The following is a 111,755-nucleotide window of genomic DNA, read 5'->3' as shown; positions in this document are numbered from 1 at the left end:
TGAATTATAACAGTAAAAAAAAAGGAAAAACTAGTACATGCAACAAAATTAAAACGTTCTAATTTGTATACAACAAATTTTTATTAGTTTCAGTAGTTGTAAACCTTTTTTGTCGTTTTTTTTATAATTATCAATAACTTTTTTTTGGAAGTTTTCTTAATCAATATGACATAATATAATGAATTTAATCATCAATTTAACCTTTTTTGTTCTTATTAACTGTTTATAACTTTTTATCTTCTTATTAATCGTAATTTTCTTCTAAACCAATACGTATATAAAATATAATTAACTTTAATTATTCCTACCCTATAATGTACACACACATTGTACATACAGTACACCAATCATATTTAACCGGACCTGAACCAACTGTACGTCGCCATTCCTATAATGTCTAAAGCCTAAAGGATCTCATATATGCTATAGTGTCTCATAGATTATTTTATAAAGAGAAAGACTTTTTAACTCATCGTCAGAAACTCAACGAATTTGGCCGGATATGTTTTTTAACCTACAATCATGAACCATGTGGGCCACTTATTTCATGTATGTATAGGAATCGAACATGAATTTTTCGAGATTTACTCTTCTTCTTTTTTATTGTTTTTGCCATTTTGGCTTGTCTTACGTTTGGTTGCTAAAATCCAAGCCCCAGCTGCAGGAATCTGATTGAGAAATGCCAAATGCTGCGACCAAGGCCAACAACCAATCAGCATCTGAACGTTCAGTTTTTTGTTTTTTTTTTAAGCAAGCAGAATTAACAGCACATGTACACAAGTATTAGTCAAAAAAGTTCTTCTTAAACCCTATTTGTTAGCCAATTCAGCACTCTTAAACATGTTTGATAACAAAAAAATCAAATGTCATAATTAATTAAGTAATTCTAAATTGTTTAGGTAAAACTTACTTAAAATAATAAGTGATAAGCTGTTCACTTATCTCTTAACCCAAAATACACTCAGACGTTAAGATTTCAGTATTTAACAATTCAAATTAATTTTAGATTTCAAATTTAGTTTTAGTCTGCTCTAACACTTTAACGCACAAACACAAGTAGCAATTATAGTTCTTGTTAGTCAGCTCCAACACTTCTGGGCACATAAATTTTTTTTTTTTTTTAAAAACCTTGTAGTTTTATTTATTGGACAAGCAATGAAGTGTTCATAAAGGGCCTATGCTGTACACAATTACAATTCCTTGTACAACTTTACTAGGAAACACAACAAACAAAACTAATTAATGTAAGAGGGGGGAGGTGATGTTGAGCATTTCAATCTTAACCCTTGTCTTCTTTTGCCTTCATGGCATGGCATATTATGCGAAAGAATCTTTTTTCCTTTTTTTTTTTTCTAAAAATTATCTCTTGCAGCATTGGCATCATTGAGGGTTTTTTTTTCTTTTTTTTTTATATGACTTTAACCTGAGAAATCCCTCAATTATCTGCGGTTCAAAATAGCAATTTTATAAGTTTTTAAGAAGAATGTGAACCAAAAGAAGATTTGGTATACAACTAGTTGTACTAAAAAAAGAAGCACTAGTATATATGCACTATCAATATATATAAAATTTACTCTAAAACTATTATTCGTTTATTTACAAATCGAACTCTACCGTTCCCATATGGTTCTGTAATACCAATTATTCTTTCATTTGTTAATTTGTTTCTTCTTGTCCTGAGTAAGGCTTGAATCTGTATATCGAAAATTCTTGAAATCTGCTACCAGCTACTGATGCTTGCAAACAAGTAGCAAGACAAGGTTAGAAAACTTTCAAAAAATAGGATGATGCTAAGCCTTTTTTTTTTTTTTTTCTGGGAATACTAGCCCTAATTTTATTAAATCGTTAAAAAGAAGGGAGACATGAGGCTAACCTCCATTACAAGAGTGAATAGAGACTGTATGGATTAGAAATTATTTAGGATTTTAATTAGGTTATCTTCTATGATTTTATTGTTATTTGTAATTAATTTTAGTAGGAATATTATTGTTGTTACCGGCGTCAAAGGAGCCTGCAAAGGAAAGAGAAAGAAATCGCCCGAATGATGGCCGTTTCCACTGGCAAGCTTTCGACAATTTCTAGCCTAACGACTGGTAGAAAGACAGGCACCAGATTATTGGCAGATTTTTTTTTTGTTTCCTTATTTTCATTGTATGTTCTTAGGGTTTAGTATTAGCTCATTTCCTATTCTAATTAATTGTTTTAGGAATTTCTTAATTATCACATAAGTTACTAGACCACTATTTTTAGCCTATATCTCTATGTCTTTTGTATTCAGTCTTTTATCAAATAATATATCAAATTTTGGTTGGTTACTAGCAATTGTGAGAGATTCCTCTCGTTCTTGCAAATCTGTGATTTGTATTCAGGAATTAGTTCGATGAAACTTGTTATTATTAAGTATTGTACTTATTATTTTAAATTTTACTTATTATTCAACTTTAAGTATTGTACTTATTTAAGTATTTTACTTATTATTCAACTTTTAGTATAGTACTTAATTAATTTTAAATGTTAAGTATTGTACTTATTAGTTAATATTTATTTTGAAATGCTTGAAGTGCTCGAAGTGATGGGTCATTAAAAAATTTTGATTAGATTTTTCTTTAAAAAAATCAATGAGAAAGGCTCAATTGAACTCGAAATTCAGCTCGAGTAATACTCAAGCTCAAGCTTGAGTTCTAAAACAAGGTAATCAACGATCTTGAACTCAGATTAATTCCAATTTTACGAATTTCTCATGAGCCTCCCAAGCGTGGAACATGTTTAGCATTTGGTGGGGGATCAAGAATATGTGGAGTAAACATGCTTGTTAAACTACAAATTTCGATTTTTGTACATCAATCGGTTGTAGGCTAGGGGTAAGTACTATCGTTGTTGGTTAAGCAATGGCAATTAATTGATAGGTGGAGGGTATTAATTTTCTTCAAGTTCATTCAAAGAGAAGGAAAAGAAAAATCTTTAATACTTAGTTTCTCGTCCTTGCAAGTCTGTTTTCCATGCTATGAAATTCCTTACATTATGCTTGCAAGTCTGTTTTATTACAACAGAACTCATGTTTTAGCTTCTCAGGCTAGCAATGTATATAATTTGGTAGAGTGAAACGAATCCTTTTTCTCTTCTGTGGCTTCTTAATGACACTTAATTAGGTTGACGAAGATCAAAAAATGCAAAGGACTTCTTCAGCAACAAAATCCTTAAATAATGCGAAGAAGACAAATGGTTAGAAAAATGAAAAGGAGTGTCTGCTACTTTGAGAATTGGAATTCTGAGTTGCAATCAGAATTTGCGGTTGTTCAACACCAGAAAAAGTTGTTTTGAGTCTCAAAAAAAAAAAAAAAAAAATATATATATATATATATATATTTATATATATATATATTGGTTTGTTTCGAAGCAGCTAAGAATCTTTTACTTTGCAGTTTGGAAAGATCATGAGATTAGAAATGGAAAAAAATCACCCAAAAAGCAAAAAAAGGAAGAATTTCAAGGTTTGCAACTGATCTAGTCATTTTGGTGGCTTTTAATTAGTTACGTGAGTAAAATCACTAGTGTTGATCACTGTTGTTCTTTCTTCTGGGATTATAATTCATAAGGTCCATTCACCTTTTTTTTCAGGCTTCTAGGCTGCCTGCATCTTCCTGAAGTACAAAGTTTACGCAGTTAGAAGTCTTCAGGTCCTGATGTTCCATTATTCTCAGATCGACCATAAGATCCCAGCGCCTGTCTTGATTGTATTCTTTGGAAAAGTTTCAAGGCAGAAAAAGACGGTTATTTATGCATGATGCTCTCAAGAAGTTCGCTGATATTTGAGGGGAAAAAATATGAATATTTATGATAACAATTAAAACGGACAAAGCCAACAACAAATTGGCATCTGTACATTCAATTCTTTATTTTTCTTTTTCAACAAAATTATATTGATCAAGCAGAATGATCAAGAGGTATCTCACAAATATCAGTCATAATTCTTGTCAGTCATGGGCAAAGTTATACTTGCGTGAAAACGATTAGAAGATAAGGAAGTCACTCTTTAAGCAGGCAGTTTTCTGGGTTAGAAACTGAAGCCAGAATCAGGTGGAACATCATGACACATTCATTCTTGTCAGATGACATATTCGACCGGCCGCTTGACATAACCTGCCGGAAGAAGTGCTCCAGATTTTGGACTACTAATCTGGATATGTTAATTGTTAAGTACGTTTCTCAGAGCACCATTGCATAATAGACTTGGGGGTATCCGATGCTAATCGAAAACCTTGACATCATATCCCAATCTGAGATTGGACTCTCCTGAATGCTGATGTGAGGAAATGCTTTATCAATTGATTTTAACCTCCAACTGCACCTTCTGGGATATGTAATGCAGCATCTGTGACTGTATTAGTGGCACTAAAGATTTAGTTGATTGGACTGACATTGCTTGCAGCACCGTTGAAATAAAAGCTCAGCAACTTACAACAGCGGTCATTCCTGAGGTTTGGAGTTGTGGTAGGAAGGAAAGATCTTGGTAATGCATGGCAATCATCCACCCTGCCAAATCTTTGAAGATATATCATATACTATCCTATATCTGGACTCCTTGTTCATGTGGATTCTTTTGGGTTATGTAAACTGTTCCCTGACTAATCCAAATGATATACTTGTAAGACTTGCCTTCTTTTGAGGCAATTATGACCCACATGATTGATTTTAAAGTGATTGATATCATAATTAATTGATTGACATTTTGTCAATAATTAATTAGTATCTCCCATTATATAATGATTGGTGATTGACATCCTGATTAATTGATTGACATTTTATCAATAATTAATTAGTATCTTCCATTTGTCAATGATTGATTGATATCTACTGTTAATTGATGTCTTATTCAATCAGTTAATCAATCAAATCAATCAATTAGTCAGAAAATATATTATTCCAGTTATGAATTTTGGCAAGATTTTCTTGATGGAAGGAAACCCTAGGAATTTTTGTATTTGTCAGTAAGGGTCCCTAGCCTAGTCTATAAATAGCCTGTGGTATTCCATCAATTACACACTTTTGGGTTAGGCATAGACTAGAAGATCCTTACTCTAAATTCTCTTTCTACTTTTTCATTCTTCTACATATTTTGTTTTTGTTAGAATAAACAAGAAGAAGTGAAAGACAGAAGAAGAGATCAACTTGTACTTGACAACAATGGTTAGAGGTAAGTATATTTAAATTTCCACTGTGTAGTACATTCACATGTACATAGTTAGTTTATCATGTGGTATCAGAGCCAACCTCTAACCATGTTGTTCAGCTAATAATTTCATGGTTTATTGGCAATATGAAAATGTTTTAGAAATTCGTATCAAGTTTGAACGAATCGAATTTAATTTGCCATGGGATCTATGGTCCATTTTCTCAATAATTGAGATTTATTGACTAATCCTATGTATATGTATCATTCATATGATATTTTATTTAGTTATGCAATTCATCCAGATTTTCTCCAATAATCTGGTATGATTGCAAGTAATTTGAATGTTTCTTGGACTTACATATTTGTGATTGTAAGGGTTATATGTATTGATGTTATTATCAATACAATATAACAATTCGAGAAACATATAAAGAGTTGTTATATTCAACAATCAAAAGATTAATATCATATTAATCTATGCAACATAATTGGTTGACTTTATATGAATGGATATGCAGGTTTATTGAATCTCTGCTACCTTATTATGAGATAAATATCTAAAGGCATGATTTCAGTATGAATTTGCCTCCACGTTCTTGTTGTTACTTGGAATTATGTAGTATTTTATGCACTACGCTTCTGTTTATTTATCTCATATTATAATGTCAACATTAGTATGGTTGATTACATTTAAATTTCGGAGAATTTCCTTTATAAAGTGTGTTTTGCATCTCAATTATTTGATGCATGAAGTATTTTAATCACATAAAGGCTAGTGGTTAAAAAAAAATGAATACAAGAAAAAAAAAGAAATTATGAAATTTTTTTGTCAAAATACAGATTTTTGACTATTTTGATATTCTTATAAAGTCTAGTACACTTTATGTTTGAGAATAGCCATAGCATCTCAAACATTGATGTACTACAATTTTGATCGCATATAATTTAGTGATTAAAATCAAGGATTTCTAGTCAACGAGTTAACTACTTATTTTCTATGAATTTTCATTAGAATTTTTTTTACATCGTATATTTGGGAGTAGCCACAGCATCTCAAATATACGGTATAAATAACTTTAATGACATAAGATTAAGTGATTATAAAAGGAAAGGAAAATTCAATGAATTTCAGTCAATATAAAGTTTTTTGACTATTGACAAATAACAAGATGCCATGCTAAGAATTTCACTTTTACATTACTATTTGGGAGTAGCCACAGCATCCCAAATATTTGATGAGAAAAGTTTTCATCACATATAGTTTGGTGATTGAAATTATAAATTTTTAGTCAACATATTGACTAGTTGACAATTTTTCTTATAATGCCGTATACTTAGAAGTAGCCACATCATCTTAAGTATATTGGTGTTTGGAGAAATTTTATATTTCTTTTTCACATATTGTTGAGTGATTAAAGAAATTTAAAAAAATGGCATCTATATCAAGTTGCAATTAATTCATTGAGATAGTTATCCGGCCCCACAGGGAGGTAATTATTTTGGTGAGATTAATTGACATAAGATGGTAAATTGGACAGTCAATTAAGAGATATTTCTATGCCCATAGGTACGAATTATTTCTTTAATTCATTGTTCTAGATTACTAGTCTCATGATTAAGTAAAGTAAATTCTATGCACGTTTGCAACCTTTGTCCACAGAAAGGTTTGAATTTACTATTTGAATTGATATAAGGTTGATTCAAAATCAAGGTACAAATCTCATAGCTTTTTATGATATAGTTCTTGATTGTTAATTCAGTGTTTCATTCCAATGATTTTTATGGTTCTTATTAGCTTGATTTTTAAATTCATTCTCTTTTGTTTTTGGTGCAAGTTTTAAATTAGCACTTTTGTGAGAATGAACAAACCATTCTCATAATGTGGATATATTTGCTAATATAGAGGTTGAGTATGAGAATTGGGAGCAATTTAATAGTTTGCTCATTCTGTCTCATATTCATATAAAATAGGGTTCAAATCCTAATTATTTATAGTTAAATCTTGCATGAAAGCCATAAAGAAATTGTTGCAAGTTTTAACTAGCACCATTAGAAGGCTTTCTTTTGTGACACTTAAATATTGAAGTGTATTTAGCTCATTTCTTAGAGTTGAGAATTTTGCTATATCATCAATTAAAGTCCTATCAAATTGAGATTGAGTTATTTCTATAGCATTTCATTCTTGATTCTTTCATGCAGAATTTCTTAACCATTCAATCCTTTATAATACACATAAAGATATATGGTTAATTACTTGTTTTAACCATGTGTATTAAGAAAGGATAAAGCGGTTAAGAAATATGAGAAACTTAACCTTTATGAAAGAAGAAATGGAAAGAAAGGTAATTTTGTTCTCATATAATCAAACAGCGATAAAGACCAACGTTGTTTGTAAGAGAATGATATTTGATATTCTACTTTGAGAGAAAGTAACTCAAAAGAAAATCTCAATTGTGATATATTTGGTGAATTGGCTAAAACTGTCAATTTACGCTGCCAGTATAATAAATTTATGATTATATGAAAAGTGAACAAAAGTTTCTTTATAGAAACTAATAAAAAAAAAATTGTTCACATAAAGATAAGTGATGTATTATTACTCATTTTAAGAAAATTTGTTATTTTTTTCTAAAACATTATTTTCTTGTTACTTTAGAATTTCTATTTTCAAATTAATTACTATTGGGTATGATTATGAATCTCATTATCCAGTAGTAGATTTTGAAAATAGTAAAGGTATGAATTCTAAGGTTTCTAGTACTATCATTTGAATTGAGCAATATACTACACTTGATCATAATAATTATATTGGCAGCAAGTATGTTTATCACTGGGGAAACTCCTTAAATTTTGGCATAAGAGATTGAGATATATCTCTATAAGAAAATAAAGAGTTGATAAATCATAAATCTTTAAAGATTTTAAATTTATTGACTATAATATTTCAGGTAGACTGCATAAGTAAAGCAGACTATTCAACCATTATGGATGCCATAAGAGTTTCCTTATAATACTAAAATTTTGTGAATTATTTTCTATCATTTTTTATTGGTAAGAGATATTTATCTCATTATTAGGTAACCATTCATCAAATATAAAGTTCTTTTCTTATTTGATAAAGGCTCAATATTTGATACCTTTGTAAGTGTTCAAACGAGAAAGGAAATTTGAAATTTGAGGGATAGAAAATAAAATGAAGGAACACAAAATTAGGGGATTATCCTATATGTGCTCATTTTATAAATTCCTTAATTATGAAGCATTGCTAATGAGTAAAAGCAATGCTTAATTAGTTACATCCAAATGATGTACCTTAAGAAAATAATGAGATAGTTGTAGATATAGCATTTTGACAATCTTTATATCTTGTGAGTAATGTCTTGAAATTGAAGTATATACTTAAACAATTTCCTCCAATATTGTTTAAACACCACTTTGATTATGGTATGGATAGAAATCAAGTTTAAAATATTATGTTCAGTTTTGTGAGGGTAATCAACCTGCACATAAAGAAGCTGTACAAAGGAAACAAGGCTATTTTACTTCAAGAAATTTGGATTCCTTTACACTTCAATTAGAACTGGAGATTTAAATTTCTTAAGAACATGAAGTAAGTGGGAGTGTTTTTTACTCTAGAATGGAGTTTTGAAATGGTAAGGATTCATATTTGACTCCTTTGCATATGGAAAATTGATAGTTTTTCTCAAAATAATTATTTAATTATTTTAGATAAGCAATCAATTGAAAAAACTCCTTGTCAAATAAACACATAAAGATAAATCCACTTTGAACCTACTGATTGACTTATCTTTGAGACAGTGGGAGGCAAAATGTTCTCTATAGAGAATTAAAATTCTCTGGTTACTATGTTGTATATCTACAAGAGTTTAAGGATGAAATGGATGATGTTTTCATAAGGTGCAAATGGAGGAATCTCCATATTCAGGAATAATGTCACAAATTACCGCAAAATCTCTACCAAATTTGAGAGATTTCATTTAGGGTACGTTTGGTTCTATAGAATTAGAATTGAATTAGAATTGAAATTCTATAGAATTGGAATTCTATGAATTGGAATTCCAAGTTATTTCAATTCTTTTGTTTGGGAAATGCATAGAATTGATATGGAATTTATTTGGAATTCCAAATCCTTTGTTTGCATGAGAGAAGAATTCATTAGGAATTAGAATTGTTTTCATGAAACATTTGCTTACATAATTTTTTTTCTTTTTTCTATATAATAATTTTTTTCCTTACATTTAGCTAATTTTTACTAAAGATTTAAAAGTAAAAATCAATTTGTGCCTTTAATAATTTATTTTTTCCTACTCGTATGTCAATTTCTTGGTGAACATTTCCAGAGTTAGGTTGTGCTAAGCATAGCATTAGCGAGACGTGTCAATCTGACTGCCTTCTTTTTTCAACGTATGCTATAGATATTGGCATCCAACAAAAACTGGACCTCACCCCCTTAAAAGTAAATCCCCAATGACACTAGCATATTTCTTAAACCATGGTAGAATACCAGATAGTGAATTAGTCACAAATTACCTGACCCAAGAAAATAGTGAAAAAGAAGACAAAATATACAAATCGACTTTTTTGGTGATAATCAAGTAGGGTAAAATTTATGACTCTACCAAAAAGTGTAGAATAGATCTCAATCATGAAGACAAAGTTCTGAGGCTTGTTTTTGTAACACAATATAACAAATACATGGGCGAACCTTTGTACTAATATTTACCAGCTTCTTTGGAGGAGATATTGGAAAATACAAAACTTAAGACTGTCAGATGACCAATTCACACACAGTCAAGTACTTGCTAAATAGAATAATATCTGTCATCCATTCTTTAGTGAGTGTGCAGACTTGTGGAAGATAAAAACCAACAGAATACAGGAAGAGCACTTATACAAAATCTCCTTAACTTTGAAAAAGAATGCAAAGGTTCATGTAACTCAAGGACAAGTCAGGGCATCAACACAGGCAGCTATGTTAATCTCAATATCTAAAATGCTAGTTCATCAGACAAAAGATCCAATGTTCCATTCTTATCATCTCAAAAACAGAGAAAATAGCTGAAATACTCTCTAGAATCTTTCTATAATCTTGTTTTGATCCATTACATAAAAAACAAAGAACACATCAGAATTTAAAAAGTCATGGATACACGATGGAGTAGTAACAACTTCTACTTGCTCTACTTGGGCTTCCAGCAATCAGCTCAACTTCTTCTACAAAACAACTTCAACTGGAGATTACCAAAAAAATCAATTACCAATGCACATTTACCATCCAATTTGTTTCCTTGGTTCATTTGGTCAATAAACAAGTGCCCATTACATGATCCATTTCAGGAGTCCAAGTGAAATACCCTTTGCCTTTTCCTTTTGACTGAGATGTTGCTTCAGATGCCATATCTGAGGCAGATATGCACCAGAAAAACATCACAATGTCATGTTCTTAAGAACATATTTAATAGCTACTGCATTATAGAACTAAAAATGAAAGGCAAATATGCACCTGAAAAATTCATACATATGTTAAATGAAGAAAAACTCATTCAGTGCCAAGTAGGAGAAGAGGTCTCAGGAGTCAAGTAAGAGAATTTTAGAATGCAACCTACATCAGAGTAGGATATCAAACAGCCAATCGCAACCTAAATGAAAACTCCAACATCGTCATGTGACATGTTCTTCAGAAATAGACATTAGTACAACATATGAAAATGATTGACTGCTGAAAATAAGCTTAAGAAGCATTGAGAATGAGGATACAACACAAATCTCACAGGTTCTTAATATCTTCACAACTCATAGCACTTCTCCTGTTCAGTTATGAAAATGCATAGCTAGAGTTAAGAGCTAATACATCATAGAATCACATGCAGGAATTCGGTGGTGGAGGCCATCGGAATGCGAGTTCATTTATGTTAGCCTCTACTGAGTTTAAGAAGTGGAAGGTTCATGGTGATGCCTTGACCAATGCGGCAATTTAGAATATTTTGTGCATGTCATGTAGATGGTGTAAGATGCTCTAATCATTGTTGATTCTATTATCAATCCATGTGAATCAAATCCAACAGTAATCTATATAGATAGTACGTTAAAGTTTCTTCTGTTAGATTTTTTCCTGTTTAAAGAGAAGTAAGAACTTTTTCTTCTGTTACCTCCTAGAAGCATAGAAGCCATAACATTCTGTGTTAAATCATTTGCAGAGTTGATCTGCTTAGTGTCTTGCAGGTAAAATCTGTCAAGAACAGAAGCAGCCTGAAAGTTGGGGCGCAGTCATGCTAAGTCGCTCAAAGTGTCACTTCAAGTGTTAATTCAAGCTCTAATTCGTATGCTCAAAGATTATTCCGCTGCTCAAATTTAGATATCTTTGGTCTACTTTTTTTTCTTTTTTACAAAATAACCCACTTAATTTTTTAAAGTGATTATTATATTAATTTTTACAGTTAAGATAAACTGAACTTTGTTGTATAACCATCTACTACAAACTTTTCCATACCTCAGAGAACTCTGTCCCAGGGATTTTCAATTGATTCATTCTTTACAGTCATAACTAAGCTTTCCAATCTGAAAAAGTTGTCATTAGTATCCCTGGGAATATGGGGACCATTGCCTGCCAAGGTTGATAGGCTTGATTCTCTAGAGGTGCTAAACATTAGTTCCAACTTCATTCAGGGTGGCATCCCCCCAGAGATTGCCACATTCAAGAATCTGAAAAGTCTTGTTTTGGCTTATAATCTGTTAAATGGAAGTATTCCCGATCTGAAAGGCCTATCACAGCTTGAAGAGCTAGATATCAGTAACAATCCTCTTGGTCCTAAGTTTCCTTCTTTAGGCAACAACCTAGTACGTATCAATCTTAGGAGCATGGCTTTGAGATCCCAAATTCCTCCAAATTTCATTCTAATTCTATCATTTCACACCCAAAATTTTTATGTCCAAATCGATTAAAATATTTTATAACTTTAAAAAAATCCCCTGAAAATCATTTTTCATATGGGGTTCATATCCGAAAAATAATTTCACAACTACTCTCGACTAAATATAATTCAGTGTGTGCAATCATCTAAAAATCGAAGCAAAGGAGAGCTTTTAGTTGTTACCTTCCGGACTGAAGAACCCAGTTCGTGAAAATTAAGCACGGGTAAGTAGAGAGCACTCGGAGCAGTCTTGCGATTGGTGAGGGATAGCCGGAGAAGCAAAAAGCGATGCCGGAGACGGTGGTGGAAGAGGCAAAATGTTAGGGTGGAGGTGAAGGCGATGACACAGAGCAGAAGCAGTTGCGGTTGAGGAAAAGTGATCGAGAGAGAGGGCTGCTTACCTAGTTGACCCGATTTTAATTTTTTACCCACAAGATCCGCGTGTAGACCCGTTTCGCAGGGTTTAGTTGTGGAATTGGAATTAGAATTCTTTTGGTCCAATAAAGAATTCAAATCATGGAATTAGACCCCTATAGAATTCAGATTCAATTCTAATTCTTTGACCGAAGCAGTATCCAAACAATAGATTTGGAATTGGGGCCCCAATTCCAATTCTAAACCTCAATTCTATGGGAAACCAAACATACCCTTAGGGTAATTATGACACTAGTAACTCACTATTAGAGTTACATTAAATATGAAAACAAATGTCCTTAATGTGACTCTTGATAATTAGGTATACACATGTGTCACCATAATACATTTGTAGAGAATACAATTTAAATTGTTTCTTCCCGATGGTATATTAATTTATTCTTCATTTGATCTTAGAAGAATTTTTTCTAGTAAATTAATATACATTAAGATTAGTGGTAGTAATACTATGAGAGTTTTTCTTAATCATAATATTTGTGAAATCCTTCTATCATCGATATTCACAAAATAGCATGTAAAAGATAGTTAATCTATCTTAAGACCTTCATGCAAGGGTTCTTTGATTACTTTTAAGTAATAATAGTGAACAATTATATAGTGTTCACATCATGCATTGGAATAAATTCACCAAGGATGCTATGAAGTTATACCACAGGCATCTACTGTTTGGCATAAATTTTATCGATATTGTATTGTAACCATTATAGATATTTGATTTGACTATACCCTTCATTATGTATACATGAAAGGGAGGGAGTCAGAATAGGCAAGTCGACATAAGGTATTCAATAGTTATTTGAAAAGCAAAAGGTAGCTATTGAGTATATAGGAAGGAGTTATTATTGTTGATCAAACAACTAAAGGTTGCCGGCTGAATTATTAATGATCAAATAACTCACATGGAACTCAGTAGTTCATTTAGTATTTTGCTATTATTCTCAAACTATTGTTATAGTCTAGACACTTGAGATATTTATATTTACATGATTTTGTGCACATTGTTATTCATGTATAAAGTAAAAATCATGTGATCCATAAAGTTGGACCCTGAATAACTTATATGAAGTTATTCATAAAGTTCTTTTAAAGTACTTGATTAAGAAGTATAATACATTGTAATACATGGAATGAAGTGTTTGCCATGAGAGCATAACCGCCATGATTCATGTATTATTATTTTCTAATTAAGCAACTGTTACATAACTATTGAATTTAGTGAGTGACAAACACGGTTTATGGCCATTTTTTAAGTAGCTAGTCACTCATAAGTTATCTGATTATTTCATGTGGGCCAAGTGGGAGAATGTAAGACTTGTCTCCTTTTGAGGCAATTATGACCCACATGATTGATTTTAAAGTGATTGATATCATAATTAATTGATTGACATTTTGTCAATAATTAATTAGTATCTCCCATTATATAATGATTGATGATTGACATCCTGATTAATTGATTGACATTTTGTCAATAATTAATTAGTATCTTCCATTTGTCAATGATTGATTGATATCTACTGTTAATTGATGTCTTATTCAATCAGTTAATCAATTAAATCAATCAATTAGTTAGAAAATATTATTTCAATTATGAATTTTGGCAAGATTTCCTTGATGGAAGGAAACCCTAGGGATTTTTGTATTTGCCAGTAAGGGTCCCTAGTCTAGCTTATAAATAGCCTGTGGTATTCCATTAATTATACACTTTTGGGTTAGACATAGACTAGAAGATCCTTACTCTAAATTCTCCTTCTACTTTTTCCTTTTTCTACATATTTTGTTTTTGTTAGAATAAACAAGAAGAAGTGAAAGACATAAGAAGAGATCAACTTGTGCTTGACAATAATGGTTAGAGGTAAGTATATTTAAATTTCTGCTGCGTAGTACATTCACATGTACATAGTTTATCAATACTGGCATTAGACTGCTAGGAATTTAAGAAAATGCCCTGACTTTCAATAAAAGACTAATTCTGATGTCATTTTCTCAACAATGAACTGGCTGAAGGTTTCACTGGAATAGTGAATAATTATAAGGAGGAAGAAGTAAAAAATCAGATGGCGAGGTTGCGAAAAGTAATTGATGATATAACTGTACGTGGAGTCTAGTGACAAAATTGCAGGATTAAGTTAAGGTTGTCCATTAATTGGGCATGCATACTTCAAATTATCCCATGCAGAGTTAAAATTATCCTGTGCAAACTTTGTATTGAGGTAACAGACAGAATTTATACCAGAAGTTTTGGCTGCTTTACAAAAGTGTCCAGTCCTAGTTTCATCTAAAACTAAGGCCGTTTGAGATGAGCAACTTTATATCTTTAGACTATGCTAACTTGACTAACATCAGCATCAATTTTTCAATGAAATTTCTGTCTCACAACTTTCTGAAGAAAAAGATTAGCAAAACGACTGACAGGTTGTCGAAACCTGTGCAATAATAAAACCTGCTCAAACTAAAAGTAATTTCTGTAGATAGCGGTGAGTAGGGTCGAATCCACAGGGATTGGGAGTAATTGTTTCTTTTCAAATTCATAGTGACAAGGGGGTATTTTTGTGCAGAAGATGACAATTAAAGAAATTCAAATAAAATCTAAGAAACTACTAAAAATTAAATAACAAATTACTAAAAATCGAATGAGTGATAATTAAGGATCTAGCCAAGGAATAACTTCAGCAATGGTTCACCTAATTGATCATCGAAACAAAGGCAATTCCAATTATTTACTAATAAATAGGTTATAACTGCCAAACAAGCGATGACAGTCAACCCTTCCTTACTGTGTCGGTGATTAAGATACGGCCATTAATCACTGCTCTAATTGAAAAATAATCTTAGGTACGCCCGTAAGATTTAATTCCCCAATTGCCTTACGTATTAAAGAAGCCCTATTCTAACCAAATAACACACTATCAGGGTTATTTTAGGTTAGCTCGCGTATTCCCCTGACACAAACCCAATCATGCCAGTTATCACTATTTTGAGACAATTAAACAATTACAGATTTAACGTCCCAATTGACAATAGATTATCAAATCAATTAATTATCCGGATCCAAGACAATCAATTAATTAAATAACCATAAACATAGCAATCAAGAAATATGCGAATACCAATAAATAAAAGGAAAAGATTAAATTAAATCGATCTCACAATTTTAGGCGACCCAAAGCATCCGTTGTTTCTCGACTAGAAAAGAGGATTTAGTTCATCCAGGATGCGAAAAAATCATACAGATTTGCAGAGAAAGCAACGGCCATCAATTGGGTAAATTCACGTCGTTGCAATACTGTCGAAAAAGTAAAGCTAGAGGAAGTAGTTCATTGCTTTGTTTGGTCTTGACGTCCGAGAGAAGAAAAACCAATACGAATCCAAAAGAAAAGTCAAAGTAAAGCTAATAACTACTAAGTATTGTCTGACATGCTTAAGAATCAAAAGCAAAGGAAAATTCCTCAGGAAAAGTCAAAGGAAAAACTAAACTAAAGGAGATAGAAAAATCCTCTACTCCTAATTCTCCTTTCTATCTAGTAGTCTCCTGTGCGGCGGCTCTCCTTCCGGAGAGGAAGAAGAAGACCAGCCCTGCGTTCATTTTTCTTCTTTTTATACTGTCTTCCGCCCTCATCAGCAATTACCAAGATGGGAACAAATTTTCCTTTGCCAACTATGCCCCTCGGATAAGCTCTATGATTTGGACTCTTTTTCTGTCAAATTGGCATTTGTTATCATATTTTCGTTCTACTCCCTGAAATAAATACAAAATACTAAAAGTGAGTAGAATTTAATAATTAATTCACCTTGGGTCAAGTAATAGAGGAAATTAACAATAAAATAAATGATAAAATTGTAACCTATCAATTCCCCCCACACCTAAACCATGCTTGTCCTCAAGCATAAGAACAGTTAACAAACACCAATATTTGATAATAACTATTGCTCTATCTGCCATATTGCCAAGATACCAAAAAAAACATATATCAAGTATCAGTGATCAAGATCCAAGAAACATCACTCCGGTTAGTTTCTAAATCATAAACTCCTCCAATTTCAGGATAACTAATCTAAGAAAATGGAATGGCGCACAACATTTAACAGCAAATGGTCCAACTATTAATCAAAATCTCAACATTAAATTCATAAATCGGCAAGCTGACTTTTATCACACACTAACACAACCTTCACTTTATTTTTCATGTTTTCTATTTTTTTCCTTTTTTTTCTTTTTTTTCAATAGTAACAAAAGACTTAGTCTCTAGCCATTGGAGTCTTTTGACGCGAACTCTGACATTTATCAGATGAAAGAGCCCGGTTACTCAGCTTCTATCGCCACGTGACCACGTACTAATAGCAATTACTACTTTTTGACGTGAGAATCGACACTTTTGGTGAAGATCCCCGGTTACTCGGTAGTAAAGACTAACGGAGTACAGTCAACTCTTATTCTCAGCTAAATAATATAAAAACTCAATATAACACAAAAACTAAAAGAAAATTTGCTTCAACTAGCCTCATTTTCAAACATGGAGAACTAAGGTTAATAACCAGACCAATTCACATGAAAATGCCAACAATCATTCCCTATGCCTAAAAAAATTAACCAAAAATTATAAGAGTAAAGCAATTATCGATATTCACCAAAGAGATGTTCTTGGACTCAACCACATTAACTTAATACATTCTTATTATTAAAACTTGACAAAAGTAGAAATAGAGGCAACAATCCAATATCAAATCTTGGCATGCACATACGAGCTAATCACTAAAAAGAAAGAAAGAAAATGAATGAAAGGTAGACAAATAACAAACTAAAAATAAAGAAGAAAAAATCTAAAAACTCAAAACTAAAGGCACTAGCACCATGACTGCTCCCCCCACACCTAAATCTTACATTGGTCTCAATGGAGGTCATAAAGCAGAGAAAGCAAACAGGATAACGAAACTTTCCTTAATACGTGGTGGAAGGTCTCGAGCAGCTATGGAATAGATGGGAACGGTGGAGTGAAAATAGTGCTACGGTAGTTGTAGCAGTGAAGGATTGCAGAGAGAAAGAGAGCTCTGGCGTATGTCTCAGTCCAAGCGACAGCAGTAGCAATGAGCGGGGTGGAGGAGGTGGAGGTTGAGAGGTCCTAGACCTAGAAGAGGATCTAGGTCTCACCATGGTCACCACTGAACAACCAACTCAATAAAGAAAATAGAAATTCCAAAATCCAACAGAGTGCAACAGAGAACTAGAATTTCACTGCATAAATAAGTCAACAAAGCCAATAAAACCAGTAATCACTCGACAATGATAATGTCGCCCAAGTTAACAATGAAACGTGCACTTTATCTAACCATCAAACTAATAAATCCCCAGACAATGCAGCAGTTTCAATCAATGGCAGAGGACGTCAAACAATGTGTTTGAACGCAATCAATTCCAATGAATATGCCAATCAAACAAACTAGGAACGGTAATAGTGCCTAAACAAATCAACGAATCTTAACAAATGAACTCAATTCAACCCAAAATTACAACAAATATCCCCAAGAATTCAGCAAGTCCGGTAATAGCGGGTCAGAATTTAGGCAATAACAACTCAGTCACAAGCTCTGAGCTTTCAATCAGGCAGCCAATTAAAGAAAATGAATAAATGTTAGGCAAACTATCACAACCAGTACCACTGGTGTACGCACAGGTAAGAAACAATTCAAACATGCAGTCCAAACGACTGAGACATCCCAACCAACACCACCAGAAATTAGAAGAAGCCAAATTGGGAATCAATTTGCAAAGAACTCCCAAATCAACCCCAACTAGCTCCCAAATAAATTAACTATCAGAGATGCTCCCAAATACCCGCCCCAAAGATGCAATAGAAACCCCCAAACAATTCAATACAGGAAAGAGAAAATCAAGCAAGGCACCTCCTGCTATTAACCATCAAGAAACCAAGGAAAAAGACACAAATTCCAGCAATTTAGGATCCAGAAAAGTACTAATCGAGTAAAAGACTTCAATACCTCCACCTGTCAAAATTGACAGGTGGTGACGGCGCAGCAACGGGAAAGCGGAGAGATGGCAGGTGAGGCGTGCGGACTTGGGGTTGCTTGGCTGTGAGGGACGGCGGCGCCCCTCTGCTTGGGCGCGAGGCACTGCAGCCGTGCGCCTGGCGACGGCGAGATCGCAGGCATCGGCGGTGGCTTCGCTGGCGGCGTGCAATTAGGGATAATCGACGGCGGCCTGTTGCGGCGTTGCTCGTCGTGCGTGGAAGGAGAGTGGTGGTGGAAGTGGTCGGGCTTTTGGCATGCGGTTGATCGAAGGAGGAAGATGGATGGCGGGCGAAAGGGCTTCGGTCGAGCAGGAGGTAGAAACAAAAGAGAAGAAGGCGTCGATAATTAGCTCTTGGTCTTTCGGTCGCAAAACAACGTTGATGAAGGCGTGTAGGTGCACTATTCCGCGATGGAGATTGTAACTTTCTATAAATTTTCCATTTGTCATTTAATGACTGAACTTTGCTTCTTTTTTTTTTTGAGGATCGACGAATCAAATGATATTTCTGTTCCAACTTTTGCCTCTTCTTCTCCTGCTGAATCAAACCGGTCTTGAGTTCTTCTTTTGAATGCTTGCCTTTCCCGTGAACGTGACGTGGGCACGTCATGAGGACAAAACCCTTCTGACGATTCTGATCGTGAGCTTTCTATATATCATGACGCGGGCACGTCATGAGGACAAGAACCCCTTCTGACGATTCTGACTGTGAGCTCTTCATACGTCATGACGCGGGCACGTCATGTCAGAGAGATACCTATGAATCATCAAAAATGAAAATTGAAACGAGAAATCAGTCAAACTCAAGAAAAACGTGATTGTGAATACAACGAAATTTCTAGAACAAATTTACGTAATACAACGGGGACGAAAAAGAAATCAAACAATCCAAAATATTGTAAAGTTTGGAAATTGAAAACATGTCTTACAATCCAAATATTGTAATGTTATTGTACAAGAGCAGAGGAAATTGCCTACTTCCACATTATTAAAATTTTCATGCATGGACAAGTTAAAATGTCAGAGTAAGACTAAATTTCGTTAACTCCTTTTTCTTACAGCAGGACATGGATGAGAAAACTTTCTTTGTCATTAAAACTGATATCTAGCTTAAATATTTCTAAAAGTGGTTCAAAAGGAGAACAACAAGCTTTTCCCGTGGGTTGCATAAATAACTTAAAATGATAATAGAATCATCCCATCACCATCAGTAATACAATGTTAGGACCAACTAAATAGCATGCACAATGGATCATGAAACAACAACTTGTATTGTATTCTTAAAACTACATAAGAAAGCATACCGTCAACAAAACTATAACTATTTGAAAAACTACATGATCTTGTTAACCATAGATTATTAGATAATAACTGAGGAAGAAACAAATATTAGATGACCAACATCAGATGATACCTACTGCATGTTTCCAAATCATTTCAAAGTTCTGAGGCATCAACTTCAGTATTCGAGGGCAGAAGTCAAAACATTAGCAGATTAACTAAAATCTCCAAACTCAACTGACAGACAAAGAATGGATCCAACAGAAGGAATAAGGCAGCAGCATAATAGGGAGCTATCTTTCAAATCATTATCAGCAATAACGTATTGAAGAAACAGTCATTTGTTTCTCTAGGATTAGTTAAACTGTTCAACTTGCGTGGAAACTATGTAGTTACTTATGTAACTCCAAATCCAAAAATCACACTGTAGTAATCAGAGAATGTCAAATCTCTCAAAATTAACAGAGCACTGTTACCTTGGATGATTCAGCAAAGTCAGAATCTGGTAATGTGAGGCACATTTCCATCTCAGTAAAAAGATCATCAATTTCTTTCTGCCAGTCTTCTTTCTTGGGTGGGGTTAAATCCTCGTCATCAAATCTGAATTTTAATGTATGAGGACTCGCAAAATTTACTTATTTAAATTTCCTATTTCTAGTTTTTTTTCTAATAATTTAATTGCCCATTTGTTCAGAATATTTTATTTCAATCTTTTTAGACCCAATTACATGGATTTATGACTTGCATATATTTTTAAAATGATTTGTTTCCAAATTTATTTTTTGGAATCTCGTTAAGTGAGAATAGTGAATGCGCGTTTGGAAGCAATAACCGATTTGAGCATACAATGAGCCTGAAAAATTGGAGACTTGTACATTAGTCTTAAAATAGGTATTTTTATGTTTAAGTGTTCAAGTGTTAGATAGTTATACTATCGTTATGAGAATTTCTTGAAAATTTCACTTTATCACGCACAAATCAGAAATACGCGTTTTTACGCGCGCGATTAATTAAGGGACTTAAGACCATTATTTTTAGATCATTAAGAGTGAATAATAATAGTACGAATACAAGTGCATTAGAGGTTTAGAGCACAAGGGAAACAAACTCGAGAAGAATCGAGCACGAAACGCGCGCGTACGCGCATTATCCTTAGTTGACTTTTGGAGCAATTTTGGCCACACATTCTTAAGCTTCTCATGGAAGCATCACACCAGATCAAAACCTTTCTTTTCTCACCTCAAGTGCACGGTTGAAACTCTCATTTTCTCACCTCAAGAGCCGGTCAAAACAAGAAAGAAAAGAAAGGAAAGAAAAGAAAGGAAAGAAAGCTCTTCATTTTCTTGCTCATTCCTTGTCCAAATCACCTCAAATTTTACGTACAACTTGCTAAACACTTGGTGAACAACATTAGCTAGGAAAGGAGCTGCCTCTCACGGTTTTTTTTCAGCTCAAAGTGACCGAAATTTCTACCTTGACCATTTAAGAAAGTAAGTGATGATCAACCCCTTAATTCTTGATTTATGGAAGTTAGATTACACTCATGAGCTCTTGGATTCTCATGGGTAGCTTTAAATTGTTAGAAATTTGGTGTGTGGGCTCTATGAACTCCCACTTTGGCTTGATGGACTGATTTTGTGTGTTTTGATATTAATAATGTTGGATTAGTGCTTAAATTAGTGGAAATGAGTGATATTAGAGATGAAAGTTCAAAGGGGAGTGAAGGTGAAAATTTTCTATTTCTGCCCCTGTGTTGTCCGTGACCTTTAGAGTGATTTTTTGTGGTTCTAATGACTTGGTTATGATGTATATATGTTGTGTGGGTTGTGTAGAAAGTTTCATCAAAAAATAAAGTGATTTGGTTGGCCAAATGATATGTTTTCGGAAACCAGCAAAACTGGAAATTTTTCCCGCAACTGCTCTGGCAGTGTTATTGTTTTGGCTATAACTTTTTGCTCCGATGTCGAAATCAAGTACCGTTTATGGAACTGGAAACTAGACATTTCCATATTTCCATCGGTATAAAATGTATATCCTGATTCCGCCTGAGTAATCCATACCAATCATTTGAACATGACTGTCCTGTTTCGCTAGTTCACTGGAAGCTCAGTTTTGAGCAGCAAATTGATGCTCAAATATGAGTTAGTTGTGGGTAGATTTTGAAAATAATTTCTTCTGAAAAATTGTAGTTCTATGAATCTAGTTTTCAACGCCACCAACCACGCTTAATTCCAAGTTGAATTGAGTGAATTATGGCCATATTTCGAAACTGACTTGGTGTTTGAAAACCCTCTTTTTGGCTAGTAAACGCCTAAATCTTAGTTGGGACTTGTTAATTTGAAATTCTTGGTGTTAATCACCTACCAAATGTATTTTGAATGTTTTCTAGACATTACCTACACAGATGAACCATGTTTGAGACACTTTGTTGGCCAAACATTTAGAAAACAGAAAAACGGAAGTCCAAGGCAGATTTGCCTTGGAACTTCTTGGGACTTTAGTGGTTTTGTTAACCGGCTTCCCATGCATATTTTTCTATGAAATTTTACAAAGAAATAGCCCTTATATGGTAATATAATACTGCTAATTTTGGTGCCATTCCGAGTCTATTTTGATACTCTAACAAAATCCCAAAGTTGGTACTTTAAACCTGAAAATTGCCTAATTGTCTCAAATTTTCAACAACTTTGAGCTACTATATCTTGGTGCTCAAAACTCCGATTCTTGTTCTGCTTGTTTTTTTTTAAACTTTGATTGCAACTCTAATTGAGTTTCGAATTTGAGAGGCTATTTCACATTGAGTGAATTTTGCCGAATTTCCAAACTTTGCCGAAAAACAACCCAAATCTGCCTTGATATTCTAGAACATCTACTTTTAGCTAAATTTTAAATGTCTTCCATTTGGAATCATGGAAAAATATCTTCTAGGAACTTTTAGTAATTTGGAAGTAGTTTCCAACGGCACCAAGTTTTCTAATTTTGGACTTGTGGAGAATGAGATACGATTTTTCAAAGTATGAGTGACAAATCTGAAATTTCCGAACTTAAAGGAAATTGAGGATTTGCGAACTCTCTATTTTCCTTCGATATTGCTAAACCGTTTTACACTTGATTTCAAAGATGAAAATCAGATTTTGCTTGTGTTTTAAAATCCCATTTTTGAGCCTCAATTTACGAGTAATTAAGGCTCATTTTCGTGAAATTTTCTTAGATTGTACAAGTGTGCAATTTTCCTCGATAATTAGGGGTTTTAAGCGATAGTGTGTAATAGACAATTACTATTTGTTCAGGTGCTCAAGGAGACCTTCAAGAGGATCTCGAAGGGAACACCTAAAGGCTTGTTTATGCATTTACTCCCTTGTTTCGATTGGTGAGTGTCAAGTGCATGAATTTGTTGCGAAATGGTTAATTGTTTCTTATTCGTTATGTGAATTTGAAATTTTGTGACGAGTGTGTACTTTACCGCACCCGTTCTCTTTCAAATGAAATTATATTCGTATTTTGCTATGTGAATGCATATCCAACTTGTACATAGTAATGTGGATGTGATTCGTATTTGTGATTTGTATATGTGATTTGTATTTGTGATTCCTTTTTGGAATCATCGATTTGAGCGTTTCTCATCGACTTATATTCATATTCGTATTTGTATTCGTATTCGGGGGACACCCAAACTCGTTGGTTAACTTTGCGAATCGAGCCAGCATGGGCTTGGTCGATAAGCTTAGCCAACCATGAGATATTCGTAGAGCATGATCTATTGAAAAGATCTTGCTCGGCATTACTCGTGCAGTATTGCCATGATATACTCGAATATTATCAAAATTTTGATGAGCGGGCCCGGTAAGGGGGGTGTAACGGTGACGAGATTCGAAGAAAAGTGGTGTATCTATGGATTTGAAACTTATGTGGTTGACGGAGTGTCAACATGAGCTGTGATCAAGACTTTGACTCGACTACGTGGAATTTAGCTCCTGAGAGCTACACTATCCTTGAATTGTTTCTGTTTATTTTTTTTATTCGAAGTGTGAATTATTCGAACTTGATAACCTACAATGTAATTGTTGTTGCTACTTGGATTATGTGTTTGCATGTGTGTTTCTTGGCCTCACGAGCATTTTGGTCACCCTGTAGTTTTGTTTTCCTTAACAGGAAAGGATCGGAAGTGAACCTCAGAGAAACCCCTTTTGAATGTATTTTTGTATTAAAGTTTTCAATGTACTTGGTTAGACTCTGGATTATTGCATATTTTGGGGATTTGATGTAACTTTTGGAAATCCGATGTAAGGATTGGATAATTGTTGTATATTGTTAAGTTAGAAAGTTTTCCGCACTTTCTTACTTATATCATCGTGATGGTTGGTATTTCATTAAGCTTGAACGGGATTTGTCTTGAGTCCTGACAAGAGTTGGGCAGGTGTTCCGCGGACACCCTTTGGTTCGTTTTAGGGAGAAATGGGGGCGTCACATAATGGCAGTGTATGAGTAGGACCATTGTCTTCAAAAGAAAATGGTTTTTTCTTTGTCTGCTCATCATCCTTCAGCATGGACCCTAGAAGAATATTCATGTAATCCACATCTCTTTCTCTTCTCTTAGAGGGTTTAGATATCCTACTGCTTTCCTTTTTCTTCTTTGACATCTGATCTGATGAATCGGAATCCTCACCTGAAGAATCAGAACTTTCACTCTTAGAATCATGAAGACAGCATTTCCTTGATGTTTCGAGTCCTGGTTCCTGTTCTCTGGACTTTGGACTTGGTAGTTGAATGAAGCCATTATCTTTTCCTATCCCTCCTTCAAGGTTATCCTCACTACAATAACCCCAATGGTTTGATTGTGTACCAGAGCTCTTTGATTCTTCCTCACTACAGTCATTATCAGAATCATCAGCATCCTCTTCAGAGCTAGAGGATTTTGAGTTGAGATCATCAAGATTCTCAATTAGAAGACCCTTTTCCTTGTCTTGAGCTCCATTCCCTGAAGGTTCACTCTCCATGGTCATTCTTTCATTTGTTGCATTTCCATCACTTCTAACCCTCTTTCTTCTTCTAGATGGAAACTGCTTCCTACCCTTGACATAACTACATCTCAAGTTTGGCGGGACATCTTCTTCAGTCACAAGCACGACGTTGCTTCCACTTCCCTAATCACTATTCTTACCCTTATAAATTGTGTCTCTCTTCCTCATCCTATCTAATTCCTTCAATTTCACTTCTTCCACTACTTCCTCTTCTCCCAAAATCCTAACATCACTTCCACTACTCTTAGCATCATTGATAATCTTTTTAGCAGTTCCCTTCCTCTTTCTATTGAACATCTTCCGGTTTACATTTTTCCCTTCTTGCTCTTCATCACTGCTACTGCTGCTAATTCTAACCATTTCTTCTACATTTCTTGTGACTTTTCCTGACTCCAATTCTTCCATCATCACTTCCTCTTCCAGGAAAATTCTAACATCACTTCCACTACTCTCATCATCATTGAAACTCTTTTTAGCAGTTCCCTTCCTCTTTCTATTGAACATCTTCCAGTTTACATTTTCCCCATCTTGCTCTTCATCACTGCTACTGCGGCTAATTCTAACCACTTCTTCGACATTTATTGTGACTTTTCCTTACTCCAATTCTTCCCTCTTTTTTCCCTCAGTAGCGTTCATTTCATGAGAGCCATGGGCTCTCTCACTTTTCCCTTTCTTCTCCTGCTTCTTCTCATAGTATTCATTAGTCATGTGCTTTATTCGAGCCCTTGTCCACTTCGCTACAGTGCTTCTCTTTTCTTCCATATTACCTAAATATAAAGAAAGCAAAGACTATAAACCCAAATAGCAACAAATAGAAAATTAGAAACTTCCATTGCTTGGTAAAAGCGACAATGATCATTTAAACCAATGATAGACCTACAGACCTCCAAGAAAAAGAAACAAATTATGCAGAAGCTTAGCTATAGCTGCACTATAAACTTCAATTCTAGCTAAATAGCCCTTACCGTCAGGGTCTAGGAACACTATTCTAAAAGGTGCCAGGGACAAGTCATCTGTACAAACAACAAAAATAAGAGAAATTCTTTGCCTTCTAGCTCAGCAAAACCTCATCCTAACTCCATCGTATACCAAAAACTTTGATTGTCAACCATGAAACCAAATTTTTCACTCCACAAAGCATTTAATTCCATACAAACACACAGTCATACACAGTAACAATACTTTAAAGATCAAAGATACTATTTTGGAGAAAAGAAAAACAAAGCTTTAATGCCTTCCTAAATTAAAGTAGGTTGTCCATTTTTAATGATCCTCTTCATAAACTTATTGTACACCTATAAATAACTGGTTAGTTCAATCATCTACTAGCCAAAAAATCTTAGACCAGATTTTCCAACAAATAAAGATAAAAGATAAAAATGTCTTAGACGCAAAGGAGAAAAATGCTCTCGACATTTAGTACAGCTTCATAGTGACTTGCGCATCATGGAACTAAATATTGTGAAAATCGATCTTTTCTGGGGAGCTAAATGCCTTTTTCAGAACTAGAGTACTTCACAAGCAAGCATTTGATCTGAAAGCGAAACCCCATGACTAAAATGTTAACCAAGATCTACATTGCTCTTTTCTATGATAGCCCATTAGATCTTGATAAGATCAATCTACTTGCACTAATAACTTTCCATTGCAAATGAAGCCAATAACAAACTAGCATTCGGAAACGATACATGGCCCTTTTGCATCTACTAGCTCAACAATCTTAGACCAAATTTCTCAAGAAATAAAGATGAAAAATGACAAACATATCCTACATATTCTACATTACTGAGTATTGACGTACCTTATTTCTGATAAGACGAGAAAAAAGCCTGAACACAAGCTTTTTGAGAAATTAAGCACCATCGTCCATGTTAACCAAGTAGTTAAAGTACCTGCCCCAGGAGCCAAGAAAACATTCAGCAACTTTTAATGCGTGTCTTTTAAACCACAAAGTATTCAAAATAAAATGTGTAACAAATTCTTTATTGTTATAATAACAAAATAAAGGGTTCACTGCCACTAACGCAGAAGCTTTCTGAGATCACATGGAAGCAGACTAGCTATGCATTTAGTCCTCTACAGATTTCAGGAATCAAAACCACCAAAACCAAGAAAATCTTTCTCAAAGAAGATAGAAAAAAAGTACTCTAGAAACAAAGACGACAGTAAACAAAAATCCCATAAAATCATCTATTAAATAATGGAAATATAAATGCAAAATAGGAGAGAACATAGAAAAATCTCTTGATTCCAAAAAACGACATGCTTTTAAAAGTACACACTATAAAGGGTATGTGACATGGAGATGGTATCCCTTATTTTTGACGAGCAACACACATATTTATGGAAACAAGTACCAAAAGTATGATTTTCTCAGCCTAGTAGTACTGTACATACACAATTGTGAGCAGCACAAGTTGAAAGCAACTTTTGCAGATATGATCCAGCATTATGATGAAAAACTTGTGTTCCACCATAATAATAGTTTTTAAAAAAAAATCTACAACTGTCCATGTCAAAACATCATTTAATGTCTCCATAGAATAGCCTTCAAACAAAGGAACTAATTGAAATATATTCTTAAAACCCAAACATTCCAGGAGATTCGAAAAGTCCCTTTGTGAAACAAATAAATGGCATGGAACAAGTTTTCTTTGGTCATCATCTTTGGCCTTGTTTACATAATGCTGCTTGGTACTAGAAACCATCTATCTACCAAGTTGTTATTGTCTCCTTTCCTCATTTTCTGAATTATTTTTCCATTCATAAACATTGATCTTCATCACAATGTCCAAATTTATCATAAGATTTGAGATTCTTCAATCTTCCACATTTGACTACCTCATTCTAAAAATTTATTGACCTTGTCCTAGTAGTATTATTCATGGTGAATTCTTGTTTTCTTTATATATAGTTTTCTCTTAAGGGGTTCTCTTCTTTTATTTGTTTTCCTCTTTCTTGTTTCTTTCTTGCTTAACTTTGTTCACTTCATTGCTGAAGTAGAATATTGGAGGGAAAGGATTTTGATTTTCATCCGTATTGTTCAGATTTGGAGTTATCCCATATTGCATTTGCAGATGATTTGTTTCTAATATTAGCAGTATTGAGCATTCTACACGCTTGCTGAATTTGGAAGTTTCTCTGGTTTGAAGCCCAATCTTCATAAGAGTAGTGTGTATGTAGCTGGTGATAGCGATGAAGTGGGACAGCAACTGTGCAACATATTGGAGATGCCAAAGGGTGAACTACCAGTTAAATACTTAGGTCTGCCTCTTAGTTCAACAAAACTCAGCTACAAGGACTGCCAACCTGTTTTTATGAAGATTCAGCAGAGGGTACAATGTTGGTGTTGATCTTGATCCCTATCTTTTGATGTTTACAAAACAAATGGATGATACTAATGTTTCTTCAAGATATATTTTCAGTTATGAAGTTATTTGATTCCATGATCAAGTACAATTGAAAGATGACAAAGTATGCTGAATCTGTCGGACGCTCAAGATATCAGGATCGGACGTCCGATAATCATTGCACAACTTCGGACGCATGCTTCGGACGTCCGATAGGATCCTTCGAAGTCGACGAAGCTATCGGACCTATCGGACGCTGAATATGTCTCTACCGGACGTCCGATAGAAACAAGATAATTTCTCAAATCTGTTTGTTTGCTGTCGGACGCATAAAGAGCTTGCACCGGACGTCCGAAAGAATTGAAGAAAATCTCTGAAACTCACTGCCTGCTGTCGGACGCATAAAACAGGGCTATCGGACGTCCGACACTACCAACGGCTAGTTGACTGTTTAGCTACTTTCTATCCGTTGGAAGCATTAATGAGGCACTTTCTTGGTCCTATATAAATAGTGGTTGGTCAGACACTTCAAACAACTTTGGCACACTAAAGATACAAAAGATCTAGAGAGATTTTAGTGAGAAAATACTCCAAAAAGAATATTTGTAGTTTTAGTGGTGTGAGGTTCATTGTAAGCTTTTCATTTGTGAGTGAATCTTTCATGAGTGTAGATCTGTGAGGGTTGTCCTGAGAGATAGTAAAACGTCCTGGCTTGACCGAGTGCTGCTTGGGGCAAGGAGGAGGTGAACCTTCCTTTGTACACAAGAGTGATTGTAATTCATCAACTTGAAGTAGCTTGTTTCAATTAATCTACAAGCTCAAGAGGAGTTGGGTAGTTAATTGGTTTGCAATCTTTTCCTTTTTATTTACTTATTATTTCATTTATGATCTTTGCATTGGTTGTTTTGGGCCTTACAATTGGTATCAGAGCTTGGTCTCCTAAAGATTAAGCTCAATCGGCTTTGGAGAAAAGATGACAACCAATAATGCTATGTTTTTTGAAGGACATTCTGTTATTAGACCACCTGTGTTTAATGGGTCAAATTATATGAGTTGGAAAGAAAGAATGATTATCTTTTTGCAATCTATTGATATCGAATTGTGGTTTATTATTAGTGAATGTCCATATGATGCCTCTCTTATAAATGAAAATACTCATGCATCTAGACCGAAAACAAGAAGTGAACTGACTGCTGTGGATAGAGTTCATCTCACCTTAAATGCAAAAGCCATGAATGTGTTATATTGTGCATTAGACTCAAATGAATCTATTAGAGTCAAGGGTTGCAAGTCAGCTAAAGAAATTTGGGACAAACTGAAAGAAATTCATGAAGGTAGTGAGAATGTTAGAGAACAAAAGAAGTCCATTCTAGTTACAAAGTATGAATCTTTCAAGATGGAACCTCATGAAAATGTTGATCAAATGTATTGTAGATTCAATGATCTCATTAAAGATTTAGAGGTGCTGGAAAAAAAATATTCTCTTGGTGAGAAAAATAGAAAAATCCTGAATGCCTTGTCCAATGATTGGGAAAATAAAGTGACTGCTATTGAGGAGGCTAGAGATTTGAATACTATGCCTATTGAATCTCTTATTAATTCTCTTACCTCTTATGAGCTGAAACTTAAGACTAAGGTGCAAGAGGAAGAGGATGCAAAAGTGCGAAAGAATATTGCTCTAAAAGCCTCACAAGATGAAGATGATTCTGCCTCCCTAGATGAACAAGATGTGGAAGGTGACGACAATGATATCGCTCTCATCACAAAAAGTTTCAAACGAATACTCAACAAGAGAAGATTCAGAAATGGTGGACCTAGCAATTCATTCCCAAATCAGTTCAACAACTCGAGAAACAACGGGAAGTTAGATTTCAACAAAAAGCAAACTGATCAGTGCTTTGAATGCGGCCAACCTGGACACTATGCAAGTGACTGTCCAGTGATGAAGAAGAAAGAAGGAAGAAAACCAAGAATAAACAAATTTCAATTCACATGGAATGAATGCAATTCCGATGGTGAAATTGAAGAGGAAGATCAATCTGCTCAATTGGCTTTCATGGCCATTGGAGATGATGAGGTAACATCTTCTAACTCTCAATTTGAAAGTGATGATGAAAATGATGATGATTTTGAATCTTTCATTATAAAATTGCATGATAGTTTGAAAGAATCTTATGTTAGAAACAAGGAATTAAAACAGAAAATTAGTTTTTTGTTTCGAGATAATGCAAATCTTTTTCAACAAAACAAAAAGTTGAAAGCTGAAAATGATTACTTCAAAAAAAGTGAGACTGCTTTACACTTGGATCTTGATAGAAAAACAAATTTTTGTGAAATGTTCAAAAGGGAACAAGATGATTTGAAAAGAAGAATGGATGATTTAAATGAGTTGTTTCAACATAAAAAACAGGACTGTTTTCAAAGTAATAAATCAAAACCTCATTTTAAGATAAATTCTGCTGTAAATGAGTTTGCTATCCATAGGAGAAGACAAGTAAGATTTATTAAACCTGTTCATATAAATAATTCCCTGATTATGTGTAATTTCTGTTGTCAAAAAGGTCACATGAAAAGTGATTGCTATGTGAGAAAGAATATAAAAAAAGCATGAAATGCATGTGGATAGTTAGACATGATGCTAATTTTAACAAGTAGGAGGTTTTGTCTAATCATTGCAGTGATTCTTGTTCAGAATATTTTTTTCTTTTGATACTTTGATCTGAGTTTTCGCTGATATCTTTGAATACTACTGAATCTATATGATGTCAAAAAGAGAGATAAAAGAATAATGCTGATCTCATGATGATTTGCTGTGATTGTTGTCATTTCTCTATTTTTTCTTGGAATATTGAATTCTCTGTTATTGTTGCTGGATTATAGTAGTTGATTTTTACTCTTATGATGACAAAAAGGGGGAGAAATGGATGCAATGTATAAGGGGGAGTTATTCTGAGATTATGAGTTTGGCTCTTAAAGTTTTGGTTGCAATGATTGAGGGGGAGCTTATACTTATTTTTGTTTCTTTCCATCCATTGTTTTGTCATCATCAAAAAGGGGAGATTGTTGATCTTGATCCCTATCTTTTGATGTTTACAAAACAAATGGATGATACTAATGTTTCTTCAAGACATATTTTCAGTTATGAAGTTATTTGATTCCATGATCAAGTACAATTGAAAGATGACAAAGTATGCTGAATCTGTCGGACGCTCAAGATGTCAGGATCGGACATCCGATAATCATTGCACAACTTCGGACGCATGCTTCGGACGTCCGATAGGATCCTTCGAAGTCGACGAAACTATCGGACCTATCGGACGCTGAATATGTCTCTACCGGACGTCCGATAGAAACAAGATAATTTCTCAAATCTGTTTGTTTGCTGTCGGACGCATAAAGAGCTTGCACCGGACGTCCGAAAGAATTGAAGAAAATCTCTGAAACTCACTGCCTGCTGTCGGACGCATAAAACAGGGCTATCGGACGTCCGACACTACCAACGGCTAGTTGACTGTTCAGCTACTTTCTATCCGTTGGAAGCATTAATGAGGCACTTTCTTGGTCCTATATAAATAGTGGTTGGTCAGACACTTCAAACAACTTTGGCACAATAAAGATACAAAAGATCTAGAGAGATTTTAGTGAGAAAATACTCCAAAAAGAATATTTGTAGTCTTAGTGGTGTGAGGTTCATTGTAAGCTTTTCATTTGTGAGTGAATCTTTCATGAGTGTAGCTCTGTGAGGGTTATCCTGAGGGATAGTAAAACGTCCTGGCTTGACCGAGTGCTGCTTGGGGCAAGGAGGAGGTGAACCTTCCTTTGTACACAAGAGTGATTGTAATTCATCAACTTGAAGTAGCTTGTTTCAATTAATCTACAAACTCAAGAGGAGTTGGGTAGTTAATTGGTTTGCAATCCTTTCCTTTTTATTTACTTATTATTTCGTTTATGATCTTTGCATTGGTTGTTTTGGGCCTTACAGTTGGGCAGTAAAAAAGCTTACCTATGGAGGTCGGTTTCAGGTTATCTTATCTATCCTTAGTGGTATGTTCCTCCATTGGTCTAATGTTTTTACAGTACCCAAAGCAGTACTTAAAAAGATTGACAACATGTTATCCTCATTTCCATGGTATGGTGAAATTATATCACATTATGGAGCAAAAGTAAAGTGGGAAGATGTCTGTAAACCAAAGAAGAATGGTGGACTAGGAGTGTAGAACATAGCCAATTGGAATAAGTGTCTGATCCTTAAGTTCATTTGGAATATATGGACGTCCCCGGTCGTCCTCAGTCCTACATTATCCTTTTGAACTACTCTAATTTTCTCAAATAATCGCCTCTGATCATCGTTTACCGCTAGCACCACTTCGTAAGGGTACGAGTAAGTTCTCTAACAATCACATGAAGACCAAGTTCGACGAATTGGGGTCCACTGCCAAAGAGGACCCCAAGGTCTCTCTTGATAACGAATCACTAGAAGGTGCCTCAGAGATGACCCATCGCCATCATTTCCTTCCATGACCAACAATTAACCCACAAAAGTAAAGGTTAGGGCCTTACGATCACTGGTGTCATTCAAAAACTTAGATTAAGATTTATCATGAATTTCTATGACCAAAAGTTCATGACTAAAAACTCCTAACTCTATTCCAGGTATTTCAAGCCTAGCACTCTGATACCAACTGTGACGCCCCCACCTCTCCTTAGGGCCAACCCTAGGATATTAGCGGAACGCCTGCCCAACTCTCATCAGGACTCACGCACTCATTCAAGGTTAATAAAGGATTACAAATTAACCATTGACTTAATTAAGAAATACTTCAAATATACAAGTTCGAAACTCCCAAGTACACTATTTATGATTACAAACCACAAAATCCAAGTATACAAAATTTACACTTTAATGGTCTCCAATAGCATACAAAGGTATACTAGTTTCAACCAAAGTCGCTAGTCTAAGATCTCCAATTTTCACCTCCAAAACCGGTTAAGCAAGAACAAACTTAAAGGGATGAGCTAACGCTCAGTAAGGCCAAGAAAACAAGCAAGCAAACAAGCACGTATAATCAATTAATCGAATAGCATGCTTAAAAGCAACTTAAAACATGATATTTCATTTAAGTGCACAAGTAGGAATTAACACACAAGGAGGATACAGGAACTCTCAGGAGCTATTCCCACGCCTCGATCAATTTGAGCCATCGTGGTTGACCCTCCGTCAACCCAAGTAGTAACACGACCGTAGTGCTCCACTTACTTTCTCCATCCAACATAACACCCATTTGGATCCGGAACCAAACATGTAGAAAGTGGCGATACTATTCAAATATGTCAAGCGAAATCTCAAAAGATCAATGTATAATATTTTTCAAGGTTCACCAAACTTCTCGACCAAGCCCTTGCCAGCTCGAATTACAAGGTTAGCCAATAGGTTGGGGCGTCCCCACAAGTATAAAGGTCGATGAGACAACGCTCCAATCGACTTAGAGTCTATCATAGCACTGAGTCGGGATGAGCGGTACCTCCCACCCAAATAGGGCGTGATACTTCTAGCCGCTCAATGCTCACGACTTAAAACATGTTTATGTACAAGTACAAGTATATATATATTCATCTAACAAGTATCATATAATCAAGAGAGAGAGAGAAGACGAGGGCAGTAAAGTACACCCTTTGCCTTTACGTATCATATAGAACTTATACAAATCTCAATTTAATCATATTAACATCGAACATGCACTTGACACTCACCAAAAGTAAAGGCAAAACAGGAGCAAAGCGAGAGTCAGATGAGCTCTTCGACGTCCTCTTGATCACCTGAGATATGTACAATCATGATTACCTAGGTTCTCGACCAAAGTTATAAGGAAAAATATTTTCTTACTACCCACTCTCAAAGTCACAAGTCGAGTCGAGTTAAAAGAGCTTTTTTCGCTGAATCATTGAAATAATGCTCCAAGAGAACTCAAAAGTCGTTTTTGATTCAAGTCGTGATAAGTAATATCAATTCCAAAAGAAAGTATCATATATATTTTCGGTACGAAAATCGAGAAAAGGAAAAATGGTTTTCATTTTTCAAAACTTCTAGTCCTACGCCAAGTTTTAAGAATATAAAGAACGTTCACATTTTCTAAACTAATGGAGTTAGAATTCATCAAAACTCCACTCATTTTCATAGTAAATATCAAAGCTAAAGTTCCAAATTTTGAGTATAAAACTAATGAAATTCACCAAGAATTACTCTAGTTAAAACGTTCTCCTTTTGAAATACAAACTCATGGGAATCGAGGGCATAAGAATAGGGGTGCCATTAACCATGGAAGTTAACAACCAAGAAACACATTAAGGGAAGTTTAATCATTTGGAAACCAAGATTCAAAATGAAGGTCTAATGTTCAAAGAGACCTTATATCCAACCATGAAACTAAACTTAAAACGGACTACAATCTCAAAGGGAGGTTGAAAGTATTTAAAAGAGTACTTTGGTTGAAACTAGAAAATTTTCAGTTTGGTGCGATACTATTTGGAAAAATCGTATCTCGAGTTTCGTAATTCCAAAATTTGAAAACTTTATACCGTTGGAAACTAGACTCAATACACTAAAACTCTCTAGAAGACACTTTTCTCAGACTCCAATTCGAAATCATTCAAATTTTAGTTCAAAATCACTGTTTCAGACAGTACAGAGCAAAACAGGCTTGCAATTTCAACAAAATTTAGAAATTAGGCAAAATTCATAGAAATGGAATCAACCCTTGAAATTTATACCACTAATAGAATTCCAAATCTAGTTTCAAATGCAATAAACAGAACTCAATTTGGACCTTTCTACATCAAGATACAATGGTTTTAAGAAAATTGAAATTTGGAACCTGTTTACGAGTTCTGACGTACTTGGCAGAGTTTAAATATCTAATCATAACTAGAGCTACACAACTCAAAATTTAGTGTGGTTTGAGGCATTGAAAACTAGATTCAAAATTCTACAAATTACTAGAAGGAACTATCTTAAAATTCATTTTTCAAGATAGGCAAAATTGACCTACAAACTGTAGTTAGGACTGTTTCTCGGATGAAAACAGTGAGGAAATTCAGTCATCTTTGCCCGTTCACTATGGCTCATAGGAAACAAGTTTGTAGGTACATTTTACACTGACGGAAAGCTCTCAGAGTCTAGTTTTAGATGCCTTAAACGGTTCTCGATTTCAACTCCCAGACAAAAAGTTATGACCCAAAACGTGAGCACTAGTCGGATCTCTTGGTCAGAAAAGTTTCCAGATTTCTTTCTCACTTAAACTCTACTTTAACTCAACCATCTTGGGAGATATTTAACACACATAAACACCATCATATAACAAATATTATAGCACCAAAACAGCAGCAAAATTCGAAATTAACATAAGGGTTTCATCCAGCCAAAATTCGGACAGCAAGCATCCTTCATCTTCTAGTTTTCTTTTCCAACTTTCCAACTAAAATTAAGCCATATCTTCTCAAAATAAGCATCAAACAAACAAGTAAACATACAAAAATCTTCAACGCCTCTACCTATAAAGTCACCTCAAGTCCACTACTTAATGTCAAGATTCTTGTGAACCCATCAACAACCCAACAACTAACTAACTACTAATAGTTGAGAGGGAAAAGATGAGAACTTGGAGGATTACCTTTGCTTCCAAGAATGAAGACTAACCACTAGTGTATGAGCTCTTGAATCACCAAAGTTTCTTCCTTGTTCAAGTCACCTTCCAAGCTTATATGAAGAACCAAGAAAAGAAGCAAATTTGGAGAGTCTTCTTGGAGCAACAATGGAAGAAAGGGAGCTAAAATTTTGTGGGGAAATGAGGGAGGGGGAATCAGCCAAGGAGAGGAGAAGAAGAGAGGTTTTTTTTTTGTAGTAGTTGGTGATTAGATTGAGTGACAAGAAGAATGACATAAAGGTGTTCTTGGTGCCCAAAAGTCAACAATCGATTAGTGAGCAATTAGTGCTCCTAATTGAACTTAATTTAACTCACTCACTTCTAATCCCTCCATGAACTTTTCTTAGTCTACCAATGATCATTCTTAATTCTTCAAGATTACGTACTCTCGGATCGAGTTTGTCTCGAAAAACATGCATTCGCTATTTCTCACTAAACGAACCGCAGAAAAATTAAATTCGCTAACGAAACGTTTTAAAAATATAAATGAGACATTGTTCCATGTAAATGGATTTAAAATGGATGAAATAAATTATTCGGAGTAAACGGATAAATAAATATTAAATAAGCCGGTAAAATAAAATAAAAGTAAGTAAAATAAAAATTCGGGTCCTCACAATTTCACACAGGAACAGAACTTTAACAAACAAGGACATTATTTTGCAAAAAAAAAAGGACCAAGCTTTAATGCGGCTCTCAATTAGATGAGGCTATTTCAATCATCTCCTAGTTCAACAATTTTAGGCCAAATTTTTTGACGAATAAAGATAAAAGAATAAAAAGCCAAATCCTACGGTAGTTTCAAGTCTACAGACTATCTAAAAATGATCACTTATACTAACGTTAGACCAGCAGACCGCTCCATAGAAAGAACAAATTATGCAGAACCTCCACACAAACAACCAAAATAAAAGAATTCCTTGCTTTAGTTCCAACTCAAAAAGCCTTGTACTAACTCCTGCTTATGGCAAAAAATTTAATCATTAACCATGATACCAAAATTTTCGAGGGATAATTTCAAAAATCTCCCCTGAGGTTTCTGACAATTTCATTGAACTCCCCTGAAGTTTAAAAAATTACACATACCTCCCTTATCATTTAAAATGAGAATTTTACCCTTAAATATTTTAATGAAATTCTCTTATTGCATATGCTTATACTTAGAATGAGTTTTAAAATTATTTTTTCCTTCTTATTCCTTTTTTAAAATTTTTTGCCAATAAAACTATAGAACTACCACTATTGCCTCTAGGTTTTTATTATAACCAAATGTCGAACTAGTGATTTTTTTTGACGAATTAATTTTATATGTAATCCAATATTTTTGCTGATCTTTGTTTTCTATTTTTTGATATTAAAATTAACAATAAATAAAAAAGAAATGGCCCAAAAGCATTACTAAATTATGGTAATCCCACTACTCCAAAAATTTATAAACTCTAAATGAATTATTTCAATATTATCTTTTCTATCTTATAAATCTAAATTCATAATAAAATGCCATTAAAAATATCATATCATAGTAATAAAATTAGTATTATAGTTGTTTACCAAATAGTAGATATAGACATGAAAAATTTGGCACATTTTCCTTATAATTATACTAAATAATCTTATAATTGTACAGAAAAATAAATTAAAACTCATTCCACAACGGCATTTTTGGGTATTCATTCAAAAAATTGTCCTAGTCAATATTATTTTAAGATTTTGTTACTAAAACTATCAAATCAAGGGAGGTAAGTGTAATTTTTCAAACCTTAAGGAAGCTTAGTGAAATTGTCAGAAACCTCAGGGGAGGTTTCAGAAATTATCCCAATTTTCAATTTAGAAAGCATTGAATTCTACACATACACACAGAGAAACAGTACATTAAAGAACAAAGATACAATGCTGAAAGAAAAAAAATGCTTAATGCAGCCCTAAAGTAAAGGAGATTGTCTACTTTCAATGATCCTCTTCAAACAGTAACAGTTACCCTTACACCCATGAATAATTGGTTAGTTCAATCATCTACTAGTTTGACAATCTTAGACTAGATTCTAACAAATAAAGTTTTGTTAAAAAAATTCAAATCCTATACTATTTTCATCTCCAAATAGCAAGCATAAACAACCCCTAACAACCTTTCTTTGGTAAAAAAAAAAAAAGACAACGATCATCGAAACCAAAGATAGACCTACAGACTACACTCCACGAAAAAAAAAATCACGTAGAATCTTTGTTATAACTGCATTATAAACTTCAACTCTATCTACATAGCCTTTACTATCATGTTCTAGTAACACTATTGTAAAAGGTGCAAGGATGAATAATCCGCACAAACAACAAAATAGAACCAATTCTGAGCATTAGTTCCAGCTTAGTAAACCGCATACAACTCCAGCATATAGCATAAAATGGTAATATCAACCATGAACCCAAATTTTTTAGTTCACAAGCGTTATGTACCATGCAAACAGCTAGAGACAGCAACAATACTTCAAAGAACAAATATATTTTTGACCAAACATTGCTTCCTTGTAGTCATAAGTAAAGGAGATTGTCCAACTTTAATGAACCATTTTCATACAATTATAACTATAAAAACTGGTCATGTCAATCATCTACAAGCTCAGCAGTCCCAGACCAAATTTCTACAAATAAAGATACGAAGCGAAAATTTAGTCGTAGACTAGTGATCTTTACTGACCAACAATAACAACAGTATTACGCACCTTAATTGTTACGAGGCGAGAAAGAAGCAAGTTTTGAGAATTGCTAACACCAATTTTCTCTGCACAGGAAAATTAAAGGTACTTGCCCAAAGGACCAAAAGAACATTTAGCAACTTTTAATGCATGTCGTTTAAAACACAAAATTATTCAAAACACATTGCACAGTATATTCTCCATTAAATGAGAGAGAAAAAAGGGTTTAACGCATCTTACAAGAGATCTTTCCAAGACCACATGAAATCAAAGTAGTTATGCATTTAGTCCTCTGTAGATTTTGCGAATCAAAGTCTACCAAAACCAAACAAAAGCTTTCAAAAGAAGCAAAAAATACTCAGGAGAACATGCGACTAAACAAAAAACATAGAAAACCATCTCAGAGATGATGGAGATATAAATGCAAAATAGAAAGGAACTTTGAAAAATCTCTTGCTTCAAAAATATATCATGTCCACAAAGGTACACACAAAAAAAGTATGTGATGTAGAGATGTTATTGCACTTCTGAAGAGGCAAGTACATGTTTATGGAAACAAGTACCAGTGGCATATATATTTAGCCTAATACTACCTTAAACCATAAACGCAAGGTGATCAAGATGAAAGCAAGATTCTGCAAATACAGATACAATCAGTTTTATGATAAAAAAAAAATTATCTTCTACTTTTTTAATGAAAACAAACCACAACTGTCCATGTCAAAATGTGGTCCAATGTCTTCACAAAGTAATTTTCAAACTAAGGAAGTAATTGTACTAAAACTCCTAAAATCTGAACTTTCCAAGAAGCTTAAAAAATCTCTTTGAACCAAGCAAAAAGGGCAAACTGAGAAATTTTATGGAGCAAATTTTCTCTCATCATTATCTTTGGCTTCGATTACAAAATGTTACATGGTACTGCTAACCATCTATCTACCAGGTTGCCTTTGTATCAACTTCTCATTCGTTCAAAGGATTTTGCATCCATAAACACTACCTTTATCACATTTTTTTAGATGTTTCATAAAATGCAATGTTCTTCAATCTTTCATATTTGACTACCTCATTTTCACAAATTTTTTACCTTGTCTTAATAGTATTATTCATGGTAAATTATTGTATTTTTTATGTGCTTGTTTTCTCTGAATGGGTTTTCTTTTTTCTATCTTCCTCTTTCTTGTTGCTTTTCTTTCTTAACTTTATTCACTTCCATCTCTGTCAAAGTTCACTTGATTCTTTCTCTTCCTCTACCTCTACATCCAAATCGAGAGCGCACAAAGTGCACACTTGTCTGACCAAATTTTTTAGCTTATAAGATATTGAATTTCACACACGCATTTTCACACTATAACAACACTTTAGAGAACAAAGATATTATTGAGACAAAAACTTTAGTGCTATCATAAATTAAAGGAGATTGTCTAGTTTTAGCAATCCACTTCATCTAGTTACAATTAATGCCTATAAATAATTGGTTAATTCAAATTCTACACTAGTTTCAAATCCAAATAGCAAGCATAAAAAGTCATAGACTACCTTTCCCTCACTACCATGTAGAACTCAAGTGGTAGTTGCATCGTACGAAGCAACTCTAGCATTTAACATAAGGCTCTATTAACACTATACTAAAATGTGCAATGATGAGTTATCTTCGCAAAAACAGAAGTAATAGCAATTCCTGGTCTTAATTCTTATTTAGTAGACCTCATACTAACTCCAACTTATATTAGAAAATTTAATTGTTAAACAAGAAACCAAAATTTTCAGTTCACAAAGCATTAAATTCCACACATACACACACACTAAGAGTGACAATACTTCAAAGAACAAAGATACTATTTTTGTGGGAAGGGGAGAACTTTAATGTAGCCCTAAATGAAACTAATGAAAGGAGATTCTCCACTTTTAATCATCCCTCTTCATACAGTTATTATACCCATATAAATTGGTTAATTTAGTCATCTACTAGCTCAACAATGTTAGACCAGATTTCTCACCAAATAAAGATGAAAATGAAAATCTTATCCTACACTACTGAGTATTGATATGCCTTATTTCTAATGAGACGTAAAACAAGCCTGGGCACAAACTTTCTAAACATTCAAAAATTAAGCACTATCCTGCAAGGTAACCAAGTAAAAGTAGTTAACATACCTGCACCAAGAGCCAAGAAAACATTTAGCAACTTTTGATGCTTGTCTTTTAAAACAAAATTTTAAAACAGAATGTGTAACAAATTTTTAATCTTTTTAATAACAAAATAAAAGGTCCATTGCCTCTAATGCAGAAGCGTTCTGAGATTACATGGAAGTAGACTAAATATGCATTTACTCCTCTGCAGATGTTAGGAATCAAAACCGCCAAAATCAGGACAAACTTTCTCAAAGAAGATAGAAAAAAGGTACTATAGAAACCAAGGCGTCATTAAACATGAAAACCCAACGAGTCACATACATATTTATTGAAACAACTACCAAATGCATGATTTTTTTTAGCCTAATATTACTACACATACACAATTGTGGGTAGAACACGTTGAAATCAACTTTCTTCAAGTATGACCCAGCATTATGATGAAGAACTTGTGTTCCGTTTTAATAAAAGTAGTTAAAAAAGGAAAAAATTCACAACTGTCCAAGTCAAAACATGGTTCAATGCCTCTACAGAGTAGCCTTCAAACAAAGGAACTAATTGTGCTAAACCCTAGAATTTTTAAGTGATTCGAAAAGTCCCCTTGTGAATCCAGCAAAATGGCAAACAAATAAATGGCATGGAACAAATTTTCTTTAGTCACCATCTCTGGCTTTGCTTACATAATGCAGCTTGGTACTAGAAACCAACTATCTGCTAGGTTGCCTTTGTCTCCTTTCCTTATTTTTTGAATTGCTTTTCCATTCATAAACATTGACCTTCATCACAAAGTCCAAATTTTATCATAAGATTCGAGATTCTTCAATCTTCCACATTTGTCTGCCTCGTTCTAAAAATTTTTGACCTTGTCCTAGTAGTACTATTATTGGTGAATTCTTGTTTTCTTTATATGTAGCTTTCTCTCAAGGGGTTCTCTTCGTTTCTTTGTTTTCTCTTTCTTGCTTTCTTCCTGCTTAACTTTATTCACTTCATTACTAAAGTGGAATATTCGTGAGAGAGAATTTGATTTCATCTGTATTATTTAGATTTGGAATTATCCTATATTGCATTTGCAGATGATTTTTTTTTAATATCAACAGCTACTTAGCATTCTTTTTGTTTCGTAAAGGACACTATTGCTGAATTTGGAAGTTTATCTGGTTTGAAGCCTAATCTTCATGAGAGTAGCATGTATGTAATGGGTATGACTGATAAAGTGGGACAGTAGCTGTACAACATATGGGAGACGCCAAGAGGTGAACTGCCAATTAAATACTTCGGTCTGCCTCTTATTTCAACAAAACTCAGCCACAAGGACTGCCAACCTGTTTTTATAAAGATTCAGCAGAGGATACAAAGTTGGGCAGCAAAAAAGCTTAAGTATGGAGGTCGGTGGCAGCTTATCTTATCTATCCTTGATGGTATCTGCCTCTATTGAACTAGTGTTTTTACACTACCCAAAGCAGTACTTAAGAAGGATTGATAACCTGTTATCCTCATTTCTATGGTTTGGTGAAATTAAATCACATTATGCAGAAAAAGTAAAGTGAAAAGATGTCTACAAACAAAAAAGAATGGCGTACTAGGAGTACAGAATGTGGCCAACTGGAATAAGTGTTTGATCCTTAAGCTCATTCGGAATCTATATCTTAAAAATGATACTTCATCGGTTAGATAGATACACTCTATGATGCTGAAAGGGCACAGTCTATGGGAAGTAAAAATTCATGCTGAAGGTTCATGGTGTTGGAGAAATTTGTTACAGCTTAGGCGCCTTGCTTAGCCATGGATTAAAACTGACATTGGTTGATGGTAGGAGCACTTTTTTCTGGTTTGATAATTGGCTTGCACTTGGGCTTTTACATTTAAGATAACCTGAGTCTTTATATAAGAATTTAGGACTGTCTATTACCTCTAAGGTAAGTGGTTTGATGAAGGATGGAACGTGGTCCTAGCCCAAAGGAAGGAGGTTTAATGCAATAGTGCAACAGTTTCAAGAGTCTACTCTTGATTCTATGTTGCAGCAAATGCACAGAGAGGATCATGTGAAGTGGATTGCATTCGGTTAAGGTGTCTTTTTTGTTAATTTGTTTTGAATGCAGCCCCAAATTATATGAGATTAGTTCAATCATCTATTAGTTTAACAATCTTAGACCAGATTTTTCAATGAATAAAGATAAAAGAATAAAAAGTCAAATCCTTCACTAGTTTCAAGTCTGGATAGTGAGCATTAAAGCCCACAAACTACCTAACAATGACCACTTATATCGATGCTAGACTGGCACCACTCCATAAAAAGAACAATCGTGCAAAATCTCCACACAAATATCAAAAACAAAATAATTCATTGCCTTAATTCTAACTCATTAAGCCTCGTACTTAACTCCTGACCAACAATAACGAGAGTATTGACGTACCTTATTTGTCACGAGGCCATAAAGAAGCATGCTTTGAGAACCACCAACACAAATTCTCTACACAAGAAAATTAAAGGTACCTGCTCAAAGGACTAAAAGAACATTTAGCAACTTTTAATGCAAGTCATTTAAAACACAAAATTGTTCAAAACAAACTGCATAGCATATTCTCCATTGAATAAGAAAAAAAAAGGGGTTTAATGCATCTAATAAGAGAATCGAGAATCTTTCCAAGATCACATGGAAGCAAATTAGTTATGCATTTAATCCTCTATAGATTTTTGGAATCAAAGTCCACCAAAACACAACAAAACATAGTATTTAGGAGAACATGCGACTAATCTGACAAATGATTGAGATATAAATAAAAAAAAATAAGAAAGAACTTTGAAAAATCTCTTAATTCAAAATTATATTTTCAACTAATACTACATTAAACCATAAGCATAAGGTGATCGAGTTGAAACCAAGTTTCTGTAGATACAATCAGTTTTATGATAAAAAATTTGTCTTCCACTTTTTTAACGAAAACAATCCACAACTGTCCAAGTTAAAACGTGGTCCAATATCTCCATAGAGTAGCCTTCAAGCCACGAAATTAATTGGACTAAAACCCCTAAAACCTGAACTTTCCAAGAAACTCAAAAAAGCCCTCTCTCAACCAAGCAAAAAAGGCAATCTAATAAATGTCATGGAGCAAATTTTCTCTCGTAATCATCTTTGACTTTGATTACAAAATGCTACATGGTATTGCTAACCATCTATCTACCAGGTTGCCTTTGTGTCCATTACTCATTGGCTCAAAGGCTTTTCCATTCATAAACATCATCTTTGTCATATTTTTTTAAAATGTTTCATAAAATTCAACATTCTTCAATCTTCCACATTTGACTGCCTCATTTTCACAAATTTTTTACCTTGTCTTGATAGTATTATTCATGGTGAATGATTGTATTTTTTATGTGCATGTTTTCTCTGAAGGGGTTCTCTTTTGTTTTCTATCTTCCTCTTTTTGTTGCTTATCCTGCTTAACTTTATTCACTTCCATCCTCATCAAAGCTCCCTTGATTCTTTCTCTTCTTCTAGCTCTCCATCCAAATCGAGAGCATACTCATTTGACCAAAATTTTCAGCTCACAAGATATTGAATTCCACACACAAATTTTCACACAGTAATAGCACTTTAAAGAACAAAGATATTATTTAGAATAAAAACTTTAAGGTTGGCATAAATTAAAGGAGAATTGTCTAGTTTTAGTGATCCACTTCATACAATTACATTAATATAAATAATTGGTTAATTCAAATTCTACACTAATTTCAAATCCAAATAGTAAGCATAGAAACCACAGACTACCTTTCCCTCGTAAAAGAGACAATGATAATTTAAACGAAGAATAGAACTATAGAAAATTCCATCAAAAAGAATGATGCAAAACATAAGTTGTAATTGCGTTGTATGCTTCAATTCTTGCATTTAGCATAAGACTCTATTATCACTATACTAAAATGTGAAACAATGAGTCATCTACACAAAAAACAAAAATAATAGCAATTCTTTGCCTTAATTTTTATCTGGTAAATCTCGTACTAACTCCAACTTATACCAAAAAAAATTAATTGTCAACCATGAAATCAAACTTTTCAGTTCACAAGCATTAAATTCCACACATACACACACATAGAGTAATTGTACTTCGAAGAACAAAGATACTATTTTTGTGGGGTGGAGGGAGGGAAGGCCATAAATGAAAGAAGATTGTCCACTTTAAATCATCCCTCTTCATGTAGTTATACCCATATAAATTGGTCAATTCAATCATCTACTAGCTCAACAATCTTAGACTAGATTTCTTAACAAATAAAGATAAGATATAAAACCTCAATCGTTACCCATGAGGCATCTATAATGCATATAAACAAGTACCAAAAGCATGATCAAGTTGAAAACAAGTATCTGCAGATATGATCTAGCTCTAAGATAACTGCCCTTAATAAAAAAGATGAAGAGTTTTTGAATTCTCAATCAAGTACTAAAAAACAAAATTTGATGGGAGAAATCAACTCACAAATTGAAAGGGGGTTTCTGCAGGTAATATCTTATAGCTCTATGATAAGAAACAAGTGGGTTTTGCTCGAATAGGGAAGCTGTTTAATCTTCAAGTGCAGAAAGAAGGAGTTAATGCATAGGTATGATGTCATTATTGAATTATAAAAAAAAGTAGGTTTTGGTTAAATAGGAGAACTGTTTAATCTTTAAGTGCAAAAGAAAAGAGTTAATGTGAGAAGATGACGACACTGGTCTTCGGGTAGTTAGATGGCAGTAGATAGGGCAAGGATGAATGACATCGGACAAGACTAATTCGTCAGTAACTAAGAAAGTAAGTACAAAAAAGTCTAAAAGGTACTGAGGAAAAAGTGGGGGTGCCAAGGAAGGAACAATTGGAGAGTATGCAGACTACAATTGCAAGGAATATGAATGGATTTGGGACTTGGGAGAGATTCTGGAACTTCTATCTTGTCTGTTTATTATTCCTTTGGTATTCTGAGAGTACACTCATCCACTGTGGCAATTAAGAGGCCTAATTAGGGAAGCATGTGAGTAAAAAGAAGGAAATTTGGTAGTTTGGTAAAAAATAATTATTGGATGGGAGCTGGGCTAGATTTTGACAATTTGATTTCTTGTAATTACTCCATTATAAGTATTTTTTTTCCTTTTCTATATTTTATTTATAAATGGTACACAAGGGAAAGTAAACAATGGTCTTGTATATATCTATATGTGTGTGCAAGTATACAGTTTCTTTTTTTTTTTTTCTGACAAGCTTAGTTGAGAGAATAAATAAAAGTTGATTGATGCTTTAATTCTAGTATTTTTGCCGACTATATTTCTCATCAAATTTAAATTTGTAGTTATCTTTTCCTCTACTGCAAATTGTTTTTTAATCTTCCGTATTATTTTCAAGTTAGTTTATTTATCATTTATAGTTGTAAGGCATTTTATTAATTAAAGTTGTAATCTATTCTAATACTTGATAAATGTACAACTGGTTAAAAAAATTCAAAGAATTACAATAAACGCTTGAATCAAGGAAAATCATATTCATACTTTTCGAAGAATTTATGATTGACAAACGATTTATGTTTTGCATGTCATTTAGAGAGAGAGAGAGAGAGAGAGAGAGAGATTTTTGGTAAAATCTATGTATTGGATGATTGTTTTATGACTTAATCATCTTTTACAATTTCTTAGTACTCATTTTTATGCATATTCTGCATTAAACATAGAGCAATTTATGAAAATTTTTCTAACAAAATAATATAAGGGTTAATTACATTTACCTCCCCTGAGGTTTGACCATATTACCAATCAATCCCTGTAATTTGTCCAAATAACGGTCTCACCCTTTGAATGATCAAACATTTAACAAAAACCCCTTTAATGCCGAAAATGCCCCTTTTGAGGCCATATTGCATTAGAAAAAGAACATATTTTTATTTATTAACCTTCAAGTAATCCAAAAAAATCATCAAAAAGTTTTTGCTTATTATTTTATAAAAATCATATCTTTGCTTCCATAAATAGTTTTGAATCAATAATTATTTTAAATCTTAAAAATGAATATTAAAAATTAGATAAATTGAAAGAAAAATAAAAAAGAAGCAATTATTTTAAATCTCAAGTATGGTTCGAATTTGTGGTTCAAGGCATGTCGCGGAGAGCACAAGGCATGTTTTCCTCAATTTGAACCATACTTCAGGAACTAAAATAATTTCTTTTTTTTTTATTTTTCTTTCAATTTATCTAATTTTTAATATTCATTTTTAAGATTTAAAATAATTATTGATTCAAAACTATTTATGGAAGCAAAGATATGATTTTTATAAAATAATAATCAAAAACTTTTTTCTATTTTTTTGGATTGCTTCAGGGTTAATAAAATAAAAATATGTTCTTTTTTTAATGCAACATGGCCTCAATAAGGGCATTTTCGGCATTAAGGGGATTTTTGTTAAATGTTTGATCATTCAAAGGGTGAGACCGTTATTTGGACAAATTATAGGGATTGATTGGTAATATGGTCAAACCTCAGGGGAGGTAAATGTAATTAACCCATAATATAATGCACCCTATTAAAGATACATCATATGTGTTTTGTCAAATTTCAATTCCTTGTTGTTGTGCTTTCTTATTCTATGGTTTGTTTAATCATTCTAGAGTAAAAGTAAAATCAAACTCGCCTACTAGATTAGTAACTAAAATTTATTATGGGCTTCTTTAGAAAATAATATCACTTATTTTACAAGTCAAAATTATGAAAAATAAAATGGCGTGATCAATTGATTGACATTTATTTATGGTACACGTCAAAATTATGAAAAAGAATAATACATTTTCATTTTTTGTTGTATTTTTAGTTATTATAGAGACAAGTTTGAGGAAGTGCGAGATCACTTTTTCTTTAAAAAACTTTTAATCAAATTGTGATGACTCAGTCGGACCCCATATCAGAGACCCGACTGGACGTGTGCCTAGCTCTTGCCACTTTAGCACATAATACAAAACATTGAACATATGCATATTATAACAAAGTGGGGAAAAATGAAAATGACAAGTGGCAAGCCTTAGACAGTAAATGTGTGATGACTCCACCTCCCCCTAGGACAAATCCTAGGGTTTGGCGGACCGTCTGTCCAACTCTCTCCAAGACTCACTTACGCACCTCAAAAATAATAATAATAATAATAATTTCAATAACAAGAGCAATAGCACTTTCAACCTTATTTATATACATTCATAGACATCGAATGCCCAAACAAGCCCTAAATACGGTTAGGGATTCAAGCTTACAAAATAAACCAAGCAAGTCTGATAGAGAGCTAAAAAGTGCTCACACGAGCAATAACAAAGCTAGACAAAGTTTCTACCTCCTCCAACTCCCACTCTCACGTCACGACCCCCGTTAAGGAAAACAACTAAAGAAATGAGATTTCGCCCAGTGAGATTCCAAGAAAACATACAAGCTGACTGGAAGGCATGATAAATTCACATATTTCACATATACATTCACATTATTGTATGCTCACATATTTAGGAAGTACTATCCAGATAGATCATGTATCAATGTACAGTAAAGAACACATTTATGTCAAAGGATATAGTTTCCTCTCAAAAGCAGATTCCACAACAACTTGTCTAGGGTCCGTTAATACTCCGTCAACCAATTATAATATTCGTAGATCACCACTTGTCTCCAGTCCCGTTTCTACAATCATTCCCGTGTACTGAGCCCACACGTCAAACAAGTACCCATGGTTTGTCAATCTCTTCGACCAAACCCCTTATCGGTTCGATTCAACCAACTAACCATGGGGTTGGGGTTAAAGTGCCAAGTGTTCAAGTATTCATGATTTGGGTTCGAAACCCCAAGTGTTCAAGTATTCACAAGTGGTGTCATTGGCTGTCACCCAACGCTCAAACATGTTACGATTGGAGACGTTAGCTGTCACCTGATGCTCCGGTATTGAAGCATGTCACGAGTTCAAGTCACTGGTAAACAGGTTAGGAAATTCTTTCTTTACCCAAAACTATCCAACCTACCCGGATCAGGGTTCCAACAAAAGGTTCAGTTCAGTCGATGCGATAAAGTACACATCAGGCCTACATTCACACATACGCATGAGCAACTCAAGATTGTCCAACCTAGATAGGGGTTCCAACAAAGGGCTCAGTTCAGCCGTTGTCGGCCTACATTCATGCATATGCATGATTAACCCAAAGTTGTCCAACTTACCCGACGTCTCGGATAAGGGTTCTAGCGAAGAGCTCAATTCAACCGTTGCAAGAAGATATACAGCCGGCCTATACTCATGCATATGTACATTCAAGTTCGCATGCAGGATCATGTAATTCAAGTTCATGGAGGTCAAGTGTAAATAAGTACACACTTGCCTAGCCAAGATCAAGTCAAGTAAGCTCAGCATGTCAAGTATGTCAAGCATTTCAAGTATTTCAAGGTCAAGTGTTTCAAGTCAAACCACAAGTCATATGTATATCAAGTTACTTGTACATGCATATCCATTCACATAAAAACAAGATATCAAGAGCTCAGTCAAGTTAAGTCGAGTACGATAAAATACACACTTGCCTATGCAATAACGACTCAGGATCCCTAGCAATTTCTAACAACAAGTTATATTTGATCAGCAAGTAACATGGAACATGCAGTTGGAACATTCACTAATTGACCACAATCTTTCCACTTCAAACCCTGGTTCCTTCTCTTGGTTATTTCCAAGTCCTATGGTCATATCATACATCAAGAGTCTAGCCACTTCATGCTAGTATAAATGCAAAACTATGAGCGTCGAAGCTTCACTTAGCAAACAAAGTAATTTGCAGGTTTAAACCCCATATAGTTTGTCAAAAGTGCAAAGTTTTCTTTCAAATCTGGGGAAAAACCATCATGCATGATAACACAAGCAACATATAGAGTACAAGGACATCACTTATAGTCAAAATTTTAACAAAAATGGGACAAGACCTTTGAGGTGCAAAGCTGGCAAATTCAAGCAAGAAACATGTTGGAGAAAACTCATTTCTTCCTCTTGTCCCTCTTTGTTTTGGCTCAAACCAACATACATATGAAAATAAAAGTCTTGGCAAGTATCTTGAGCAAATGTATGTCAAAATTAGCATACAAATTCTAGCAATAAAGTCGCAATTTCTCCCTCGCCCTCTTGGCTAACCCAAGTAAAATTTCCAGCAAGGTTGTCCCAAATTTGTCTATCAAAACTTCCAATGTTCAACCTTATTCTCATGGCAAAACACAATAAATCATGGCTAGCATAGCATGTGTCACATGGGACATATCCTTAGCAAAAACAATCCATCATACTTACACATATACAAAACTTTCACTAAGCTATTCACTTCTTACACCAATCTAACAAGTTCATGACACCAAAACTAACAAGTTCATGGCAATTACTCTATAACTTGAGCCAACCCTACTTCCATGGCAAATATACATGTTTTAGACAAGGAAATCTGGCAAACTTTCACATATATAAAGCTCTCAACTAAACTATCTAGATCTTGCATCAAAGCTGGAAATTTCAATAACACTTAACAAAACCATGAAATCTTCCATAAACATGTTTCATTTAGCTTCTATTATCTCATATATCAACTAACCCCAAAATAAAGGAAGAAAACTAGAAGTTCTAGCAAAGTTCACTTCTTTACCTCCAAACCCAAGGATGGCAAGCAAATCAAGGAAGATGCAAAACTTTCTTCCCCCAAAAACTCCACCATGAACTTCCCTCCAAACTTCACTCAAGATCTATCGGAGTAAATTAGGGTTGATCTTGGGATTTCTCATGGATCAAGCAAGAAATTAAGGCTAGAAATGAAGTATTTTCTCTCTCCTTTCCTCTCTAAAATTTCATCCAAGCTATGCAAGAAAGAAGGAAAATGAAAGTTTGGTCTTGGTCAAGGGTCTTTGGATGCTTGACAAGTGGTAAAGCAAAACTAATGTCAATCCATGTGTCTCCATTCACTATACTGTATAACTCTCCTCCAATTAACTTTTAACACCTCTTATCACATAATTTATTTTGCACAAAACTCCTTCTAATCCTCCAAATTTATTGCACATACCTCACTAATTGGTCACACTAGTATTATACACTATGAAACTTAACATGCATCAAATTAAATATGCACCAAGTTAAATAAGGTAATAGAGTTAAAACATACCTCAACCATTAAATCAACCATAAATTCAAAACAAGTAAGTTAAATGAACAAAAATGTAGAAAATAAATTTTCAGGTCCTCACAAAATGGACAAGTATTGACTAGCTGTTAACAAGTAAAGTACAAATATGAATCAGCAGGTGACAAAGTGCTGGAGGCGTATGAAGATGACACCTCACTCGAGACCTCGAGGTCTCAGGTTGCAAACTTGCATGTTGCAATATGGTTACAATGTCTGCCAAACCCACTAAACAATATAAATACCCAACCAAAATTGAAGGTAAGGGGATTTTATTTTCCTTCCATCATTCAATACTAAAAAAATTCTTCCCACTTATTTCTCTTACTGACTTAAGTGTCACAATTGATTTCGAGTGAAAAAGCCAAGTTCTTTTTCAAGTCTACGAAGTTAAACAAGAAGTAAGATTATCAAATCAATCACAAGTAGGTGCAACCTTTTGGTTTGCATATAACATTCTAAACTAATTCCAAAAAATACAATCTACCAAACATGTGGATCAGTTAAATCTACTGAAAAATTTGGAGCACAATTAAAGTAAATTGGTCCATTACATACATTTGTTTGAATCATAGATAAAAGTGAAGTTTTATATCTTTTAAGTCTTGTGTCTCTTAAAACTAAATATATAGGAGCATCTACTCCTAGATGGAATAAAGGTTTTATTGCAACCTGAATTAATCCTATATGAATATATCTATATCCTTTACTAAGATACTTTTGAATTGTATTATGATTTAATAATGGAATGGATTGATATTCTTCTTGAATAGATATTGTTTTTTTATGAGTTTTAACGGATAAAGCTGTTTTGAAATCTAAGGGACGTATTATGTAAATATGTTCTATTTTTTCTTCGGGAATAGTCCAATCTGAAATATTTATAGGTATATGATATTCATTTACAAGGTGATGAATTTGAAAAACATACAAAGAATTTTGCTGTAATTTACAGAATATTTTTTAGACCTTTGTCTTCACAATTAAATCCAAAATTCATTATGACTCCAACTTTAAAATAAGAAACAACATTATTACAGGTTGATGTAGATAGACCTACTACTTATACTCCAAAAGACTAACCTTTTATACAGAGAAGAGACAGCAGTTTCTGGTGTTCTGTTTGAATGAACAAGATGACCATTTTCTAAATTGCAATTTTAGTTCCCGGATGTTACCTTTTTTGTGTTTTGACTCCATTGTTTCTCTGATTTTCAATTTAACCCTGTAAATTGAGTTCAAAAGTTTTCCCTAGGTCTAAAAAAGTCAAAATTGGTGCGATTATGTTTAACTTAAGGCCTAGTTGGCTAAGTTTTAGACTTCATAGTTCATTTTCCATAGTTTGGCTTTGTTAGTTTAATTGACTTTAATCAATTCTGTAGTCATCTTTCTGAGAATTGATGCGTACCCAAAATGGTATTGACGATATTGTATTGACATTATCTCTTTCTTTAGTTGCATTTTTGTTCTGTGTAATCATGTGTGTCTAGCGCATAATTTCTTGGCTTTTCCTACGGACACTTGGAATTTGTCACTTGTGTTTTTATTTGCTTTGTTTTTGTGTTGTGCATGTTTAAGCTTGTGTTAATTAATCCATGTTGAGTGTTTACCTTAAATTAACTCATTTTTGCCCCTAAAACTAGAAGAATGAAATTAAACTTGCTGCCGGTTTTAGCCAGGGATGTGCTTGATGACAACACTTTGACCATCCTCCCTCACAACTGAGCTCTCAAATTCATTTTCTTGTTTTCCTAAGACTTAGAGTTGCCAAGGTAAAGGGTTTTAGCCTTCACTTCAAAAAATTAAAATATTTATACCATGTAGGTAACTGGGCACTACTAGAATCTGTAAACCATTGTATTTTCAAAGTCCCATTTAGGCCATTTTGTCTTTTTTGTTTTGAAAATCAAAAACCCGAAAATCACTTTTAAAGCATTGGTACAACAGAGCCTTGTGCAGTTGGAGAAACTTTCAAGAGAAAATTAATTTCTGATTTTTTTTAAATTTAGAACAATATGAAATCAGAGCCCGTAATCTTTTTGTTCCACTGATATTCATTGTGACAGCTTGTTTGTGAGTCAATGCCAAGCTGCGAATAAATAGTGTCTAAATATTTCATGTGACCTATCATTTTGACTAATACACATGATAGTATTTCCAGCATGAGGCCCAGTTGAGGCACCAAATTGGAGGTTGAAGATCTAATGTGGAACGCAAGATTGTCTGTTTGTGACCTGTAATAAACCACACACATGCAAATTCCTACATTTCAATTTCGCTGAGAACTGGTTTGGTTGGTTCTTAAAGGTTGCATTTCCTATTTGGATACCAAAATTATTCCAAATAATATTTTGCTTGCATTACAAACATATTTCCCAACCTATCTTTTTATATTTCCAATCACCTTTTTATCTCAAATACATTATATCACAGAAAGTGCTACAGTAATTATTCCAAATAATATTTCAAATAATACACTGTCCAAACAAACCCACTATTTGTACGCCAATGGAATCCCAGACCCCTCCTCTTTCTTCTGCTTCAAATGAACAAACCACAAAAGAAGAACTCAACATTCAATTTCAAACCCCAAAATCTTCTTCTTCGTCTCCTTTTTCTGCAGTAGTAAATATTAGGCTATGGAGGCCAGCAGCGCAGCGAAACCTTAGAAACCAATGGTCGAAGTTGGCTTCTTTATGGCAAGATTGGCAGTCTTGCTCGTCCGCTACTCGCTCTCAAGCCACTACTCTTGTCAACTCCTATCTCTCCCAGAAGTACAGTAAAAAGCCAACATTTATTAATATTCTTAACAATATACAGAAAATCTTTTATTAAACCTAGTGTTTTATCTAAAATGGGGATTGTTTTTTTGGTTTTACAGGTATATGGATGCGATGGATTTGGGAATTTTGAGTGGCATGCTAAGTATTCGGAAAAAAGCCTCTTCGAAGTTGTTTAAGCAACAAGTTAGTGTGTTTGCTAAAAACTTGGTTTCTTTTCTTTTAAACAGCTTTTATTGAAAATAGTGATTGAGATAGAGCCTTTGGTTGCTTTTGTGAAGAACTAACTTAGGAGAAATTAGGTTTGGTTTTCGCAAATTTGTGCTTGTTTAGATGAAATGGTCTAGACAATGGTTATAGTAGTATCTGTAGAGTGCTGTTATAGGAAATTATGTGTGATCTGGTGTACAGTTATCAATTAAGGCTATGTTTGGTTTGTTTATGGGAATTGGATTTGCATTGAATTTGATGTACTGTTAGTAATGTGACTTGAGTAATTCGGTCTAATTTCAATTCTCATGTGGAACCAAAATGCCCAGAAGGGTGCATTCAAAATTTGACATTTTATGCTTTGTATATGGGCTTGAAGGAACAGAGTTGATGGTAAGAAATTTTTGCACTTACCAGGATTGCTTTGTTAATTTATCACTCTCTCTAAACTTGTATGTGGTGACCTCAACTGTAGCTATGTGTGATGTTGTTGATAAATGTGTAAATATCAAGCACTATTGGATCAAGCGTTTTGTGAGCTTGAGTATATTTGCATTTCCACATATTCATTGATTGTTCATTAGGTTCTTTTCATGCCAGGCTTTGATAGGATTTGGCAGGGTCAATGCCAGAAAAACATACAATTCCTTAAAACTGTTGTGTTTGGCTGTTGGGTTTGTTATGGTACATCAGTATCATACCTTGCAAAGAATTATTGGAGGAAATAGAGAAGAGAACCTGCTTTTCTATTTTTTTTTTTTAACTACTTTGATTGCTGAGGTCAACGTAGAGAGAAGCAGGTAGATAATCTGAGGTCGTGAGTCTATTTTCTTAAAGTTATCCTACTCTTGAGGATCAAGAGTCACAGATTAATAAAAGGCTTGTGGGAGTCCATTCAAAAAATTGCAGAAATTATTATGCCCAATGAATGTCTTCAAAACTCACCTTAATGGGGAAGGTAAGGTGGGGGCCATTGCTTGATTAGAATGTTAAGCCATCAAAACTGAGATAATGCCAAAAGTTCCCATAATTGAGATATAAGAACTCATAGAACAATTTAACATTATGGCATTGCTTTAGTGCAGTAATTTCATTCATTTGTATACAGGGTGGATGAAATATTTGCTAGCACAGGAGCTGAAATGCACGTGACTCTTTCTTGAAGTTGTGGTGCTGGAGTTAATGCAAAAGGGAGGGCATGCTTCTAAATGTCCACAGCAATACTACCAGGTTCCTTCATGACAGCAAGTCAACCTTCGATACTTGGAAAGTCTTGGGAAGATCGAAAATGTAGATTTCTCAGTACTCAATTGATAGCAAGATTGACATGCTCTGATTTCAAGCTCAGTAGACATCTCCAAGACATTGTGACCAAATGAGAACAAATGATGAAGATATAAAAATCTGAGCGTTTTTTCACTTGCACTTGGCATGACTAGAGATTGGGCTGTCTTTTGAAATCAAAATTTTGCGTTGGGCTCAACATGGTTAAGGTGTCTGAATAGCCATTCTTTCATTTCAACAAAGGGATTTGATGCCTTCTGCTTGCAATATCTTAGTTGTTTTGACTTCTTTTTGCTTCTCACGCAAAAAGATTGAGGTTTGTTCCTTAAAGAAAAGGAGGTAGATTAGCTCCTTATTACTTGAGCCCTTTCTTCCCAGTTGTAACGAGTAGTCTATTTATCGGGGGTATCAACCTCCTGGTATGCTCAAGTATGGTAAGAAAACTGGTAGTGAATTCCCAGATGTTTGTGTTGATCTGAAGTCTGACAGGAATGGCAATTAATTTAGAGATGCAGGATCATGCTTGTTGCTTTGATTTGTGTCCATATTGGCGAATATTTAGAGTTGACTGTAAGGACAATCAAAAAATGGTTTGCTTAGAGGATGAAATCCCAAGTTACAGCAGGGTTTTACTAAGACGAGATAATAAGGAAAAGATTGGCAACCAATATATGTATTGATAGAGGATATTTTATTGCCTAAACAAAACAATTTTCAACAGTTATAGGGTTGCTACTTAAAAACTCCAGAGGCAAAGTGAAGTCAATTGTGCCTAACTGCTTCTGTACATCAAGCATGCGAACCTCCAGAGTTGGAGGAGTAATATAATAAGCTATAATTTTCTTCTAAAACTTGTCATAGGCAGCTCTCTCTCTCTCGGTTTTTACAGCCGTCGTTATATTACAATATCCATCAATCAAATTCAGTTAGCAGTTCTTTCTGTTGGTCTCTACATACATGAAAAATATCACGAGAAATGTAGTCAATAAATGGATTCATTCCAAACCCAGGATATCCGAATCCGAATCCGATTCCGATGTGCGAACCAAACGCCACCTTAACTAGAGAAAATATTAGACAGGTTAAGAAGATCATGATGCAGGGCTAATAAACACTTGGAATACCTCCAAATTACGGGCCATTTTTTTTATTGGGTTGCATTTCTTTTCCATTTATTGACTACATTCCTCGTGATATTTTTCATGTATGTAGAGACCAACAGAAAGAACTGCTAACTGAATTTGATTGGTGAATATTGTAATATAACGACGGCTGTAAAAATCGAGAGAGAGAAAGCTGCCTATGACAAGTTTTAGAAGAAAATTATAGCTTATTATATTACTCCTCCAACTCTAGAGGTTCGCATGCTTGATGTACAGAAGCAGTTAGGCACAATTGACTTCACTTTGCCTCTGGAGTTTTTAAGTAGCAACCCTATAACTGTTGAAAATTGTTTTGTTTAGGCAATAAAATATCCTCTATCAATACATATATTGGTTGCCAATCTTTTCCTTATTATCTCGTCTTAGTAAAACCCTGCTGTAACTTGGGATTTCATCCGCTAAGCAAACCATTTTTTGATTGTCCTTACAGTCAGCTCTAAATATTCGCCAATATGGACACAAATCAAAGCAACAAGCATGATCCTGCATCTCTAAATTAATTGGCATTCCTGTCAGACTTCAGATCAACAAACATCTGGGAATTCACTACCAGTTTTCTTACCATACTTGAGCATACCAGGAGGTTGATACCCCCGATAAATAGACTACTCGTTACAACTGGGAAGAAAGGGCTCAAGTAATAAGGAGCTAATCTACCTCCTTTTCTTTAAGGAACAAACCTCAATCTTTTTGCGTGAGAAGCAAAAAGAAGTCAAAACAACTGAGATATTGCAGGCAGAAGGCATCAAATCCCTTTGTTGAAATGAAAGAATGGCTATTCAGACACCTTAACCATGTTGAGCCCAACGCAAAATTTTGATTTCAAAAGACAGCCCAATCTCTAGTCATGCCAAGTGCAAGTGAAAAAACGCTCAGATTTCTATATCTTCATCATTTGTTCTCATTTGGTCACAATGTCTTGGAGATGTCTACTGAGCTTGAAATCAGAGCATGTCAATCTTGCTATCAATTGAGTACTGAGAAATCTACATTTTCGATCTTCCCAAGGCTTTCCAAGTATCGAAGGTTGACTTGCTGTCATGAAGGAACCTGGTAGTATTGCTGTGGACATTTAGAAGCATGCCCTCCCTTTTGCATTAACTCCAGCACCACAACTTCAAGAAAGAGTCACGTGCATTTCAGCTCCTGTGCTAGCAAATATTTCATCCACCCTGTATACAAATGAATGAAATTACTGCACTAAAGCAATGCCATAATGTTAAATTGTTCTATGAGTTCTTATATCTCAATTATGGGAACTTTTGGCATTATCTCAGTTTTGATGGCTTAACATTCTAATCAAGCAATGGCCCCCACCTTACCTTCCCCATTAAGGTGAGTTTTGAAGACATTCATTGGGCATAATAATTTCTGCAATTTTTTGAATGGACTCCCACAAGCCTTTTATTAATCTGTGACTCTTGATCCTCAAGAGTAGGATATATTCTAGCTGCTATTAACTTTAAGAAAATAGACTCACGACCTCAGATTATCTACCTGCTTCTCTCTACGTTGACCTCAGCAATCAAAGTAGTTAAATAAATCTGCAAGAAAGGTGATCAATTTACATGTGTGAGAGAGAGATAAGTGATAATGAATTCGACGGACAAGTAAATCATAATGTTCAATTTTTTCTTTTTTCATAACTGATAAGTAGTGCAATAAGTAAACTTCATTCCTTCATCTATCTTATTTGATTAGTCAGCGTAACAAAGATTCTGCCTCAATGTACATTCCTTCATGATTATCCTGATTAGAAAAGTCACATTTGCAAAGAGCCTGATTTCCTAATTTTTAGTAACTCAAGTTTGAAGGTCTTTAATTCCATCTTTAAAAGCATCACAATTTCAGGATTTCCACTCGCTAATCAGTTAAGTTTTAATAATATGCATCCATTTCTGCTATAATCTCAACACCATGGATTTGGGGAGCAAGATGACAAGAAATCAAACATTGTAACATCATATCTCTAGGCAGCTTCAAAGAAAAATGTCAAATGACCATATATTTGGCAGAACACATCATTATAAACAGTGGTTGAGATGTCAAATTACTGTCTTGCTAAGGTAATTGTAACCAATCTGCTTTGAAACAAGTGATCCCAGTGTAATGCAAACAAATTAAGTGCATATTGCACATAGGCAAACCACTACAAATAAATTGTTTTGAGATGTGTATAGACACTTTGACATTAGAAAAGTAAATACTATTCATATACCTGTAAAACATTCCGGTCTTGTTGATGCCTAGGTTGAAAAGATTCAACTTCGCCTTTCCCAAGGCTTGGAAGAACTGGCTTGCTAGCTCCATGTGAATACAAGGAACATGTATGCAGATCATCAAATTCTCCTGGATAAAGTTCATCTGACCAACACAAGCTACTGAGATCTGGAATTCTTTCATCACCCAAGGAAAGCAGCTCCATGACAAGCAACCTCTGTGTATATATATATATATAATTCAAGAAGAATAAGCATAAGATCAGTAACACAAATTAGAAGTATGAATTACAAACCAAGAAAAGCTTGTTGAAAGCCAGCCACCTCCATACTTCACCTTCAAGTTTAGCTCTGATACAAATATCTGAACAAGGTCCTGTGCTACTTTTTCTGAAGAAGAAAAATAAAAGCTAATTATCATAAAGACATCAATTAATAGAGTGAGACCATGATAAGTTGGTAAAAATTTTGCAAGAATGACAAATAGGCAAGCTCTGAACAGCATCACACCTTCACATCTTTGCAAAAGCAGGTAAAAAAGATACAAGACTAAAAATCAGAAACATATGTTATACAACTCAGAAATCTACATTTTAACTGTTTCGACAACATTAGAAAGAAACTTGTTGAAAAAAAGAAAAGCAAAAAAATTTGACATCCACAAAAGAAAATTTACATGTCCCATGCCTTTAGCCCAGGTACACTTGCAATCATGTTAGCAATTGTTGTTCATCGTACATATAAATAACCAGATAAGTTTTAATAATTTTTCTCAAATGCTGTATTTCATAGATTGTTTTGCACCACAATGAAGAGAAGAATAGATCTATTGCTCTGATGGACAATCAAGAATCAATATACTAGAAAGAAGCAATTCTTCATTGGCATATGCAGTAGACATACCAAAAAGAGAGATTGGCCAAAACGTGAAGACTGGGGCTCCCCCACCATCACCAGTATCATTCTCATTTTCAGAAGAGAGAGAAAACTGAGCCAAGGGGCTATTGGTTGTTCCTTTCAGATAGCACCTCATAGATCTAGATGTGTTCACCATCTGAGTTACAACGCCTACCTGTTATGATAGAGCTTGCCAATTTACTTCCACATAAACCACTAAAGCACCCAAAAAAGGACATAATAAAGTTGGTACAGAGAGAGAAGTAAAAGAGAGTTGTTGCCCTTGTTCTCAAGCATCCACACATTAAAGAGATCAGTATTACTGCAAAACTGTGCATTCATTTATTTAATGCTTTTCAAACATCTGGCAGTGATTAATAAACATTACAATGTACAAAAATGAAGATAGGTTAGTAATTGCACAAAGACGAGAATAAGATGAAGAAGACAAGTCAAAAACATTTTAAAATAGAAAATCTTCTATCCCTGAGACCTAATAAACTGAAAATTTCAAGACTGATAAAGTAGATTAATCTTCATAAGTGGGGTGTTGATCTTGAAACATGGAGAAGTCACAGTAAGTCACTTGAAATTCTGGAAAGCTGTATGCAATCTATCTTGTTCCCAAGAAAGCAAATCATGCAAATCCTCCCACATAATTATAATTGCTGAAGTTGTGCAAGGCCCATAGTACTAAAGGAGTTCATTTGCAGACATAGGGCAGTGCATTTTGCTAATTGACTAAGCAGAAACTATAAAAGCAGATGAAGTCAATAAAAGAAAAAAAAACATTTTGCATAAAACCAATCAGTATTAAGTATGCGTACCATATCTTTGTATGATGCCAAGAGTTTATTATGCTGAATCTCCTACAAAGAAAGGGCAGGGCAGGAGGCAGGGAAAAAGAAACTGATAAGCATTTACTAAGCATTGTAGTATTACAAAGATTTATATTCGCATTAATATGGAAGATAGTATATTTTTACTAAGCCCATTTCACATTAGATTAGCTTCCAATATTGGAGACTGAAGGACAAGTTCTCATGGATACCAAAAGCTATTCACATTTATGTACCTTTCAACATGAAAACCGGAAAAGAAAAGTATAAGAACAAATAAACATGTAAATTTTGTGAATAAACCAAATATCAATTAAAAAAAATAGAAAAGCAGGTTCTCTTCTCTATTTCCTCCAATAATTCTTTGCAAGGTATGATACTGATGTACCATAACAAACCCAACAGCCAAACACAACAGTTTTAAGGAATTGAATGTTTTTCTGGCATTGACCCTGCCAAATCCTATCAAAGCCTGGCATGAAAAGAACCTAATGAACAATCAATGAATATGTGGAAATGCAAATATACTCAAGCTCACAAAACGCTTGATCCAATAGTGCTTGATATTTACACATTTATCAACAACATCACACATAGCTACAGTTGAGGTCACCACATACAAGTTTAGAGAGAGTGATAAATTAACAAAGCAATCCTGGTAAGTGCAAAAATTTCTTACCATCAACTCTGTTCCTTCAAGCCCATATACAAAGCATAAAATGTCAAATTTTGAATGCACCCTTCTGTGCATTTTGGTTCCACATGAGAATTGAAATTAGACTGAATTACTCAAGTCACATTACTAACAGTACATCAAATTCAATGCAAATCCAATTCCCATAAACAAACCAAACATAGCCTTAATTGATAACTGTACACCAGATCACACATAATTTCCTATAACAGCACTCTACAGATACTACTATAACCATTGTCTAGACCATTTCATCTAAACAAGCACAAATTTGCGAAAACCAAACCTAATTTCTCCTAAGTTAGTTCTTCACAAAAGCAACCAAAGGCTCTATCTCAATCACTATTTTCAATAAAAGCTGTTTAAAAGAAAAGAAACCAAGTTTTTAGCAAACACACTAACTTGTTGCTTAAACAACTTCGAAGAGGCTTTTTTCCGAATACTTAGCATGCCACTCAAAATTCCCAAATCCATCGCATCCATATACCTGTAAAACCAAAAAAACAATCCCCATTTTAGATAAAACACTAGGTTTAATAAAAGATTTTCTGTATATTGTTAAGAATATTAATAAATGCTGGCTTTTTACTGTACTTCTGGGAGAGATAGGAGTTGACAAGAGTAGTGGCTTGAGAGCGAGTAGCGGACGAGCAAGACTGCCAATCTTGCCATAAAGAAGCCAACTTCGACCATTGGTTTCTAAGGTTTCGCTGCGCTGCTGGCCTCCATAGCCTAATGTTTACTACTGCAGAAAAAGGAGACGAAGAAGAAGATTTTGGGGTTTGAAATTGAATGTTGAGTTCTTCTTTTGTGGTTTGTTCATTTGAAGCAGAAGAAAGAGGAGGGGTCTGGGATTCCATTGGCGTACAAATAGTTGTCTGACATGCGTAAGAATCAAAAGCAAAGGAAAATTCCTAAGGAAAAGTCAAAGGAAAAACTAAACTAAAGGAGACAGAAAAATCCTCTACTCCTAATTCTCCTTTCTATCTAGTAGTCTCCTGTGCGGCGGCTCTCCTTCCGGAGAGGAAGAAGAAGACCAGCCCTGCGTTCCTTTTTCTTCTTTTTATACTGTCTTCCGCCCTCATCAGCAATTACCAAGATGGGAACAAATTTTTCTTTGCCAACTATGCCCCTCGGATAAGCTCTATGACTTGGAATCTTTTTCTGTTAAATTGACATTTGTTATCATATTTTTGTTCTACTCCCTGAAATAAATGCAAAACACTAAAAGTGAATAGAATTTAACAATTAATTCACCTTGAATTAGGTAATAGGGGAAATTAACAATAAAATAAATGATAAAATTATAACCTATCAACGACTACTGGGGAGTTGGGACACAATATGTTAGCTCTACTTACCAATTAGCTGATATTTTTTTTAAAAGCTTTTGCACCGCTTATTTTCATGTTTGAGGTTTCAGGGGGCTGTAGAAGATTAAGATAAACTAATACTATGATTACTAAAAGCTGCTACTTGATTGCAAGGAATCAAAGAGCACTGTGTATCCCTGTAATTTTTATCATTTTTTAGTGCAGTCTCCGCTCTTTTCCACATTAAGTGAGGATTTTAACTTCAGTGAGATCTTCTTGTACCTTTTAGCTAATAATATAAAAACTGAAGCAATGATATGACTTACACACAGACACTAACATCAAACAGAATCATATTTTCAATGCAAAATCTCATACTTATACATGCATGTCCTGATAAGCATTTTCTCCCCAAAAGTGCACAATGATGATCTAATTTATTTATATTTCATGTAGGCAACATGTAAAACTCGTGCTTCATGAGGTCGAAATTTCATAATGAGTGATGTTGATGGCATCTTCGGGTCTTGCTGATGGATGAGTCTTGTTTCTCATTCTCAATGCCTGGTAATCCTTGTAGAAGAACCCCCTGTACTTTGCTGTCTCTCCAATCTCTTTAGTGAATTGTGGCAATGGTTCTACCCACTTGTCTCCTTGTATATTATAGAAGAATGCAAAAGAGTGTCTGCTTCTTCCTTTAGGCCTTACAACTCTGTGAGTTGCACTTTTAAACTTTTTGTTGGTCATCACCTGCAAACACTTTGTGCCTTAGATAACAATAGAAAAAAATGAAAAGAATGTTAAGAAAGTGATATTAATCTTTGACAAGATGAAGCCATTAGAAATCAGAGAAATATGGTGTTCCTGCAAACTACCTACAATTTACCTGAATTGAATCACCTAGATTGACCACTATTTTGCCCAGTTCAGGGATCACTGGAATCCATTCTCCATTCTTGCAAACTTCAAGTCCTCCAGCTTCGTCTTGAACAACGAATGTTACGGTGTTTCCATCTTCATGTGGCGTTATTCCATTGTTCTCAGATTCAGTAGCTGGAAAATAGTGCATAGCCACCATAAAATCCCAGCTCCTATCATTATTGTACTCTTTCAGGAAGTTTTCAGGGAGACCAAGAGAGTCATTCATGATGCTCTCTACCAATTGACCAGCCTTGGTGAAATAACTGAACAACTCTTCCATTGCTTCCCTGGTAATGATAATCAAATTGAACAAAAACAATATGTCAAAGGGTAGGCCTTTCAGAGTAGTAAATATTGATCAAAAGGGACGACCGAAACTAGGGTATCAATTACTTTTAACAGAGCTAAACACACATAATAATCACAATAATAAATGCAGAATTGATATATTCTTGATTCATTGATGAGAATGCTGTGGAATTTACCTGAAATCAGGCGGATTACTGGGCAGTATATTGAAGCCAGTTTCAGGTGGAAACATGAGAATGTATTCATTCTTGTCAGGTGATATCTCAGGCTGCTTGCTATAACCGGCCAGAAGAGGTGCTCCGGCATTAGGATTACACTCGAGCTTCTCCTCATCTGAGAACCTGAAAAATGCCTTTGAGAGCTCCATTGCTCTGCTTAACAAATCCAGGGGTACCCCATGGTTCACAATCTGGAAGAAGCCATATTCAGAGCAGGCTTGGCGAATAATTTCTTTAACTCTCTTCTTGCTGTTCTCAGCATCTTCATTGTTGAAGAAAGGAGAGAGATCAATTGTGGGAATAGCTAAGTTGGCCATCACAATTGGACTTGACTTTTGTTTCTTGCTTTCCCCATTGTAAATTTGAAACCAATCAGTAGTAGCTTCAGGACAGAAGCCCATTCCTACAGGTAAACTATTAGTTAATGAAAAGAAGATTAAAAAATGAACATACCAGTCTGAATACTCTGTCTTCTTTTGCTTTCTTGATACGTGAGATTGATGAGGAAGAATCTACTGATTTTTGCTGTTGCGGTACTTACAGCATAGAGGAGTTCTTTTTTTCTCCTTCTTTCTTTCTTTTCTTTGGGTCTATTTTATGACTTTAACCTGGAGAATCCCTGAATCATCTGTGGTTCATAACAGCAATCTGAAGATTGTAGAAAAATCTGAGCACCAAAAACATTTTGAGTTCACTACTTAGCAGCACTAGAATTTCTTCATGTTGCTTCAATCAGTTGACTTTACTGATCAAACTTTGGTAGTTCTAAATATAAGTACCATTTTTCTGATAGAAAATTTACCGTCTTCATTTGGTATTGTGGTACCATTTCATCTTTCACTGATTATTTGTTGCTTCTTGTCCTCATCAAGGGTAGAATTTGAAGAAAGATGCTTGAAATCTCTACCAGCTATTGATGCTTGTACACTAGTTGATATTTGCAAGACAAGGTTAGAAATGTTAGAGAAATAGGATAATGCTCAATTATTGTATGAAAAACTATTCACCATTTGATATTTTTCTTTTGTTGTGATAATTTGGGGCAGGTAATGGAAAGATTATGTGATAGAACTGCTAATGGACAACATCACTATCTGTGCATTTTATATATTTTTCCTTCATGACGCAAGGTTGACATTAGATTAACTATGAACATCTCAAGATGTAGTCATTAAGTATTTATAAGTGATAATTAATGGATTCTGAACCCCCCCCCCCAACCCAAACCGAAAAAAACACAACAAAAAATAGAAAAGAAAAGATATAGGCACTTGAAAAGATTATTAACACATTAGAGGTGAAAATGTCACTTTCTCCCATTTCTAATGTTCTACAGCATAAACTAATGATATTATGTATTTTATATAATTTTTTTTCCAAATAATCCCCTGTCCAAACGGACCCATAATGTTGTCTTGATGCAGAATTTCAAGCCAGATGACATGTCTAAGGACTCGGGGCAGGGACGGTTGCAGGTGCAACCGTCCCTGGCAATTTTCCTCTTCATCAACAGCGCGTAACTTCTTTTGTTCACCGTATAACTTTTTTTTCACAGGCTGTATTTTCACAACAGGTAGTGATGGGCCCCACACATGACGCGGAAATCGAGTTACCACTTGTTATCTGAGCCGCACATTTTTTTGAGGTCCAATCTGGACCATGAACCGTCCCTGCCCCAAATCCTATGTCTAAAGATGTAACAGTCCACTTTATCTTCTTTAAATCAAACTTAGAAACATTGAACACTCGGTGAGTAATCATTAAATCAAACTTAGAAACATTAGACACTTGGTGAGTTATCCAAAAAATGTTCAATTTATTACTACATCATAAACATTTGAGTTTGTTTTGCCTGTATCTAAAAAAAGAGGGTTTGTTTTGCCCCATTTTTCCAATTGAAGGTATTAAATTTCTTTGTTTGTTGGTTGCTTTGATCCTGGGTAGAGATCGAATAGTAGGTGATCTGGATGAGATCTTCAGCTCTGACTTATTATTCCTTTATTCTTAGTTGCATTTATTCCTTGTACATAATTTTGAATTCTCCGAATTTAGGAGATTTTGCAATCTTCTTAGTAAATTTCGTTAATGGCTCAATCCAATTGTCTTCGTGTAAAAGAAAGATATGACCTGTATGTAGGGCTGCAAACGACTTTAGATCTAGTCTTATCAAACTAAAGTTGACTCAATTTACCTAAAGTTGAATTTAATGAGCTATCAATGTAAAATTTGAGCTCAAGCTCAAACTAAAATTTAAGTCTAATCGACCTCAAGTTAGAGCCTAATCAAGCTCAAATAAAAATAAAAAATTTAATTTTTTATATTTTAAAAATGAATAAAATATCTATTTCACCTTAATAAAGAATTAAAATATTAAGAACATACATGTAATTTCACTACTAATAATAAAAGGGTATTAAAAAATATATAAATTCAAGCAAAATCCAATGAGTCGAGTATCTTTATACTCAATGCAACTCATGCTTTAACCGTATTGATTTGTTTGTAGCCTTACTTATAGAACGAGTACTATGGAAAAATGCATGAGAGTGATCGGTTTTTCCTTTTGGCATAATTACCATAGTTATTGATCGGTTCGACCGCCGGGCCGGGTTTTCAATTAGATCGTTTAAGTAATCAACCCGTTGATTAGTCAACGGACCGCCGGTTCGATCGGATTAAACCGAAAACCCGGCCGGTTGTGTCTAAGAACCGGGTTTCATATAAAAATTTAATCAATTAGATCGTTTAAGTAATCAACCCGTTGATTAGTCAACGGACCGCCGGTTCGATCGGATTAAACCGAAAACCCGGCCGGTTGTGTCTAAGAACCGGGTTTCATATAAAAATTTAATGGCAGTGCTGAGAGTCGAACCTGTGCCTCTGGTACAAAGCAACATTGACGAAACCGCTAGGCTACCTTGCGAGATAGTGATAAGGTTGCTTACTTATAATATATAAACATTTCATCAATTTTATCTTTCTGTTTTATTTCTCTAAAACAAATTAATTTGGAATCTTTTAATAATAATTTATGACCCCCAAACTTATGAAATGGACTTAAAAATTAACATGTTACATAATTCATTTTAAAAACATATATTATTTTTAATAATTTTTTGCACTTAAAATTTATAAATAAATTAGATAATTACACTAAACATAGATAAAATTTTATACTTGAAGTTTGGTGTATTACTAAATAACTTTATATTTTATTGATTCTTATATGAATTAATTTTTTATAGCAAATTAAATTATATGAGCATTTGTTATGACATTATTTATTATAATTTATATCATATATCTTATATTTAAAATTATAAAATATAATATTTAAATATATTTAGTGACCCACCGGTTCAACCACCCACCCACTGGTTGAACCAGTAACCCGTTGACCCACCTCGTTCACCGGATTCCCTTCCGGGTTGGGTTTAATAACTATGATAATTACTCTATGATTTGCAATCTTAAACTTGCTATTGCTCGGTACCATAGAAACAAAAATAATCATAGACATAGTAATTTTAATTCATCTAGGGCCACGTTAAAACATATACCAATTGCATAAAGATTAGGAAACAAAGAACTTACTGAGTGACACCACCAACGTGCCTTGAGCATGTGTGACTTGAAATCTACTGCCCATTTTCAGTGCTTCCAAGACTCCTGCTTCATATCCTGGAAAACCAAATTTTGATGCAGTTCCTGTCTACATATGCTGATTATCCATTGTTTTCAGCTTACTCAGCAGGAAAGAAACGTAAACCCATTAGGAAGCCACGGCTCTTATCATTGTTGTATTCCTTTAAGAATTTACGATTCTAAAAACATAATGAGTCTGCTATGGGTCTTATCAAGAAATGCTTCCTTTTTCTTTTTCTTTTTTTTATATTCAAGTTAAAAAGGAGATTTCAAACCTTACAATGATGAAGAGAAAATATGAGAGCTTTGGATTCAAACCAGAAACCTCAAGATCACATTTGGATTCAAGCTAGAAACCTCACGATCACATGGCTAATGTACCTATTAGTTGAACTTGTCCTACGAGTTTAACTGAGTCTTAGAATATTACTTCCCAGGATGGATGCTCTGCTAGGCAGCATTGGCCGATTTAAGGCCACTAAAGATGTTCTTGAAGCCCTGAACAATTGCCACATTTGTCATAATTGTCTGGGCTGGATATGCATTTAACCCCAACCTTCATTAGTTTGATACTTCCTTAACTCGCAGCTGACTTTCATTTTATCATAAAACCAACCCTCATCAATTCAAGACTTATTAATTCTTCCCACATATGTTTATGCAAAAAAACTTGATGTGAAGAAAAGTTTGAGCATATAGGATTTCAGGAGGATTTCCAGGATATACATCAAGCCTGAACTTGGAGTTGGAATAAATAAATGTTCATTTGCCTCTCTGGAGTGGTTTGGATTGTTGAAATAACCAGGTACGTCCGGTCACGGAGATACACCAGGCTCAGGACTAGACTTGATGTTCTCCATAATCGAAGTGCTGAATGTTTCTGTTATAACAGATGCAGCGGAACAGAAGAACAAACAAGAATGTACAAGAACAACTTGGGGGAAATCAGATTTTATTAGGGTTGTAATCGGAATAGTTTACAAACTAATATAAGGTGTATATATATACAACCAAACAGACTGGACCCAAACAGGCCCAAAACAAGACCCGAAATAAAACAGACACGGTAACTGATATATACCGTAAGCTTCGGGGGCGTTGCCCCCGAACCCCCACCGGGGGCAACGCTGCCCCCCGGGCCCCCCAGCCGGGGCGCGTCGCCCCCTGGACCCCCGACTCGCTGACCGGGCAGCGAGACCCCCGTACAGCTCAGCGGGGGTTGAAGATCTAATTCAAGGCATCTCAACAGTTTCACTTCTGGGAGCAATCCCGGCTTATTTCCTCGGTTGCCATTTATTTTGGCAACTTCGTTTTCCTCTATAAAGAAGGGTTCAAGATCAATTGGTGGAACACATAATCCAGCCATGCACGTAGATCAAGTTCACTGCCTTCAAATTTTATCAGTTTGTTTTGGTAATATATAATATACAGCGAAAAGCCACTTGTAAGATGTGTATAAAGGTGATGTCAATGACTGTCAAGAATTTGAAATTGATGGTAAATGCAAATGTTGCTAAGCAAAACAGATAGATAAAATCACTACTTCGAGTATAGACTTCCTATCCCCTTGCACTCTGATCTTTCACTCCTCCTTGAGTTAGCTCTACTCGTGGTCCTCATAGTACAGATAGATGGTTCAGCAAACAAACTTAATGAACGGCTATAACACTTAAAACAAATTCGCATTTAAGAACAATCGTATTAATCGCTGAACCACAGTCAAAGAATGAATCTCTGCATTATCAAGTGAAGAACTTCTTCATGATAATCTTAGCATTACAGAATACAGAAGCAAATGGCCAACATACAGACACTAACATCGATAGAAATCATATTACTCCACTGAAGCAAAACCACATAATCATAAATGCATGTTCTCATACACACGCCCTCCACAAAAAGTTGAAAATGATGACACCGTTTATTTGATTGATATATGTCATATGTAGAAGTCATGGTTCATGATGTAGAAATTGCATAATGAGCAATGCGAATGACATCTTCAGGTCTTGATTGCGGATGAAGTTTGCTTCTCGTTCTTAATTCCAGGTAATCCTTGTAGAAGAACCCCCTGAACTTTGCTGTCTCTCCAATCTCTTCAGTGAATTGTGGCAGTGGTTCGACCCACTTGTCTCCTTGTAAAGTATAGAAGAATGCAAAAGAGTGCCTGCTTCTTCCTTTAGGCCTTACAACTCTATGAGTTGCACTTTTAAACTTGTTGTTGGTCAACACCTGCAAAAATTTTGTGGCTCAGATCAAAATAGGAACAAGAAGTACATGTTATAGAAACTAGTATTGATTTTCTACATGATCATTTCATCAGAAATTGGTAAAAAGTGGGATACTTGCCAACTAGTGCTGTTCATTTTATTTTATTACCTGAATTGAATCACCTATATTGACCACTATTTTGCCAGGCTCAGGGATCACCGGAATCCATTCGCCATTCTTGTAAACTTCTAGGCCCCCTGATTCATCTTGAACGACCAAAGTTATGCAGTTTCCATCTTCGTGTTCTGATGTTCCATTGTTCTCAGTTTCAGTTGCTGCAAAATAGTGCAAAGCCAACATGAAATCCCAGCTCCTATCATGATTGTATTCTTTGAGGAAGTTTTGAGGCAGACCAAGACACACATTGATGAGGCTCTCTATCAATTCACCGGCCTTGGAGAAGTGACTGAACATCTCTTCCATCACATCCCTGGCAACAAGCATCAAAGTGAAGAACAATTATGTTTGAAAATGTAGGCCATTAATTATCGATTGATCTATTTAACACTGTAATTATTGATCAAGAGGGATGAAAAGCAACTGCATGCGGAACTATTATCAGCAACTTTAGACAATTGATATATTTTTCATCAATTCAAGAAATTTGCAGAATATACTTGAACTCAGGTGGATTGCTGGGTAATGTATTGAAACCAGAATCAGGTGGAAACATGATCATGTATTCTTTCTTCTCAGGTGAGAACTCTGGCGCCTTGTTATAACCAGCTGGAAGAGGTGCTCCACATTTAGGACTACATTTGAGCTTTTCCTCTTCTGGGAACGCAAAATACGTCTTTGAGAGCTCCATTGCTCGGCTTAACAGATTCAGTGGTACCCCATGGTTCACGACCTGAAAGAAGCCGTACTCAGAGCAGGCTTGGCTAATAATTTCTTTCACTTTCTTCTTGCAGTTATCATCATCTTCATTGTTCAAGAAAGGAGAGAGATCGATTGTGGGGATAGCTAAGTTGGCCATATTGTTTTGACTTGCTATTGTATTCTCTTCTGCTTCTTGCTTTTCCCCCTGCAAATTTAAACCAATCAGTAGTTGCTTCAGGACAAAAGCACACACTTCCTTTCTCCAATGCCATGCCTACAGCATATTCTCTGGTAAAACTGGGACAGAAGATTAAAACATGAATATATTAATCTGAACACTTAATCTTCTTTTTCTGTCTTTTTCTTGATATGGAATATTGATGAGGAAGAATTAATGCTTTTGCTATTGCAGTATTCACAGCATTGAGGGATTTTTTTCCCCTTTTTTTCTGGGGGAGGGGGGCATGGGTGGGTGTTGTGGGGGTCATTCTATTTAGTGGGGCTGGTTGTACTAAAAGCTGTACTAGTACTGTTCTTCTCCGATACCGGATCTGGACGGTTATCAGTAATAATCGTTCAGAACAATGTAACATTTTTTTAATAAGGTATAACTCTACTTGAATTGTTTGTAAAATTTAACAGAGATGCAATTATTATATATGAGACCCACATAAACAGTAATAGAATATCACACCTCTATTGTAAGAATATACAAGAAGTTTACATAAATTACAACTAGTATTAGGAGTTGGTTGTGGTTATGGAACTCCGTAGTTATCTAATAGTTCCTTTATCCTGCACTATTCCTGAATTTGACAACCTGCTATAAATTTGTGATACTTGAATCAGTTCTGTTGTTGAAAATTTCACACTTTGGTGACTGATTTTAAAATTTGCAAGTCCTGCCATCTCAGACTTGGCTACTGCAGTTGGATCTGCAGGCATATCTACCATGGACTTAAGATGCAAAATGTAAAGATTGTTAGTTTAACTTTATGTTGTGCTCGGATGGCCATTTTTGTGGAAAAATATCACTTTGTGTTTTGGTTGAAGGGTTAGAAAACACGTTTGGATTGAATGTAGGTACTCTGGGGAGAAAATTTTTTGTCCTTCTAGTTCTTGGGGTCAGGTGGGGGCAGAAATCTGTTTAGATCCAGATTGTCAATGCCTCCATAATTTCCTTCTTTACAGACCTATTTCTACCGCCTGTTTAGCACGATTCCTCCATTTTCTTTGTTGGTTGTTTTACACATATCAAACCAATTTCTTCCTGATTGAAAGGGGATTTTTAAAAGGGGCATTTAGACATTGTGTGAATATGAGTGAAAAATTAATAAATTTTTTTAAACGCATGTATATATCTATTTGATTTCACTTGAGTAGTACAAATAACATGTAATATATTTCTATTTGATTTCTTTAGGCAAAATCAAATAGAGATATATTACATGTCATTTGTACTGTTTAGATGAAATCAAATAGATATATATATATATATATATATATATTATTTTTTAAAAAAAAAACTATTCACACATATGATCAATGGGGGATGAAAAAATCTATTGTGAAAAATGTGAAGGATGGAAAAATTCATTTTATAAAATATAAGGGATGAAAAAATTCATTTTGTGATATATGAGGGACTATAAATCAAATTATATAAAATTTGATTTGATAATTTTGCTCTTATAAATGATCACGTGCAAGGCACGTAGTAAATTCCAACTAAAAACTAGTTGAAAATCAAGGTAGAGAGCAAATTTGATCCATGTGAATTTGTAAGGGATATAAAATTATACTTTTAAAAGTGAGGAATGAAAAAAGTCATTTTGCAAAATGTGAGAAATGTTTTAAACGATTTTCCCTTTAATTTATAACCACAGCTTAACGATTTTGGCATCCAACTCCATTTTTTAGTACATAACTAGGAAAGAAGTGCTCACGCATCATGCGGGTGTTTGGTGCATGTGATTAAAAAAGATTTTTTATGGAACAAATAATAATACATTCTAGAAAAAAATAGTCATCAAATATGACAAAACTAATAATAGTACATTCTAATTGCAACACACACTTGTACACCTTACTTTATTAATGTTTTTACAATTTTACCAATTTCAAAAGGCCCTTACAGATGTCAATTAAAAATTGCCCAAGAGCAGATATAAGTTGTTTCAGAGAAAGGAATGTCCTCCAACAGTTGGTTATAGCAATGTGTCTTTGTGTTAATTGCACAACAAAAGTCACACTTCAATCAAATGTGTTTATTGTACTATTTCCGTAATTACACCAACACATCAACTTATATGAGTTGTACTCGATGCAAAAACTGTTGCGCAAAATAATTTCATATTCCAAAAATACCCAAAAGTCTCTTTAAATCAAAGCTTTAAATGTACCAAAACGAGGACATTTCGGTAAATATATTCAAACACATGTTGCCTTCAATTGTACTAAAAGTTTTAAAAAAAACTACGTAACATTTCACATTTTCAAAAAATTCCTATCCATACTGTTGAAATTCAAACCCCTCATTTGATCAAAACTCATTCTTATATAATATAAGGAAATGTTCAAAAAATGTTACAGTGTTCAAGAACAGTGTTAAGATCAATCGTCCCTGCCTCACGTCTGTTCTTCTCATCCTGAGTAAGGATGAATCTGGATATTGGCAATTCTTGAAATCTGTACCTCCTGTTTGCGCACAAGTATACCTGGCAATTATGCCCAAAACCCAACAACCCATCCAACCCACCCACTAATTTCAAATGTTGGGTTGGGTAATTTGGGTGTTGGGTCAATTTTGGATTGGGTAATAAAAACCCAAATATATTTTGGGCGAATTGGGTATTTGTGTTGGGTACCCATTACCCAACTTCCACTTTCATTTGACAGAGATGTAAAACTTGTTCTTATACTATTGTCTTCTCTAGTTTGTGCAAATTATAAATATTACTATCCAGATTTCTGGTTAGCATCAAATTTGACTCTCAAGCGGATTAAAGTTTTTCTTGAATAAGAGAATAATAATTTAAGTCTTGGCATTCTTCATTAAACTTTTACTAGAATTATCTTTCATGTTACACTATGAATTAGGTGACACCCATAACAAGGATCATAGGAATGGCCAACTAATCGTGAAGGATATATGGCATATTATGGAGTATAACACAAAAATGTTGAACGGAGGATCAAATGCCAAATTCTACTCATGATATATTCAAAATAAATTTCAGATGCAAATTTGGAAGTTATCTTTTAGGATGCAACATGATTCATTTTGTGTTTATTTCTAATTTCTAATTTCTCCATTTTACAACGGCTCAAATGTGTTATCATGCATGATTCTTTTGTATTTATTTTTTGGGTCAAAATTTCAGTTTATAACTTTCTTTAAAGTGTGATTGGGTCCAAGTAGTTTAAACAGTTAGTATGTGTGTGTATTTGTGAAAGTATATTAGTGTGTATTTTAGTGTGTTTGTATGTGTAAAAATAACGTATTTCAAAAGAACTTAAAAAGTGAGTGTGTGTTTGTATCTGTGAGTGTTTTAGTGTGTGAAAATATATCTATCTATGTGAAAATGTATTTATGTTTGTGAAATTTTTTTTTTTTTGTATGTGAAAATATATTTGAGAGAGTTTATGTATCAAAATCTATTATTTAATATATTGGATCATATTTGGATCATGGGTTTGAGATAACCCAATATGACCCAACCCAAAATTAACTCAACCTAATATTGGACGGATTGGGTGTAATCCATTTAAATGAAAACCCAACATCAACCCGTCCAAAACCCGCCCAACCCGTCCAATATGACCCAATCCAAAATTAACCCAACCCAAAATTAACCCAATCTAATATTGGGCGGATTAGGTATAATCCATTTAAATGAAAACCGAACATCAACCCGCCCAACCTGTCCAATTGCCAGGTATACGCACAAGTTGCCAGAGACAAGGTAGAAATGTGAGAAAAAAATAGGATAATGCTCAGCCCGGATATACTTCTTTCTTCTTTTGTCAATATTTGGCTAGATATTATACTGGAAAAGATCATATGACAGAACTGCCAAGTTCTAATGGACAAGAACACTACCATGAGAATCATCCTCAAGCTGGGTATGGTATACTCGAATATTTTGCTTTCATGACGAACCAAAGTAAAATAATAATGGTCAGATAATAATTGGTTGTCACGTAATCATAACTGATAATGAGAAGATTTTGGCACATCATATTCCACTGTTTCTTCAATTTATTTGTCTGTTTCTTCTTGTCCTGTCCTGAGTAAGGTACGAATCTAAATGTTCCAAGATGCTCAAAATCTGCACCTTGTACTGATGCTTACACACAAAGTTGCCAGACAAGATTAGAAATGTGTGAAAAATTGGATGCTGCTCAACTGGTGTAACCATAATTTTTAGAGACTACATTATTTACTTCACTATACTTCTGTTGTCATAATTGGTCAGATCAATAATTGGTTGTTGAATTATAACTGATAATGAGAAGATTTTGGCTGTTCTAAAAGTTGGACTTCAGATCTGATAAGATGCCCAAGACACTTTAACCCTGTTTTGAAGCTGATCTATATTTAACAAGGTCATATAAGTTAGTCAAACTAAAATCTATTACATCCTCCCAAGCCAAAAGAATCTAGCATATAGCATGTCCAGGATGACAAAGCCATAACTTTAACTCTATAGAACATGAAAAAGAAGACGGTGAACTAAAAAGATCCACTCAGACTAAAGGTGAACAGGTCAAAGAACCACTAGTTGTAAAAACTAGAGTCCATTAAAGGCAGCAATCACCACTCTGCACCTTGTGTTCCTTGCAAAAGTAAAATCACCGCCAGACATCACTGGCAAACAAGTATCACAACCTAGGGACCTGCATCTGCATATTGAGTGACCTGATTGGCCTAATCCTCATCACCATTTTCATCTTCTTCATCATCATCTGGTTCATCGTCATCATCTTCCGTGTCATCACTACCCTTCTCCTGCAAAGGACCAATTCGTTAGATGTTGCAACAAAATCCGTAATATGCCTAGCTAGAAAACGGTTCTGGGAATGAATCACTGTATCTGATCCCCAAAAAGAATTGGACAAACAATACACTCCGTTTGCATGATTCTGAAGCGCATTTCTACCTCTTCAGCATATGTATGTACTGTAGCTAAGAGTGTAGCACGCACATTTGCAATCCAGAGTATATATTCTTTTACTCAAAATGCTCAACTCTTTACTAAAGTAGAGTTCACTAGATTAGCCAGTGCATTCTAAGTGGTACAAGGGTCAGGTATTAGAAATTGAAAAGCGACTTCCTTAACTAATATAAACAACCACATTAGCACTTCTGTTTCATCACTCTGACATTCTTATTCTTCCATATGTGCACTCTCACACTCATCTGTTTGAACAGGCAGGACTTTGCAGCCACTCACTCTCTGATCCACTCTCCTCTCTTCCCTCCCACTCTGATCTGTCCTCCTCCCCTCAATCTATATTCTTAGTCCTCGCAACAAAGAGTTCAATAAATTAACAAAATTAACCGGAAACTTTCGCATTGCATCAAATACTAGTCAGCTACATAGGCTAGCCAACATGTAATAAAATAATCATGTGTCTGACACTTAAAGGACAATAATATCATTGGTAGCACCAGACATGAAGAAACAAATCTCTGCATTATCATGTGAAGATCTTCTTCATGATTATCTCAGCATTACAGAAGCTCAGCCAAAATTTTTTAGGATTACTAGTAGTATTAGCCAAGCATGCTGCCATCAGAAGGGATGTACAAAAAGATTATCTCACTGTCCACATCCAATAGAGTAAAATGGACATCAAAGCCCTTGCGCAGAGTCCCAAACATCATATGGCAGATTAAAACAGAATGTAACAGTAATCTACAAATCCAGTACTAGCCCAGTCTAAATAAGTAAAAATGCATAAAAAGAATAGGATAACAGAGATGAGATTACAAGTCAAAACAAAGTAAGTTCGAATTGCATAGAAATTTATGCTAACATAATCATCTAGCAGTACATTTTTGAAAGAAAATATCTACTTGCCAAACCAACCAATTGCAGAATCATGATACATTCTTTTAACGCATTTGGTTAGTGTCAAGTGCAGAGGCCAAAAAGATTTCAACCAGAGAATAAAAAAGCTAGAAGACACAAGAATTATTGTAATGAAAAGGATTGCTCCAACAAAACAACAGAAAGAAATAATAATAATAGGAGGGGAGGGGAGATTAGCGAGTAGGGGGAAACAGAGAGAGCATTAGATCAGAGAGTAAGAAATGAAAAGAGAGAATGCTATTGAAGAGTTTAAGCCTGCAAAAAGTTAACAGGAGAGTGAGTCCAGAGTGATGAGAGGGCTTTGTCATCATCATTTTCTAAACTCAGCAACATCACTTGAGTACACCTTAGCAGTTGATACTCCAGGTAGTGAAAGCTTATATTTTCCTAATAGGTCCTTGAACCACATTTCTGAATTTTCCATTAAAAGATATTTCACTCCAAGAAAGGGGGAGAAAAGCTACAAACTCATCTTATTTTTAATAGATATGTAAATTTTCTGTCCCCCATAAGCACCCTACTCCTTAAATGCACATAATTTAACTTTGCAAGACTTCAGCGTAGTCCAAGAACAATTGGGATTTAGATATCAACATGTAACATGCTTGATTTGACTTGATTATTGTTGCAAGCAAAACAGTAATTCTGTCAAAGCAAGTCAAAGGGGATACCAATTAAACATGCTACTTTAAACATATTAGTCCTTCCCCAAAATAGGATTCAGCTAGAAAGAAAAGATAAGCGAGACAAAGACCTAAAATTATTAAGGGAATCAATAAACCAGACTAAGACCTAAAATGATTAAGAGAATCAATTATGTATATATAAACCACCCAAGCTTTCTTAAACACTATAAGGCAAATAAGTTTACCTCATCATCACCTTCTTCGTCATCAAAATCCTCTTCATCAGCATCCTATGCCAAAATCAAAGAACATTAATTAAGATACAATGCAAAAAGGAGGGAAAAAGTAGGAGGAGCAAGAGCTAACACTTCATGATTAAACCTCAACTTAATATCAAATGAAAAAAGAGAGAAAAGTGCATTTACAGTGTGAAAGTAAGTCAGGGGGTTGGGCCATAAGTCATCCTTAATTATCTCAGCAATCTGTCAAAACGGGTTTGCAAATTAAAAATAGAAGAGTTGCACTGCAAGTTATTGAAAGCAAGAAAGCAACATAGACATATGATCTTAAATTCTCAGACACCATGAAAGAATAGAGTGTACCTCATCATGAATGTCATCCAATTCATCATCTTTTTGCTCGTTTCCACTGAACCAACTAAAGAAGCTGCATCCAAATCATTAAAAGACACAAATTTAAGCGTACAAGTAGATTTGATGCCATTCACTACTTGCTATGAATTTAAAAAGTCCAACTATAGACTACAAAAAGAAGAAATGCTTGTTTTGTTCATCATTTTGCACCTCATGACTACATTGATGCATGAAATGAAATGCAGCATAAAAAAGCATCATCAAAACAGATTTGATTAGAGCAAGCAGAAGACAAGAGCAAATTAAGAAAAACGAACTCGAATTTAATAAAGTCCGAAAGATATTTTAGCATTCAATCAGGCTCGTGGAAGAATATTGTAATTAAACTCAAACAACGCTAATTAAAGTTTGCTCTCTACCCATCTTAGTAACCTAAGACAACAGGTTAATGCATACGGGATATGTTTTGGACACCGTCAACTTGCCCAAGAAACAAAAGTTACATTTTCACATCCTACCATTACTTATACATAAACAATAGAGTAAAATCTCAAAAATAACAAATATTTGGACCCTTCTAATTAAGGCATGGGCACAGATAAAAACAAGATGTTGAAACAAAACAAGTCTTTTAACAAAATATACCAGCATGTAAAACATGGGTGGTCTAAACAAGGTTTATTGATAGTTACTTAAAATTTCAAACACTCAATCAAGTTCACTAGAAACTTTATCACCTTGAATAAAAGCACATGTGGCAAGACTTTTTTAAAAAGCAAATGAATTGCACCAAACTTCAATATCTAGAAGTGAATTTACATACAATACCAATAATACCAACCTTTCGTCAGCATGCACTCTCTTGTTACCTTTCTTCTCATTAGCTACTCCGTTAGGAAGGCCCTTCACAAAATCAACAAAACCATCTTAGACAAACAAATTAAGCCATAAAAACCTTAAAGGCAGAAAAACAAGAGATCTACCATTCCCTCTTTCCATTTAATTGAAGTTGCAGTGACTTTCGTAGTTCCTTCATCGAGGAAGGTAAAAGTCTTTGTAAGCTTTTTATCTTCAAAATAAGGATTTGGACTGAAGTTCTGGAGCAAAATATAGAACACTTAAGAACAAATTTTTGTAAATGAATATGCTTCCAACAAAAGAGAGGAACTATAAACTCACAAACGTAATAGAGTAACCCGATTTCACATCTTTAGAATCTTCAACTTCAATTGAACTCAGATGCTTGAAAATCTACCATGAAAGGGGGAAGTTACAAACTTGGTTAATCAAATATCAAAATTTGACAAGTCACTCTATCAGCAGCTATGTCCTAAAAGATTAACCTCATAATTCACCAAAGGCTAAAAAATAGGGAAAAATATGCACATTCTGAAAAGGGATAACATATTATCTCTAGGGATGCATGGAAGTGAAACTCAAACCTTTTGGTCTTCTTCAGTTAAAAGTTCACCCAAAGCAGGATGACTCATAAACTGCAATAAGCAATAAGACAGGTCAACTGACCATAAGATACTTGAGAAATGCAGTTTCAATGACTAAATGAAGCAAGCTGAGGGAATCACTAACAGCAGTTAACCAGAAGTCTGGAATAGATTTGACAATTTCAGTTCTCTTATCATATATGGGCTTTCGCTTTTCATTGAACTCCTGTTCTATCTCCAAGACCTTATCACTTGCTTCCTCGTTGATCTGAAAGCAAAAGCCAAAGTAACAAACACTTAATCTAACAAGAATTTGGATGCCTGTAGTCTATTAAAGCCATTAAAATAAGTTAAATGAGAAGATAAAAGGTTCACTGCAATAAAATAAAGTCAATATGCCTAAAAAAGCTTAATGCATTATTGTTTAGGATTCTAATCCCATCTTACCAAAGGGAAAACAACTAGCAAAAAGAAAATCTCTCCATGTAAACTCTTAACCACTCTGTTTTGAGTTCAAAATACATGTTGTTGAAGCAGAAAGTCATAATTCAGATCTCAAAAATCAGTTTAATGCAAAAAAAAAATGGTTTCAGGAAAAGATATAACAAGTAAAAAAAGAAGAGGGCAACATAATCAAGTGGTAAAGATGCCTATCATCGATATCCAACGGCGCGACTTGAATGCAAATTCTCATCTGTTTAGAAAGTTGACTTCTATAAAAAGGGGCAGAATTAATACTAAACCCACTGCTGTAAGAAATCAGAAGCACTTTCCAGTACAAGCTTAACAAAAGTAACTGGAAAAACGAATTCTGTTAGCAAACTGCCGTTTTTCTAATAAATTTAAATGATAGTGAACTCATTCCTAGGAGCACCCAGATCACAATCAGTTTCACAGCTAAGGAAATCTGAATCTACTCATTAATAAAAGCTGGACGAGGAACACCCAAAAATCAAAAGTTTAATCGCTAACTATCATATTCTCACAAATTAATTTCATTAAGGGGGCAGAACCAATAGTAAACTAACTACTAATAAGAACCCAGTACAAAATCAGTCCCAAAAGTCACCAGAAAAAACCAATGTACATAGTAATACAAGCTCAACCATGAACATCTAAAACTAAAGACCTTATACTATAATTATTTAGAACAAATTAACAAAATTGAGCCACTCATTTCGTCTACAACAATAGTTCATTAAATGAAGAACACTCCAACAAAAAGAAGCTAATAAAAATTTAATCTTTTGTCCCAAAAAAAAGTTACTAAAAAAAAAGACCCACCTTTTATCCCTTCTAATTTCCCTTGTTTACTTGATAAAATAACAGAAATAAAAATCATAAGCCCATAAAATATTCTTAAAAAGGGGAAAAAAAGGGTAAAAGGAGCGAAATAAAAAATTACCTTCTCGAGGTCATCCTGGATCTCTTGCAACTTTTCAATGGAGAGAACGAGCTCTCCATCAATGGGGTCTGAGTTGTTGTTGTTGTTGTTTTCATCATCTCCTTTTTCAGCAATTTTCTGCTTTTTACCTTTGTCAGCAACCATTTTTCCTCTTTTATTTCTTTTTCTGCTCTGCAGCGCTCTCTAAAACCCTCCTACCGCTTCTCTGTTTGTTTTGTGAAATGTTAGATAGCCTTAAACCCTAAAACCCTTTTGGGTTTTTATATGACACTGGCTTTGGTTCGGTCTGATTGGTGCCGCTTGTTTGGGTTTCGGTTCTGGTTCGGCTAGCTTTTTGGTTGGTTGAGACTTGAGAGCATTGCATAACGAGTCTATTTGGATAAGAGATTATTTGCAAAAATTTATCCAAAATAATACTCCCTCCATCCCGAAAAGTTTGTCACTTTTCGGGAACTGGAGTATTTTTCAATAGTATGCAAAAAGAAGAGATATTCATTTGCACTTTCTAAATTGTCCTTGCCAAGTTGCCCAAACTTTGCCCATAAGTGGTGTGGTGAAGTTATACAAATGATTTATGCAAACAAGTCAACAATCTGGGCCCACTACATTATTAAAGCTACACTAAGTCTTTGCTTATGTTGTACTGCACGCGCTAGCAAACATCCACTAGCACCAATCACGCACTTTAAAGTGCGTCCCGATCTTATGAAAACTTGTGTTAGACCCACATATTTAAATGTAGTACTTAAAGGGTAAAATAAGAAAAGGAGAAAAATTCATTTGTCATTTTAGACATATGACAAACATTTTGGGACAGACTAAAATGGAAAGCATGACAGTTTCAATGGGACGAAGGGAGTACTGTATAATGTAATGCATGTAAGATAAAAGGTAATTAAGTACAAGGTTTCGAATTCAAATTCTCCCACTTACGCTCAAAAAAATTATCTAGCTATATGGAGCTCAATGAATAAATTGAGTTGTGCTGTAGTAACAATATTTAGGGATAACAATTAGGACGGGTGCCATCGCAAGGGGTTGATGGGGGTTGGGACAGGGCAGGGCAAGGGTAACATTTTCCCCTCACTCGCTACAAAATGGTGCGGGGGATGAGGGAATATACCCCCGCCCTATTCCCAGCCCCATCACTCGTCTATTTATATATATATATATATATTATAATTATATATAGCATATTTAATATTATTAGTTATAATAATTATATTACTAGTTATAAATAGTAGATTATGTATATGTAATATACTTAATATTATTAGTTATACTAATAGTTATATATTTATACTAATACAAATTATTGATTAGTTATACTAATACATTTATACTAAATTACTAGTAATTACACTTTTTTACTAATTGTACATTTATTCTATTATACATTTTTTACTAATTATACTTTTATACTAAATTATTAATTATATTTTTTTATTAATTATATATATATTTTTTACCAATTATAAGCTTTTTTCCCCCTGTCTGCGAGGAAAGTGAGATGGAGGAGCGGGTGACAGGAGGTGGGGCAAGGGCCATGGAATGCTTGGGCAACTGGGCAGGGTTCCCGCCCCGTTGCCATTCCTAACAATACTTTTTTCATGAGTCCAAATTAAATTTGTCTTCAACATGATATATTGAGCTTTAAGTATAGGATGTTTGTTTCTAGAAAAATTAATAATCACTAGCATCACAAATAAAGAAATAAAACAAACATTGGATCATATAAGTGGCACATGTAACATGTTACAAGTAAACATTACTCAATTTAATATTTTTGCTCTTATAAAATTATCATGTGCGGTTGTCGCAACAGTTTAAAGTGAAAAGTGATTCAATACTGAATTTTGGACCAAATTGGTGCGTTTAAATTTTGTGAAAAACATATGTGTAACATTTAAATGTTAAAAAAAAGGAAAACTTGCAGAAACCTCCCCTGAGGTTTCTGACACTAGCATTCACCTCCTCTCTGGTTTAAGAAATAACATGCAGCACCCTTGAACTTAATGAATATGTTGCAGATTCAGTCCAGGCAGGAAAATGTCTCATTAAAAAATTATTTTAAAGAGTGAGATGAGAAATTTGTGCCAAATTTGCCCTTAATCTTGTTTGGCAAGTAGTATTAGCAAGGGAAGGACAAAGGTATTAAGGATCAAGAAAGTTCAGGGGGTGTAAATGCAAACCATTTCCAAGCAACCTGCAACAGCTTCTTTACCGAGGGAAACCAACGGCTAGATAACAGCTAAATGTGCAGTTTGTTGCACCAGCTTATAAAGGATGGTCTTGATACATGAAACTCTATATTAGCAAAACAATGAGTTGTTTGTTTCCAACTCAAAACACAGCCGGTTTGATTGACATCAGTTTGGTAGCTTGAGGTGAAATATTGCAGCAAACAGTATGCAGTCTTCCAGCCACAAGAGAGCATCATGGAACTCCCAACATCTTTCACGATAAGGAACAAATATAGCACCTGCAATCAAAAGGCAACATTGAAGATCTTTGAGACTGAAAAGAACCCGAACAAGTTATATTTTTGTTGTGCATAATGCAAGTACTTCCAGTGGTATGAGGGTCTTAAAGAAAAAGAGGTCAGTAGTAGAAGAATTGACACCAATTCTGTTCTGCAATCTCAACAATAGCTACAAAGGTCTATGGCAATGCAAAGGGAAATGCCAATTGTAGTGGCAAGTGTAGCAGCTATAAATGTAGCAGTCAACATACTTTTCATCATCAATCTCATACTTGTTGCTGTGTATGTTTTCATCCATATTGTAAAGCCAATACGATGATGTGCAGGTTCAAATGTACATATCTAAATATAAGATGTTGCTACAGTTCAAATTGGTGTTGCAAGACATAGGAGAGGAAAAGTGGAACATCATGTATGCAGCACCATTTCTAGTTTACATTATAATGCAACCAATTAAGTTTAAATCTACTGTCATAAGTACAAAATCCACTTCATCTAACAATACTTGCAAAAACAGATACGAAAAGCAGTTGCATTAATACAAAAATGCATAAAAAAAATCCATTACTACAAAAGAGTATTAGAACAATCCATTAATACAAAAGCATAACTGAGAAATCCACTAGTTTCAAAACACCATCTGCTGCAATAACTTATAACATATGGTGAGGATTACAAAGACCTATCAGCTCAAATATATATCTGCAACAGTCATATACAAAACATTTGTATCTATTGACCTAATTAATAGCACACTACTAAGTTGAAACTCAAGCAGTAAGCAGTAAGCAGAAAATTGCAGAGTATGCATCAGAGTTGCATACTAAAACTGCTGCTGCTGCTGACATTTGTTGACTGCAGTGTTGTAGTTGCATTGATTGAGAAAGATGCAGCTGTAGCAACTTGAGATGCTACAATTTGCTGGACTGGAGGAGGTTCCAGAGTTTGAGTGACCTGAGTAGTTGTATTTGCAACAGTTCCCTTGCTACTCCTTCTAGCAGTTGCTCCAGTATTGCACAATGGCCTTTCTCTCTGCACAATCACAGAGATTGAACCTTATACTCAAACATTATCCTGAAGCATGTATAAAATGCAGTCATTCGAATGAACCTTTTTCTTTGAAGCAATTGTTGTGGTCTGAATCTACTGTTGTATATTTATAGTTCCAAGTTGATTTGGAGAAGAAGGATTGCTTCCTTGGCTTAAGTATAGAACAAGCACATTGCCAGAGATATGATCCCAGCAGTAAACATAGACAAGTAGTATTAGATATTAGAAGGTTTTAAATGTTACAATCCTGATAATACTTCAAAAAAAATTTTACCCAAAGAGTAGCTCCTGATAGGTCTATGTTTACAGTCTCTCTTCCTGGTTTGCCTTTTCTATAGCTCAATTGTTAGGGAATAAGCTAACATTAGTGTATTTTATTTGTTTTCATTATTATTTTCAGTAGCAAATTGACCACATATAAGACCTGTTGACCGGGAGTTGTGTTGCCATTCTTCTTCTAGACAGGTGCTCTTTGGCATGACCTCTTGTTGTGACCAAAAGAGCCACAGTTTCCACACTTGAATCTGCTCAACCTTTTTGGTTATGATGCAGATTGTCTTTCATCATGTTCCCTACTCTTGTTCACCTTGGTCTATTTGGAGCTCTCCTCAAAGGAGAAGGCAAAATTATTGAAGGCGTAACATGTGGCAAAGATGGCCACATCTTCTCATCAGGAATTGGATGAATCATACTTGCATATGTCTTTAAGTATATATCTCTTGAGAACCAATGATCACAGTAGGACTCCAGCTTCTGTCTCTTGTAGATAATCCTAATGCAGCATGTTTACAAGGAAGTCCTGAAATTTGAAAAGGTCCACAATCACAACTTTTAGCTGGTAAATTGACCATGTAAGACCTACTCATATCCCCCACTTCAACTATGTCATCACTTGCCATAGTGAGTTGACATTGTATTAATGCTTGTCCTATTTTTTGCAGTTTATCCACTATCTTTGGGGTGACAGCAATGGTTAGTGCGCACCATTTCTAATATCTCTTGTGCATGTTCTTCATGAACTTCTTCCTAAGCCCCTCAACCAGTGTCAAGATAGGTTTCTCTCTTAGCTCACCTACCCATGCAGTAAAGTACTCAGTGCAATTATTTGTGACACGATCACACTTAATTCCAGTATGAAAGGTATATCTACACCAAGTTATTTTGGAAATTTTCTCCAAATATTTCAAACTACTATGTTTAGCTCCTTTATGCTAGCCATGGCTTCATTATGCCCTGCAATGTCAAAGTTTTTTGCTGCTCTCCAAAACAGGTTATTGAGCAAAATACTAGGAAATTGAGTTTAAAATTGTTGTAGATGTGCCTACAACAATGCCTTCCACTAGTAACAGGCAGTATCTCTTCATAAGCAAGATTCAAGCCCTGAAATGAAAACCAAAAAAATTATATTGTTACACTGATGACTGACAGAATCAGAACTGAACAAAACTATTGCAAAATTAATGTACCTTTAGCCTATCACTCATAAAGGTTAAAGGAACATTCTCTCTAAATGACCCAAAGAACTCCTCAAAGTAATGAAAAAATCAACTCCAGGTTTCTTTATTTTCACACTCAGTCAAAGCAAATGCAATAGGAAAAATGTTATTGTTAGCATCTAAAGTAACTGCTGTGAGAAGTACACCACCAAAGAGACCTTTCAAAAAACATCCATTAAAACCAATAAAAGGTATATAGCCTTTAACAAATCCACTTCTTTGAGTTTTGAAACTAACAAATATTCTTAGAAATCTAGACTCAACAAAGAGAGTAGGCCTATCATAGTGTATTTTGTAGATACTGTGTGGATTGTATTTCCTGAGGAGTTCTGCATACTTTGGCAATTTGGTGTAGGATTCACTATGATTGCCTTCAATCTCATTCCTTGCTTTTGAAAGTGCTCTATAAATCTGCCATTTGCTTGGATGCATACCATATTTAATCATCTCTGCTTCTACTCCTTTGGTGGACATGTTAGGGTGAATTCTCATGACTGGTACTAGTTTCTTTGCAATCCACTCAGTTGTAGTTTCTATGTTCTTCCTATCCATCACACATGTGTGTTCACCTTGGTAAGATTTAATCATAAAGGTGATGGAATCTGCTACTGGTGATGCATGAATTCTCCATTTGCATCCTTCAATACTACAAATAGCAGTTACTCTACTATTTTCATTCTTCACTCTCACAATAGGAAATCTTTTATGAATTACATAGTCCTTTAAAACTGCTATAAATGCATCAACATTAGTGAACAGCTGACCTTTCTTAAACTCTATGTCTCCTTTTGGATTGTACGTCCACATTTTTTATTTCAGAGCTTGCTGAATGAGGTCACATTCTTCCTCATTTTCAGAATCAGGAACAATATCACCCTCCTAATTGTCATCAAAATCAGAAAAAAAACATGTCAGCATTCTCACTACCTGCCAGAGACATACTATCAACATCTATGCCCTCCTCATTGTCACTATCCACGTTGTGCAACCAGCTTGAATCAGAGCTGGAATCATTATATTCACCTTCAAAATCATCAACCTCAACAACATATACATTGTCTTTTCCTATTTTTCCTAAGTTCAGATAGGTATTATGACCATTGTCAACCTCAAAATTAGTTTGATCATTAGGAATAACATCCATATCCAGCATATGCACATTAATCACCATTACAGACTTATGCATTTTGAACATTTCACTAACACTATCATCATCTATAATATCAAACATGCGACCTGTCTTAGGAATTAGGCACCTCATGTGTATTAACTTATTCAGATGCCCAGGGACTTGACTGAATACCTTCTCGGCAATATCAAACAGCAAGTTAATGTAACAGTAACCAATTGGATCGACATTTGGAATTCTCACTTGTTTCCCCTCATAGTGGACAGATATGTCATAACCAGGAAGAAGAGCCATCCTAAGTTTCAAAAGTGACAGTTATTGAGCAAAGAGAAAATCACAACACCTTACAATTGTACTAAAATGTTCAATATTTGTATCATAGACCAGTCATGAACTCAGACAATGACCAATATACCCTGTTTATACAAGAGCTGTGAAGATCAAAACAAATCATGATACATCATCCATTGATAACCATGTCTTAAACAACTGGAATAGCAGAGCAACAAGTCTTAAACAACTGGAATAGTAGAGCAGCAAGTCTTAAACAACTAAAATAACATTACATTCATATGCCATTGATCATTACCGACATATTCAAATCATGATGCAAGAGCTAACATACATTCACTGCAGTCAGGTTTTGCCTTATTATCATACAAGAGCTAACATGCAAATTCTGTGCCTTCAAGTGACAACATCAGAAATAATTTACCTGTACAGCTGTGATTCTTGCAAATTAACTGCAGTAGATGCTCAGATTTTGGTTCCTTTCTACTGCCTATTGTGCTTCCTCTCTTGCGAATATAAAACCTCTCATAAACTAAACAAAAACTCCAGCTTCTTCTCTTATATTTCCTTTCCTCAATGATCACAATTTTATGAGTCACAACACTCTCTTATGGAGCAAGTAGACAGCTTGTCACCTCAAGAGCTGTCAAAACACGAATTGGCGCCAATTCATGGCGCCATCTTCCTCCTCCATTGGCGCCTTATGGTTGCCTCTACAAATAATGCTTAAACATGCTTCAAGTCTGATCAAACAAGGACGGACTCTTAAGTACTTTAGTTAGTTAGTTAATTAGTTTAATTAGTTTAACACGCAAATAGTTTAATTAGTTTAATAAAGGATTTGTTTGTTTTGATAAAAATAATTAAACCTTTCATTTGGTAACATGAAAATAATTGGGGTAGCCAAATAAATTCACACACTTTTACCTTAACAATAGGCCCCAACTTTTTTTAGGGGAGGTCAGTGCTATTTCAAATATTATAAGGGAGGTAAGTGCTAGTGTCAGAAATCTCAGGGGAGATTTTTGCAATTATCCCTAAAAAAAAGGGAAAAAACTTTGGGATAATTTCAGAAACCTCCCTTGAGCTTTCTAACAATTTCACTCGACTTCCCTCAGGTTTAAAAAAGTACACTTATCTCTCTTGGTATAGTAAAATATCTATAATGCTCTCCACTTGGTAGAAATTTTAAATTTAAAGTAGTAAATTTACAAAACCCAAAAAAAAATCTATTTTATTTTTGTATCTTGTCTATTTTCATTCCTTTCTTTTTTAGTTAATATATCCTTTTTTTTATTATCTTCGATTTTGTGGATATTAGCAAATTAAAATTATAAAATCAATAGACGAAGCAGCTTATGTGTTAAATTAGAAAGAAATGAAGAGACTTGTAGTGATAGAGAAATAAATAATGAAATTGATGATTGAAATAGGAAGAAGAACTAAAGATGTTGAATTTGTCATATTTTGTTTGTTGTTAAGAAATTTTTTTTATAAAATGTCAATAATTACATAAGAATTTCTTTCATTGGATTCGAAATTTTTTATTATGATTTTATTGTGAAAGTAGAATTTATTCTCTATTTTTAAGATATTAATATTTTTAAGACCATAAAAGGGTTATAATAACCGTTCTAAGTCAGATTAATTTGTATTGAAAAGGTATTTGAGTATTGGTATTTAATTTTGGGGTATAAAATTGGTTGTCAATGGGGTTTGTGTGTGTGTGTATTTTTTTTTTTTTTTTTTACGTAGCAAGTATTGATATTGTACATGTAGGTTGAGATCCTTTGGACGACTATTTGGTTTTAAAACTTATGCTTAGATGGTTGTTAGGGATTAAATTTGTTGATTTGTGCAAAGTGTGGAAGAAAATAATTGAGTATACTATATTTTTCTTTGTTTAAAGGGCAATTTAGAAATTTTGTGAGAAAATCTATATTGTTGGACCTATATTGTTATTAAACAGTAAAAATAGGGGAGGTATATGTAATTTTTAAAACTTGGGGAGAGCTCTCGATAATTGTTAAAAACCTCGGGCGAGGTTTGTGAAATTATCCCAAAAATTTGAAAAACACTAATGGTAATTGTGAGGGAAGGTTTTCTTGCATCTTTCTCACAAAAAAAAAAAAAAAAAAAGTCGTTTCTTGGGCTGCTGCTGCAGGTGGTTTGTTACTTAGTAGTTTGCTTTAGGGATAATTGCAGAAACCTCCCTTGAGGTTTCTGACACTTGCACTGACCTCCCTTAAATTTACTAATTCTTTACAAATTCAGTCCAAACGATTAAAATTTTATTTTAGGGAGTGAAATTAGAATTTTGTACCAGATTTGTCATTTGTGCTACATGTCTAATGAATGACAAAGTACTACAAATCAATTAACAATTAATAAAGTTTAAGGGGTATAGTTTATGGGCACATACGCATTACCCATTTAAAATACTTGCTCTTTATGGATATTTTATTTTCAAACATTTAATTTACGATATATATCAATGTTTGTAAGTAAAATTCAAAAAGTGTTACAGTAATATTCTTACAAAAAGGAAATCAGTAGGTTATCTATTTAATATAAATTAAATATTTTTTTTAAAAAAAGAAATGACCCATAAAGTATTAATTTTTTATGACTTTCACCCATTAGATAAGTAAAGTATTGTTTCTTTATGGGTATTTTATTCTGAATCATTAATTTATGTTAAATACATAAATGTTTGTAACTAAAATTGAAAAAGTGTTACATTAATATTTTTACGGTAGGAAAACTGGTAGGTTTTGTGTTTAACAAAAATTAATTATTTGATAATACAAAGATTTGTATTTAGTCTCAAATATTTAATTTTTGTTAAATACAAAATCTACCAGTTTCCCTTTCGTAAAAATATTAATATAACACTTTTTCAATTTTAGTTACAAATATTTATGTATTTAACATAAATTAAATGATTCAAAATAAAATGCCCATAAAGAGCCTATACTTTACTCATCTAATGGATGAAAACCATAAAGAATTAATACTTTATGGGCTATTTCTTTTTTTTTAATATTTAATTTATATTAAATAGATAACCTACCGATTTCTTTTTTGTAAGAATATTACTGTAACACTTTTTGAATTTTACTTACAAACATTGATATGTTTATCATAAATTAAAAGTTTGAAAGTAAAATATCCATAAAGAACCGGTATTTTAAATGGGTAATGCGTATTTGCCTATAAACTACACCCATTAAAGTTTATTAATTTTTAATTGATTTGTAATACTTTATCATTCATTGAACATGTAGCACAAAGGGCAAATCTGGTACAAAATTTTAATTTCACTCTCCAAAATAATATTTTAATCGTTTGGACTAAATTTGCAAAGGATTAGTAAGTTCAAAGGAGGTCAGTGCAATTTTTCAAACCACAGGGGAGGTCAATGCAAGTGTCAGAAATCTCAGGGGAGGTTTCTGCAATTATCCCATTGCTTTATGGTCTTCGACTTCAAGTAGACATTCACCAAAAGAAAAATGAATTGAAAATGTAGATGAAACGTCCACGAAAATTCCTAAGGTCAGCATTCCAAAACTAACACATCAGTCAACGCCTTCAACCTGAGAATCCAAGATTATGCCAACACTAAAGTACTATGCATAAGATCAGAGCAATGATGAATCAATAATTTGTACCAATTAACATTCCCACTTCTCGTATCTGTCCACTACATTTATGTACCTTCCCTTTTCCAAATAAGAGAATCCATCAGTGCCTGTGGGATGCTTATGATCGTTTCTGGATTGGATCAACAATGTATATACAGTTGTACTAGCATGTATATGATATTGGTTTAATACTAGTGGAGTAGATGATGATTATAGATGGCTAGAATTTACGACAACTGGGAAAGACTTGTAGATGCCACAATCCGCAGAGAGCAGTTGAGACTCAGCGCTCTAAGGACCCCAAGTGACCTTTCCTTAGCAGCATCTGTGTCATCTTCCCCCTCGTCCTCCTTTAGATTCAGTGATTTCAATTTTCCCATCATTTCGGTCGGGGATTCATTTAGTTATGAACAAATTCTTCGAGCCACTGGGAACTTGAACGAGTCCAATCTCATCAAGCGTGGACACTCGGGGGATCTCTTTTACGGTGTTTTTGAAGATGGGATTCAGGTGGTGGTTAAGAAGATTGAGATTTCAAGCTCAGTCAAGAGGGAGCTGGCGTTTATATCAGAAGTGGAAGTTCTTGGCAAGGTTTCACATTCTAGATTGGTCCCTTTCCTGGGGCACTGTTTTGAGAACATGAAAGAGGGGTTCCTTGTTTACAAGTACATGCCATTTAAGGATCTGTTTTCCTTGTACTATAAAAAAACTGCTCCAGAACATCACGAAGATTTAACGTCGTTGGATTGGGTAAAGAGGTTGAAGATTGCAATTGGAGCTGCCGAAGGTCTGTGCTACCTACACAATCATTGTCATCCGCCCCTTGTTCACAGGTAGCCCCTATTCATTAGAACTAGCATTAGCTAGCAAATGATGCCTGCATTGTTACTAGTTTCTTTAACTTATTCTTATTTTTGCCATATTGAGATTTTTGTTTACTTAGCAATTATGGTTTTTATTATCATCTGTCTTTGTTAAAGAGATATTCAAGCTAGCAGTATACTTCTTGATGATAACTTTGAGGTCCGGTTAGGAAGCCTTACTCAAGTATGTTCTGAAGAAAAAGACAGAACCAGTCCGAACACGATTGCCAGGTTCCTACGGTTGTCAAAGTAAGCATTTACATTCAACTCCTCATAATCCATATCCGTAAATCTTTTCTCGACTAGAGAGCTTAAGTTGGTAGTTGCTCATTTCTGTAAGACAGAAGCATATTCATCAATGTCTGTACATGATCTGACTAAATTTCTGGACTGTGATTCCTAGCATCTGCTTTTGTTTCACCAAAATTGATTATTTGAACTCTTTCAGTGTGATTGAAAATCAACCAAGGCTTGAGGTTTTAGGTGCTCTTGAAATTAACATATGAAACTGAGACTAGATTCTCTTGTCAAAAGTGGCTTTTAAGGCTATCATCCACAACAATGAAGCTATTCGCACTTTTTCTGTCCAGTTTCTGCCTTTTTCTGATCGAGTTTGCAACTTGCTGTCTTTTTTATGCACAGGGGATCTGAACAAGGCACTTCTGGTATGTGAACTTAATCTACGTTAATTCTCCCTGGATGCTGTTTTATGCTCTTGATGTGTTGTCCTCCTTGAAGTAGTGGATGCTGCTGCTTTCAGAGAGATCCTCGAAGTCATTAGTGATTAATTTACTGAGAGACATACACACATTTGCATTATAGCCACATTAAGCACTAGTCAGTGAAGTATATAGGGTAGCGAAAACCATATTTTGCCAAACCTTCACATTTTTACCCACCAATGCCTTAGCCAGCATCATGCTTCACAAATTAGGTGTCTTGACAATTTGATAGTACTACCAATCAGCAGGACAGTTTCATTAGGATAATTGCAAATAATAGAGCGAGTTCACTTGATAATCTACTGTTCTGGGCTACTGAAAGCTCGAAATTTTGGCCATCTAGTCATATACTTCCTTTCTTTTCAATGTTGTATGATAGTCAATAGAGCAACTACATTGATCTCGTTTTGTGATATCATCCTTAGTGCTCCCAAATTTTCTGTTTTATCACTAATTATTACTTTTGGAGTTCTTTTCAGACATACAACTGAGTCCAAATATTTACACTAACTTTCTTCCTTAAAATGTTCCTGGAAGGGCTTGGTGCATCTGATGGAACTCGTGCCTATGACGTTTATTGCTTTGGAAAGCTTCTGCTTGAACTAGTTACTGGCAAACTGGTTAAGGATACTTCCAATAACTCCAGTATGGAGGATTTGATTGCAAATACTCTGCCTTACATCATTCCATCCAATCAGAAACTTGTTTTAGACATTTTGGACTCGTCCTTAATCGTAGATAAGAATGTTTCAACGCAAGTTTGGGCAGTTGCTTTTGTTGCCAAGGCCTGCCTCAGTCCAAAGCCTTCTAAGCGACCTCAAATGCCACAGGTTCTGATAGCTTTAAAACATGCTAAAGGACCAAGTTTCACCATTTCTGAAAATCCAGGTCAGACAATGACAAAAACACTTGATGGATCTGAAATAACAGGTGGGTTTATACTGAGTTAGATTTGGAGATATTGTTTCTATGTATGAAAGTTTCTCACTTCCTCTGCTAACTGCTAACGTCATTAGTTACTTCATAAACGTCATTATAAGGCTGTTTTCTTTAATTTTGATGGAGAGAAATTTAATTATGCTCTTCAACATCGACCAAATTCATAGTTCACTCAAGTTTTAATCCAGCGGTAGATCAATTTATGCAATATAAACTTGTACTGACAAGTAACAAGTTTGTCAGTACAAGTTTGAAGCTGATGTTTTAATTGGTGAACTGTTGAACGATTGAAATTGGAGAATCATCAGACCACAAGGAACATGAGAAGGTTCAGTTATTCTGATATTTTAACACTTCCTTTTTCAACTTCTGTTTCAAGATTCTTCTTTAGCTGATAATTTGAAGCTACCTTCTTGCTGTTTACTTTTAATAAGAAGGTAACTGGTGGAAAAAACCCACCTGTTCCTTTTCAACATCTGTTTCTTGCTATTTTAGCCTATTGTGGAATATAAATAGCTGGAACTAAAATCTCTCTCTCTCATTTTCAGGTACTACTCTATTGTAACATATTTGTGTAACTTTAGTTTACTGAGTATTAGTTTGAGGTGACATGTTATCAACTTAAGTTGCATCCACCAATGCAAAATTTCATGCAGCAGAACATCACCTGAGAACAACAGATTTGTGGAAGCTGAGAAGTCTTATCAAAGGGGGGAGATTTTGGCCCACCCAAATTTAAAGATTTTCACTTATTCAGAACTCATGGTTGCTACTAGAGATTTTGCAGAGGATACGGTACTGGGAAGAGGTGAACTTGGGAGAGTATACCAAGGGTGGCTTGATAACAAGTCAAACAGTGACACCCCATCAGTAATTGCTGTTAAGAAACTGGATTCTGAAGGAACGCTAGGATTTGGAATATGGAAGGTAATTCAGATTGGACCTGTGATTTAATAGGATGGGGGATCTTTTTTTGTATCCTTTTTCGTTTTCGCATTTCTCATCAAACAAATAGGGGAATTTTCATCACTTCAAATAGTACTGATTGATGGGAGAGAGACATATTTTGATTAGTACAAATATTGCCATATTCAGGATTCCAAGAGAGACTCGATGTGGTTTTCAACCCTATCCATTACATGGAATAGAGCACCATATGTTTCAAGGGGGCACATACTCAAATGGAATTCCTTTCAATTCGTTTCTGACAGGCTTTTTCTCATTCTGAAAAAGCTGATGCATACATTTTTCTGTCTCTAAAGCTTGGGACCATATCTCCTGAAATAATTTACTATTGGCCCTTTTGAGGCATAAACTTGAGCAACATTTTAGTAGGTACATTACGATAAGTCCTCCCAGTTGTGATCATAGAAGAAATTTAGTGGCCTCAAGGTCGATACTATTTTAGCTGCATCAAATCTTAGTTTCACGTTATTATCTTGCAGTCTGTCTTGAACACGCTTGGAAGGCTATCTCATCCTAATGTCACGAAACTCCTTGGATACTGCAGCAAGAATAACAAGCTGCTACTTGTATATGAGTTTATGCAAAAGGGCAGCTTGGAGAATCACCTCTTCAGAAGTAAGAAGATTCTAGTTATGCTTTTTACATATTTGATAGCATCTGTAGTGGGAAATGATCTGCAGTTCAAATAATTCACTTCGGTTCTTTGATTTCTTCAGGGGACTCTGCAGTTCAGCCACTTCCATGGAACATAAGATTTGAGATTTTAATCGGAGCAGCACGAGGTCTGGCTTTCTTGCATGCATCAGAGCTATATGGTTTCTTTACCCAAAAAGGAAGGAGGCAAGGTTTCTACCAATTCTTTGAGCCCTCAAACATATTGCTTGATAGTGTAAGTCAGATATTTATCTTTCAGAAGTACACGTTTATAGCCTACGGAATTTTTGCTTTTTTGTTTTCTCTAAAGCTTTGAGGTTTTCTGATTCTGCTCAACACTCAAAGATCACTACACTTTTTCAATCAAACTACACAGCTCTAACATATTATGGATGAAAACCGTAAAAGTCAAGGACATGATACTACTGACAGAAACATCATTTCCTTCCTGAACATTTTGTTTGCAGTCCTACAATGCCAAGATATCTGGTTTTACTGTGGCAAATGTGTATCCTCCTGAAGTCGTTGATGGAAAACATCCCTTTTTTTATGTCACAGGACGTTATGTTTATTGCGCTCCTGAATGTAGTCCGCTATCAGGTAGTCAATCCCAATCAAATCTCTTCAGCTTCTATACATATTTGAGGTTCTAATTAAGCCGGTGCAAATTAAGTTTGTGGAAGACATTAACAGAAAGATAAGGTCATAATTCTTTTACTTGTACTCTTCTTTTATAGGAGACTATTTGTTGTCTGTGAAGAACGATGTATATGGTTTTGGTGTCGTATTGATCGAGATGCTAACAGGGTTATCTGCAAAAAGCAATTATGGTCTAGTTCATTCGGCCAAATCTGAGTTCACCGCCAAAGGAAACTTAGAGAACCTAATGGATCCCCTCTTAGAAGGGAAATATCCTTCAAAAGCTGCTCTACAAATGGCTTATCTTGCTATAAGATGCCTTCAGGATTCACCTGAAGCTAGACCATCAATGAAGAAAGTTGTGGAGGCTCTAGAACACATTTAATCTATTCAGGAGAACCATAGCTAAAATATGTGCACCCCCAATATCTAATCGATGTCCGCGACAGCCTTTGGATCAGCAATGCTCTTCTTCAACAAAAGGAATGAAGGGCTTCCATGATCCATGAGATCCACTTCCAGAATGTTAATAATTCATATGCACTTCCTCTTCAAAAAGACAGATCCCTTCACAAATTTGTCCTGATCTATATGTTTCTTTTACAATCCCAAATTGCAATGGGATGTTGCGGTGCAATGGCTTGGACTGTTATTTTACAAGTTCAAATCATAGGCTAGAATGCTTTTGGCTGATCTCTTTCCAGGTAGTATTTGGTAAACCTTGGCAGGATGGCAGTTTTGACTTCTGATAGAGTGCCTGTAGATAGCAAACCTTATTATGACATTGAGAATATCTCGTGTCTGTACATACCTATACTCCATATAAAATTGTCTTGTATGATTTACGTTTTTCCATTTCTTCCTATTAGGGGTAAACAACGCTACAAATTCGGTCAATTCAGTGTGATGAACTCGGTAAATTCGGTTATTTCACTTGTAAATCTTTAAACCTATTTTAATTCCGAATTGGAGATAACCAAATTCATTTCACTTTCGATTTGAATTCAGAATTGGCAATGAAAATGGAATTTAACCGTTTTCAGTGAAAAAAAAAAGAGGCTACAATAACTCCATTCAAATGCAAACTCCATATACGTTGTCTTAGTTGTCTATGCTTAAAGGCTTAAACAAGATTAGTGATTAGTGAATATAAAGACTAAAGTTACACAATCAAATATTCAATAATTCAAAAATGAACGATAAACCAATGCCTAATTACTAATTATGTTTAATATTTAGTACTATACTTATAATTATTAAGTAGTTGTGTATTAAAGGATAAGTATTATAGTTAGTGTACTATTATAGTTATATTACAAATACTAAAGTAGTATATTATACATAATTATATATTATTATAGGTATATGATGATACTATGCGCTATCTACAACTAATAGCCTTTACGTATATAATATATTTATAGTATATAACGTTTACCTATATAATGCATAATTTGATAAAACTAAATTAGTAAAGAAATGTGGTAAAACAATTCCTATCCCGTTTTATCGATTTTGAATTCAAAATTAGTTATTATAAAATTGAAAATCTCATTATCTATTTCTCATCATATTCGAATTCGATGAATTTCTTTTGCACCAATTTCATACCAAATCCCAAATAACCGATTTCAATTTATCAAATTCATTTTGAATTAGATTGGCAATTCGTTGCAAACCGCTTATGCTGAACCCTAATTCCTACAGTCTATCTTGCCTTGAGTTGCATGTAAAATTATTGGAATCATTAGGCTAGAAGACTAGCATGTACAAGTGAAGAATTATGTTTCTAACTTAAATCAACATATCTGATGCACTCCTAGGAGGAAACAGGTTGACATTTCTTCAAGTTGAGGAGTAAATATATATATATATATATATATATATATATATATATATATATATAGTGCCCTGTAATTTCTAAGCTTTTGCAAATTTCATTTGGTACATTATATTCGTATAAATGGAAATTGCTGAGATTATCTCTGCATGAGATACAAATGATTCAAGCATAAACCATTCCATAATTTAATATATGCCTTTAGTATGGCTTGACTTTCTCTTCAAATTTCACACAAGTAAGAGCAATAGAAATTTTTCTGTTTTATCTGTGTGCATGCGATGCAATTTCTACTATTAATACATATTTAATGAAGTTATGATATTTTATCAAAAAAAAAAAAAAAAGATGTTCTGCTCCCTAATTTGAACTTATCAGGCTTGGATGTATTGTACAACTTCAGTCGGCAACCAAACAGAAAAGTCAAGGCCAAGTTTGTGTCGTCATTGTTTTGAACTAACCCAAACAACGTTGTCACCGGAAACATTAGCATTGGGTCAATGGCCAGCCAGTAAAGTATAATCTGGTCGTTCCGTCATTTCGTAGATTTTAGGTAACTTACATACGCCTTTTTTTCTTGGGGGTGGGGGGGGGGTGCCTCCCATCTTTCCCTCTAAATTTGACAGTAAAAAAATTCTAAAAGTCCTCTTCTCTTCTGACCACTAAACCAATCCTAATGATTGATTTTCATATGAGGTATTGATAGTCATATGTGAATAATTAAAGAAATTGACTCTAAAATCCAACTCAATTGATAGGACATTAGTCACGTGATTGTTGGATCTTTCCCTCGCTTCTTAAGTCATTCCATTTCAGCTTCTCCTTGAACCAAAAGAAAGAATTTGTAGATCATTTAGGATAATAAATCTTATATACACGTTAATAGTGTATGCATTATCAGTTTTGGATAAATGGCAGTCATACATAATTTGAATTTGAAATTTAACTTTTGCACATATGTTATGAATCCAATAGTAATAATATATACACTGTCATAACACATGTTGTTAATGCTTTGGTCAGTGTATATATTATTACTATTGGATTCATAACATATGTGCAAAAGTTAAATTTCAAATTCAAATTATGTATGACTGCCATTTATCCAAAACTGATCATGCATACACTGTTAGTGTAGGAAAGATTAATCATAAATCTTATCTGCCAATAGTAGATATTATTGGTGGTTTGACAGCATAAGTTGTTAATGCTTCATATATATATAAAGGTTTGGAGAAGATCCATCCGCGGATCATTCAATAGAACTCATCTTTACAACAAATTGCAGACTGGTGCTGATATGATTAGGAGTAGGCAAAAGCTTAGGTGTTGTTTGGATTGCAATCTTTCGTAGAAGAAATTTTTCGTCTTTTGTAAATATTTTTTTACACATTTTTTAAATTATTTTATTTTACTTCACATACATCACATCCTAAAAAGTATTACAGAATTTTGTCTAAAAACTCTCCAGAAAATGCAATCTAAACAATTCATTAATTTTTCACATTGTTAACTGATTTCTATTTTTGATGGTATCTTAAAACTAGTTCAACCTTTTACTTTTTCTTTGATTTCATAAATAGCCCTTTGCTTGTGTGCAAGTATTTCGATACTATTTGATTTATTCGTTTCTTAAAATTATTTGAATTTGGTGTTAATTATTTGCCTTGACTATTGTCATATTCGATTATTAAAATTCAAGCAATGTATCATCCTTTTTCAATGGACACTTTCTGCCACTATCCTACATCTTATTGTGTTTGTCCTAGGTCACTTGAACTTGTCTACAACAATATGAGTCCTCTTAATTGGGGGGCATGGTATGTTCCAAATCAGCCGTTGTTCAATATATATATATATATATATATATATATATATATATATATATATATATATGAGTCCTAGGACACTTGAACTGCCATTATATACATATTTTTTGCAAAAACAGAAATCCCTTATGGTTTGAGAAATCACAATTTACCAATAAATTGTCAATTGAACATCTTACACCTCAGGAGAGAGGGTTGGATTAGATGGTAAAATGGAAAGAAATATAAGTAGGAGATTTTGAATTCAAAACTTCCCGCTTGACTCAAAAAAAAAAGAAGAAGAAGAAGAAGAGCATGTTACATACCAAGATGATTAATTGTCCATCCACCATAAAGGGTAAATTGGACATACAATAATACTTTGAAAATGTTAAAATTGAAAAGAAATAAAGGATATATTTCTTTTTGTGTTTGGGGGGGGGGGGGGTTGGGTAGGGTTGGGATAGGACAATTGGTTTCTATTTTGCTTGCCTATTATGTCTCTATCCATGTCGGCTACAATTCCAATTTTCAACTTAAAAAAAATGTTGGACGGTCTTTTCCTCTTTTAATCTTGTTTACTTTGCCAAGATTTCCTGTACTTGATAGGTGTTTCTGCCACTGTATGTAAACAGGGTCTGCGAATAATTGTTACCTATCTAATCGAAGTCGTAATTTGATAATGATTTGTCAGATTTGGCATGCAGCTCACAATTTCTTTCGGTTTTCGGTTTTGCACGTTGCATGTATTCCACATTACTTGCTCTAGACAACTATCCATCAGCTCTTCATCACCCCTTTACATTCTACAGAGCTAGCTGTAGTATACATGTACGTAGTAATTCCCTTCTTTTGGTAGAAGATTGGCATCTGCAAGTGTTTCAGGTTCAAATAATCAAAAAACATTACAATATTTTCTTTTAGTGATTGCTTGTTGTTATGATATTTAAGTGACAAAATGTCCTAAATGATTTTCCACATGCTACCAACCACACTCCACACATATAAAGCAACACAAACCCTTGAGACATGTGCTCTGATACCATGCATTTTTGTTAGAATTTAGAGCATAAATTAAAAAAAATAACACTTGTAGCTAGTGATGCAAACAAATTGCTTGTTATTTTTCATTCATCATCTCCCTTTTTATAGTGGTATAACAACAAACTAAATACAACTATCTCCTAAACAATCGTAACAAAATGCTAGAAAATCGAAGATAGTGATCAAACTAGTCAAAAGGCTATAAATGTGGAACGATTCTAACAATTAGCTAACAATCTAACTTATTTAACTCAATTATCTTATTCTAAAGCTAGAAAGTTGCAGCGGAAGTTACATCATTCCAACAAAAATGACATAGAAAATAACATTTTATGGTAAAAGTTAACCACTAAAAACATTAACAATTTTAGACCTTTTTTTCCTTTCTTTCTACCTTTCCACTCCTTTTCACACCTTTCCTACTCCTAAATATTAGATAGATTCAGGATTTTAACCTGAATCTAGCAGTGAAAAGAACTCTAAGAGCCCTTACACATTAATTATGTTGAATTAGTTCCATAATGGCACATAGTAGGGCCACAAACAAATTGAACTTTTCACAGTTCGGGTTCGATTCGAAATTCTGGGCTTGAACTCAAATTTGAATTCGAATCCTACACAAGTTCAAAATCTAAGCTCTAGCTCGATTCTATTTAATATTAGATGAGTTCCAACTCGATTCAAGAGCTCAAAAAAATTTATTTAATTCTGCAATTTTTAATATTAAATCACCACTAATGCACATATAGTATCGATATAATAAATATATAAATTTATATAAAATATTAACAAATGTTCTAAATAAAGAATATTAAAATTATTCGAATCGAATCGAACTCATCGAGCTGAATATCTACAAGTTTGATCTCAATTTGATACTACAAATGAATCCTAATTCTTATTCAAATTCGAGTTTGAGTTCATTAAAAATAAAACTCGAATCGAACCTTGACGACTCGAGGTCGAACTGTTCGTTTATAACCCTAGCACACAGTATGCTGTCTCAATCTCCCTTTCTTATTATTGATTGTTTTAAAGTGCCCAACGATCCCTGATTTAGTACCAACTTCCCAGATATATATGCACAAGCATACATTTATGCAACCGTTAGGCATACCCTTTCCTTATTAGTGCTACATAGTGTAGGGAAAGAGAAAAACAAATTTAAAAAATTCTTTTTTTTTTGCTTGAAAAGACTAGTTTAAAAAAATTCTTAAGCAAAGATCCTCTCAAGACACATTTCCACCTACACCGCTTGCCAACCTCTAATATCTATGCTGTTAGGCTTGACCTTATACATGTGGAGGATATCTATCAGCAGAAGATAATAGGCAGTAGTTGCCTGGTAGGATGGGATTCTTTAACCAATAAGAATGTTGATAGGCTTCCTCCATATTCAGGCCTTCGATCAGCAGAAATTAAAGGCATCTCGAAGATGTAGAAACCAGAGAGAATGACCACCACGGATTTGAAGTGGTCCTCAGGTCCAGACCATCAACCATTAAGCAGAATGTCCTCAATCAAACTTCAATTGGGATATTGATTTGAAACTTCTATTGGTCCCTTGGAAAACATTCCCATGACATTCCCATAAATGCTTCTCACCCACAAAGTTTATCCACAATGTGCACTGATATACATCCAGGAGAGTTTCTCAGAAATTGTCGTTGGAAACAATTCTTGAAGGAAATCTTTCATTGAATTTATTTTTTTCAATTAGATACACCTAGCTGCCGTATAGTACATGCAATAGCATGTATAGTTATATTGCATCTAGCTATACTTTTGTAAGATGGTGAATGATAGATGATGATACCAAAATGATTGGTATAACTATCAATCTTGACGGTATGACATGTAATTACACGTACATCCAAAATACTGGATTTATCTAAATTTTTTCAAACATGTATAAATATACTCCATTATTGCATGAGATACTTGTCAAGTGAATAGGTAGTGTAACAGGATTATTGCAGGAAAAAGTTGTAATCAAAGATTCTTTCTTCAGATAAACATGATGGGAGCACCTATATTGTCATGGTCTCGACCAAAAACTAAAAATAAAAATAAGCCTTAGTATCATGCCATTTTCAATCAAAAAGAGAAGGAGTGACCATTATGTTTTTGAAGAAGGAAACACCCCAAAAAAGAAAAAAAAACTGAACTTTAGTAGTTTTTTCATTTTTGTCGGCAAAGAGAATAGCACAACTTTAACAACCCACAAGGGGACCAAATCCAGAATCATGATACTGCACCCAACAACTATGAAACTTGATCCCAAAATCTCTCACTCTTCAAATTATTTTAGAAAAACTAATTTCAAGAGCAATATCCATAATGTAGAATTAATTAAACTGACTTCCCTTGTTTTTTATTTTCTTAAATTTCTATCTTGTTCACATCAAGAAAATGGCTAGATATGTCCGTTTCTTGTTCACATCAAGAAAAAAGCGAATTTTGTTCCAGATGTTTGGAACATAATAGGTGAGTGTGAAACCTCTTTTTCCTTTTCCCTAAAATTCTTCTCAAGAAAGAGGGAGGAGAGAAGAAATAGGCAGTGGAAGGACAATGATGGCATTGAAAATTGAATTCTCTCAATAAAGAGGAACAAGACAGATGATATTGATATGCGGCACATAGCTTTGAAAAATTTGCATGCAATCAATTAACCAAGATTACCCCACTGCAATTGTACTTGTATATATGACGAATGAGAGTTTCGTATTGCCCTTACTCATGGCAAGTGTCTACTACTTTTTTCACTTAATTACAATCATCAAAGGAATTAATCAAGCGCAAATTAAAAGGACAAAAAAGAAAAAGGAAAACATGTGTCCTCTTTGTTGGACATTTGAATACCACTTGGCACATCAAGTTTGAGCAAGAACTACTTCTACAAGTCAAAATATAGATTCTTAGATAGTTAGCTTACATGCTTTAATTTCTTATTGGTGCATGCGAAGGTTATTATGTGATGTAACATAAAATGAACTCTCATCCTTTACTGTGCTCTATACTGGTTTGCTTATACCAGATTTTTTGCTCCGGCAAATTAACTATAGAGCGAAAGTGAGAGAAGAATATTATGGGATCCCACCTTAGTAGATAGATAGTAACCAAATTCAATGTTGCTACCAAACTTGTTGCAAGAACATTAAGACCTGACCATCATGTGGTTGTGTCTCATGGACCGAATCATTTAGATTTTTGCCTTTTTATCTTAAAAATATGGATGACATGTTTTGACAGTTTCTGCTTAATCAACACAATATCTAGGATATAATCAATTCACTCCGGTATACGTCCAATTTGAATTATTGGGTCCATTTAGATGCTGCATTTTTTTTAAAGGTTTGTATAAAATTTACTGTAGAATTTATAGAAAATTTTTTTATATATCTAAGGATTTGGAAATTTTGAAAAAATTTTCTTTTTTTTCCTTTATTTCTCTTTCTTTCATGTCTTCTTCTTTGTCGCCCACTCCACCGCTGGTCTTTCTCCTCCCTCCTTCCCTACTATTGCTGTTGGCCACCACCTTTGCTGTCGTCGGGGAAGGGAGGGAGAAGGAGAAGGGGTGAAGAGAAGAGGGGAGTGAGAGGAGGGAGAGAAGGAGGGGAGAGAGAGGGAGAGGGAAAAAAATTAGAGTGAGGTGGCAGCGGCAGGATGAGGTGGGAGGATGGTGGTAGAAGAGAAAAATGAGCGTGTGTTTTTAAATATTCCGGAATGTATATTTTAAAATTTTTGTGATGTTTTAAAAAATTACCATAGATAAAGTTGTTAAAAATTTTATTATGTTTTTAACAATTACCATACATAAAGTTATTAAAAATTTTATATAATGAAAACATCGCAAAAAATTGGGGTGATAAACAGAGCCATAATATAAATCGTATCTTCAATTTCACATCTTTCCTCCAACTTACTTACATTAATCTTGATTAGTAATATAGGATGTACATGTGGAATTGTCCTCTTTTTCTAGGCACGGGACATAATCACAAGACCATTGCACTAGGGCATTTTGTCACCACTTTCTCAACCAATGAACTGTCCCTCATGTGTCAGTCACACTCGAGTTAAACTGGACACCTCAGATTGATGGAAGGAATATAGATATTCGTTTTTCATAGTTGATGAGAAGTCAAGAAGGTATAAATAATGAGTAAACCTGATATGCATGGAAAGTAGGGGTGCAAACGAATCGAGCCGCTCGCGAGCGGCTCGATTCGAGCTCGAGTCGAGCTCGAGCTGCTCGAGCCAGAGTCGAGCTCGAGCTCGAGCTCAAAACATTAATCTCGTTAGCTCGCGAGCCGGCTCGCGAGCTCGAGTATATATATATATATTTTTTTTATTTTTATTTTTAATAGTAAAATTACATAAATATCCTTAATATTTTATTATTTATTAAGAAAAAATATTATTTTATTTATTTTTTTAAAAATAAAATAATTATTTTTTATTTTTTTCGAGCTCGAGCTTGAAAATTACCAGCTCGTCGAGCTCGAGCTCGAGTTCGAGTTCGATGAAATTAAGTTAAGGCTCGACTCGATAAGGCCAAAACTCGACTCGGTTCGGCTCGTTTGCACCCCTAATGGAAAGTGTATATATTATCATCATTGGATCTATAACACATGTATAAAATTTAAATTTAAAATTTGCATAGTTATCATTCATTCAATGCTCAGTGTAGGAAAGATTAATCCATAAATAATATTGAAAAGTTAAAAAAAGTATATAATCGTTAAAGTTTGAAAGTAAAATAGATTCTTTTTTTTTTGCCCTATTGTTTGCTGAAATTTTTTTATAATTTTTTCATCAACTTCATCATCACCACATCAGGCTCCAATGCCTTATACATGTTGATGGAGCTTTTCGGGTTCATCTTGTCATTATACCAGAGGACAGGCTACGTGCTCCTTACTATTTTGTGTGTATACTAGCGCTTGTCTCTAGCATAAAAAGCTTAAAATCCAAGATCATCTTTCCCTGTTCGAACTCATTTATTCTAGCTAGTTCCACAATGCATGTGGCGCATCTAACCGTGTGAAAACAAAACCAAAAAAATTTTTTTAAAAAAAAGGAGGGCTAGAAACCTCCTCAATTTGTGAGACATCAAGTATCTGTTGGTAACAATATATAGGGGGTTCGGGAAGTGTCTAAAAAAGCATGCAAGATTATGTTTTCTGTAGGGCCTTCAGGGTTTCTGACATGGATACATACTGAGCAAGGAATACATAGATATGTTGGCTGCATAGTAGGGCAACTTCGTCTTGCCAAATGGCCTTTGTTTCCTTGTATATGCTCCAAAACATGGATGACCCTCAACTATGGAATCTGGAACAATCTGCAGCAATAGAAAATTACATATAAAATTCAGAACGTTTTTGGACATGGTAGGCCGGCCCTTTTTAGGATGAACTATTCTCTTATTGGGGCTTCATATAGAACATATGCGTATTTGGGTTTCTGTATTGAGGCTGCTGTCCTTTTTAGTGACAAGAATGCTACGGATATAAAGTATTGTTTTATTAGGCAATGAGCACTGATTCAATATAGATAATAAAGCAAAAAAAAAAAAAAAAATTGATTTTGGTACAGCTTATTTACAAGAAAAAAACAAGATTGATTTTCATAAAGCAAAAATGATTTGATTTATAAACTAGAAATATTGCACACGGGAGAGAACAAAACAATCAACTGAAAAACATATAAGAAATCTACAAAGTGAAAATTTGCAGCAAGTGTTTATCCAACATTTCCAGACTTCTTGTACAATAGAAGAGCAAGCATCTAACAATTGACTGATTAACTCAATGACTAGAAAACGGTACTTAATAAGGAACCCTCTTCAAATGACGAAGAATAATCCTGATTTAATGGATTCAATACCTTTCCACCCTTGTCTTGTGCACAGTTTCAGCAACATTCACTGCTTTCTGACTCTTGCATCCCAAAAGTCCGCCAGGGCGGATTTTTTGTGCCTCTTTGCCCGCTGGACTTTGTATACTAGAGTTTCTGTTAACTGTGTTTGATAGGATCATGTCACCTGAAATGGCAATATTCTTTTCATCATAATCTGAAATGACAGATGAAAAATCTGCAGCACTAGCCGTGATAACGCTCCACTCGATGCTGGCCTCGCTTGGTGCATATTGTGTTGGTGGAGACACGCAACCTGCAGACATATTGTCAGCTGCTTCCGTAGTCAAGATTGGATATCCAGCGCCAGATATGTCCTCAATTTCGAATAAATCCGAGCTAGCATCACTAGTCATGTCATCCCCTATTGTTATACTTCCAACTGTAGTAGTTGGAAGATTTGGGGCTTTAGGAATAGCATCCCATGTTAGCATGGAAAGTTTCCTAGCCAAATTTGTTGCTATGTCACCCTTTTTCATTCTATCATAGCCAAATACTTCCAGCGATCTTCGGGGATAATCTTCCAATTTCTCCTCATGATCCAACTGCTTCTTAACAGTCACATTTTGAGCCTCATCGGGATTAAGAATAGGGAACGCAAAATGGTTACTATCTATTCTTTTTGATCCTGGTTGAGAAACTTTTTCTTCAGACGCTATTCCAATGTCTTCTCCTGGATTTTCTGGGATGTGCACGGCTCCTTTACCCAAACAAGGTCCGCTGCAACTCAACGAGCCAAAAATTCTCCTTGCAATTGCCTTTCTTGGCCTTGCTCTAGCGACGTTTTGAGAAAGATTCCGTATAAGTGCAGCCTGACTGTTCCAGCTAGTTGCTTCAGAAGATATACTAGGAGTTCCTGGCCTTAAGTTTGGTTTTACCACAGGAACATCAAGTGGTACTTCATTTCTGTTTTCAGGCTTCATCCTGGCAGCATAATCCAGTCTCGTGTTGAAGTATTTGTCCGCACCAAAGACTCCGATTTCACCATTATCCGTTGAATTTGTTCTTTCAACATGTGTTGGAGATATTCGGGGCAGAAATAATTCTCCATTCAGATCATGAACTGGCGCCTTGACAGTAAATACGAAGTTTTCTTGTGCACCATTGAGGTGATGAGGAGAAAATGAAGCAGCAAAACGGTGATTGGAGAGAGTATTATCTTGGCTTATGTTGATAGGGTGTGAGAAGTTGAAACTTTGAGGCGGTCTGATGAGAGGAGGCATTGCTTTTCCTGGAGTTATTGGAATTGAAGTTTTCTGTGATAAGACTGCAGGAAGAGGATCCTCCTTACGAGTACTGATCTTCTGCACAAGGCTTTCTTGATCACCAGGCTTAAGGTAGTAAGAAAATGATGCAACTCGAAGGTTGGCTAGATTATCTTCTGCCTCCATTTTCTGCGAAGTTTAGTTTTGATGCTTGATTACTCCTTTTCGAAAGCTTATGGGATGAGTGAACAAAGGAAGCTAGGACATCAATGAAGTTGTAACAAACTAAGTACAAAAGATAGATGATTGGAAAGTTGAGGATGCTTGGAGAAAGAAAAGAAAATATGTTGAATGTTTACCATACAAATTCTGATCAATTGAGGGAAAGACTTTGTTTTAGCTTTTCTCCATGGAAAGCACTCATATATATAAGTAGGGTGGGAAAGGTTAAGAAACAAGAACATCACAATGTGGATCCTACACATTTTGCTGCACTAAATTTCCTAGTTGTTACATTCCAAAGCCTCAACTGACATAAATGGCTTTATGGTCCCGCAAATGTGCTTTAGACAAATCTATTCAGGTAAATGTGATTTTGATCAGTCTCATTCGATCGAAGAATCATGTATTAGAATTATTTAAAGTATACGCGTCTCTCTCTGTTGTTGAGGAGTCATTGGCCTCATAACTAAAATTGAAACTTCGAAAATTAGAAATTTTGAATTCAAATCTCCTTCACTTTTTTTATTTTTTATATCTCATTCTTCTCCTATTAGGTAACAAAAAAATATAAGCGTCTTTAATCTATTACATTGTTTTCTTGTTTGTGAAACACGAATTAATGCTCAAAAAACTCTACGTAGAAACTTGTATTGTTGTATTTTAGATCTAAGTGCTAATTTCACAATGAAAAAAAAAAAAATTGTTACTTCCATGAATGTAATATGAATTGATCACAACAATAATTGGTCGAAGATTGCAGCCTTCCATGTGTTGTCTCTCTGTAATGTTGAAAGTGATTTACATTAAATAGATGCTCTTAAAGTTGGGAAATGCCAGTGGATGAAAGAACAAGTGGCTGGAAAACGTAGTAAGGTCCACCAACCTACCATTCATTCAAGTGAGCCCACAAAGTATATGCAAAGTTGACATGATTTGTTAATTCTTTTAAAAGTTCCAAAGAGTTCTAGTATAGCTTGATGGGATTTTATGAAGTGACTAAACTTATGGTTCACTTTGGTGGTTGCTGAGTTTGTTAATGCTGTACAAGACATTTCCATTTTCCACCTTGAGGGGGTTATGTTTCATGTTGAAACTCAGGAATCAGGATACTGACTCAGGAATATTATTGTACACCATCTGGAAAGTGGAAAATATCCCAAAAAAAATTTACAAAGACATTTTTAAATGGGGGCATACTTTTTTTTTTTTTGCCCACGTGAAAAAATCATTTTTACATTTTAGGATGTTTTCAAGTTTTGAGAGGATTTTTATTCTTTGTTAAGTACAAGTTCTAAGCAAGTACTTTAAATTATTAGGAGGGTACATAATTTCTCTTTTCAAAAAAGGGGCCTTTGAGAGGAAAGGAATGGATCGGGTGGTTTCTGAGCCGGAAAAAGAGTATAAGTGACTGGTTTCGGATTCGAAACTTCCCACTTATACTATAAAAAAAAAATGGGGCCTTACCTAAAACATCCTTTTAATTTTAAGGATGTTTTGAAGTTTTGAAAAAATTTTGACTACTTGTTATTAGTCATATAAAGTATAATAAACTACTCTGAGAAGTATAATAAGCTATAGTAATATTAGAATCTAGATACATAAAATGGAACATATGACATCTTCTATGACGCAATATCTTATTTTGATAATATCTTTAAAATTTATGCGAAACCTACAAGGACGGAACCAAAGGGGAGTGGAAGGGGCCACCGCCCTGAGTCCCAAAAATTCATACATTTTCCTCTTAAACGTTCAAACATTTTCCCAAAAAAAAAAAAAAAAAACCTCCTCTACAAATTAAATCTTTTTCTTCGGTGAAATTTTGAAAAACTTTTATCTTAACTCCAAGGTTTAAAAGTACGTGGCATTCACCCTCTTAAAATGAATTTTTTTGGTTTCACTGTTACTTACAGTATTTTTTAACGGTTAGTTCATCTATAATATACGTATATAGATTTATGTTGTGATATTTAAGTTGTTTTTTATTTATTATTCATGTCGAGTGTTACAAAATATGGTAATTTTTTTGGTTTCGATGTTGCTTATAGCATTTTTTAACTGTTAGTTCATCTATAATATACATATATAGATTATGTTGTGATATTTAAGTTATTTTTTATTTACTATTCATGTTGAGTGTTACAAAATATGGTACGTGTGGTTCACGGAAAGCTTAATTATTTGGTAGACCTAGGCTCTACTTGGATTTGATTTTTTTCCCATAAACTATTTTTGTTTGTGGCGTTTAAAGTAACAAATTTCAAAAATAAACTCGATGTCAAATATAACTTTCAAAAATAAAAAAAAAATATAAATTCTATTACCGTTTCTTCTTCCATCCACCACCACCCACCACCCCACCCCTCTTCCCTCCTCCTCCACTGCCATCGTTACTGTCACTGCTGCCTCTTCTCCCTTCTCGCTCCTTCCTCTCCCTCTTTCTCCCCTTCCTTGCTCCTCCTCCCTACTTCCTTTTGTTCTCCCACCCTTCCCTCTCTTTTCGGCTTCTGGTTACGACTAAAAAGTCGTGACCAAATCCAGATCTAGGTCTAGTAGTAGTCTCTTGGTCACGACTTGGGGACTAGCATCCTTCTAGTCGCAACCAATAGTCGGAAAGAGAGGGGAAGAGGGATTGGTAAGGACAGGGGAAGGGAAGGGAAGGGAGACAAGAGAAATGAGAAGGAGGGAGGAGGGGAGGGAAGGAAGAGAAAGAGGCAGGAGGAAGAAGGAAGGAGAAGGAAGAAGAAGATGGAGAGGTAGGAGACAAGAGGGGAAGGGTCGGCGGTGGAGACGGAGGAGGAAGGATGAGAGGAAAATTTAACAGTTTCCTTTCCTTTATTTTCCTTCCCTAATCCAAATAATATTTTTAATGTTTCATTTCATTTCTTTTTGTATTTAATCCAAACAAAATGGTTGAAATCTACTTTCCTTTACTCTCCTTTCCTCGCCTTCCTTTTCCTTCCATCCAAACGATACCTAAGTGAAAGCTTTAGGCCAAAAGAAATACTTGTTACTTTGATCATGGTAAGTACTAACATGGCTCATAGAAAAAGGCGGGAAGTGGACAAATTACAAACTCACTGACTTGTTAGAACCTTTTGAAAAGATCAAAAGAGTTTTACAGTAGTTGAGTACGTAACTGTTGTTGTTTTCCAGATTTGGATTTGTCTCAAGAACAAGATTGCACAAGTCACTATTCTCTCAAAAATAAGGAAAGAAAAACCCCAACATTGGTTATCATTTTTTATCGGGTTAATACCACTTTGTCCCCCCAAATTTTGAACGATTATTCACTTTAGTCCCTAAATTTCAAAATGGGACACTTAAGTCCCTAAACTTATAAATACCTCCCACTTAAGGAAAATTGTTAACAAATCCTGAATACCGTTGGTGGTTGAAGTGTCCTATTTTATAAAGGTTTAAGGATTTAAGTGTCCCATTTTATAAGTTTAGGGACTTAAGTGGGAGGTATTTATAAGTTTAGGAACTTAAGTGTCCCATTTTGAAGTTTAGGGACTGAAATGAGTAATCGTCCAAAGTTTGGGGGGACAAAGTGGAATTAACCCTTTTTTATCCATTGAATTTTGCCATGTGGTCAAGTGTTAACCGCAATAGATTTGGAATAGGACATATGATGAAGGTTTTACTTTTATGTCCTACTCCAAAAGTTTTCAATTGAAACGAATGATCCCATTGAAATGTCAGTTTTCCCAAGAAATCAATGCAAGATTGCAAGAAAGAACGAGACAGAAGTAGTACAAATTACGTGTACCAAAATTTGTACCATTCAGTTCCAATGGTCATTTTCTGAAAAAGGGTACGAAAACTTCCTAGAGATTTCGAGAACTGAATGAAAAAACTAATAAATTTCCAATTTGACACATGGAGAAAGTGGAGATAAATCTAATTTGACAGAAAAATTGGTTAAAAATAGTTCATTTTCCCATAAGTTTACTAGCTAGATACATGATTCTTGTGGATTAGAGGATGCAAAAGAGGTTCTCTGTAATGCGTTTTTCATATATATATATATATATATATATATTTTTTTTTGGGTTCTTGGATGTAATGCTCTGTATCTCTATTTTCACACCTCCATTCATTAGCAAATTCTGTTTGCATGATCTTTTAGGCAAAAAAGTTTCTAAATGTGTAATTTGGGA

The 111,755-nt window shown here is 34.5% G+C and overlaps 8 protein-coding genes and 4 long non-coding RNA genes across 24 annotated transcripts; 4 read left to right on the top strand and 8 right to left on the bottom strand.

Annotated features, from left to right (window-relative positions):
• Positions 1-10,003: 10,003 nt before the first annotated feature.
• Positions 10,004-12,512, bottom strand: LOC140005005 (uncharacterized). The gene is made up of 2 exons (XR_011812833.1): positions 12,289-12,512; positions 10,004-10,833 (listed from the first exon to the last, which is right to left on the bottom strand). It is a non-coding gene; the product is annotated as an uncharacterized lncRNA (long non-coding RNA).
• Positions 12,513-15,829: 3,317 nt separating this feature from the next.
• LOC140005385 (uncharacterized) lies at positions 15,830-24,987 on the bottom strand. Its single transcript, XM_072046307.1, has 3 exons — positions 20,320-24,987; positions 17,472-19,319; positions 15,830-16,272 (listed from the first exon to the last, which is right to left on the bottom strand). Exon 1 carries the CDS (start codon positions 24,844-24,846, stop codon positions 24,289-24,291), a length of 558 nt encoding a protein of 185 aa, XP_071902408.1. The 5' UTR covers positions 24,847-24,987; the 3' UTR covers positions 15,830-16,272; positions 17,472-19,319; positions 20,320-24,288.
• A 13,734-nt stretch (positions 24,988-38,721) lies between these two features.
• LOC140005386 (uncharacterized) lies at positions 38,722-45,588 on the bottom strand. 2 transcript variants are annotated; one of them, XR_011813225.1, is made up of 3 exons: positions 45,220-45,587; positions 43,152-43,243; positions 38,722-38,919 (listed from the first exon to the last, which is right to left on the bottom strand). It is a non-coding gene; the product is annotated as an uncharacterized lncRNA (long non-coding RNA). The 2 variants fall into 2 exon arrangements; XR_011813226.1 differs by lacking the exon at positions 38,722-38,919 and adding an exon at positions 39,651-40,724 and having other exon boundaries at positions 45,220-45,588.
• Positions 45,589-53,429: 7,841 nt separating this feature from the next.
• Positions 53,430-54,217, top strand: LOC113740331 (uncharacterized). The gene is made up of 2 exons (XR_003460442.2): positions 53,430-53,704; positions 53,812-54,217. It is a non-coding gene; the product is annotated as an uncharacterized lncRNA (long non-coding RNA).
• Positions 54,218-54,675: 458 nt separating this feature from the next.
• Positions 54,676-55,749, top strand: LOC140005384 (uncharacterized). Its single transcript, XR_011813224.1, has 2 exons — positions 54,676-54,720; positions 55,029-55,749. It is a non-coding gene; the product is annotated as an uncharacterized lncRNA (long non-coding RNA).
• A 1,081-nt stretch (positions 55,750-56,830) lies between these two features.
• Positions 56,831-61,876, bottom strand: LOC113740329 (uncharacterized). Of its 4 annotated transcripts, none has more exons than XM_027267930.2 (8): positions 61,611-61,876; positions 61,419-61,503; positions 60,311-60,352; positions 59,490-59,658; positions 58,924-58,976; positions 58,586-58,804; positions 57,865-57,911; positions 56,831-57,539 (listed from the first exon to the last, which is right to left on the bottom strand). In XM_027267930.2, exons 1-8 carry the CDS (start codon positions 61,874-61,876, stop codon positions 57,485-57,487), a joined length of 936 nt encoding a protein of 311 aa, XP_027123731.1. In that variant the 3' UTR covers positions 56,831-57,484. The 4 variants fall into 4 exon arrangements, with proteins under 4 accessions (XP_027123731.1, XP_071902406.1, XP_071902407.1 ...); XM_072046305.1 differs by having other exon boundaries at positions 60,311-60,343; XM_072046306.1 differs by lacking the exon at positions 57,865-57,911.
• LOC113740326 (flavonol synthase/flavanone 3-hydroxylase-like) lies at positions 61,790-64,784 on the bottom strand. Of its 9 annotated transcripts, none has more exons than XR_011813223.1 (5): positions 64,580-64,784; positions 63,736-64,425; positions 63,216-63,537; positions 62,708-63,079; positions 61,790-62,221 (listed from the first exon to the last, which is right to left on the bottom strand). XR_011813223.1 is itself a non-coding variant. In XM_072046303.1 (5 exons), exons 3-5 carry the CDS (start codon positions 64,176-64,178, stop codon positions 62,807-62,809), a joined length of 1,038 nt encoding a protein of 345 aa, XP_071902404.1. In that variant the 5' UTR covers positions 64,179-64,180; positions 64,319-64,444; positions 64,580-64,784; the 3' UTR covers positions 62,666-62,806. The 9 variants fall into 9 exon arrangements, 8 of the variants coding, with proteins under 8 accessions (XP_071902404.1, XP_027123723.1, XP_071902405.1 ...); XM_072046303.1 differs by lacking the exon at positions 61,790-62,221 and having other exon boundaries at positions 62,666-63,079; positions 63,736-64,180; positions 64,319-64,444; XM_027267922.2 differs by lacking the exon at positions 61,790-62,221 and having other exon boundaries at positions 62,666-63,079; positions 63,736-64,180; positions 64,319-64,425.
• Positions 64,785-69,123: 4,339 nt separating this feature from the next.
• On the bottom strand, positions 69,124-70,708 carry LOC113740328 (flavonol synthase/flavanone 3-hydroxylase-like). Its single transcript, XM_027267928.2, has 3 exons — positions 70,311-70,708; positions 69,802-70,123; positions 69,124-69,654 (listed from the first exon to the last, which is right to left on the bottom strand). Exons 1-3 carry the CDS (start codon positions 70,667-70,669, stop codon positions 69,382-69,384), a joined length of 954 nt encoding a protein of 317 aa, XP_027123729.1. The 5' UTR covers positions 70,670-70,708; the 3' UTR covers positions 69,124-69,381.
• Positions 70,709-75,091: 4,383 nt separating this feature from the next.
• Positions 75,092-80,930, bottom strand: LOC113740330 (NAP1-related protein 1-like). Its single transcript, XM_027267932.2, has 10 exons — positions 80,677-80,930; positions 79,417-79,539; positions 79,272-79,322; positions 79,009-79,080; positions 78,813-78,926; positions 78,671-78,732; positions 77,839-77,902; positions 77,662-77,718; positions 77,482-77,526; positions 75,092-75,523 (listed from the first exon to the last, which is right to left on the bottom strand). The coding sequence occupies exons 1-10, from the start codon at positions 80,818-80,820 to the stop codon at positions 75,443-75,445; spliced, it is 813 nt and encodes a 270-aa protein (XP_027123733.1). The 5' UTR covers positions 80,821-80,930; the 3' UTR covers positions 75,092-75,442.
• A 9,718-nt stretch (positions 80,931-90,648) lies between these two features.
• On the top strand, positions 90,649-94,026 carry LOC113740324 (probable LRR receptor-like serine/threonine-protein kinase At2g16250). The gene is made up of 4 exons (XM_027267919.2): positions 90,649-91,601; positions 91,749-91,880; positions 92,274-92,296; positions 92,891-94,026. Exons 1-4 carry the CDS (start codon positions 90,985-90,987, stop codon positions 93,301-93,303), a joined length of 1,185 nt encoding a protein of 394 aa, XP_027123720.1. The 5' UTR covers positions 90,649-90,984; the 3' UTR covers positions 93,304-94,026.
• Positions 93,490-96,406, top strand: LOC113740327 (probable serine/threonine-protein kinase PIX13). Its single transcript, XM_027267926.2, has 6 exons — positions 93,490-93,620; positions 93,949-94,219; positions 94,738-94,873; positions 94,975-95,147; positions 95,380-95,512; positions 95,650-96,406. The coding sequence occupies exons 1-6, from the start codon at positions 93,613-93,615 to the stop codon at positions 95,934-95,936; spliced, it is 1,008 nt and encodes a 335-aa protein (XP_027123727.1). The 5' UTR covers positions 93,490-93,612; the 3' UTR covers positions 95,937-96,406.
• Positions 96,407-105,155: 8,749 nt separating this feature from the next.
• LOC113738794 (protein PHYTOCHROME KINASE SUBSTRATE 3-like) lies at positions 105,156-107,746 on the bottom strand. Its single transcript, XM_027266063.2, has 2 exons — positions 106,136-107,746; positions 105,156-105,590 (listed from the first exon to the last, which is right to left on the bottom strand). Exons 1-2 carry the CDS (start codon positions 107,554-107,556, stop codon positions 105,572-105,574), a joined length of 1,440 nt encoding a protein of 479 aa, XP_027121864.2. The 5' UTR covers positions 107,557-107,746; the 3' UTR covers positions 105,156-105,571.
• Positions 107,747-111,755: the final 4,009 nt, after the last annotated feature.

This window comes from Coffea arabica, chromosome 4c (assembly GCF_036785885.1).
Source record: "Coffea arabica cultivar ET-39 chromosome 4c, Coffea Arabica ET-39 HiFi, whole genome shotgun sequence".
Classification (NCBI taxonomy): domain Eukaryota; kingdom Viridiplantae; phylum Streptophyta; class Magnoliopsida; order Gentianales; family Rubiaceae; genus Coffea; species Coffea arabica.
This window is presented reverse-complemented; position numbering and strand designations above follow the sequence as displayed.

Coding starts and splice junctions, on each gene's coding strand:
- LOC140005385 (XM_072046307.1), bottom strand. CDS start 24,846: ATGACCATGGAGAGTGAACCTTCAGGGAATGGAGCTCAAGACAAGGAA.
- LOC113740329 (XM_027267930.2), bottom strand. CDS start 61,876: ATGGAATCCCAGACCCCTCCTCTTTCTTCTGCTTCAAATGAACAAACC. Junction 60,353..61,418: donor CGAAGTTGTTTAAGCAACAA/GTTAGTGTGTTT, acceptor CTTTCTTTGTAG/GAGATTCAGCATAATAAACT. Junction 57,912..58,585: donor AAGACCGGAATGTTTTACAG/GTATATGAATAG, acceptor CCTTTCTTGCAG/ATTTATTTAACTACTTTGAT.
- LOC113740326 (XM_027267921.2), bottom strand. CDS start 64,178: ATGGGCTTCTGTCCTGAAGCTACTACTGATTGGTTTCAAATTTACAAT. Junction 63,538..63,735: donor AGTAATCCGCCTGATTTCAG/GTAAATTCCACA, acceptor TATCATTACCAG/GGAAGCAATGGAAGAGTTGT. Junction 63,080..63,215: donor ATCTAGGTGATTCAATTCAG/GTAAATTGTAGG, acceptor AAGTGTTTGCAG/GTGATGACCAACAAAAAGTT.
- LOC113740328 (XM_027267928.2), bottom strand. CDS start 70,669: ATGGCCAACTTAGCTATCCCCACAATCGATCTCTCTCCTTTCTTGAAC. Junction 70,124..70,310: donor AGCAATCCACCTGAGTTCAA/GTATATTCTGCA, acceptor GCTTGTTGCCAG/GGATGTGATGGAAGAGATGT. Junction 69,655..69,801: donor ATATAGGTGATTCAATTCAG/GTAATAAAATAA, acceptor AAATTTTTGCAG/GTGTTGACCAACAACAAGTT.
- LOC113740330 (XM_027267932.2), bottom strand. CDS start 80,820: ATGGTTGCTGACAAAGGTAAAAAGCAGAAAATTGCTGAAAAAGGAGAT. Junction 79,081..79,271: donor TAACTGAAGAAGACCAAAAG/GTTTGAGTTTCA, acceptor CTTTCATGGTAG/ATTTTCAAGCATCTGAGTTC. Junction 78,927..79,008: donor CGGGTTACTCTATTACGTTT/GTGAGTTTATAG, acceptor ATTTTGCTCCAG/AACTTCAGTCCAAATCCTTA.
- LOC113740324 (XM_027267919.2), top strand. CDS start 90,985: ATGGCTAGAATTTACGACAACTGGGAAAGACTTGTAGATGCCACAATC. Junction 91,602..91,748: donor CATCCGCCCCTTGTTCACAG/GTAGCCCCTATT, acceptor TCTTTGTTAAAG/AGATATTCAAGCTAGCAGTA. Junction 92,297..92,890: donor ATCTGAACAAGGCACTTCTG/GTATGTGAACTT, acceptor TGTTCCTGGAAG/GGCTTGGTGCATCTGATGGA.
- LOC113740327 (XM_027267926.2), top strand. Junction 94,874..94,974: donor GGAGAATCACCTCTTCAGAA/GTAAGAAGATTC, acceptor TGATTTCTTCAG/GGGACTCTGCAGTTCAGCCA. Junction 95,148..95,379: donor CAAACATATTGCTTGATAGT/GTAAGTCAGATA, acceptor TTTTGTTTGCAG/TCCTACAATGCCAAGATATC.
- LOC113738794 (XM_027266063.2), bottom strand. CDS start 107,556: ATGGAGGCAGAAGATAATCTAGCCAACCTTCGAGTTGCATCATTTTCT.